The sequence below is a fragment of the Tetrao urogallus genome, assembly GCF_951394365.1.
Source record: "Tetrao urogallus genome assembly, chromosome: 14".
NCBI lineage: Eukaryota > Metazoa > Chordata > Aves > Galliformes > Phasianidae > Tetrao > Tetrao urogallus.
This window is the reverse complement of record NC_136827.1, coordinates 680,292-817,209: the sequence shown is the minus strand read 5'-3', so window position 1 is coordinate 817,209 and position 136,918 is coordinate 680,292. Positions and strand designations below refer to the sequence as shown.

The 136,918-nt window shown below is 55.6% G+C and overlaps 13 protein-coding genes across 16 annotated transcripts; 6 read left to right on the top strand and 7 right to left on the bottom strand.

The window, feature by feature from the left end:
* Positions 1–13,263: 13,263 nt before the first annotated feature.
* LOC306951834 (protocadherin-10-like) lies at positions 13,264–17,394 on the bottom strand (the record flags this gene model as incomplete). Its single annotated transcript, XM_079542400.1, has 4 exons — positions 13,264–13,523; positions 13,713–13,801; positions 13,898–13,956; positions 14,911–17,394. The coding sequence occupies 4 exons, from the start codon at positions 17,392–17,394 to the stop codon at positions 13,264–13,266; spliced, it is 2,892 nt and encodes a 963-aa protein (XP_079398526.1).
* A 9,331-nt stretch (positions 17,395–26,725) lies between these two features.
* Positions 26,726–35,602, bottom strand: ZMAT2 (zinc finger matrin-type 2; the record flags this gene model as incomplete). Its single annotated transcript, XM_079542196.1, has 6 exons — positions 26,726–26,869; positions 28,361–28,506; positions 30,788–30,861; positions 32,186–32,309; positions 32,861–32,954; positions 35,585–35,602. 6 exons carry the CDS (start codon positions 35,600–35,602, stop codon positions 26,726–26,728), a joined length of 600 nt encoding a protein of 199 aa, XP_079398322.1.
* A 236-nt stretch (positions 35,603–35,838) lies between these two features.
* Positions 35,839–40,167, top strand: LOC306951945 (histidine--tRNA ligase, cytoplasmic-like; the record flags this gene model as incomplete). Its single annotated transcript, XM_079542545.1, has 12 exons — positions 35,839–36,003; positions 36,084–36,203; positions 36,584–36,679; positions 37,434–37,559; positions 37,677–37,784; positions 37,981–38,079; positions 38,397–38,490; positions 38,693–38,820; positions 38,919–39,161; positions 39,469–39,585; positions 39,823–39,969; positions 40,111–40,167. The coding sequence occupies 12 exons, from the start codon at positions 35,839–35,841 to the stop codon at positions 40,165–40,167; spliced, it is 1,500 nt and encodes a 499-aa protein (XP_079398671.1).
* Positions 40,168–41,039: 872 nt separating this feature from the next.
* HARS1 (histidyl-tRNA synthetase 1) lies at positions 41,040–51,344 on the top strand (the record flags this gene model as incomplete). 4 transcript variants are annotated; one of them, XM_079542204.1, is made up of 13 exons in its annotated part: positions 41,040–41,117; positions 41,205–41,294; positions 42,157–42,276; positions 42,469–42,561; positions 43,110–43,235; positions 44,939–45,046; positions 47,034–47,132; positions 47,983–48,076; positions 48,279–48,406; positions 48,505–48,747; positions 49,746–49,862; positions 50,615–50,761; positions 51,285–51,344. In XM_079542204.1, 13 exons carry the CDS (start codon positions 41,040–41,042, stop codon positions 51,342–51,344), a joined length of 1,503 nt encoding a protein of 500 aa, XP_079398330.1. The 4 variants fall into 4 exon arrangements, with proteins under 4 accessions (XP_079398330.1, XP_079398329.1, XP_079398332.1 ...); XM_079542203.1 differs by having other exon boundaries at positions 42,466–42,561; XM_079542206.1 differs by lacking the exon at positions 44,939–45,046 and having other exon boundaries at positions 42,466–42,561.
* Positions 51,345–51,739: 395 nt separating this feature from the next.
* DND1 (DND microRNA-mediated repression inhibitor 1) lies at positions 51,740–54,198 on the top strand (the record flags this gene model as incomplete). The annotated part of the gene is given in 5 exon segments (XM_079542225.1): positions 51,740–51,819; positions 51,821–51,977; positions 52,961–53,609; positions 53,691–54,077; positions 54,191–54,198. Coding segments are annotated over 5 exon segments (1,281 nt in total).
* Positions 54,199–56,334: 2,136 nt separating this feature from the next.
* WDR55 (WD repeat domain 55) lies at positions 56,335–58,462 on the bottom strand (the record flags this gene model as incomplete). The annotated part of the gene is made up of 8 exons (XM_079542224.1): positions 56,335–56,752; positions 57,152–57,321; positions 57,429–57,528; positions 57,611–57,790; positions 57,862–57,949; positions 58,017–58,117; positions 58,238–58,368; positions 58,445–58,462. 8 exons carry the CDS (start codon positions 58,460–58,462, stop codon positions 56,431–56,433), a joined length of 1,110 nt encoding a protein of 369 aa, XP_079398350.1. The 3' UTR covers positions 56,335–56,430.
* Positions 58,463–58,660: 198 nt separating this feature from the next.
* Positions 58,661–66,891, bottom strand: IK (IK cytokine; the record flags this gene model as incomplete). The annotated part of the gene is made up of 19 exons (XM_079542223.1): positions 58,661–58,938; positions 59,284–59,318; positions 59,912–60,020; positions 60,319–60,407; positions 60,844–60,901; positions 61,311–61,391; positions 61,697–61,797; positions 62,688–62,871; positions 63,294–63,333; positions 63,745–63,853; positions 63,948–64,111; positions 64,283–64,329; positions 64,432–64,502; positions 64,750–64,864; positions 64,949–65,116; positions 65,662–65,721; positions 66,161–66,253; positions 66,422–66,591; positions 66,802–66,891. The coding sequence occupies 19 exons, from the start codon at positions 66,889–66,891 to the stop codon at positions 58,911–58,913; spliced, it is 1,812 nt and encodes a 603-aa protein (XP_079398349.1). The 3' UTR covers positions 58,661–58,910.
* Positions 66,892–67,051: 160 nt separating this feature from the next.
* NDUFA2 (NADH:ubiquinone oxidoreductase subunit A2) lies at positions 67,052–68,308 on the top strand (the record flags this gene model as incomplete). The annotated part of the gene is made up of 3 exons (XM_079542588.1): positions 67,052–67,155; positions 67,232–67,338; positions 68,217–68,308. 3 exons carry the CDS (start codon positions 67,052–67,054, stop codon positions 68,306–68,308), a joined length of 303 nt encoding a protein of 100 aa, XP_079398714.1.
* Positions 68,309–68,707: 399 nt separating this feature from the next.
* Positions 68,708–74,709, bottom strand: TMCO6 (transmembrane and coiled-coil domains 6; the record flags this gene model as incomplete). Its single annotated transcript, XM_079542222.1, has 12 exons — positions 68,708–68,881; positions 69,362–69,529; positions 70,056–70,150; positions 70,622–70,796; positions 70,885–70,996; positions 71,486–71,602; positions 72,127–72,212; positions 72,804–72,908; positions 73,734–73,917; positions 73,993–74,102; positions 74,420–74,541; positions 74,631–74,709. 12 exons carry the CDS (start codon positions 74,707–74,709, stop codon positions 68,708–68,710), a joined length of 1,527 nt encoding a protein of 508 aa, XP_079398348.1.
* A 1,586-nt stretch (positions 74,710–76,295) lies between these two features.
* On the top strand, positions 76,296–77,732 carry CD14 (CD14 molecule; the record flags this gene model as incomplete). The annotated part of the gene is made up of 1 exon (XM_079542221.1): positions 76,296–77,732. The coding sequence occupies one exon, from the start codon at positions 76,296–76,298 to the stop codon at positions 77,730–77,732; it is 1,437 nt and encodes a 478-aa protein (XP_079398347.1).
* Positions 77,733–84,789: 7,057 nt separating this feature from the next.
* On the bottom strand, positions 84,790–87,412 carry LOC306951675 (UDP-galactose translocator-like; the record flags this gene model as incomplete). The annotated part of the gene is made up of 5 exons (XM_079542220.1): positions 84,790–85,753; positions 86,028–86,221; positions 86,296–86,394; positions 86,466–86,876; positions 87,245–87,412. The coding sequence occupies 5 exons, from the start codon at positions 87,410–87,412 to the stop codon at positions 84,790–84,792; spliced, it is 1,836 nt and encodes a 611-aa protein (XP_079398346.1).
* Positions 87,413–94,696: 7,284 nt separating this feature from the next.
* Positions 94,697–96,604, bottom strand: STING1 (stimulator of interferon response cGAMP interactor 1; the record flags this gene model as incomplete). Its single annotated transcript, XM_079542132.1, has 6 exons — positions 94,697–94,875; positions 94,962–95,148; positions 95,425–95,663; positions 95,788–95,896; positions 96,090–96,264; positions 96,360–96,604. The coding sequence occupies 6 exons, from the start codon at positions 96,602–96,604 to the stop codon at positions 94,697–94,699; spliced, it is 1,134 nt and encodes a 377-aa protein (XP_079398258.1).
* Positions 96,605–101,632: 5,028 nt separating this feature from the next.
* UBE2D2 (ubiquitin conjugating enzyme E2 D2) lies at positions 101,633–128,817 on the top strand (the record flags this gene model as incomplete). The annotated part of the gene is made up of 7 exons (XM_079542282.1): positions 101,633–101,656; positions 109,330–109,393; positions 113,578–113,609; positions 113,696–113,773; positions 113,854–113,959; positions 125,408–125,501; positions 128,772–128,817. The coding sequence occupies 7 exons, from the start codon at positions 101,633–101,635 to the stop codon at positions 128,815–128,817; spliced, it is 444 nt and encodes a 147-aa protein (XP_079398408.1).
* Between the last annotated feature and the right edge of the window lie 8,101 nt (positions 128,818–136,918).

Genomic DNA, 136,918 nt, shown 5'->3' with positions numbered 1-136,918 from the left:
GAAATGGCAACCAGGCACCGGAGCTTCCATTAACACATTCCTATTAAATTCAGAATGCAACGGAACGCACTCGGCTCTTTTTCATTCTTTTGTCTTCAAATTTTACATGATCTCACACCATTATTACCACAGACAGATGGAGGCATAGATCTATCCCATCCAATGTAAAAGCAGTTGGTTGACTTTTCCAGGTGCAAGAAGCTGGGTCCTCCATTATCAAATAGTGGAAAGTAACAAATAAGGTTGGACAAGATCTTCTAAAATTAATCCAGAGACATGATCCTGACTTCTGAATTCTCCAAAAATAAGGTCTATATGTAGGGTTTGTTTGTTTTGTTTGATTGTTTGTGTTTTGGTTGTTTTGTTTTCTGGCTCATGTAGCAAAAGAAAGGAAGATTTTGGGGAGAGATCAATGTCATGACAAGTGCACAGAAAAAGATGCTGGGACAAAGTCACCAAGTTCACTCTACAGGAGCTCAGGATGAAAGGTTTTTAAGCAGGGAGCACATGTGTATTTTTTTCTTACTTACCTATTTGCTAAGTTCATCCACTTACCTCAGATAAGTAGATCTACTTTGGATGAAAAGTTTCATGCCACATTCACGGGGATGAGAATATAATGTTGCAGTCAGCAAAAAGAGCACTGCTTTATTTGCAGGTGTGTTAGCGCTGTACTCAGGTCTAAATTAAACTTGTTCAGTAAAAAAAAAAAATGTTTTCATCGATAAAACATCTACTTAAAATTAAACATCGCTGCCAAGGGTACTGGATGCAATGTCTCTTGTCCTGTGTTAGTTTCTATATCCATTGATCAGCAATTCAGAAAAATGATGCCATACATCTGAGTTTAGCTTGTGATAAAAATGTTCTTGTATGCAAAGAAGCAACACAAGATAACCTCCACCACTGAAAAGTTGCTTCATGCTACTGAAATACAACGCACATGACACTCACTTTCTGATGAAATCCAGCTTCTAGGGAGGTTAAGGCAGATCCTCAAGCATCATAGTACTGCACCATCAACACAGATGGGCTTTTACACTACACGTACCCGTTCTGAAAAGCTGCCAGTTTCATAGGGAGAGGTTGAGGAGGTTTTGGAAAAAGCAGCCAAGATGGTGGAGTTTCTATTGACACGTGGCTTAGATCACCTCCTCCGACTTTGGGGCGTCTCAAAGTGCCTCAGACTGAGCAGCTGTGAGGGTTGCCCCTCCCGGGGCTCTGATGGCTCGTCGAACGCCTGGGCACTGCAAGAGACAGAAGGGGTGACTGCATCACTAAACCGATGAAAAATAACCAGGACTCTCAACATCACAGATTAAGTTTATCCATCATCGTAATAAACGCCAGGTCCTCAAAAAAGCAACGCACAGCCCAGCGTGCAGCACGGAGGTGGAGTAGCTCTGCCCAGCTGGGACGTTCCCTCTTTCAATCCCTCTTTAGGCAGTGGAGACGGAGACACTTGTCCAGGGATATTTGGAAGCTCTGAAGCAAGAGATGGGAGAATCGGGAGGAGGGGGAAAAGCCGCAGCTCCGGCACAGTCGGTGCCATGACCCAGGACGTTGTCCACCACCGAGATGGAAACGGACCGGCCGGCCCTGGGACACCGTCCCCATCGACAGGGCCTCGGTCGCCACACGAAGAGCCGCTGAGCATCCTGCGGGGCGGGTCGCTCACGGCTCTAAGGCACAGCTCAGACGTTACAGCACTGCTCGGATAAGCGTAGATCGGGTTTCAAAGCCTCCCCTAAAGCGAAAACGCTTGAAGTGGCCTCTCGCGCCATCCAGAAGTGCTCTAATCACGGGGAAAGGGACTGGGAGGTCCCATCCCACCCTTAACCCCCTCGGGGGGGGGCACCATGCGATGGGCAGCGCCGGCAGAGAGGGACGCGGTCACGAGCCGCAATCAGCGCTGCGGAGTCGGGCCCGTGCCGCCGTGCTTCCACCGGCCGCGGTGCGGGCAGGATCCCGGAGCGGGGAACGGGAAAGCGCCAGCCTCGGCGCCTCGGTCTTCAGGGCGGAGCTGTGGCGGAGTTGGAGCGTTCCTCCCCCGGCGCGTTTCGGAAAGCAACCGGCCGACGTCCATCGCTTCGCGCCCGGCTGCCGGGTGAGCGCTGCTGGCCCGTCGCTGAGGGTGCCACGGACACGTCGCAAGGCGAAAGCCTTTCGCAGCCTGCTCTGACAAACCCTCCCCTCAGCGGGGTTCAGATCCGCAGCGTAGGACAAAATACGCTGCCTTCTTCCTCTCCAGCACAGGAAATATCCCGACAGCGCCCCGGCGCTCCGGGCAGGAAATAGCGCCGTGCCGGCCGACAGCGGCGCCGTGAGCAGCGAGCGGCAGCGGCCGGGCCTCGTCCCCAGCTGCGATCCGGGGGGGTTGGCTCCACGGTCATGATCCTGGCAGCGGCAGCACTCGCTCTTTTCTGCCCCTCTCCCATTGCTGGAGGTTTTGTCTTTGTTTAAGATAGCCTTTGTTTAGGATAGCGATCCTCACGGTGGTGCGGTTGGAGCTTTCCCACGTGTTATTTTAGGGATGCCGCAGTCCGTGGCTTTTGCTCCAGGGGAAGGTGGGTCCTCCTGTGCTCGATCGAGCCCACTCCGTCACTGTGACAACAGACGCCACTCAGCAATTAAGATCTGCGCTCCTCGGCCTGCTGAGCCAGGCGTTCCCACACCACATCGCCGGCACCGGCACGGCAGCCCCCATCCAGCCCGGCAGCAGCAGGCACCGGGAGCCGGCCTTGGGCCGAACGGCAGCAGCTGGCAGAGAATAAACCGTGGGGAAGAATATGCAGGGACGGCACTCAGCGGCGGCCGGGAGGGCAGGCAGGCGGCACCAGAGCAGAGCCCCCGTGTTGTCCCCCCACGGAAGGCAGCGTGGGAAGCGGGCACCCCGCCGTGCTCAACCCACACCACCCGCCGGTGCCATCAGAGCAGCCCGGGAGCGCGGCAGACCGACCCTGCTAAGTTCATTCCCCAGATACCATTAGTGCTCCGGCTCGGGAGCAGATGGCTCCCTCCGTCCCGAGGTTCATCCCGGACAGATTGCATACAATTTATTAATAACCCAGCAGATGCTCGGGCACTTTCCAGCTCGGATTATATTTCCTGATTGCTCAAATCCCGGCGCGGGGGAGCTGCTCACTCATCTGCCGCCACCGCTCTTTGTGCCACATCAGCACCGGTGCCCGGCAGGAGCCTCTCCCATTAAACAGCGTGGTTTGGGGATCAGGCTTTGCTGATGGAGTTGCTGGAAGCCGGGTTTCCCCCTCCCAGAGCTCTTTTCAAATACATGGGGGTGCCTTTATCGAGATGAAATGAAAGCAGCGCATCAAGGAAAGCAGTGCTGCTTTTATACCCAAGATCTGGGCAGTGAGACAGAGCTGGGGGATGCTGACCCCATTCCTCCCCGGCAGAGGGTCTGGAGAGAGGGGGGGGAGGGTTGTGTAGTGAGGGGCTGTTTGCATCCTGCGAGATCCCTCCTGGAGCAAGGCGTGATGCTCTGAGCTCCATGAAAAGCCATCACAGCCCTTTCAGCAACGCTACTTTCAATTTTAATGTGTAAAATGGGTTTTTCTTTGCTCTGCAGGGAGAAGCACAAAAGCAGCAGGTTGTTTATACTACTGAATAAAAACTAAATGCAGGTCTCGGAGGGATCTTACGCAAACCACTTACCTTGAAACATAACCCCATGGGGAAGTGAGCTACAAGAGATGCATGGTTAATGTTTTACATCTTCAGTGCAGCATCCAAGTAGCTGGCTCAGCATTAGGTACCACAGGTAGTTACAGCCTGGAATGCAGAATTCAGAGGTAAGCTGCAAGTAGCAGGGCATGAGGGGCCAAAGTTCAGTGGAGCATGAAATAGGGGTCAATCCTAAAGTCTTAAATTAGTCTTAAAAGTTGAAGTGAGAGTTTGGAAGGTGAGAGCATTTATTATCAGAATGTCACGGTGTAGTTTTAAAATAAAAATGGGAAGCAGAGAAATCTTTCCTGCTCAGTGACATCTGGGCTCAATAAAAGGCACTTCACTTACTGCGAATGCAGGTGAGAGACACTCTTGGCAATAACAGCAGAAGAATATTAAAGTCTGTTACATTTTTCATAGCTCCTGACATTTGCAGTAGAATTCCACTTCCTTGACTTCACCACACTCTCGGTGCCCAAAATATTTTGTGCAGGGATGAATTTTCTTCATATTTCTTCGTATCTTCTCTGCAAATACAACAAGCATTAAGCAATTGCAGGAAGAAAAGAATTCTTTCCTCTTTGCTCTACAGGAGGGCTCTTTGGAACCTAAGGTGGAAGACCTTGCACCCAGCAATCCCATTTCCTATCTGTAGTATCCCAAACACTACAGGTTCCCATGTTCCCACCCAGAATGAAGCAAAGATTTTGCTATGGGGAAAGTGTTCCCAGCTGTTATTTTATCCTTTTCCCCCATGTTTTTCCCATCTTTCCACCTCCTATCTGTAACAGCTGCAAATACTTTCCCAGGGCAGAATTTCTCATAGCCCTGAGCACCGTCTCCTTTTTTCTTTCACAGGTCTCCCACATACCTACATCCTCTGCAGGTTTCCTGGGCCAGGTCACAACAGAAGCACAAAATGAGCAAACACAGTGATGAAGATGTTGCCTGTGTTGATAAAAGAAGTTCTTCTATCATGCATCACTTTGTGTCTCTGACAAACTGTCACAACAGCAAGTAAATCCTTGTAAATAGCACACACATTTAAAAGGAATGTATAATGATGTGAGCTGTTGTTCTGTGATTTTTTTCAGTCCTGACCTCCTCACTGCTGAGCTCAGAAAGAGGGAAGTAGGGGACATAGCCAAAATAATGAAAGTTAAGAAGTAGAAGTTAGTTATAAACAAAGAAAGGGTTCACTTCCTGCTTCTTTTCCTTTTCCCTTTCCTTTTCCCTCCTCCTTCTCTCTTCCCCCTCTCCTTTCCCTTTCCTTTCCCTTTCCCTTTTCCTTCCCTCTTCTTCCTCTTTTTTTTTTTCTTTTTTTTTCCTTTTTCTTTTCCTTTTCTTTCTTTTTCTTTTTTTCATAATCACCTTGGAAGAGAAAGAATCAGCCTTCAGGACAGACATATCCTGATAAGAAACAAACTGAAGTGTGCTCTGGAGATCAGCCTGTACATATATGCAGAAGAGTCATTTGGGAACTTCAGCTCTGACAGGAGTGGAAATGTTTGAGGAAGTGAGGAAGGGAAGGGGAAGCAGGGCTCTTGGGCCAGCTGTTCGAAGTAGGGAAAAAATCTTCAGCACTGATAGTGATCTCTAAGAAGGTGCAGCAGGGAAGAGGCCAAAAAGACAGGGCAGGCATCAGAGCCCATCAGCACACGGCAGCAGCAAGCATGGTTAGGATGAGGTACACCCAGGGCTCCCAGAACACTTAAATGCAAGTGGGAAAAGTGGAGGTTAGATCATCTGACAGTGTTGCACTGGGCTGTGTGTTGTAAGGAAAAGTGATGTGAAAATAGCAACATCTGAATAGTCTGAGTTCTTGCTGCAACTGCAGCGACGCATCCATTTCTTTTGGGTGAAGAGTAGCGAACAGGTGATGGGTTCTGTCCCAGAACAGAGCCTGGAAAGGGTGGATATTTCTTACCATAAGGGCAGTGAGGCACTGGCACGGGGTGCACAGAGAGGTGGCGACGCCCCGTCCCTGCAAACATCCAGGGTCTGGCTGGATGGGCTGTGAGCACTGATGGAGCTGTGGGTGTCCCTGTGCTCTGCAGAGGGTTGGACTGGATGGTCTTTGGGGGCCCCTTCCAACACAAACAGTTCTATGATTCTGTGATGTCTGGGCTCCCCTCTGCTTGAAGCAGGTTTCCAGGTCTGTCCTGGAAGAGCCTTTACTCTTGATGTTGCCTTGAGATCAGCTTTCAGCATTTGGAAGCTGAAAAAAGTGTATTTGTTTGGTTTATTTTGTTAGAGATATGCCTACATTGTTCTTATTTTGGAGGTCCTTTTGTGTACTCGAGTTTAAGAATGCTCTCAGCATTTGTCATCCCTGTAGTTCTCTACTCATCATTAAGGCACCAACCAGGTGCATGCGTGCCAACAGATTTTACTGGAAAATAATAAAGCAGCAAACAATCCAGTTAATCCAATGAACGAGTCCCACAGCCCCAGCCTGGGAAAGGCTGAAAGCTGCTTCTGGATTGATATGCAATTTGCCTCTGAAATAAATAAACAAATGAAGCCTTAAGCACCATAGCACTCATCAGGAACACGAAAGTCAGGGCAGATTTGCAGCCTCCTTCCTTGGCACTGGGAAAAAATAAAGATAACCAGGGCCTGACTCGCAGTCTCAGCCCTTGTATCAAATACAAACATCAAGGTCTGTCACATTTTGCAAATCAGGGCGCCAGGCAGATTGCCACCAGCTGGCGCTCCCTGGTTTGACATGCAGCATGGGCACCGGTCTCTGGTCTCTAGCTATTTGCCTTCCTCAATCTCTTGCTCTCTTTTGGGCAGCAGTGCACTCAGGTCCACCCCATACAGAAACACGCTGCAGGGAGCTGCTCTCCCCACACCCTGCCCAAAGCCCCAGGCGTGCCAAAGGGCTCATTGAGAAGCTGGAGGTTGTTGGCTTCTGTGGTTGCTCTATCTGTCCCCAGAGGCAATGGACAATGCTGTTCTCTCAGTTCTTTTGCTCATACAAGATCCTTCTCAGGCTTAGTTCACAGCCTTGTTTACCCACTGCTTGGCTTTTCCATTGGATCCCAGGAAGAAGCCAGGCACACAGTCCTGATGAAAATCTCGGCATGTAAAGGGAGAATTTATATTTTGCTTCTTGCTTTTGCTATTGGTTTTACATGCGATTGCTCATCAGAAACCAATTACTCCAGAAAGGCCTGGGTCTGGGTCCCCACTGCTGCTAGCAGAATGAATAGCCTCATTTACAATCTCTCAACTGGAAAACAAAAAGTAATGATAATAAAAAAAAAATAATAAAAAAAAAAGTCTCTTCTAATTCTCTGGGCCCCTGTTGTAATTCACAAGAAAATTAAACTAATAACTCTCTCTGTGAGTGTGTTATGTAGATGCCAAGAGTCAGGGATAAATGGATGGAGCTATCCCAGGCAAGGTCCCCAGGGAAGGAACCTCAGAGCAGGCAACTGCTGTGCGTTGCAAGGCTCAGAGCTTCTCCAGCAATGCAATCCAATTGGAAAGGAGGATTTTACTATCTTTTTTAATCCTTTTAACTCAAATTCCACCTGCAGGCATCACAGAACTCCCGCGATGTTTTGCTCTGCTCGTTTCCCACCCTGTTTCCATTTCCTAACTGCGTAGGGTCCCTTTGCAAAGAAACTTCTCCACACCAACAGAAGCGAGCACGGATTTGGCAGTTGGTTATCACGGATCCTCCCCATAAGCAAAGCTGGAAGGTATTCCTCAGGCACTGAGGGAGACAGAAGCTCATCTCAAGTGACATCACCAGGACAGAGGATCTTGGAGAACACAGGGACAGACTCTGCCCTGACTGAGTACCTGTAGATGCTGGGACAGTGATCAGACCACTTTGCAGACAGAAGTTAAAGAGGAGAGCAAACAATATAATATTGTTGCAAATAAATATTTCCTGACACCAGAAAAAAAAAAAAAAAAAGCTTTAGAAATTGATCATGGGATCGTATTCCTGAAGCCTGGTCATCCAGGGGAGACTCAAAGCAAGCAGCAAGTCTGCTCCTCTGGTCTCTGATCAAATGCCAGGGACAGACAGGTGCTGGCACACAGGGCTTTATCTCCACTTCTAGTGAAAAGCAAGGAAGAGACTGGGGAAGTAGGATCCTACAGATGGGATTCAGCTCCACGTCCAACTCCTCACATACAGATGCCTGCAGGGATGTGCCTTTGGGTGAGCTGGGTGGACGTGTTCCATCTGCTCTCAGGAGAGGTTCAGTCAGCACAGGAATAAGGGCTGTTACACGAGAGGTTCAAACTAACCATAGATTTAGCAGTGGTGATGCATTGGCAGAAGCTGCCCATGCAGCTGGTGGGGTCAAAGTATCTGGAGGTGATCCAGAGACACTGAGATGTGGTCAGTGGGCATGGTGGGGCTGGGCTGATGTTGGACTGGGGAGTCCTCAAGGCCCTTTCCAACCTTTATGATTTTATGATTTGAAGTTTGCCTAAAACTTGCAGTGGATTGCTGCTTGGCAAAACTCACAGTAATATTACCTTTGTATAAACTCACTGGAATTACAGTGGACAAGAGCTTTGCAAAGTCTGTAACAAGATTCAAAGCTTGTAACGATACCACCCTTATGTGCCAAAAGCGAGGTCAGAGAAAGAACAACTCAAAAAGTGAAACGAAAAGGAAAGACATCTCCACTCTTGGATCCACCCAGAAGTGGGGTCAGAGACTTTGCTCCCACACTAACAGCCTAGCCCGGCCGTTAGCTCAAGTAGCCCCCATACCCAGCAACGTGCAGGAAGGAATATCAGTGTCCTTGTGATGTGAGAGTCCAAACGAATCTCTAATTTCAGACAGACTTGAGCTGAAACAAATTCCCCAATGGGTATCTGTGTTATTGTTTGCACCACAGTGAACTCCAACGCTTTTTAGGGGAAAATTTGGATCTAGACATCCAATGACTCACTGCAGCAGAACAAATTTAGACAGCTCATCTTCTCTCTGGGTTCACACAGCAATTTCACCCCCATTTTCCTATTTCACATGCAGCATGCTGTCACACACTCTTTCCATCTCGGCCTATCTGAAACCCTGCTAATACTCGTAATGATTTTCTTGATTGATGGTTGCTTTCCCTGCTTCTCTTCCCTCTGTACAAGTGGGATTTATTTTCTGTGCAGGCAAAAATGTATGATAAGACATTTCTGGAGCTATTTAATGACATTTTCTGTTGTAGGCATTATTGAAATGAATGGGTTCAATGTGAAGACCTCAGTGACCCTTCTGTGAATCTTCCCTCTTACTTCATTCCTCCCATTGCATTTTTTTTTCACCTGTTGTTGCAGATATCCCTGGTAATGAATTAAAATAAATATCTCATCACAAATGGCTCCGGATCCTCTGGATGTATTTCTGACGGTCGGCTGCACAAATGTTTTATTTTTCAATCCGTTTAACACGAACGTGTTTGCCCTTCTTCCTGGCATCGGAGGAACGCTTTGAATTCCAAATGCAGAAGTAAAAAATTGCTGCTATTGTTTAAAACATTCAAAGAATGTATCATTTATTCAAATGTAAGATTTGTAAATCAGTGAGCTCCATGGGAGATGAATCATTAGCCAAAGTGCAGATTGTACTAGAGGTCATATTTAATTCATTTTCAAAGCCTCATTCTGTGCTTTTTGGTCCAGTGTGTCATCAGTTATTCAATACACAAAGGTGTCTACTTTGTTCTCACAATAATTAAGCTGATTAAGTCATATTATCACTAACAAGAAACATTAACTCCGCTTGAGTGAAGGCTGCAAACGGAGCCAGTGACATTTCCACCGCGTAGATTGAGAGCACACTGCAGGAGGAGAGGGAGGCAAAGCCAGGCCGACTCCTTCCTGCGAGCCCTGTGGAGCAAACAGGAATTGATGAGCAGTTTTAAAAAAAAAAAAAAGGTGCAAAGAAGCAGAGAAAATCAACACACGACAGTCGTGCAGTCCGTTTCTCAGTGTGACAGAGGCGAAATTATTGTGACAAAAGCTGGAGGACATTTGTTTCTGCCGAACAAAAGGAGGCCGGAGGGGGATGCAGCAGGAGCAGCACCCTGCTCAGCAGGGTGAGCCTGGAGAGGTGGTAGAGACACTGAGGCAATCTGAAACGAAATCAGGACAGGTCTGGATCCATTCCCACCTAAATTGAGGCACGATAATTCCAGTGGCACCTTCAGGATGGAAAACAGAACAAAATGAAGGCCCAGCCTCACTGGAGATGGGGATTAACCACAAGTCCACAACTTTGGGCTTGATCCAGCACTCACCCAACTCACCCAACGTGCAGCCCCTCCACTCCCTGGGGCTTTGAGGTCCCGCTGACCCCTCTCCCTCCGATGAGTAGTGCACACACACGTGCCCATGGCTCTACACACAACCCATGGAGGATTCCTGGGGCTCTTTGGATGCTACTGCAGACTGCGGTAGAGCTGAGCACCAGCCCCTCTGGGCCCTTTCTGGCCTCTTTTTTCTCTGCCTCTGGATTCAATTTGTCTCTCTGCTATACGCTTTTAAGTCATTACAGAGATATAGCAATGTTTCCATCCAAAGAGTCTATTCAGCAAGAGTGAGAGCACAAAAAAGCCCCATTTGAGATGGTGCCCAGAAGCACTCTGCGCTGCCTAACACAGCCCACAGCACTTTGCAGCCAACGGCACCACATGGCAGCTTTCCCACTGTTGGAGACACACATCTCAGGCTGGCTGGCAGGTCCCTGAAAGCAGGATTTGCCTCTGGATCTCTGAAAGAACTGGGATGTACAAGCAGAGTGTATGGATGGAGAGCACTGAGTATGTCTCTGAAGCAGCTCTCGTGCCCGATGCATTACCAGACTACAGAAACCAGCTAATGCCCAGGAGCTGTGCAGGAATGAAAGCACAGGAAGAGTTGTAAAAATAACTGGTTGTAGGGCAGAGAGCTTGCATTTTTAATGACTGCCTGTCCCTATGGAAGATTGTGAAATGAGGAAGAGCTGTCAGACTGACCGTTCTGACCAGACATGCCCTCTGTGGATGGGGCAGCGCTGTAGCTACCATCAGGTTTAAGTGCTATCTCCACTATGACAAGTCTCTCCTTTTATTGATATTGGAATTGAACCATTTTAGTGCAGGATTTCCTCCAGCAAAACAGAGAATGCTCAGGGCAAGTGGAGGGCTGGGGCAGGGCTGGGCTGACCAGCCCAGACAGCTCTCAGAGGAGACCTGATCTGAGCTGTGCTGCATGCCTGCGGGTCAGTGGGATGTGCAGATGTGTGTGTATGTCTACATGGCTTCTCCTGTGTGAGATGCCCCCATGCAAACTGCCCACTTCCAATGCCTATGGTCTGGGGGCTCAATTTTGGGATGCAACATCTGCAACTCCAATACAATTCAATGGCTCTGCGTCATTAGATCCAGTGTGCCGTGGGTCTCATGCACTGGGCATGCAGAGGGGCTGCAGCACTCTCCTAATGCCTGGCCTGCACCACCTGACAACAGCAGGGAAGTTATTACTGGAGCTAAGCTAGGAGAGGGAGATGCTTGCTGCCCCCGCAGGGAGTCAAGTCCATTTGATGCTTTTATTGCTTCTTGAGGCTGTTATTAATTTTATTGTATCACTTTGCATAATTCTTTTGTCTTCTGAAGCAGTGAAACAGGCTAATGCTGTTCAGGGTCTCAGGCAGCAGCTGTTTTGGGTTCTATTTTACCGTTAGCACTCTGCAGAGGCCATTGCAGAATCCACTCGGCAGCAACAAATCCTTCATCCTACCTTCTAATTGGGACAGGGAATCTTTCATCTGCTCACAGCCAGGCAAATGCAAGCTGGGACTGGAGGCACCAGCAGCAGCCAGGTCCCTTTCATGTCCACAGCCCGCTCCTCCCAGGGCTCTGACTCCCACAGGCCCCTCGTTGTGCTCCTGCCCCCTCCCACCAAAGTGCGCATTACCTGCACGCAGACGAGGACTTTTCTGGGTTAATCCCAAAAGCCGCACTGCAGCCTCCTCAGGCCTATCCCTAACAAGCAGGGACAGGAGAAGGAACAGCCACGGCCTGGCCATCTCTGCACTTTACCCCAAGCTGAGCCCCTTCCCACCTCCAGCTAGGAGCCCCCAGCTGATACTGCCCTCCCTGCTCCCTGCTGGACCCTCCCCCGGCCGCATCCAAGTTATCTCCTCCTGCACTCCTATTCCTGCAGCAAGCTGGTGGGCGGTGAGCAGCCAGGGGAAAGCTGAAATGAGCCATAGAAAGCAATGCACAAAGATAACAATAATCCACAGCGAGATCCAACCCCCCTCCCCAGCAGCTCCAGGCATCTCCATTGCCGCTCGTGCTTTTCTGCCAGGCCCTTAGGTGGGCCTGAGTGCAGCAAGAGGGGACCTTGAGCCCCCAGCCTCTGGGTGAAAGGAATGAATGAGCCTTCATAGGCTGCTCCAGCAGTGAAGAAAGCCATAGGGTCTGCACATGTGCTGGAGCTGATTCCTGCTTTGCAGCTCAGTGATGATCCCTGCCACCGGGTGCAGCTGGGACTCAGGACAGCCAGCAGGCAGAGTGAGCTAGCAAAATACCATTTATTGGTACAAATCAGACATCATGAAACAAACTTGCTTTAGAAAGAGCTGTCATGTTCTGCACAGATGGGCTGGACTCGAGCTATCTGGTCACAGGCGAGCAATCAGCAATGCTGGCAGACAGAGCGGGTGCACAGGTGTGGGGTTCTGGGGCTGCAGCCCGGCCCTCGGGCTCCTGGCAGCCTGGTGGAAGTCCTTGAAGAGGAGAGAGAGCAGCGGGAGCTGCGTGTCCTGCACAGGTGGGGTTAACCAAGGTGCTCAGGACTTGGAAAAATGGAGATGCAAGTGAGAACAGGAGAAGGGGAGAGAGCTGTCACCATGCTGGGACTCCTCAGAAGAAGGAAACTTCCTCTCAGATGATGTTGCCCTGCAGTTACCCAGCAGGGTCTCACCCTGTGCATCTCCAACAGCCCTTCTGGCCATCCTGTGCTGTTTGCAGAGCAGGGACTGGTAGCATTCAGGACACAGCTGCATCCTGGACTTCACAGCTCTGCATGTGTCAGGTGGTAGTTTGAAGGGAAGCCCACATGATGGCTGGGATTGCACTCAGAAACCAGACACCAGCTCTGGATGTGCAGCACCTCCTACTGAGTCCCAGGAGCAGGGCACTGGTTGCTGCCCACTAACTGATGCCACATTTGGTCTGTGTACATCTCCCTTCTTCCTGGAGCAGAAATACAGGCATGCAGCACAGTACATTCACACAGCCAGACAAGACAAAGTGACAACATTTACAGAGATGGATCGCCCCTAAAGAGGACATGGCAATAGGTAAACTCAAGGCAGATTTGCTGAAATCTGCTCACCTGGACCCCCAGCAGCACCTGCTGCCAACACAGCTCTGCAAGAGACAGGAGAAACGCCTGCTCCCCTCTCAACCCCCATCCTGCCTCATCTTCTCACTCCTTTCCCTACCTGCAGGCAGCCCTACAAACTCTGGAGCAGTCGTGAATGGAGCTGTGTGCTGCAGATGGACCCAGCAGCTGAAGTAAAGTGTAATGTGGGTGATCCAGGCCCGGCACCAGACACTATTTCAGGTCATTGTTGATAACCACACTGTCAGGCATATCATAGTACGTCGTCATTTTCTTCCTCTTGCCAAAGGTGGAAAAGCTGTTCTTGCTCTCCCGGCCTGGAACCAGGGGGCCATCTTTACTGGAAAGCAGAGTTGGGGTGCCGGGGATGTAGACGTTGTGCTGGTAATCTGGGGCTGGGACGTGCCCAGGGTACAGGGGGCCATACTGGGGTGCCCAGATGCTGTTAGTGCCCGCTGAGGCCTTCTGAAACTCTGGAGAAAAGATGGGTGTGAGGATGGCTTGTTGGGGTCAGCACCCCTTTTCAGGGGGATGGTCACAACCACGTCCCAGAACACTCATGTGTCACCACCCTCCCTCCTCCCCAGGGCCCTGGGCAGGGCTGTGTCACCCCAGGGACATCGTCTGGTTCTGATCTCCCACCCCAGCACCCCCATACTGACCAGAGACCGGGGTCACCAGCGTGCACAGCCTCTCGTGCTCCTTCTGCAGGGCTTTGCGGATTTCCCCCACATCCTCCAGGCTCTGGGAGCTAAAGAGAAGAGACCAAAGAGACCAATCCAGTGCTGCATCAGCGGGAGCCTCCCCATCCCCACAGCCCCTCCACCTGTGCCCACAGTTCCCGTACCTCTTCAGGGCAGGCCGTTGCACGCTGGAGGGCAGCCAGTCTGTGTTGGGCTGCTTTATCTGGAAACACAGAGTGGGGAATGTCTGTTAGCCTTCAGTAACCAGCAAGGCCCCAACTCCTCCATCCTCTCTTCCTGTGGGAAGCTCCAATTTTACAGACAGGGAAACTGAGGCAGAGCTAATCCATCCCCCTCCCTTCTGGGACTCCCCCTCAGGGCACCGGGTTGTCACAGAGGCAGACTCGCACACCACCTGTGTGGGAGTTCCATTGCTAAGCTCTGCTCTGGGGAGAGAGAGCAGATTTTAATTCTAAAAACCCTTTTATGCAGATGTGATGATGACTTCACCCAGGTCTCCAGCACCTGGAGTGAGGGTGAAGAATGGGCTCAATGATCTGGGGCTGCAATATCCCATTAATACAACAGGCAAAGCCAGCAATGCAAGGAGATGCAGAGGGAGAGCCTGCTGGCAGCGAGTCCTGCGCTCTCCTTGCAGGGCTGTTTCATTAGAAGTCTGAAGTAAGTGGATTAGATTCTTCATCACTCTCCAGCTTTGTAATCGTGTTTCGGACAGAGTCTCTCACTGGGAAAATGAGGCATCCCCGATTTCAATAGCTAACAAATGCTGACATCAAAATCCCGCCCTGAGACCTCCACTTCCTCCCCAGCAACAAGGCCCATGGCCGTAGTGCCTGGATGTGGACATGAGTGGGTCCTGCTCCCTGCTGCATCCCCTGGCATGGAGGAGCACAGAGGTGTCCTGGTGTGGAGATGGTCCCTCACCCCCCCTCATCCCAGGCACTGAAGCAGCTCCATGGCCTCTAATGCTCACAGACGGTGGTGGGCAGGGGACTCCATCTCACTCCTGCTTTTCCCCATGGGGAATCTCAGTGGAGCATCCCCACCACCCGACCCTATCCTCCGTGAAGACCAGTGCCTGATTCCTCCTGTGGGCTGAGACCCCTAGGGATAGAGGACACAGAGGAGTGCAGTGCCAGCCCTGTGCCCACCTCACCTGCTTGGGGCCTTGGAGGGGCTGCCCTGGCCGGGTCCGCTTCCCAGGCAGATTCCCAGGACCTTTCTCGTTGTTGCGGGGCAGGCTGCAGGGCTTGAGGAACATGAAGTCGCTCTGGGCAGACTCTGGCCCAAGGCACAGCTTGTAGCAGTAGCCTGGGGGACCACCATCAGGCACATCGAGGTGGGTGGCCGTGCTGGCACCAGGCTGTGCTGCCAGGTTGGATGTCTTGAGACCATCAGGAGAGCGCCTGGGCCGGGGGCAGCAGCAGCAGCCATCACCCTGCCAGGGGTATCGCATGCCACGGCACCGGATGGCTGTGAGGATGAGGATGGCCAGCAGGAAGGTGAAGGAGATGGAGCCCAGGGACACCAGGAGGTAGAGAGTAAGTGGAGAGGAGGAGGAGGCTTCCGGGGGGAGGCTGAAATTGCTGAAGTCAGAGAGAGTCTGTGGCATTGTCTCCACCACAGAAAGCAGGAGGGACACAGTGGCTGAGAGCGATGGCTGCCCTCCATCCCTCACCTGCACCACCAGGCGCTGCCGGGCCGCATCCTGCTCCAGGAAGGAGCGGAGGGTGCGCAGTTCACCAGTGTCCGGTGCCAGGCTGAACAATGTGAAGTCGGTGGCCTGGAGCAGCTGGTATGACAGGCGGGAGTTCAGCCCTGCATCTGCATCCACTGCTGACACTGTGCCCACCAGGTAGCCAGGCCCGGCGGAGCGTGGCACCAGCTCGGTGGCCACAGAGCCATTGCGCGGCATGGGGGACACAATGACGGGAGCGTTGTCATTCTGGTCCAGCACGAAGATGTGCACGGTGACATTGGCACTGAGCGGGGGGAAGCCCGCATCCTGCGCTTGCACCTGGATCTGGAAGCTGCGGATCTGCTCATAATCAAGGGAGCGTAGGGCATACATGTGCCCGCTGTCTGAGTTGATGGACACGTAGGTGCCCACGGGCATGCCATGGATGTGCCCGTCGGTGATGGAGTAGGACAAGTAGGCGTTCTGCTGGCAGTCGGGATCCAGAGCGCTGACGGAACAGATGGAGGCCCCTGGCGCGTTGTTCTCCATCACGTAGACGCTGTAGGAGGGCTGCAGGAAGTGCGGGGCGTTGTCATTCACATCGGACACCGGCACGGTGAGGGTGCTGCGGGTCAGCAGGGCTGGGGATCCCATGTCCCGGGCCGTGATGCTGATGTTGTACTCGGACACCGCCTCCCGGTCCAGTGGCTCCGTGGTAACCAGTGTGTAGTAATTGCGGAAGGAGGAGCGGAGCTCAAAGGGCACACTGGGGCTCAGCTCACAGCTCACACGGCCGTTGTCTCCGGAGTCCCGGTCCAGAACACTGATGACTGCGATGACGGTGCCCGGTGGGGCATCTTCCTGCACCGGCGTGGAAACTGAGGTGAGGGTCACCTCGGGCGCGTTGTCGTTCACATCGAGGAGGTGCACAAGCACCCGGCAGTGCACAGCCACCGCCGAAGGCCCACGGTCCTTGGCTTGCACGTAGAGTTCGTGCAGGCTGGCACGCTCGTAGTCCAGAGGGCCCTTCAGCAGTACCTGCCCACTGCGGGGCTCCACACGGAAGAGCTCTCGGACGCTTGGTGGCGCGTGCCCGCTGAAGGAGTACTCGATCTCCCCGTTGGGGCCCTCGTCCAGGTCGGTGGCGTTCAGCTGGATGACCAAGGTGCCGGTGGGGGCATCCTCGGGCAGGCTCACTCCGTACGAGGGTTGGTCAAAGGCGGGGATATTGTCGTTGGCATCCAGCACGGTGACGAGGATGTGGGCTGTGCCCGAGCGCCTGGGGATGCCACCGTCGAGCGCGGTGAGCAGCAGCCGGTGCGTGTGTTGCTGCTCACGGTCTAGGGCGCGCTCCAGCACCAGCTCTGCAAACTTGCTGGCGTCGCTGCGTGTCTGCACCTCGAGCGAGAAGAAGCCATTGGGGCTGAGCTGGTAGGTGTGCACCGAGTTGGTGCCCACGTCGGGATCCTGGGCGCTCTCGAGCGGGAAGCGGGCACCCAGCATGGCGGACTCAGCCACCTCGAGCACGTATTCCTGCCAGGGGAAGGTGGGAGCGTGGTCGTTGATGTCCAGCACCTCCACTTCCACACGGTACAGCTCCAGGGGGCTCTCGACGAGCAGCTGCAGGTGGAGCAGACAGGTGCCCCCTGTTTCGCACACCTCCTCCCGGTCGATCCGCTCGTTCACAAAGAGGATCCCGTTCTCCAGGTTCACCTCCAGATGCTGCCTCGCCCCTGCCCCGGCCACAATGCGGAACCGCCGCGCCGACAGCGTGGCCGCGTCCAGCCCCAGGTCCTCGCCGAGGTTGGCCACGAAGGCTCCGTGCTCCAGCTCCTCGGGCACGGCATAGCGCAGCTGCCCACCCGTGGAGTGCGGCGCGGCCAGGAGGGAGAGGAGGAGGAGGAGGAGGAGGAAGGAGGGAAGGGAAAGCTGCCCCCTCCCGCAACTTGCCCCGGTCCCCATGGCCCCGCAGCCCCTCTGGAGCCCACCCGCCGTGCCCGTCCTCGCTCTTCCGAGGGATTCCGGTCTGCCGGGGTCGGCGGGGAGGGCCGTTCTCGGCTCCGACCGCGCTGTACCGGCCCCCGCCGCGGTCTCCTCTTAACCCTTCCTCGCCGGAGCCCCTCTCAATCAGGGGATGGGGCTGAACCCAGAGGTGAAGGCGAAGCCGCGCTAAAAGCGAGTGGAGCCCGGTGAGCCCGACCGCTGCCCCGGCCCGGGGTGCCGGTGTTACCCCGCAGCTGCGGCGCCCGTCCCCGCGGTAAGATTAAGAGGAGCGCGGATCGCAGCGGCTGCCCAATCCCCCCGGCTGCGTCCCCCGCCGTGCCGGTCCTAACCTTTAGCAGATGGTTAAGCCCCTCCAGACTTGATTACATTTCCCCGCACACCGTTTTCCTTGTAATGCGGAGCTTTTAATTACCGGAGCAGGGGGATTACAGCCTCGGATAAAGCTGAGCCCATCGGCACAGAGGCACTGAGAGACCCCCCCCGGCCCCCGCCTCCCTCCGCCCCCGACACCCCCCCCTCTACCCGCAACCCGTCGGTACAGATACGCAGCCGTCTCCGATCCCCGTCCGCGATCAGAGCTCCGGGCTCTCCCCGCGGCGGGGACACGGGCACAAACTTTCCTCCGGCCCCGAAGCGGGGAGAAGGGCACGGACAGAGCCCCGGTTCCCGGAGGACGACCCCCGCCCCGCCCGGTACCGGACCCAGAGGACGATCCTCGCTGCGCTCTCTCTCCCGTAGCTCCGCAGACTCCCGTTAGCGGGACGGCGCGGACAGCCGCCCCCGGTGCAGAGGTCCCGGATAATCCCCTAACGATCCAGTTAAGGGATCGGCGGGGCTCGGAGCGGCTTGAGCTGAGCACGGATATTTTACCGCCTTTGTCTCTGCCTCCCGGTTCCCGGCGGGCTCTCGCGGAAGGGAATTGCCGGCCCCGGGGAGTCCCGCGTGGGAGGCGGTGCGCGGAGCGATCCCGCAGGCAGCGGGGCTGGGGGGCGTCGTGGGACGGGGAGGGGGGGAGACGGACCCGAGAGCGCAGCGCGATCCACGCGGGACGCGGCACTCGTGGGGCTGCCAGGGAAGGCAGCGGGGAAGGGTGGGCTGGCGGCAGGGTGGCAGCGCGGGGCGGACGGGTGATAAGAGCCCGGCGCCGGGTCACGCGTGGGCTCGGACCCGAGAGGGAGCGGTGGGATCGGGGACGACTCCTGGTAAGTGAAGCCCAAGCTGTATCGTAAGCGCCGATCGCTGCGGCACGTTTTCTGCACCATCTTCCGAGCCAGGGCCACCCCTCCCCATTTCATCCTCCTTATCCCTGCTGTGACCCCACAACCCCTGATCTGTCCCCTTGTCCCTGATCGGCCGTGTTCTTCTTCCCATCCCCTCCCCCTTCCCGTACGCCCCCCAAATCGCTGATCTGTGTCTCCCCCAGCGCTACCGAAGCTAAGACGAACGGGGGAGGGACGCTCCAGAGAGCTCGGAGGAACGCTCAGGACGGAGAGGCATTGGGCGGGGGGGATTCGTGAGGGGTCTCGTTTTCCCACTCCCGTTTCCAACCAAGTGCGTTCCGGGAAATCCTCGGAGCGATTTTCACCCTTTTGTTTAATTCAGATTTAAATATTCATTCTCCTCCCCTAGGAGCGATGTGCTCCGGGAGGAATCCTCCCCCCGCCCCCCTCGGCTCGGTCCTGTTTGTGCTTCTCCAGCTCTGCTGCGCGATGTCCCCCAGTGCAGCTCATCATTTTTCCCTTTTTGGGAGGCAGGGGAAGAATCTACCCTCTTCTCGGTTTTTTTGTTTGTTTTTTTTTTCCCCCCCCCCAAGGCAATGGGACAGCCCCATTAGCCCCTCTTCCCCACCTTCCCAAACCCTGTCCCCTTCCTCCCCCCCCCCCCAGTCCTCCTTCGGTGTCCTTCCACTGCACCAACCCACCCCAATGTTTGTGCTTTACCAACCATAGAAACTCTCACTGCTTGCAGTCCCTCCAGATTCTTCTCTTCTCCATGTCCAGGACTCCAATGGACCAAAGCCAAAAGGGGAGGCTGTGGGGTGGAGGACACGGGTTGTCCTCAAGATCCCTTTCCTGGGGAAAATGTCACAGGCTATGGGGTGACCGTTGGTGCTGCAGAGGGATGACTCAAGAGAGACCTTTTTGGGAGGGGGGAGGGGTCATGGCACTGGGCAGCAGAATGGGGGAGATGGCATGGGGACAGCCCAACAGCCCCCCCAACAGCCCACTCACATCCCACAGATTTTATATTCTCCCTTTCATTCAGGAGAGCATTCAGCCCTGGTTCTCATGGGGTAAGGAGCCAGAGCACAGCTAGAAGCTCGCTTGGGAAGGCGCTGGAAGCCACAAGAAGGGGGGCTTGGCTTGCTGCGAGACGCCTTGGCACAGCAGCGGGTGGCCGGCTGCCGCGGGTCAGCACTGATGTGCCTTGGCAGGGAGGCTGGCAGATCGGGACAGGATGCAGCAGGAGATGCTGCAGGTTGAGCCGCTTCAGAAAAGCCACGCGGGCAGCAAAGCAGGGGGGGGAAGCACCCCACTGCCAGCCAGCACCAAGCCTCACTGCCACTCCACGTCCCTGCCCACCACTTTCTGGGGCAGAAGAAGGGTCTGAAGGCAAATCGGTCCCTGTCAGACTTCGTATCCCCTCCCCCCAGCTCCCCAAGGCACCCGTGTGCCTAGCCATGCGTATGGGTTTGTTGCTCCCTTCTTGCTGGAAGCTAGAGCAGCTATAGTTTGCATTGCCCGTGAGGAAAAGCACAGCGAGGGCTCCTGGTGGAAGCTGGGAATGAGCCGCTGCTCACTGGCCTACAGCTGATGAGCAGCACAGGGTCAGACACCTGAGGCTTGACTACTGGGAGCCACCAGGATCCTTCCCTGCTGAAGCTTCTGCTCTTGCCATCCCTTGGGAGGAGAAAGCTGTGCCCTGAAGGTGATGGTGGCCATCTCAAGTGTGCTATCAGTGCTGGTGGGGCACCCTACCTGCCCTTGAGTGCTGGGATGAGAAGCATTAAACATATATCAAGCTGTGCTACAACTGTGCTGGCATCTCCAGTATGAGAGAGACTGATAAAATGGAGCAAGTGATGGTGAGATAGACAGCGCCCTGAGGAGAGGCTGAAGATGCATCAGCCTGGAGAAGAGGGCACAGAGTGGGATCTAACTGCCCTCTTTATTTCTCTAAAGGAAAGATGGAGCCTGTCTCCCTTCAGAGGTGCACAGAGACAGGATGAGAAGCTGTGGGCACAGACTGGACTGGGGAAATTTCTGTTAGATACTGGGAAAAGAGCTTCACTGTGAGAGTGGTAAAACTCTGGCGTAGGGACCCGGCAGGGCTAGGAATCACCATCCTTGATGAGGCTCTGATAGAGCAGATCTACCAGCCCTGCTCTGAGCGGGGCTCGGACCACAGACCTCCAGATGTCTGCAGAGACCAAAGCTGCTCTGGGATTTGTGCTGTCCACTCCAATCAGAGGTGAAGCGGCCACCAAGGCAAGGGGCACTGATGGCCAGGGTACGTCAGTAATGCTTTCTTGCGTCCTCCCTACAGGACACAAACTTCATGGCAACTCACAAAGCCATTGTCTCCGTTCCCATTTCAGAGAGGGAGACATTGTTGCTGTCCCAAAACTACACACAGAGATTGCTCCACAGCTGCTGCCTTCTTCCTCTGGAATTAGCTCCGATCCCAAGCAGAAGGAGAAGAGCTGGGTCTCCGTTACCCTGCGGCTGGGACTTGTCCTTTCCTAACCATCCTCTGGGAGTTTTCCCTGAGAATACCCTGGGAGAAGATTACCTCTCCTGGGGCTCTAGGAAGGGGGGCTCAGTGAGTGGGGATGAGATGCTGGGCAGTGGTAAGATGTTCGGAGGAGAGATGATACCCCCCTCTATCAGGCAGTGGGTTCCTGGAATGCTGCGCACAGCACCTGCGTCCCAGGTTCCAGCAGAAGATGAAACCAACCAACAAACACCACAACTGATGTAAGGCTTGGAACAAGAACTTGCAAGGGGAAGCTGAAGTGAGGCTGCCTCAATTGTGCGGAAAGGAGGAGGAGGGCTGACTGCAGAGCCAGAGAAGTGTCACAAGGAGGAAATGCCAGGGCTAAAAGGACAGCTGCAGGCACACAGACCCCCGTGGGGCATACATCTCCGTGTGTTGATGGGTGAGAGGGGGTCAGACTGTCTGAACTGCCAGTGGTGTCCTCAGATCCACGTAGAACAGCGTATAATCAATGAATACAAAGATGCTATAATTACAAAATAAACCAGAGAGTTTGGCTAAGCTGGTTATAACAAGAAAAGAGAATAGATAGAATGCTTACCTGTGTGCTGGGCTCACTGCAGAACTCCAAAAGGAGGGATCTCCAGCAGAGCTCCTTCCCCACTGGCAGTCAGCTCTTAATGGCTGTAGGAGAGGTGCAGCCAGGCTCCACCCCTTCCAGCAGCACAGGTGAATTGCCTTCACTGTGCCCCCTGGCTCAGTGCTCGCCTCAGGTGATCAATCAGAGGTTCAGGCCGTGATTCAGCAGTTCCCATACAAACAGATCTGTGTTCATCAGGCCCAGGATCCCCAGAGAGAGGAGATTGTTTCTGGGGAGAGAGCTTCAGAGTGACTTCACATTCTCCAGCACAGGAACCACGACAGCTGTCCCCTCCATCTCTGTGAGTGATGCTACGAAAAACTTGCCCTGCTCTTTCTTATGGTCCTGCAGCCACAAGGATGCATGCTGCCAGCTCCCAAAGGACTACGGGTCATAACTCTTAACATAACTCCAGCAGCTTCCCTTGTTGGAGCACCCTGATCCTGGGCCTAGAACCTGAAACCTCCCCTCTCCTTGCAGGAGTTGGGTTCAACATGTCCTTGCCCACTCCCCACGCGCCTCCTTGCATCTACAGCCGAGCAACAAACACGTGTCTGCATTTCACTTCAAAGCCCCCTGTCTCTGGGCTAGGTTGGCTGTTTCAGGAAGGAAAGGCAGGAAAAAAAAAAAAAGGCACGTTCTTCTCCATCCCCATTTCTTTTGTAGCCATCTGCTTCTGTGGAGCCACCGCGGACCTCAGGGGATTCATCTCTGGAGAGCAAATTCCAGTTTTTCCAGCTCTGAACAGCTATGGGAATTTTTCCAGCTTCCCAGTCCCCCCTTCACTTTCTTTCATGTCCTCACTCTCAGGTCAGGGACCACCCCTACCTGCCCCCCAGCCCCCAAGGACAACCCCCTGAGATGCCCCCAGCATCCCCATCTGATCCCAGGAGTTCTACACGTCCCTCTCCCCCCCCCCAGCCCTACTTCTTTCCTCTCTGTCGGGGAGATCAGTCGCCCAGGGTGCCGACACGCATGAGTCTGACCCCCCCGGGAGGCTGGGGGTGGTGTTCTGCTGCGGGAAGGCGAAGCTGCCATCAGCAGGAGCTTTGATCTGCAGACAATTACAGACGAGTGTAGGACCTCGCCTCGCTCAGCCAATAAATAATGGAATTCGTGCGTTGACACAGACAGATTCCCCCCAAACTGTCAGAGAAGGGGAGACAGAGAGTGAGAGGAGGGCAGGTGGGGAAGCAGGGAGCGACGGTGGGGGAGTCTGGGAGGCAGTGCTGGTGCAGGGAGCAGCACGGGAGGAGAAGGGTGAGGAGGACATATTTGGAGAGGGGAAGGAAAACCAGGCAGGAGCTGTGGGCAGGGAGGGGGTGATGCACACACAGCAGGCTGGAAGCAGGGGAAAAATCTGGAGGTAGAAAAGAAAGAGGAGGAACAAAGGCACGGCTGTGTTGCTGGGCTCCACGCTGCCCGGCGGATGGCAGCGCTGTGGGCAGCCAGGGACCAGTTCCTGCCCTGCAAGGAGCCCCAAGGGAGGTTTGGTTGGACTCTGCTGGCGGCTGAAATCTGCCCTGGGAGCACAGCTGCCCCAAAGCAGCCCTGTGGCTGGTGCTGCTCCACTCCTCCCCATCTTTTCCCCTCTGCAGCCTGGGGCTGTTTGCTCTCCAGCTGATGATGGTTTTTGCTTTGCTTGCAATGAAGAAACACCCCCTCATGCTCACGAACCCATGGAGCCCTCCAGCCACACACAGCTGCAGTAGATTTGGTGGCATGGGAGAGCCATAGGGGCTGCCTCCTTATCACAGAATGATCGGTTGGGAAGGGACCTCAAAGGTCATTCAGTTCCAACACCTGCCATGGGCTGCGTGGCCCCACAAGATTCAGCTGCCAGGCCCCATCCAGCTCGGCCTTGGGCACCTCCAGCACTGGGGTGCACAGCAGCCTCCCACTTTTCTCTGAAGGAAGGAAGGGGGGAAGGCAGCCCCACATCGTGTGTGGTGCTCAGCCTCCACAGAGGGCTTCAATCCCCACCCCCTAGTATGAGATCAGGGAGGAAGAGGGCTGGAAGAGGAGATGTGAGAATAAAACGGAGTTCTGTTTTCTCTGGGGTCTGCCGTGCTGCCTGAGTGCTTCTCCAAACACTGCCATCAATGTTTAATGGGATGGAGCAGCAATGGGCAGGATGAGGCTGCCAGCATCCCCCTGCCTGCCTGGGCTGAGGTGCATGGTGGCATCCCGCACACTATGAGCAACCACCCCAGCCAGGGGCCTGGCACCATCCATGAGGTGCTGAACCCAACGCAAACGTCCCTCCTTCCCCTGCCAGCTCCCAGCTGGGCCTTTTCCAGCCCCTGCAAAAGCTGCACAAAGTGGGCTGCAGGTGAGGTAACAGCAAAGTAAGAGGCAGAGGGCACAGAGCAGCTGGGCACCATTTGCTGGTGGCAGGAAGAGGGGGGGAGAGCGGCCAAGCTGAAACCCACTTTCTCCTGGTGAAACCCCAATGTCTGCAAGGGCAAATCCAGCACCATCCAGCATGCGGTGAGAGTGCTAGCAAAGGGCCAAGAACAATGCTGCTCGAGTGCTGGGGGCAGAGCAATGGATTCAGACTCCATAGCAGCACCAGGCGGCAGTGGGAGCAAAGAGTTAACGCAAAGTGTGCAGGGAATGCTATCTGTCTCTTCTCTAAATATTATTTCCTCCCATGAAACCAGCTTTTCATCCTTGGCTAGAGGCAGCTCCCGCTGCTGGGAATCCGGCAGCAGCTTGTATCTGTGGCTGCACACACCACTGCTCCCAGCACGCGTGCAGGCAGAGCTGTGCTCCCCCCGAGACAGGGACAGCAGCCCGGGCACAGGGACCAGCAGCTGCTCTCCCTCAGTGCCACGAGGGGCTTTGGTCCAAGGGCTGCAAACGGCCCCAGGCTTGAGCTTAGGGAAAGGGCTTTAATTGAGGGACAGAATCTGAAAGAAGGAAAAAAGGAAAAGAAAAAAAAAGCCTTCTCCTACCGTGCCGCAGGGGGATTTCCTCCCCCATCTCCCATGTGAGGCACAGAGTGACAGAAAGCTGCAGGCAGTGAGCTCTGAAAGGCTCCATCAGACCTGGAAATGAGAGAAGGGCATGGAGGAGCCCCTCACCCCAGTGTGTGCTGTGTGCTCCACGGGGAAACCGAGATCACAAACTGGGAAAGCCAAAGGGTGCGGAGCAGCCTGCGTCCTTTCCCCAGGTCCTCTGTTGGACCACGGCTCGGCCCAAAAGCATTTGTCCAATCATCTTAATTCAGGCTGCGGTGAGGGTCTGGTCGTCTGCAGAGCTGGTGGCTGAGATAAAATGGCTGCTACTAAATCTTGTCTGAAACAACCTAAACTTTTAATGTGCGTGAAACAGAACCGTGGCAGCATCCCTTTGCTGCCCCAGAGGGCACGAAGGCACGAGCGTCTCCTCTCTCCCATTCAGCAGGAGCCACGTGCTGCAGTCTGAGCAGCGCTGGGTACGTGGCTGGAATGAAAGTTGCCTTCCAGCTCCAGTGCTGAGGGAGTGTTTGCTGAAGTCTGAGGATTGCCAAGTTAAAAGGGTCAAATCTCCAAGGACAGTTGTATCTGACTGGCTATATATCATTTCAATAGCATCTTCAACGGGGATTATAATCTGAATTGAAGTGGAAAGACCTGAGGCAATGAAGCTGTCAGCAGTCTAAGATTAAGGAATTAAAACAGCAGCAGAGCATTACAGGATTTGTTCTAGATGTATTAGAAAGAGCAGGCTAAACACACTCCAGCCTTCCTCGGGTCGGAAATTTCATAAAAGTACAGAGAAGGGCAAGAACAGGGATCTCATCAGTGTACATAAAAGAGAGAGGAGAGAAAGGGAGCAAGGCAGAGCTGTGAAAAGCCAGCCCCGCAGAGCATAAATCCTAACCGGAGATGGAAATGAGTCACACAAGTAAATAAAAGCAGAAACAGAGAGGATTTAGGGGAGGGCAGAGGTGAAATGACACTGGAAGCCAGTAGACAGGGTAAAAGTGGCCCTTGATGTATGAAGGCTGGTAAACTCTAGAATGCAGCCTGGTCTGCTCTTGGAGTGCCTGATGGAAATGCAGGTCCCCAGTGCTGCCCATCCTTCCCTCCCCCTCCTGATTTCTCACGTACATCTGAAGAACCATAAAACCCCCAAAACTGCCTGCAGAGGGGAAAGCTGGCAGCTGAGCAAGCACCCCTAAGGGAGAGGACAGGCCAACTCTGCCTTCGCCTCTGCCCCTGAAGGCCAGCAGCAGCTCTGTGCAGCACAGGAGGCATCGGCTCTCAAAACAAAGAAGGACTCAGACTCCCACCAAAGGGCCAATTAAAACGATCCATTTATTCTGGGCAAATCGCACACGCTGTTCACGTTCTCTATCCTAGATCAGCCCCGGGGAGGAGCTTCTCCCCTGGATTAAAGATATCAAAGTTATGGCACAAAACACAAAGAAAACCAGGGAGGTACCCCTCACAGATAAAATACATCGGTAACCCGGACTCCATGCAGCCCCCAGCTCTGCTTAGCACAAGCCCAAAGGTTCAGGCTGTACAGAGCAGCACTGCTCACCGTGGCACAATTCCTTCAATTTCGTGATCCAAAAAGAAACCGAGCGCCGCTCTGCACCTCACGACCTCACAACAGTGATGGGCAGCTGACAACTGAAAGAATTCTGAACAATGCCATCTGTACAGAACTGCTGCGCTTTATTGACACAAAACTGCACCCAGCAGAACGGCTCCCCGCACACACATGGCTGAAGAGCACTGATGAGCAGCCAGATCTAGGACACAGAAGGAGACGGGAAGCTAAAGGCAGGTGGAGTTTGTTCTGCAGCACAGGTAGAGCACGGAATTGCTTTTCAACTCCTCTGGCCAACTTCTACTGGGGGATTTACATACGAGTCCTCAGTCAAGTCTTAAAAGAATTATCCAGAGTCCCCTGGGTAAAAACAGAGTCCAGAGCTTCTCAGTGATTCTTTTTGGTTGAGCCGAAACCGGAGAAGCCCATCACAGCTGCCATTTCGTCATCCTCTTCAAAAGTCAGATCTTCCTCTGCCCTCCTTTTCTTTTCTCTCTGCTTCTCCTTCTTGTAGGCTTTGGCCTTTTCCTCCTGCAGCAAGGAAGAGCGCAGCAAAATAATCTGACCTTCCTGAGCTAGGTAAGCTTTAAGACACCGGGCACTGCACGGTTAACACAAAATCCAAGTCCTACCAGCATAACCCAAATTGCATCTGAAGAAATAAAACAGCCAGCAGAAATCTTGTCCTGCAGCCTCCCAGGAGGTTTCCCACTGCCTACAGACCACCCACTTCCACCCCAGGAGGGAAGTCGCACACAGAGGATGCAGCCAAAGCGAAGCACCATGAAATCATCAGCTCTCACTTCCAACCAAATGGCAGAGGTTTCACCTGGCATCAACACTGAGAAGGTGAGAAGGGGCTGCTCGTAAAGCAAAAGGCATTTTCGTCACACGAGGGCCGTGATGTTGAATGCCACTGCCTGCTGGCTGTCAGTGTGGCAGAGTGACAGCTGCTCACTGGAACAGAAGTTGAGCTCTGAGTGGCTTTGGGGGTTTTGGCATCGAAGAGCTTGCAGGGCACTAATCAAAGTGCTTTGCTCTGTAAGGATCACAAGCCCTGGAATGGGGCCAGGCTGGTGCTGGGCGACACACAAGTATGGCTCCAGCTCCCAGCTTAGCAACTCATCCTGCCATTCCCATCACCATCCACCGCTCTGCAGCTATTGAAGACAGCCAGGCCCTGGAGAAAACAGCACCAAAAGCTGCTGCTGCTGATTTCTTTGTTGTCATGCATAGATTGGCAACAGCTTTTCTACCCACTGCATGCTAAGGCACTGTCTCCTGCCTCCCCCAGGCCAAGCAGGCTCAGCAGCACCAAGGCCTGCTTCAGGACAGAGCACAAGTGCCAAACATCAGGGCTTGCACATTGCAAAGCAAAGCTGGGAGCTTCAGCAGGGAGACTCAGACATGCAGCACGTCTGGTTTTCATGACTGCTGATGAAGGGGAAGCATGCAGAGAAGCTCCTTAACTGTCAGAACTCTGTCAGTTGTTCCTCAGATATAAACTTGATCTTCATTTCAGTGAACTGGCACTTAAGCCCAGGTTTGAGGGGAATCTGATGCCCTTCATTGCTTCCACACACATCCCACAGCACACAAAGCCCTGCTTCACCTGGGGAGGCCACACAAAAGCAGTGTGCCACATGGAGAAGGAATCAGCAATCCCCAGAACCACGGCACACCTCACAAAGGCCAGGGACAAGTATTCTGGTCTGTCTATCCGAGCATGTAAATGCAAATACAAGTAACGGGACACGAAGGTGTACTGTCAGGGCTGCAGTACTCCTAGTAGAAACTTCAAGTATCAGAAGTAAGGAGCCTCGTGCATAAAGAAGAAAAAAGGATTTCCAGGGACCACAACAGCTATTATTTTTAAGAAAAGAAGCAGCAAGGAAACAGACCCACTCAGAGCAGCAGATAAGAAGCCCACACCATCGAGCACAAGGTCTCTGCCGAACAGGAAAAGGAGCCAGGGCTGCTCTCCTCAGGGGTTCTGCTTTGCCAGCTGTTGCCCACACTCACCTCCTCGCGGAGTTCCTTCATCCTCTCCTCGAAGTCATAGTCCTTCTGCTTCTCCTCCATCTTCTTCTTGTTCACCTCAAAGCGCTTCTTCACCTGGTCCAGCGTGGAGCGCTCCACCCGCATGGACATGCCCAGGTTTCTCTGGTCTGGAGGAACACAGCTAGCCATGTTCAGCAACATCCTTAGCCTCTCAAGGTCTGCACACAGCACCCCTCCTTGCTCCCAGTCCAGCTATCTCAGCACAGCACCCCGCTGCCACTGAAAGCACAGGGAGCAGCTTTGTCCTCACGTTCTCGTGCAACAGAGATCAGCACGGCACTGCACAGTGCCCAGCCGCCAGGGCAGCCACCTCCCAGCTCCATCCTCCCCTAAGGACACACCAGGTAACTCAGATCCAGCCTGGAGGCTCCGACACAGCAGTGCCCTCTCCCCCTCCTCCCCTAAGGGCACACACTTCCTGCCTTCCTTTGGCTCACGCTGCGTGCATTGGGATTTCTCACGGTAGAGATGAGGTGGGATTTAGGGGTGCGCCAGAACCCAGACAAGTCAGTGACTACAGTGATCCCTGTATTGCTCGTACCAAGGAGGAAGATGCAACCTTTTATTTTAAGGTTGCATATTAGGGAGCTCCTGACTGTGCTGGTGTTCTGGTACTTCTGGAATTTTTATCTTGGACCAGGGAAATAAGGACTGGAGCATTGAACAATGGTTCAGAATAAAACCAGCAAGCTGGCTTCCTTTGGCTGTGGGAGAAGCTAAGGAAGCAGCTCGCAATAAGAGACCCTGAGTACATGGGATGTTTCCAGCAAGCAAAGCAATGAAATATTAAGACAGGCCTTTAATTCAGTGCCTTTTTAGTGCAGGTTCCCACTGGTGAATGAGCCCCGTGGGAAAGAATCATCCCCAGCTTTGTCTGCAGCCCACCTTCCTGGTGGCTCCAAACAGCCTGCTGATGTTAGCAGCCATGCACAGCTCTGTCCCAGCATTGCAGCACTAGAAAGCTCAAGCTGTGCACTATGAACTACCACGAGTGCTGGTAGAACAATCAGATTTCAGTCAGTGGATCCCATTGCTCCCAAACTCACTCGCATTGTACAAAGAGCTATGCCACCTTCCCACCTGAGCTCAAGCCTTCATCTCAGGACCTTGCACAAAGACAGGCTTACAGATTCTCTCAGACAGACTTACAGACCTCTCATCATCAAAGTACTTCTTTGTCATCCTCCCATTCCCATAAAAGTACCTGGCCTCAATGCAATGGATTTCCAGCCTCAAGCTACAGAAAATTCGCCCTCAGGTCTTCTTTAAAGCCTCCCCATTTCTAAAATGTTCTGACCCCAAGGAGCAGCCTCCCACTAAAGAAAGGGAAGCTGAGTATTCCTTTGTACAAGAGGCTGGATGGGTCTGCATCACATACATCTCCATCTTTTTGAAAAAGAGTCATTTGGTGACTTACACAGAGACTCAAAATCACCTTTAGGAGCAGAACAGCATGCCAAGAGCATGTAATTTTGTCCTTTTGCTCCTTTACTTTCCCCACTCCCTGAATGTGCCAAGTAGAAGCAATACTGCCTCTGCGACGAGGGTCAGTTCAATGAAGTCCTGTTTTGACTGCATTCCACACTGTCCTCTTATTCAAGTAAAACACAGCAGAGAAACTGGCAAGAGAAAAAGAGCTCCCAGTTCTCTTTGGCTAAGTTAACTGCATGATCTCAACAACAGGGAAGAAGCATGAATCTGTGTGGCTTTTACCATATGTAAATATATATATGCTCTCTGGAAAGCCTACCTTTGTGTGATCACATCTGGACAGCTGCACAGGACAGCGACACCAGCTGCATCACACAGCAACTCAGGGGTCATCCTTTCCCACCTTCTGATTCTGCCACACTTGAGCAAACCACATCTTCCACCCTTGTGCATCCTGATTTGTGCCCTGCAGCTCAGAGACCAGCTGGACCTGAGCTTCACACTCATATTCTACAAAAAGGAAGCTTATGATCCAAACAAAGGCTAGTGAAAGAAATCAGATTGGTGAGAGGTCCATACTTTTCACTTCTCTAAGAATTGATTTACGTTTCAATGCTATTAAAAAACAAAAATCTCTCTCCATATTCTCAGAGCAGACATCACGATTTGCTGACTCTGAACTTCGTGCAGTGCAGACACTGAGTGGAAAAAATAATTCTGTCTAACCAGATTCTCTATTTCTTCTGGGCTTATTCCACACAAACGGCCCATCAGCCTGGAGAAGTTGCCATGAGATGAAGACCACATCTCCACAGCTCTAAAGAGTAAACTCTGCCTACACCCCAATCACCAAAGCACATTTTGATCTATGTGTGAATGTTCAGCACTCAGAAACTGGTGATGCATGAAGGGGACAGCCTGCAGGGTTGTCCTACAATGCAGAATAATTGTCCTTACGTTTTTTGCCATTGATGTGATCCAAGAAGTTAATGGAGTCTTTCACCACGCAGTCACAGACATTACAGTAATACCTAGCAGGAGAGGGGGAGAAAAAAAAACAACATTAACTCCAAAGCATGAGACAGATCTCACTATTTGAAATGACCTAAAATGCAAAATCTCCATGTTATTTGGACCTCCTAGGTCTAACTCAGACCGCTGCTCCAGGCTGAATTCAAACCAATCCAATGCCACAACACCCAAAGCCCTCATTGGAGCAACTGAAACAAGCACAATCCCACCAACTGCATCATCTGATCTCAGATACCCTGAAAGATCAGGTCTTTGCTTAGGACACGACTCTATCCAGGCTGAGAGGGGAGTTACCTCAGGGAAAAGACACGCAAGGCCATAGCCCAGACTGACAGAGCAACCTAAGGCAACGCTGCAGTTACCAGCCCTGATGTTGATGCCACTCCAAGAGATGATATAAACCAAAAAGGGCTGAATCATAACAGTGATGGCCATGGCTGCTTGCCCTTCCAGTTGCAAAGAACAAGGTGGAACGGTCTCTGTAACATCCCAGTGCTCAGCTGCCTTCCTCCACAGCAGGACAGGCCACACAGCCCAAGATTCCCCTTGGATTCTCACTGCAGCCTGCTGTAGGCTCTCACACAGCTGCAAGGCAAGTCTTCTCACACCTGTCACCTCGCAGGAGCAGCTCCCTGCTTTCCACCCATCTTAACAGCTTTGGCACAGCTGGCATTTCTATCCCTGGCTACAGTTCAGGGCTGTCTGGTGCTGTCCCTGGCACTACTGACTGCTAAGCTACAACAGTGAGGCACCAACAGGCATACTCTTCAAAAGGCACCAATTTAATGCAATGCTCTTCAGCATCTGGATGACTTAGGATAAGCTAAGAACCCTTTCAGACTTTGGCCAAAAAAATGTCCCTATTTTTTGCAGGGGAGTAGGACAAAATAACCTTTAAAGGTCCCCTGCAACTGAAATGATTCCACGATTCTATGATCCACACACACAGCAACCAGATGCCACTCCTCAGAACTGCTGTTAGGATCTCTCATTCTCCCACTCCCCGTGCCTCATGCCTCAGTGCAGGCAGCTCTCCTGACTAACAAAACCCAAGTGGGAAGCAGAGATCTACCTCAGCTGCTTCTAGAAGAGGGCAAAGCAACACTGATCTCAAGCCATAAGACTGGAAGTGGCTCAGTTTGCTGTGCCTGTTCCACACGTTACCCTGAAGACACGGTTTAGGTACAGTGCAGTGCAGTACTATCTCACCAGGCTCAAACACGGGGAAAATACCCACCAGCACTCTGTAAGGGCTCACAGCTTTATCACCGGCCCCAGCGTTATCAACACAACTCAGGCTCCAACAAAAAGGGCAGCACTTACCCTCCCATCTCTGACTGAGGGGTAGTTTTGGTAATGACAATGGTTTTCCCCAGCTTCGATTCCAGGTCCACCTTGTAGTCCCGGTGCCGCAGAAGTTCCCTTTTGACAGGCTGGGCTGGTTTGCCTAAAACATAAGCAAAAGTCTCAGGCGTCTATGAGAAAAGGTCAAGCTTGCCCTGCTGGATTTCATGCTGCCCTTGACAAAGGAGTCTGCCAGAAACCATGTGATTTGTGCAGAAATTGCACTCCAGTTTTTGTTCGCTTTGTTGTTTGCTTGGTTCTTGCTTCTGAGGTCAGTAAAGGACACCACTCATTAGGTAAGCGAAAATTAAGACTGTTAGAAGAAACAGGCAGATCTGGGAAGCATCTCCAGCTCTGACTTGGGTCGCTCTTGAGGTCTCCCTGTTTCCAGGGGCTGATTATTCCTCTCCCTCCACAAAGAACAGGCCAACAGAGACAGAGATTTTCAGTAATTATTTTTGCCAGGGAAAAAAAAAATAAAATAAAAAATCAGTGGCTAGCAAAGGAATAAAAGGATTGGAGCAAACCAGCCTTGAATTGCTTCTGTTTCCCTTTGGGATTTCATTTCTAGCTCTCCATCCCTCCCAAGAGGGTTTGGGTGACTCACTGCCCAAGAGCACAGCTCACCTGCAGCCAGCACACTGCACTACTCACCATCTTTCTTTTCTCTCTCCTCCGTGAGCCGCTTCTCTGCAAGTTTCTCATATTCATCCTTGTCCCACTTTCGGCGGAAGTCCAAGTTCTTAGTCTGAGAAAGAAACCAAGTGCATTAGCATTACCCTGCAGTCTGATTAGCTCCAAGGGGAAGGAAAGGCAGGGAACTGCTTGCCCCGTAAGGCCACTGCAGTGACTCAGGGGCACTGCACTGCATTGCCATGTACTTTGTTTTCACATCCAGGGAGTAACAGGGTAACACTGAGCATCCTATATCTACTTGTAGAAGGATTTCTTAGAACTGAACAAAGTATTGAATTTATTTCAGTAGTTCCCAAGATGATCACCCAGCCCCTCCTTCTGAAAAACAGGCACAAAGGGCACCGAAACTGTCAGACCCAAAACTGCACAGGCACCACCTGATGAACACGAGGCGGTCGTGAGCAGATTGCACACACTGCCTCCAAAGATTGCATCTCAGTTACAAACACCAGGCGAGGAAGACGCATAAGCACAGCAGAAGGATGCTCCCTGCTCTCAAAGATATCAGCAATACATTTACCTGGGAACCAAAGCACTGAATTTTCTACTGAATCACAGGAACCAGTTTGAGTTTTTTTTAAACTGAGACATGCATGGAAGCAGAACAGAAAAATCTCTGAACGCTCCAAAAGTCAAAGTGGGACGTGGAAATATTAGGAAAGGTTACTGTGAAACACACAGCGAGCTGCCCCACTCCTTCAACTCCCCATTTAAGTCAATCAAGGAAGGGAAGTAAAATCCTGAAGGCAGCCCGGCCCTCCATCAGCCCCTGGAAGCACTTTAAACTGGGAATGACAGAGTAAACTGCGTGAAGAGAGGCAGAATTCAGGTAAAGCTGGCATCAGATTAATAAGAGGACCAGGGTGAAAATCCCCCACACCCAAAAGAACAGACACCACTGCTGAGGGCAGCAGTGACTGGCCAAGAATGCTTTCTTCTATTTACACACCAACCTGGCACAGCACAGCACCTCCCCAGTGACTGCCCAGCAGGCAGCGAGGGCCACAGCCACCACACCTGGCAACGGTCAGAGCTTACAGCTCACACCCTTCTCTACCCTCCTGAGAAGCTCTCTCCCATACAGCTGGAAAGCTGCATCTCACTCGGAACGGCAGCGAGAAGCTCTCGGTTTCATATTAAAAAGAAAAAAGTACGGATGTATTGTAAAACACCTCCGGGAAAAGAGGACCCACACCCACCCACCACCTCTCTGCTCAGCCAAATCAAGAACCCAATCACAATCCAAAGAAAATAAATCCCATTTGAAACTATAGCAGCAGCAGTCATTTAATGGTTTCTCCTCTGGCAATCCTTCAAATGGAGTGAACAACTACTGATAAGAACGAAAGTACCTAAGGGAAGCGTAGAAAAATTCTCATTTATTCCCAGAGCTTCTAAAGCACTTTAAGCATGTCATAACAGGTTTTATTAACCACCCTGAGCAAAAGACAAGAAAATATCACAGAGTGCAAATTAATGTTTTGGGGTATTTTCCAGAACCTAGATTCTCCTGCATAGCAGCACATTATCACAAATCATAGCCTCCCAGAGCCCTGAGAGGAGACAACTGGCTGCTCTACTCTCCTGTTGTAATAAAAGGGAAATTGCTGTTCATGGGTCTTTTACCATCTCCCCAGTGCCGGCGCAACGAAAGAAAGCAAACCCAGCTGTGAGCTGGGGATCTCTGACAAGATCTTGGATAGAAGTTATCCAAAGAACTTTTTTTCTTAATTGTTCTGATGGAGGCAAGGATTGCTGCAACACCAACCTCTTTTCTTAAGAGTATTTTCCCAAGTAAGTAATGACGAAAAAACAAAACTGCCCCACAGCCTCGTGTTCGCTGTGGATGCTGGCAGCAAATGACTGACCCAGTATTGGTGCCAAAGCCCACGCAAGGGCATGGGATTCTCTGTCCCAGCTCCAAGTAACAGGGTCATAACCTCAAGTAGCTAAAAACAAAACATCAGCTCCTCATTCCTCTGCAAGCATTCTGCTCCATATGCTCTGCCAACATCGCTTCCTTTCAGCAAGTGGCTTCAAGCAAACAAAAGATTTACCAAGGAAGCAGAAGAGCACAGCCCTGCAGTACTGACCCATTCTGGGTATTAGAGGACCTGTTTGAACCAGCCTGGCTCTCCAGTCAGGTTACACCAGCACTATTTGCCTCAATCAGCCTATTTCCAACACCAAATCCCGCAGGTCCACAAAGGCAGCAAGACCTCGCTGCCCCGCCACACCACCAACAGTCCCACAAAGCAATCGCATCACACAGGAACAAAGCAGAGAGGCAGCAGGCAGACGCCTCAGCACACGGCAGGACAGGCCCTCATCCACCGCCCGGAGGGGCTGGAAAGCAGCAAGGCGGGACGGGAGGCGACAGCGGGGAGGGGCTGCCCGCACACCGCCGGGCAGGTCCGATCCTTCAGCAGAAGAACGGGCGCTCGCGAGGCAGGCCGGGCCCCGAGAAGAGAAGACGGGGGTCGGTCTCACCCCCCCTTCAACCTCTCGGGGTTCCCGAACGGCCGCACGAGGAGCGGCGGAGGCGAAGGGCCCCGCCGCGGCCCCTCCGAACGGCTCTGACACGCGGCCCGCCCGCTCGCGCTTCCAGAGCGGCCGGTCCCTCTGCAGCCCTGCCCGCGGCCTCTTGGAAGGAGGGAGCGCGGCCCGGCCGGCGGCACTCACCCCGCTGCCCGACGCCATGTTGAGCTGCAGGCGACGAGGAAACGGGAACTGTCGCGCCGTGCGAATTCGTGTCGTAAAGCAAAACAGGGCCGCCCAAACACCAACGAGTACGCCGCGCTTCAACCTAGAGCGGCGCGACGGGCCGCCATTTCCGGTCTCAGCCGCCTGCCATTGGCTGCCCGGCCGGAGCGCCCCGCCTCCAGCGGTGCTCTGGTCTCGCCCCGCGGTGGGAACTCGATGGTCCCGGTTTGGCCATGCTGCGGGTGCTCTCCGTCGCCGCGGCCGCCCGGCGCCCGCTTCGGCTCCCCCGGCCCTGCGCGCCCCCTGGCCCGCTGCTGCTCGGGCTCCTCTGCCGGCAGGTGCGGGCGGCGGCGGGTTCAACCGGTGCTGAGCATGGTTCAGTTCTGAAGACGCCCAAGGTAAGGGCGGTACGGCACGGCGCCGTGCGGTGCGCTCGGGGCTGTACTGGCGCTTAGCGGCCGCTCTTCGTCCCGCCCAGGGCACCCGCGACCACCACCCCGCGCAGATGGCGCTCCGAGAGCGGCTCTTCCGCACCGTAGTGTCGTGCTTCAAACGGCACGGGGCGGCCGCCATCGACACCCCCGTGCTGGAGCTGCGGGTGAGGACTTGGGGCCGCGGTTCGGGGTGCGCTGGGAGGTGAGGGGTGTCCACCGGAGTTCCCCAGTGGGAATGGGGTGCCCTTCTGTCCTATGTGCTTGTTCCGGGGCACCTCACCCTGTATCCTGTCCTTTATACAAGAGGTTGGGAGTCTCCAGGGGGATGGGGAGGCCATGCTGCTCTCACCTCGGCCTCGCAGACCAAAAAACAAACATCCTGCCTCAGTGACGGCTCACAGCTGAGCTTTGGGTTGGGGTCAACTGCTCAGAGGTCACTGACCGAATGTTGCTGACTCCCCCGCTTGTCCTCTGTGCTGGGGACTGCAAGCTTTGTGTCTGACAGTGCCTTGCCTCCTCTGACAGTCACCTCGTTTCTCTCTAGGAAATGCTGATGGAGAAGTATGGAGACAACTCGAGGCTCATCTATGAGCTGCAGGATCAGGGAGGAGAGCTGCTGGCCCTGCGCTACGACCTGACCGTATCCTGCCTTTACTGCACACAGAATATGCAGCTTTGGTGGCAGGAGCAGAGACAAACTGAGATTACAGCCTCCTCTGCCTAGTGTAAAGACATTAGGTAGATCATCCATGTCCTGACCTGTCTTTTTCCTAACTTTTGATCCTAACTTTTGATCCTAACTTTTTCCCATCAAGATGGCCAAAAGCTCCTTCCCACTAGAACCAGTGAACATCCTTCCGGTCAGTCTGGTATCTGCAGCAAAGCTACTCTCTCATCCCTAGTCTGTGCTCATCCAGTGTGCTCCACACCGCTGGTCATACTGCTTCCTTGTTACAGTGCCCAGTTCTGTGCCCTCCTGTCCAGGCCATGCCACCTTTCCGATAGTTCTGAGAAAGCAACAGTGTTTGCTGCACGTAGAAAGCAGGCATCCATCCTGGGCCTTCTCCATCTCCACAACATGCCTAAAAACCTATAGAAACACTATATGTTGTGTTTTCTTTGCGTCACACCTTAGGAAAGCAAAACAAACTGGTAGAACTCTATGTTGGCAAGGTGTTGATGTGCATTGATTGTGGAGGAAGTGCAGTTGTGCTACAGGAGCGCAGCGTTCTCATGATAGTGGTACTCATCTTCAGCCAGGCTGTGCTTCCAGTGTTTGTACCAGCTCTGGAGGTGAAACGACGGGGAGATTGAGGTTTATCTTTCTGCACCTCAGAGGATCTGCACCTCAGAGGATCTTCCTCGTTCCCATCCTTAACTCTTCACTCCCCCAGGTGCCCTTCGCTCGCTACTTGGCAATGAACAAAATCACCAACATCAAGCGCTACCACATCGCGAAGGTGTACAGGCGGGACAACCCGGCCATGACCAGGGGCCGCTACAGGGAGTTCTACCAGTGCGTGAGTGTTGTGGTCCTGGGCCAGGGGAGGGAGGAGAGTGCATGGGTGAACAGCTGAGAACCAGGCTTCAGCAGCTGCCCAGCTGTGCCAGAGTTTCTGCCTTTTCTTGTGCCTCAGGATTTTGACATTGCCGGCCAGTATGACCCTATGATTCCTGATGCTGAGTGCCTGAAGATAGTGCATGAGATCCTGAGCGAGCTGCAGATTGGGGATTTTCTCATTAAGGTGAGACCAGAGCCAGGTATTCTATACACGTTTGTGCCTTCACTTCCTGGCTCTACTGTGCTGTGGGATTGAGACACCAGTCAAAGGACGCAAGCAGACTCCCAACAGCTGTGCTTCTAGCACTCCTTGCACAAGGGCAGGAGGAATTTGCAGTAGAACATCTTTTCTGAGCTAAGCATGCTTCTCCAACTCCCAGGTTAACGACAGACGAATTTTGAATGGCATGTTTGCCATTTGTGGCATCGCAGAGAGCAAACTTTCAACTATGTGCTCTACTCTGGACAAGCTGGACAAGGTAAGCACTGTGTTCTTACAGCAGGTCACTTCCAGTCTCGGGTTGGATGTCAGGTGCAGGGCACTATCATAATAATTAAGCCATTACTAATTGTAAAGGACACAAAGAGATTCTGGGCTGATAGCAATGGTGAAAAGTAAGACCTGGCATTTTCTGATCTTAGTTAACAATCTGTGTGAGATACACAGAGATCATTAGTAAGGACTGCTCACGGACAATTATGTTACATTATAGCATATGTGCTGGATACAGGGGCCTCTGGAGATTGTGTCTGATGCGAATGTTCTGCAGTGACAGATGCTCTTTATTCATCTTAGATGCCGTGGGAGGAAGTGAGGAGCGAGATGGTGGGAGAGAAGGGACTCTCACCTGAGGCTGCAGATCGCATCGGGGAGTACGTCCAGCTTCACGGTGAGCACGGTGGGATCCAGCCCTTGCCCTCCCCCCTGCTCTGCTGCGCTGCCCACGAGTGCAGCTGCTCTCCTCCATGCCAGGCAGGCCAAGGCCAGTGTCCTGGGCAGGGATGGAGGGGCACAAAGCAGCACACGCAGCAGCCTGGGTCATTGCAGGTGCTGCCGTGCTGGCTGAGCTGAGACACAGCTTGTCCTTGCAGGTGGCCTGGACCTGATCGAGCAGCTTCTCCAGGACCCAAAGCTGTCACAGAACAAGCTGGCCAAGGAGGGGCTGGGGGACATGAAGCTGCTGTTTGAGTACCTGACGCTGTTTGGCATCACGGGGAAGGTGAGGAGGAGCAGAGCAGGAGGGGTGCTGCCCTGCTGGCTGGGCAGCCCTGGGTCCGCGTCCACAGTTGCTGAAGGGGCTTCTCTTGTGTCCTGCAGGTCTCCTTTGACCTGAGCCTAGCCCGAGGCCTGGATTACTACACGGGGGTGATATATGAGGCTGTCCTGCTGCAGCAGGAGAATGACCATGGAGAGGAGTCAGTCAGCGTTGGGAGCGTGGCCGGAGGCGGTCGCTATGATGGCCTGGTGGGAATGTTTGATCCCAAGGGACGGAAGGTGCCGTGTGTGGGGGTCAGCATTGGGATTGAGCGGATCTTGTCCATCCTTGAGCACAGAATGAAGGTAGGTGCTGCTGGAAGTGTTTTGTATGGGGGAGGGCTCTCAGAGGTAGTTATTTGTAACTTGAGCTCCACAGTGTTGAGGAGGGAAGGATTTTGGAGGTGAGGATGAGTCATCTCATCCATGCAGAACATAGAGCCCATCAGGTTACAGTTATGAGCAGCATTTTGTAGCAATCATTAAAGAGGTTTCAGAGAAAGCCCCTTAGTTATTTTTAGGTCTAGTGTGATGAAATAAGTGAGCTGCTGCTACTAGATGAGCTGCTAGCCTGCTGACACAGGCGCTTCCATAAACATGTCTGTCTCCACAGGCTTCAGGGGAGAAAGTCCGAATGACTGAGACACAAGTGATGGTGGCTACACCTCAGAAACATTTACTCAGTGCAAGACTGAAGCTCATCTCTGAGCTCTGGGATGCAGGAATCAAGGTAAAATCAGGGTGTGGACTTGGTGCTGGAAGGAGTCAGGGAGAGAAAGCCTCAGTGAAGTTTTAGCAGAGCCTGGCTGGCTGTGCAGCATCAGGGTCTGCATGAGATCCAGAGACCCGAGAGCACTAAAGGCAACTGCTGGCTGCAGGAGCAGTGAGATTTCTGTGGAGTCGTAGTGTCTGCTGTTTTGTTCCAAGAGCCAATTTGCACTGATGATTCTCCACTGCTTCCTTCTAGGCAGAAATGATGTACAGAAAGGACCCTAAACTGCTAAAACAGCTGCAGTATTGCGAAGACATGGGCATCCCCCTTGTTGCCATTATAGGAGAGCAGGAGCTGAGGGATGGAGTTGTCAAGTTGCGAGATGTTGCAACAAGAGAGGAGGTGAGAATGTCTCTACAGCAAGTTTCAGAGGTGTTCCCAAAATCCAGCTGCTCCCAAAAGGCTCTGGGTTTTCCTGGAATTCCAGTGGAGAGCTGTATTGTGGATCTGGCAGATAACTGCTCCTTTCTGCTTGCTTTGTAGGTTGATATCCCAAGAGAACAGCTTGCTGCTGAGATCAGAAGAAGGCTGGTGCCCTAGCACTTTCCTGTCCTGAACTGCACAACTGGAAACCCCACTGCCCATAGCCATTACCTTCCTGCTCCTCAAAACCCCGTGATTAGGATTGCATGGCAGTCTCGGGCCATGGCAGCGGGCAGAAGGAGCAGGCAGGTTTTAAAAATCACGTGTAGTGCCATACCTTGGTTAACTGCTGCTGGCCAGGCTGAGCTTCTGTGCCCTGAACCAGCATGATGTGAGGCTGAGCAGGGGGTCAGTGCTGGCGGACAAGGTGGCACAGCGAGGGCAGGCAGACGTGGCACAGCAGATACAGCCAGTGAAAGCCGAGCCCCTGCTTGCCTCGGGGCAGAGCTGGCTGCTCAGGCAGCACCTGTTGCCTTACGGACGGGGCTGTGCTGCTGCTGGGAAGCTGCAACGCGGCCTGTGAACGCTGTGAGGAGCCGGCCGCGCTGTGCAGCCAGGCGGGGCTGCGGGCAGCCGAGGGCCGCTGATGGTGACCGCCGGAGTGGGGTCGGGTGAGACCTGACCCTCAGCGCCGGGAGCACGGGGCTGCGGTGCTCCTATAGGGGGTGGGCGGCTGGAACCTCGTTGTATGTTGTTAGGAAATAAAACAGAAAGAAAGAAAAGGCTCCGCAGCCATCGCTCGGCCTGCTGGGTGGGCGCGGGGCAGCCCGGCGGTGCGAAGGCGGTGCGAAGGGACCGGGAGCTGTCCGGAACGGCAGTGTGCATGCGGAGTCCGGAGGGGGGGGGAGGCAATGCGCACGTGCAGTCCCGGGAGCCGTCCGGAGAGGCAGTGCGCATGCGCAGTTTCGGGGACAAGGCAATGCGCAGGCGCGGTCCCGGGAGCTGTCCGGAGCGGCAGTGCGCATGCGCGGCGGGGCACAGAGACGGCGATGGCGGACGAGGCGGCGGTGCGGGAGCAGGCGGAGGTGGTGCGGCGGCTGAAGCAGAACAAGGCCGAGCCCGACGAGGTGCGGCTGCGTTCTGAGGGGAGGGGTCCGGCGTGTGCGGGGCTCGCCGGGTTCATCGAGCTCACCGAGCTTTTCTTTCCCTCGCAGATCGCCAAGGAGGTGGCGAAGCTGCTGGAGATGAAGGCGCAGCTGGGCGGAGATGAGGGGAAGCACAAGTTCGTGCTCAAGACCCCCAAGGTGAGCTCCGCCGGGCGCCGTGCCGCTCCTCCTCGCTGCCCCGAGCTGCTCGGAGCACGTGGAGATGCGGGCAGCGGTCATAACGCTCAGTGCAGCTCTGCCCGGCTGCAGGCGTTGCTTTGTGCCGCTCCAGGAGCCTTCCCTGCGCGGCAGCCTGTCAGGATGCCTCCGGCTGCTGGGAATACGATTTGTGCTGGAGCTTCTTTGTTTCTTTGTATTTCAGTGCTAGCAGCTGACTTGAAAGCCACTGCTTTGGTGCTGAGATGTGGAGATGGTTGTGGATACCATGAGTACAGGTTGCTCCTGTGTAAAAACCATTACTTAATGCCCATGACTTAAAGGATGTGCTTCAGGGCAGCCTCCCTTGTCCATTCCCTTGTTTTAGTAAACACTGTGGTGCGGGGCCTGGGAAGAGAAAGGTCTCACTATTCAAATATGCAGAATGAGGATTCTGTGGCTCTCTGAGTGTCAGGAGAAGTGGTTTGTGTTCCCAGCCTGTCCCAGCTGTGCCAGTGCACTGCTGCAAGCTCCCCCATTGCTGCACCGCCCCTGGGTGGGGTGCTCCTGCTGTCTGCCTCTGCTGATTGTTAGGCCCTTGAAAATGAAAGGAACAGTTAATTGACAGTGAGTTACGTGTGCCTGGGAACCTAAAGGCTGTCACTACCATAATTCAGCGACTCCTAACAGTAAGGAGTAGTAAAAAGGGACCCATACTGGTGAATTTAATGAAAATCAAAATACAGGCCTGATCCTTCTGGCTTTTTAAGCAATGGATTCCTTGCATCACTTCTCACATCTGTCTGCCACTACATACTTCTAACCCAACGTGCTCTTTGCTTTTCTTTCCCTCACCTCGTCCCAGGGCACACGGGACTATGGCCCCAAGCAAATGGCCATTCGTGAGAGAGTCTTCAGTGCTATCATCACCTGCTTCAAGCGCCATGGAGCAGAAGTCATCGACACACCAGTGTTCGAGCTGAAGGTCAGTGAGAGTGCAACACATCAGCTGAGCTGATGGGGACCTTGCACTTGGGAGCCCCTCTTTGTGGCTGAGTGTTCTCCTTCCATCTTCCGGGTGCTCTCCCTTTCTCTTTATTCTCTGTGCTCTAGGGTTCATCACTTGACACTGAAGATGCTGTTTGTTTGTGTGTCTTTTTTTTTGTTTTTGTAGGAGACGCTGACAGGGAAATATGGAGAGGACTCGAAGCTTATCTATGATTTGAAAGATCAAGGAGGAGAGCTGCTGTCCCTGCGCTATGACCTAACTGTATCCTGCAACAGCCAGTGCTGAGGGGTTTTGTTATCTTTGCTGCCCTCCTTCTGTGGCTGCGCTGCCAAGAGCGGCAGGGAGGAGGAGGGTGGGAGGGCAAATCTTTGGTATTGACCCCCTCCAGGCAGGGAGAATGTGAAAAGGTAACGTGGTACAGTGGGTGCAGAACTGCTGCTTAGTTATTTACGCTGCCTGTTGCTTAAATTAGTCAAAATAATGCTGGTAGGTAGAGAGAAGGAAGATCTCTGCTGAGCGGAGTTCTTTCTACAGCAGGGTATCCAGACCAGGAGCGGTCTAACCTAAGGCAGCACTGAAAGGTGCCCATAAGGTCAGTGTGGCAGGATGTGTGGACTGTATCTGGGGTGTTTGTGGAGATCTTGAGGAGCTGTGGCTGGTCCAGCATCTCTTAGCTGTTGCTTTGACCCACAGGTGTGTGCCACGTGTGGTGCTGTGTGCCTGTGCTGGGGAGATAGCGAGGCTACAACGCTGCCCATGACTGATAACTGGGTGATCCCTCCTTCCCATCCTTAACCCTGTGGTCACAGGTGCCCTTCGCTCGCTACTTGGCAATGAACAAAATCACCAACATCAAGCGCTACCACATCGCGAAGGTGTACAGGCGGGACAACCCGGCCATGACCAGGGGCCGCTACAGGGAGTTCTACCAGTGTGTGAGTGTGGCCAGCTGCAGTGCTGGAGGCTGGGCAGTGGTGGTGGGGATGTAGGACTGTGGCTGTTTTCCCGCAGCCACCTTCCCTGCGGCTCTGGGAAGCTCTTCTCCATCGTGTTCCCCTTTGGGTTTGTAAAGCAGCTCAAGAGTGGGAGAGGCTGAGATCGTTGGCTGTAGCACAGAGCAGTGCCTTGCCAGGGCTCTGAGCCATTGTGACCTCTGGGTACAGGTGGTGTTTTGCACTGTGGAGGGCGGCAGCTCTCCATCTCACTCCATCTCACAGTGTTTGCCAGTTTGGTTGAGGGGAAGAATTCCCTTGGGATCCCAAATCTGGTTCGCATCTTGCTCACACGCTCGGCTGTTCAGCTCTTGCCAGATGAGCGACTTAGCCACAGCACCCATTGCTTCCATCCCATGCTTAGTCCATTCTATTTCAAAGTAAGGGAAAACCCAGAGGCCAAATTACAGAACAAAGAAAGCAATTTCCTTTGTGACTTTCCCAGACAAGTGTGGTAGCCCTGAGGAGTGGATTTGTTCCACTGTGCTAGCACCACTCCAAGGGCTCTGTGCCACAAGTAAACTTAAGTGAGAATATTTCTCTTTCCTCATGCAATTCCTGATGATACCTTCCAGCTTCTGACCTTGGTGGATTTCCTTTTTCAGACAACTTGGGGTATTTCCAAGGTCTCATTTGTAGGCTAACTGGGAAGTCTTCTTGCATCCAGGCAAAACTTGTGTTTGACAGTTCACTTTTCCTCGTGCCAGTGCAGTTCTTCAAGAGGTGGTATCCTGTTTAAATGGGTGTCCCTACATACTGCTTTCTTCCCTTTCCCAAATGAGCATTTTGGAAATGTTTAGAGCAGTCTTCCTCTCCTAGCCTAGGTGGGTGAAGCTGTTACCTGCTCTCCCTGGAGGTGCTTTGCTTTGCTGCTCCCTGGTACCCAGCGTGCCTTGTAGCTCTTTTCTGCATCTTTATTAAGTGTGATTGAGGAGCCCTTGGATATTTGTGTGTCGTTTCTTTTTTCCCAATGTCCTGCCCAGCTTCCATGGGGATTGCATCATCCTTCCTCACGTTCAGCTATCAGAGGACTGACTGATGCAATCACAATTCTTTCCTTCTCCATTGTCCCATTTTATTTTGGAAGCTCGGTGAAACTGCACTGAAATTTACTCACCATTCAGTCCCATGTCCCTAATTGTTCTTTTACTCAAAATCTGATAGAAAACTGCGTTTGTGGATTTGTAAATGGGAGGTGAACAGAACGTCTTTCCTGTTTTCCTACCACGGGGCATTGAAACATCTTGCTGTTAAGCTGTAGCTGTACATACTGGTGCTTTTCTGCCAATCCATGGTGGAGGCCACTCAGAGTTTTTGATTTCATTTTCTGTCTTTGCAGCTGAAACTTTGGTTTTGTGTCAGTTGAGATCACTCCTGCTGTCTTATTCCCTGTGTGCCTTACCAGTATCTTGATTTGCTTGAAGGGGAAAATAAAAAAGAACATTTTGAGGACCAAGATCTCCTTTCCTTTCTGATTCCTTTGTTCGGTTTATTTGTTCTTGACGCTCTCTCTGTCTTTGTTGTTGTTTTCTGCCCTGTTTTTTGCTGCCTTTTGTAAACAAAGTGCTTTTAACAGCAGGGTGGAAGCTGTGGCTGCAGCCATACCAGCAGTGCTGAAGTCCTCTCTGCCTGTTCTTGTGCCTCAGGATTTTGACATCGCGGGGCAGTTTGACCCGATGATTCCAGATGCTGAGTGCCTGAAGATAGTGCACGAGATCCTGAGTGACCTGCAGCTCGGGGACTTCCTCATTAAGGTGAGGCCAGGACTGGGATCCTCAGGCAGGTGCCTTTGGGCCTCAGTGGGAAGCAGCCATGGTTGTACTGAATGGTTGTAGCAGCTGCCCGCTGAGGCCAGATCCAGAGCACTTGTCATCTTGCCTCTCTGCCCTCCTGCGGTGTGTGTGCTGAAAGGCTGTGCTTCATCTCAGGACCTCTAAGGTGGGAATGTGAGGAGGTCTCCTGAGGCCATGATTAGCAGAGTTCTCTGTGGCATCTGCCATGGTCGCCTGCAAAACATCCAGCACTCAAGAAAAAAGCTGATTCTTACATTCACTGCCTGCAGTTAAATACAATCTCCAGCCCAGGGTTCCTGCCCTTGTCACAGCTATCTCGGTCCCTTTAGGAGGGATTTCTCCTGTGTGCCATGAGCAAACTCCTGCCTCCCATCAACTCCTTCCCAGCACTGAGGCCCCTTCCAGAGGAAGAGCAGTGCTCTAATGGGGATTAGGCTGATTGCCATGTGCTTCAAAACGCCTCTCTTACCCTGGTGTGGCAGCACATGGTGCTCAGCTGGGATGGGAAGGCTGTAGGAGAGCAGTGGGTAGGAGGGCCTGGTGTGTAGGAGGTCAGCAGGGTTGCTGTGCTATGCAGGGAAAGAACAGTGTGGGCTGGGTGCTGCACCCTGAGCTGCCAGCTCTGCCCCGTGCTCAGTTACTTGCCCAGGGACCTGTCAGAGATGGGAACTGCCTCTCCAGATCCAGTGCAGCTGGGTTGTGTTTGGCCAGTGGCAACAGAAAATGTCTTTGAGGATGAGCAGGCATCCCAGCAATGGGGAACAGCAGAATAACTTGTCTGCAGTAGGAAGGACTCTGTGTCTTCTGTGGGGGGCTGTTGGGATATACTGATGCTGGAGGGTTACATCCTCCCAAGCAGTCTTTGTTTCTATCTAATTTAACTGCGCGTGCTCTCGCTACCCATGGAATGTTGAATTCAGCTAAGCTCTTGGTCTCAATTACCTTCTCTTACAGAACATAATTAAACCATGGAATTGACTTGCAGTGTCAAAAAAGAAAAAGAAAATCTTACAGGTTTTAAAGTATCCAGTGTCCCTTTGTTCTTGTACTGGCAGTGCAGGGAACATAGTGAATTAATCCCCTAAGTCTGTGGTCTGTTCCTGAGCTGCTTTTACAAATCCACGTATGAGGTGATTCGTAGGCCCCTGTATTGGATCCTGTATTGGATTTAAATGCTAGCTTTGGTAGCATGAGCACTGCAAGAAGAGATCAGGGGCTGCCCTGATCTTGATGGTACCTTGTGAATGATCTGCCTGTCTTTGGCAAGACCCACAAGCTTTTTCATCTCCCCTCCTGTAGAGAGCAGCTTGGTGGGTGCCTGGCAATCAGCTGAGGTCAACCCATTGCAGTGCTACTGCTTTTCCTTCTTGCTGAGTGTTAGCAGCTCCAGGAGGAGGATGAGATGGCTCTCCCCAAGCCTGACAGCTTGACCTAGCTGGCTGTTCTTGGGGGAGAGGCAGCTTAGCTCCCCAGGAAGGGGGAGAGAGGAATTACCCAGAAGCTGTAAACAGCAAAAAATATTGGCAGCCTCCCCATAGGCTGATTTCAATTAACTATTAGTTTGATTCTTCTGCCATCCTTGCTTCTCTTTGCTGTTCTAGCTGACTGTGTCTCACCACGTTCTTGCAAATTTTATTTTCTTACTTTGCCAGCTCCTAATTCACAGTGAAACTTTACCCCCTTCCAACTGTGGTTTCTTGAGCATTTAGAGAAGTATGTGGGCAGAAGGTTTAGAAAATGCTTAGAGCTGTCTTAGTTTCACCATGGATTTGCACTGGGAGATAACCTGAACATCAGAACCCCAGAGTTTCTGGGGCACAGGTTTCCCATGGAGGTAGGGTGGCTGCTAGTTTCTCTCTTCCGTGCTTAGAACTAGAGAGAAGAAAAACTGGGCTCATCTGAAGCACTTGCTTGAGCTCTGGTAAATGGCTTTCTCCTTGTCTCCCAGGTCAACGATCGGCGCATCCTTGATGGGATGTTTGCAGTTTGTGGTGTCCCAGACAGCAAGTTCCGAACGATCTGCTCCAGTGTTGACAAACTCGATAAGGTATGGGCTGCAGGGCTGTCTGTGTCTGTGTCCTGTGGGCTCTTATGAGGTCACAGCTGTGACCTATTCATAAATACTGCAGGCAAGCTAGTGCTGTTCTCGATGGGCAGTGTGATGTCTGGCATTCTGGCTGAGAGTGCAGAGCCTGCAGCAGCTTTTGAGCACGATCAGGACTTCAGTGTACAGCACACAGTCATGGCTGGTTTGGGACCTGGGAGAGACAGGGACGTCAGATGCAGCAAAGGGAAGTGAGGAGAACACATATGGGCAAGGTTACAGTGTTCAGCAGGAGGCAGAGGAGTGCATTTGGAGTGAGAAGGTGTAAGAGACCAGAAATACAAGCCTGGAAAAAATGATCGGCAGCACTTTCCTGCCTTCTGGGCAGGGGAAGGATGGTCAGTTTGATGTATGCTGCACTGTGTGCAGCCTCATAGCATGTCTTCACTTTCATCTGCTGCTGTCGTCAGTGCAAGGTTGGTTTCCTAGGAACACAGTTTGGTGCTGGTGCAGCATCCTAGCAGGGCACGTGCAGCCACAGGAAGAACATACTGCCCAGTGCAAGTCGTGGGCCTTTGAAGTTCTTGTGCAGCTTTGGTGACTGCAGGATTGGGATACAAAAACACCATGTAAAAGTGCAAGAGATGGAATTACAACTGTGGCCTGAAGGCATTTAATCTGCTGCTTCTCTCATGAACCTTTTAACCACCCCAGTGCAGATGGAGATCAGCACTGCAGAGATGTACTGAGGGCAGGTGTTTGATCACCTGCATGGGGCAGTGCTGTCAGAGACCTTCCTCAGGAGAGACCACATCCCTGAGGCAGTGGTTGATATTGTTCTCCCCCCTCACAGATGCCGTGGGAGGAAGTGAGGAGCGAGATGGTGGGAGAGAAGGGACTCTCACCTGAGGCTGCAGATCGCATCGGGGAGTACGTCCAGCTTCACGGTGAGCACGGTGGGATCCAGCCCTTGCCCTCCCCCCTGCTCTGCTGCGCTGCCCACGAGTGCAGCTGCTCTCCTCCATGCCAGGCAGGCCAAGGCCAGTGTCCTGGGCAGGGATGGAGGGGCACAAAGCAGCACACGCAGCAGCCTGGGTCGTTGCAGGTGCTGCCGTGCTGGCTGAGCTGAGACACAGCTTGTCCTTGCAGGTGGCCTGGACCTGATTGAGCAGCTTCTCCAGGACCCAAAGCTGTCGCAGAACAAGCTGGCCAAGGAGGGGCTGGGGGACATGAAGCTGCTGTTTGAGTACCTGACGCTGTTTGGCATCACGGGGAAGGTGAGGAGGAGCAGAGCAGGAGGGGTGCTGCCCTGCTGGCTGGGCAGCCCTGGGTCCGCGTCCACAGTTGCTGAAGGGGCTTCTCTTGTATCCTGCAGGTCTCCTTTGACCTGAGCCTAGCCCGAGGCCTGGATTACTACACGGGGGTGATATATGAGGCAGTTCTGCTGCAGCAGGAGAATGACCATGGAGAGGAGTCAGTCAGCGTTGGGAGCGTGGCCGGAGGCGGTCGCTATGATGGCCTGGTGGGAATGTTTGATCCCAAGGGACGGAAGGTGCCGTGTGTGGGGGTCAGCATTGGGATTGAGCGGATCTTCTCCATCCTTGAGCAGAGACTGGAGGTGAGTGCACTGGTACTCAGCTAAGGCACAGGGTTTGCATTCTCCCCATGCATTTATTCCAGTCCAGCAAATGCTGAAGTGGGTCTTTGATAGAGAACCTATCCAGGCCTTGCTGTGTTCTGCAGCAAGAAGTCAAAACAACTTCAATCTCCTGTTTTCTCTGGCTTCAGATGTGATCCCTTTTCTGCAGTCCCCACTACAGCTCCAGCTGGAGGGAGCACTGTGATTTCCAGCTGTATGAGGTGCCTTGGTCAGGTGCCCCAGTGTTCCCCCTGCACTGGGCATCCCTGTGACCACACTGCTTTCATGGCCAGCCAGTGCTGCTCTGCAAGGTTCATGGGCAGTCTTGCACATGTGCCCATCCTGCTGAGAGCACTACAAAGACCTGATAGGGGCTGGGTGTCCCATAGCAGGGAGTACAGTGCCTTTGTCAGGGTTTGAGGTACGATTTTCCTCTTCCCTCTTCCTCAGAGCTGTTCTACCAATTTGTTCTCAGTCCCGTTCAGTGGATACTAAAGAGGTCTTGGTTAGGATTCCAAAACACTGCCATGCATTTCCCTCCCCCAGAGTCCTGTTGTGGGGAGAGCCCTTGGCATCCCGACCCAACTGAGACCGGCAGAGCTGGGACATCTCAGCTTGCTGTTGTTAGCCTAACCCACAGTTACTAGAGGCTGTAGAACATGCAGCTGCTCTGTGCAGCTGCCACAGGGCCTGCTGCTCTCAGCCACTCGGCTGCAGGCCCTTGGGTCTGGAGGGACAATCTAGGCAGAATTTGGCAGTGAAATCAGTCATTCTCATGTTCTCATTCGCATGTTCTCCAGCCTGTGCACACCTGCAAGCACAGAGAGGAGGCGAGGATAAACACCAGAATGTGGAACAATCACAGATATTGAGATTCTAGGATGGGTCTCTGGCACTGCCCAAAGTGCGTGCTGTTCTTAGAGCCTTGGATATGTCTGTGTGTCTGTAGAATCTTTTGAGTCTTGTCCACTTTCTAGGCCTCGGAGGAGAAGATCAGGACAACAGAGACACAAGTGCTCGTGGCCTCTGCCCAAAAGAAGCTCCTGGAAGAGCGGCTGAAGCTCATCTCTGAGCTGTGGGATGCTGGAATCAAGGTATACTCAATATAATATAATCAAGGTCAAGTCAGGAGCTGCCTGATCCGCTCTCTTATTTCTTATGCCCAGAAATGGACCACATCTGGCTTTGCTCTGGGAGGAAGGACTCACAGGGAGAGGGTGGGCAGCAGACACCTTTCTGAATGGAGCTTGCCTCTTCGTGTCCTAGATGAGATGTTTTCCAGGGGATGCTGGGTGATACGACTTGCTTGGCCCTATACTGCTGCAGAAGCTGTTGTGGCTTTGCTCAGGATGGATTGTCAAAGCAGGGCAGCACTTCAGCCTCTGCTGAATGGCAGCTGTGATGTCATATGCCACTTCCACCAGAAAACACGATGGTGCAGAGACTTGCAAGGAGGGGAGGAGCCTGGGCTGTGTTTTCCATTGTCTAAAAAGCCACCTGTCTGTGCACTGCTCCTGCTGCAGGCAGTCTGCCAGGAGACCCAGCAGAGAAGGGATGCTCCATAGGGCTTCTGAGCCTCAGGAACACCACAGGTGTCAGTCCTGGTCTGACACACACTAGAGCTGACAACCTGGTGCTTTCCCAGGAGCAGCAGTGTCTTCCAAGTTCCTCTGAGCTGTTCTGCATTACTTTTTAGCAGTGCCCTGCCTTTTGATGTCAGCCAGACTGTACATACCTCCCATTCATGGGCTAGCAATTGGACTGGCCTGGGAATGCTGGTGGGACGATGGGGCACAGAGCAGCAGGCCAGTGCTGAGAGCAGCCTTGTGCTCTGGTTCCCTTCCAGGCAGAAGTACTGTACAAGAAGAACCCCAAGCTCCTGAATCAGCTGCAGTACTGCGAGGACACGGGCATCCCCCTTGTGGCCATTGTGGGAGAGCAGGAGCTCAAGGATGGAGTTGTCAAGCTGCGGGTGGTGACAACCAGGGAGGAGGTGAGGCTCTGGTGACTCAGAGGGGGTGAGGGCTGCCCCACCTTCCATCCCAGCTCAGACCTGCCTTCCATGCCCTGTTCAGCCGTAGGATCAGGTTCTGTAGAGCTCTGGGAACCGGTGCAGGCCCATACTTGGAGTTTGGTGCCCAGAGCTCAAGGGCCTGCAGTGAGGGAAGGTCAGCATTGCTCTATGGCTGCTTCCACGTTCCTTCCAGGGTATGGGAGGGTTCCCTGCTGGAACAAGGAGGGGGCCTGGTGGTCATCTGTGTGCTGGCCTCAGTTTTGGAAGGAGTGGAAGAGCGTTGTGCTTGGTCATCGGGCGGGAGTGTTACTTACATTGCTTACTGTTATGGAGCAGAGCCCAGCTCTTTCTATGCTGCTGCCTGCTTGATCCCCATAGAGGGACTGGTGCCACGGTGGCACAGTTTCATCAGCCAAAGGCCGTGAATTACGGCATGGGCCAGCAGGGACCACGCAGCCAGCTGCTTGCCTTGTAATTATGGAGCCTTCTGCTTTCTGTGTAGGTCAGCATCCGCAGGGAGAGCCTCGTGGAGGAGATCAGGAGGCGAACAAGTCAGCTTTAGCCCCCACCTGGACAGCTCTCCCTCGCTGGGTTCTGGTGAACAGATGTGCTCCTGTAACCCCGGGCTGCTTGGCTCCACCACCCAGCCAGCTGGCAGCAGGTGCAGGGTCAGGGAAGCCTTTGGAGGTTGTATTTATTCTTTGTCTCGTGTCCTCCCTTCTCAGCAGAAGCAGGGAGGCCGCACTCCTGTGAGATGCCCGGCCCTGGGCTGTGTCACTGCAGAGATGTTTTGTGAGCACCTCTGGCACATGCTGCCCTCCCTCCTAGCTGCAGCTGTGCCATGACCGGAGCCCCACACTGCCAGCGGCCCCCAGGCTCTTGGCTGCAGCTCCCTTCACGTTCAATGTGTCCGGCCCAGCGTTTCTGCTCTGGCTGCGGCGGGGTTGACCTCATCCCATGCCAAATGTTCTGACAACCAATAAATCTCGTCCATCCCACGCCTCGCCTTTTCTTCCTTCCTCTCTGCTCCTGCCACGAGCGCAGCGCTGCAGGATCGGGGGGCTGCGCCGCATCCCCGGCCCTCCGCTCTCTCCTCCCTCCTCGGGGCGGGGCGGTCGAGGCCCAAAGGTGGGCGGCGGCTACGGAAAGTTCCAGAGCCGGGTGGGGACCACGAGGAACGGCGATGGCGGAGCAGGTGGGTGCTGTGCGGGACGGGGCTGCGGGGCGAGGCCGCGCTCGCGGGATCCCCGCTTGTTATGGAACGGCCGTCGGGCTTGGCGCTGCGCGGCTCGACGGCACCGCGTGGGGCCGGCAGGAACTCGGAGCGGCTGCCGGGGGGCTCGGTGCGCGCCCGTCGGGGCTCGGAGCCGCACTGCGCGGCGCTGCCGGGGTTGGGAGCCCCTCGCGGGACCGCTGCTGCCGGGACCCGCTCGGAGCTGACCCCGCAGGGTCCGCGGCTGCGTCCCTCTGGGCTTCGGGAAAGGCGGAACTCCGCGGGGACAGAAACGCAGCGGTGCGCGGGAGTAAAGTGCAAGTGGACGGGATGTTAGCGTGAGCTGGGACCGGAGCGGTTGAGCCGTGAAGGCTGGAGGAGACCCCTGCCGTCATGGACCCATCCCCACCGTGCGCTCTAACCACGTCCCTCCGTGCCGCATCGCCACGGCTGTGGGACACCTCCGGCGCCTCAAAGGCGCTGATGAGACCGGGCGGTACTTAATGAGTACTCGGTGGTGATGGTGCTGTGTGGGCAGTGTCCTCGGTGCCTCCCTGCCGCTGCATTGTCCCGAGGGGTGGGCTGGAGGTGCGGGCTGGCTCTCCGTGTCCCACCCATATCCTGCCTGGGGCTGTGCTCACCGCGGTACGATGGCCATGGCTCAGAGCGGCACTTTGCTCCCGCCCTGCCTGGTGATGCACCCAAATCTTTGCTCTCAAAGCCTTTGCAGACATCTCTGGAGGAGCTGTTGGTGCCCGTGTGCTCTGCCAGAGTTGCTGCTGTTAGGCGGTGGATCAGGAGAGCTCTTTGGATGTGCCCTGAGGGCAGAGCAGCCCCGCACTCCCCCACATTGCAGTGCAGTGCTCAGCCTGGGGGCGGCGCTTCGGGGTTGGGATGCCTGCAGTTGGGCAGCCGGATGCTCTGCCCAGGGCGGCACCGACCTCCTCGCTCCCTCCCTCCCTCAGCAGTGGACCAGCAGCATCAACCGGGCCAATAAGATGGCTCTGCTCACCTGGATGAGAGAAACCGGCATCGACCTGGTGCAGGTGAACGGGCAGCGGCGGTACGGCGGCCCTCCGCCAGGTGGGTGCCAGCGGCTCGGCGTGGCGCTGCCCAGGGCTGGGCGGTGCTCTGACGTCTGTGTGCCCGCAGGGTGGGTGGGCAGCCCGCCGCCCCCAGGCTCCGAGGTGTACATCGCCAAGCTGCCGCGGGACCTGTATGAGGACAAGCTCATCCCGCTCTTCCAGAGCGTGGGGCAGCTCTACGAGTTCCGCCTCATGCTGACCTTCAGCGGGCTGAACCGCGGCTTCGCCTACGCCAAGTACAGCGACCAGCACAGCGCCGGGAAGGCCATCGCCGCCCTCAACAACTGGGAGGTGCAGGAGGGCCGCGCCATCCTGGTGTGCCGGAGCTTCGAGAAGTGCGAGCTGAGCGTGAACGGGCTGCCCGCCACACTGCGCCGCGGGGAGCTGGGCGCCCTGCTGCTGGAGATCACCGAGGGGCTGCTGGGCTTAACGCTGCACAACAGCCCCGACCGCAAGCAGGGCAAGGTCGCCATGCTGACCTACGGCACGCACCGGGCTGCCGCCATGGCCAAGAAAGCCCTGGTGGAAGGTACTGGGAGGCAGCGGGGTCACTGGGGTTAGAGGTGGGGTGGGACGAACTGAGCGTGCAGCTGCTGTGGGTCTCTCCTAGGGAATGTCGGCATCTTCAAGAAGGCGAAGGTGGAGTGGCTGAAGCCTGAGCTGAAGGAGCAGCTGCAGGCGCGTGGGGAGAAGCCGCCCCCCAGCAACGTGCGGCGCCTGGGGAGCCCCGAGCGGGGGCTGCCATCCTCGGAGCTGCGTGGTGCTCTGGGCCGACTGCAGGCCTTGTGCCGGTGGCTGCACCTGGGGAGCCCCCACTTCCTCACCAGGTGCGTGCAGGCAGAGCCCAACGGCTGGCAGCGGTACTGGGGCCAGGTGGTGATCCCATCCTACCCCGTGCCCTGCAGCACCTTCCTGTGGGTGCGGGAGGACGCGGCGGGCACCGCGGGGCACGAGAAGATCAAAGAGGCGGTAGCGCAGCTGGCCCTGATGATGCTGGGTGAGTTGGTCCCCACCTCCCCTCACTGCCTGGGGGCTCTCCTGGGGCTGGGGGCTGCTGGGGGCGGGCTGGGGGGAGAGGAACAGCATCCAGCGCTCTGCTCTCTCCTGCAGGGTACTGAGGATGTATGCGGGCACGCGTTGTGCCCCAGCTATGAAATGAACCCAAGACACCCAATGTCACATCGTGGAGCAGAGCTGAGCCCAGTGGGGCCGTGTTCCTGTTGAGCCTTGTTTTGAGTTCGTTGGGGGTTTGTTTAAGGGCCATGTGGAGGGCGTGGGCGCTGCCGCGTTCCCACCGGCGCTGGGTCCGTTGTGAGCAGCGGGCACGTCCTGCCTGCTGGCATGTTTTCCTGTTGATGAAGTTGTTTTGTGTTGCTGTGGTGCTGCAGGGCTCTCAGGAGGAGCAGCAGCTGCCTGGAAGTATGCGAGCTGGGGGGGCTGGCAGGGGGAAGCTGGCACTGGGCCCCATTACCTGCAGCCCCGTTGGCATGAGGCAGTCGGGGGACCCTGGGCTGTCTGCAGGCACTGCCTGCAGCCCGGAGGCCAGCAGCCACCTGCTGGCTATTAAAGGAGCCTGGGAAGCTGTGACGGTGTTCTGTTGTGTTCTGTTGCTGCGGTTTCCCTGGGTGGATCCCATCCTGCAGCCAGGCGCACATTGGGCAGCTCCTGCTGACATCACCCCAACGTCACCCCTGCATGCAGTTCCTGAGGCACAGCAGCTGCCACCCGTCCTGGGCCGGCTTTAGCCCAGCGGTTCCTTCGGTTCAAACATTCTGTGCTTTCCGGGCTCCGACTGGGGTTCGATCCCGCGGGCACCCCTGGCCCATTTTGTGTGTTCCCATCGTTACTTTTTAACCACTTCAGGGATCAGTGCTCTCCAGTGTCTTCATCAGTGACACCGATTGGGGTCAAGTGCTCCCTGAGCCGTCTGCAGGTGACACCAAGCTGTGAAGGGACACACCGAGGGACGGGATGCCATTCAGAGAGACCCAGACTGAGCAGTGGGCCCAGGAGAATGTCGTGAGGTTCAACAAAGCCAAACACACAGTCTGGCACCTGGGCCGTGGCCACCACCGCTGTCGGTGCAAGCTGGGGGGTGACGGGATGGAGCACAGCCCTGCCAAAAAGGACTTGGGGTGCTGCTGGGTGGCAGCTGGACATGAGCCAGCGCTGTGCCCTCGTAGCCCAGAGAGCAAACCGTACCCTGGGTGCACCCAAAGCGGCACGGCCAGCAGGGTGGTGAAGGGGATCTGCTCCTCTGCTCTGTGCCGTGAGACCTCACCTGGAGTGCTGCATCCGGACAGGGCGTGCTGAGCACAGGAGAGACATGGAGCGGTTGGGGTGTGTGCAGAGGGCCCAAAAATGCTCCCAGGGATGGCACAAATCCCTCGTGCAGGCACAGGTGAGCTGGAGGACAGCACTCACACCTCAGCTGCACTCATACTTAGCACGCGGTTGTGCTCTGAGCTCCAGCCCTGCATACGCTCCTCATCAGCATCTTCCCCTCACCAATGTCCACCACTGTGGCTGCCATTTCTGGGCACATCTTGGCAAGTGCTGCAGGTGGCCTCACTACACATCCAGACACCAGGCATAAAATTCCACCCATCTGAGGGCTCTGCTGGCCAGAGCCCAGAACTCAGGATAACCCGAGGGGAGCAGCCTGCAAGCTGTGCCAGGGGTTGGACCAGAACACACTCCCCTTCCCCAGCCAATGCACAGGATTCAGAGCAGGGATGTAACTCAGCCCAATGCTGGGACGCACACCATGCACTGGGAAATCAGGTCCTTGCCCTGTCCCGTGTGAGCTGCCAATACCTCTGTGCCTCCAGCACCTGGGGGCCAACAGCCACCCTACTGCAGGGGACACAGCAGAGCAGCCTGGGAGCCCAAGGTCAGCCCAGGTGTGCTGCTCTGTCATGGAGCACGGGGGAAAAAAGGCAGGTTTCCTGCCAAAGACAGCTACAGTTTGGGATGCTGGGCCATTCATCGGCAGGACTCTCATCACCCCAGTGCCCAGCAGACACATCCCCAGTGTTCTGAAAAGTCTCAAGGAAGTTTGGGCAAGCCAAGCCATCAGCACAAGCTGCTAGGAACCAAAAGGCACTACATTTTTAATACCCCTGATGCCTAAGCTTAACAGTTGACCGATGCTTGATGTATCTGCTCAGGATGCGGTGCAGGCTCTGCTGCAGCCTGGAGGAAACACGGCACAGTCCTCACTGACCCTGTGGAACCTCACAGCAGATGGGAGCTGACCCGTTTTCTCTCACCGACCCCATCATCTCCACCAGCACCCTGCTCTGTTCCCAGCCTCAGGACGTCCACAGCCACCAGCAGACCGCAGCTCCTCAGTCACTGTCGTCACTGTCGCTCCCTGTTGCCGCCTCCGCTGTGGTTTCCTGCTCCTCTCTGAGGTCTGCAAAGAAGTCCTCCCCACTGCCTGCAGCCTTACTGCTCAGGGCTTTCAGTGGCCCCCCCCGCTTCTTCTTCTTGCGGTACTCATCCACCACCATGGAGCCCAGCGAGGAGATGTCCCAGAACTTCACCTTCTGGTCGTGGGCACAGCTGGCCAGGAGCTGCCCGCCTGGGGCCACAGCCAGCTGCTCAATGGGCTCCCCCAGGTGCTGCCCGACGCACCCCAGCACCCGGTTGGGCAAAATGTTCACCGCCCTGGGGAAAAGTGAACGGATGCAGCACAGTGAGGGGCAGAGCCTTGGGGAATGCAAGCCCAGCCCTCCAGCTCAATGCATTCCTTCCAGAATGAGCAGAAGCTTTCTTTGCCCTGCCCTCCAAGGCTCATCTCGCTCTGCACCCTCCCCAGAGCCCTTGCCATTGCATCATTTTCACACACAGGGTGGTGAGGCACTGGAACAGGTTGCCCAAGGAGGCTGTGGATGCCCCATCCCTGCAGGCATTCAAGGCCAGGCTGGATGTGGCTCTGGGCAGCCTGGGCTGCTGGTTGATGACCTGCACATAGCAGGGGGATTGGAACCAGATGCTCACTGTGGTCCTTTTCAACCCAGGCCATTCTGTGATGTGATTCTATGATCCCACAGCCACAACGCTGACCTGATGACCCCATCAAGGGATCCTGTGCACACGATGCTCTCTGTGACGGGGACCATGCAGTCCACTGACTCAGCCCTCAGAGAGAAGCGGTCACTGGTGGCCCCGAAACCATTCCAGTTGAAGAGGTAGATGGTTCCTTCGCTGGAGCCACAAGCCACTTTCTTCCCTCGCTAAGCAAGAAGGGGGAGACCAAAGCACAGGGAGAACACGTGAACCAGAGCATGGCAAGGAAACAACAGGGCTGTGCACGCGCTGGGCTGCAGGGCCCCCAGCCTACCTTCAGCAGCACAACCGATGTCAGATCCCCGCTCTGCGGCTCCGAGAGCAGCTCAAAGCGGCGCCTTTTGATGTTGAAGACTCCCATGGTGCCGTCGCCACTGCGGGAAATGGAGCGGCCCCGTGGGGGGGGGGCAGGGGGCAGCACTAAGCCCGCCACGGGCAGCGCCAGCCCCGCAGTACCTGGCGGTCAGCAGGATCTTGCCGGCCCCATCCACGGCCATGGCGCTGATGTACTCCTCGTGCTGCCGGGCCTCCAGCACGGCGCCGCCCTTGCGCAGGTCCCACACCTTCAGCTCCCCGTTGTCGTCGCCCGTGGCCAGCAGGTGCTGATCGACGGGCAGCACGCAGTTGAGGGCCGCGCTGCGGGACCACGTGGGTCAGCCGAGGGCTGAGCCGCAGTCAGGGTTCCCGCAGCCCGGCCCGGCACGCACCCGTGGGCTTTGGCGATGCGCGTCTCCAGGCGGCCGTCCTCCACCGCCAGCACGTGGACGGCTTTGTCTTTGGCCACGGTGAGCAGCTCTGGGGACGGAGAGCCGTCAGCGCGGCCCCGACCCGACCGCGGCCCCGCCGCCGGCCCCGCACTCACTGTGTCCGTCCTGGGAGAAGGCGACATCGCGGCACGACTTCAGGTGGTGTCCCGAAGACCAGAGCTGGCGGTTGTTCCCTTGCACGCAGCAGTACGAGTACCTGCGGGCGGCCGTGAGGCAGGGCCGTGCGGGGCGCCAACGGGTACCCATAGGTACTTACAGGCACCCACAGGTACCCATAGGTACTTACCGGCACCCATAGGTCCCCACAGGTACTCACAGATACACGTCGCCGTCCACGTCCCCCGCCGCCAGCAGCTCCCGCTCCGGGTGCAGCGCGATGGCGTTGGCCGCTGCCTCCAAGCAGATGTCGTCGGGGGTGTCCCGGAGCTGCGGCTCCGCGGGCGGCTCCTGTGGGCGGGATGGAACGCGGTGAGGTGAGGCGCGGCTCCGCAGCCCCCGCTCCGCACCCCACGCCGCCGCGCACCTCCTCGGACTCCGCCATGCCGCCGCGGACAGCCTGCTGCGCATGCCCGGGCTGTGCCGGCGCTAGAGCGCCCCCTGGCGGCCAGGCTGACTGATGCGGAGGCCGCCGGTTCGAAACCCGGGTCCGACTCGTTTGCCTACCCCCCGGCCTAGGCCTCAACGCTGAGCCGAGCCAAGCACCGCTCTGCTACGCATGTGCACACACGCAGAAGCCTTGAATGTAATTTTATTACGTCTACGAGGATTGCAAATCACAAGCTGTACAACAAACAAGAGGAGAGAGCCCCAGCACAGCCCCACAGCACGAGGCTGGGGCTCTGAGTGCTGCCCGGAGCAGGAAGTCAGCCAGTGTGGGGGTGAAGGAGGGGCAGCCCGTGCCGAGGCACGCCTGTGCTCTGGGAACACTGCATCCAGCAGGACGAGGCTCCAGGAGCAGAAGGATCAGATGTAGGCAGGCAGCTACAGCCTCAGTACTTGGGCCTTTTCACTTCCACCCTGGAAAGAGAGATGGGCACAAGGCTGGTAAGGTTGCAGGAAAGGAGAGCAATCCCCCTCCATTCTAGGGCTCAGTAGCAAAGCACCATCCTAAGGGCACGCAGCAGGTGACTGTGATGAAGAGCCCAAAAAGTCATCACCTCCCACATCTGCTCCGCCCTCACCCAAGGCCCAGGAGAGAAGTACCCTGCATAGCACATGAGGGGCTGAATGTTCTCCCCATCCTTCCAGGCCCATTGCCTAGAGGCAGCAGAGAGGTCTTTGCCCCCTGCAGCCCCAAGAGGACTTGTAGGAGACGGCCCCACTCCCCGCTGCTGAGCCAAAAGCAGGGATCACTTTACTAACCCATCAGCCTCCAGTTTCTTCCTCTTCTCAATGATCTGTGAAAAAAAAAACACAAATGCCTGTTATACTTTGTGCACAGCCAGCTACCCAACTGCCCCTTTCCTCCATAAGGACAAAGCAAGCAGCAGAAGCACTGTAGGGTGCAAGACACAGTGAGGGCTACGGCTGGAGCAAAGTTGTCAACAAGCTGTCCATAAACTTGGCCTGTTCTCCCTTTGCTCCATTTTGGCCACCAAGGACAAGTCCCATTTTTGTTTAGCATCTGTTCTCACTTTTTCCTAGCCCACCCCACAGTACTGGGGGTGCTCCTGGCCTGCTCATTTTGACAAGACCTCCTCCTCTTGGATATCATCCGAGCTCTGCTTCTTAGAAAACAGGAAGCCACAGAACATGCCCTGTCCCCTCCAAGCCCACACGAACAGCTTAGAGCTGCTGCCTTTGGACACATCCATTTGCTACACAGTACTAAGCAGAAAACCCCCTGCACAACAGCAAGCCTGGCCGCTAGGGCATGAGCCAGACCAAGGAGAAGTGCCTAGCACAGCAAGCTAGATGGGAGCTCTCCTGACCCAGGGATATGCTGGTAATTCACAGCACGAAAAAACCACCCCCAGCAGCAGGCACTCACCGCACTGATCTTCTTCCACTGCCGGTCCAGCTCTGCCTTGTCATTCGTCTCCTTGAAGCGACGGGTTTTGCGTCCCTCAGACATTTTGATCCCGTACTGGAAGGCTGCCCTGGGAAGGAATGAGACAGCTCAGCACTTGTGCAGTTCTGTGGTGCTGGAACAGATACATCTGACCCAGCCACAAGCCTGTACTGCACCGAGCCAGCTTAGCACCCTGGAAACGGGCTGGGCAGGCATTCTTCAGAGCAAAGACAAGTCACCAAGCCCAGGATCCATGGCTCCTCCCCCTCACAAGCTTTTTCACTCAGTGTCGGTGCTCCCCCAACACCTGGGTTTGGGAGCTACTGCCATTCCCACCCACAACCAATTCCTCAGCTGATCTAGCACTTCACAAGTGCTGCACTCACTTGGGCAGAGCCTCTTTGTTGTTCATGTATTCACTGTATTCCTCCTGGGTATCGAAGTCCCAGCGGCCCAAAGGCCCCTTCTTGTTACCCTGCAGCAAACAGAGATGATTCAGCAGCTCCTCAGCTGACACCGGCCAGGACTTTTCATGCCTTTTGTACGCCTGCAAGATCTCAGGCTGTTATCAGTCCCAGTTCAACAGATCCATGCATCCAGTATGGACCTGGCTCTGAGATCTCCTCCCCTGGAAGACCCAGCCAGGAAATCCCATGGAAATGGGAACTGAAATAGATGAGCAAACATTACCAAACCTCTTCCCAAGAGCCATAAAGCAGCACGTTTGCTCTTTGGGACAACAGATCTCACCTAGACCCAAGCACACAGTAGCTTGGCAAGCCCCAAACCACAACCAGCACCCAGCTCCTGGTATTCAGTGCTTTACACAAGCCTGCTTTCTCTCCAGTGGGACCCTCTAGGCCTGCAGTGATACCTAGTTCACTGTCTGGCCTCGGCTTATGGCAGCCTACCTGATCCATCTTGCTGTAGTCTACCTCTTCATCACTGTCCACAGCCATATCATCCATTCTGTATGGGGAAAACAAAAAGGCACAGAAAATGCTCAGAGTAGGTCTCTGAGTCACAGATCAGGATCTTGGAGTCAGGTGTCAATATAATGAGGCAGTGAGCTCATGACAGGTATCTCTCATGTCCCCAGGTTGAAAAATAAGCTAACCAGAAAGAAGGCCCTGCAACCCAGAAGATTCTCAGCCATCTCTGCTTTCCCCTAGCACTGAGGAGCAGAAGGTTCCAAAGAAGAGACACAAGGAGCATTTTACCAAAAAGTTGCATAGACTGGCAAGGCACCACAGCCAATTGAAGGTCTTCTCCTTCCAGCAAGGAGCTGTGGGGCTGGTGAGCAAGCTCCTGCTGCTAGAGAACAGTGACCCCTTGGTGCACCCTGCTCCCAACCCACAGCTTCTTGCTGCTCCCTTACGTAGCAGGGTAGCACTCTGCATAGCTGTTGGACATGCCGAAGAAGTCTCCCAGCTGCTTCTTGTCTTCTGGCTTCTTCAATGTGACAACAGTAAAGGAAAACAGCAGCAGATAGGCTTATGTACAGCTAAGGGCTGAGCACAGCGAGGCGAACGGCAGATTCCCCTACACACAGCAGACACCTGCTCCAACACAACTGAACCAGACACTGCCGAGCTTATGTTTGGTTTACAACAAATAACAAGGTGCAAGTGGCATTTCTCTACTACAGAAGGAAGAGCCCTCCCACAGGAAGGAAGGACAGCCACATAGCCACTCAGGCACAGCTTGCCTACGGAGGAAGCCTGGCCCTGCAGTCAGCCAGGCTGCTCAGACAGTAAAGGATATGTCTCTGTTCCTTCCCAGCCAGCAGCTCCAGCAAACTTCTCGTTGATGGACTTGATGAGCTCCTTGGCAGAGCCAGGTCCTGGAACAGAGAGAGCAGCAGGCTGTTTTGGTGGGGGAAACGGCTTACCATGTTACACCTGGAAAGAGCCTCTTTCTGTACGATCAGTTCATGCAGCTTTAGGGCAGCTTTAGGGCAGCCTAGGGCAGCTTTAGAGCAGCTTTAGGGCAGCCTACGGCAGCCTGCTGCAGGACGGACAGCAGGAGCACAGGCTGCACACGAGGTAGGAGAGGGAAAGCTGGAGAACACCAGTGAGCAGCAAACTTTAGTTTGAGCACATACAGAGGTAATTCATGCAAGGCTGATCCTAGGAAGAACTTGAATCCTCCTCAGCTTATAGCTGGCATAATGTCATATGAGTGGATTTGCTACTAGAAAAGCATTTGTATACCTTCAACCAGGGCTGACCTGCAGCAGTTCATAGACAAGAGACTCTTAACTCCATTACCCACCTCCCACAGCAGACGACTCCCTCTGTCACAGCAGTTTCTGGGAGAATGGAGTTCAAGCAAGACAGCGAGGCAAGCAGCTGCTCAACAGCGTGCAACGTCATGTGACCTCACTGCCACGTCCAGCCTCATTCAAACAAACACACAGATTTACTCACCTTTGTCAATGTCTGCGGGCTGCAAAGAAGAGGGAGAGATACTGTGTCACTTGGGAGGGCTGAAAGCACACAACTGATGGTGCTGCATGACTTGCAGCTCCACTTCTAAGTTTGCTCGTGGGAATCACACGCACACAGAACCAAATCATAAAAGCCACCGGCCTGTGCCAGTTTTGCCTTGCTTGCTGAAGGAGAGGACAAGCACCCCAGCACCCAGCAGCCCCCAGCTGCAGAGACAGAGCTCAACACGAGCTGAACACAGCACAGCTGGGAGTGCGACCACACCAGCCCTACAGCTACACTCACCACGCTGCAGAAGCACTCACCTCGTCATCAGCCTTGGGCTTCTCAAAGTAGCTGTGCCTCTTCTTCTCCTCCTCCCGCTCCCTCTCACGCTCCCTGTCCCGGTCCCGCTCCCTGTCCCGCTCTCTCTCGCGGTATCTCTCCCGCTCCTTATCCCGTGGCATCTTTGCAGTGGACGGGACATAATCCCCAATGTCTTCAAAGATGCTAGAGTGGAAAAGAGCCCACATTTACAGGTGGTGTAAGAGAAGCCACGACCGCCTCCCTTTGATCTGGAACCTGACAAAGGAAGGTGCGGCATCAACACAGAGAGCTGAGCATGCCCGCTAGAACTGGCTTCTCCATCTCTCAGAAGTATTGCTGCATTTCTGCTCTCTTCTGTCATCTGTTGAATTTGCCTCTTGTGGACCAGGCCAAGTGACAGCCCTCGCCTGCCTCAATCAAGAAATAAAACAAAGCTCGTCTCCAGCCTTAGCCACCTTGCCTTAAAAGCAGCCCAAACAGCATGTCCAAAGAGGCAGCTTGCTCCACACGCACGAAGCCCAGTACTCTCCAAACTCAGCTGATCAAAAAGGCATTAAGGCATATAGCTCTGATCCCACAGCCTGCGGAGGCAGAAGGGCACTTACTTCATATCAGCTTCAGGGGGTTTCTTCTCATCCAGTTTCCCTGCAAGGACACAACAGCAGTAAGATGCACGTTGTTCCGCACCCCACCTGTGCTGCTTCCCAGCCCAAACAGTGCCATGCCTGGAGGACGTCCTCCCAGCTTCCCCTTATGTTACCAAACCACAGCACCTCGGCAGTCCATCAAGTTCCTCCCCCACATAAGGCATTTCCCTAACGAACTGCTTAAGACCAGAAAACAGAGCAGCACAAGCCACTCTTGCGGCTGTACTTTCTGAGCATTTACTCAGTTGTGAACATCCTGCCTTCAGGATGCAGCGTTTGCAACAGGAAGTCACCGCCCTCCAAGTCCACTGCCCCACAGTGCAGAGAATGCAGGAAATAAAACGGATCTCATTCTCTCAGGAGAGGCTTCAGGCACGAGTCCTTCCACTTGGCTCCCTTCAGCACCTACCTTTATCTTTCTTCTTGAGCTTCTTGTTGCGGGTTCCTTGCCTGAGATAAGAGAGGATCTGTGTCAGCTTGCTGATGACGATGTCATTTGTGGTCAGCGTAGTCTGTGCCTGAAAGAGAAATGCCCAAGGAAGTGGTTGCCTCTCTGCAGAGGGCGAGCCCTGCTCCAGGCGAGTCAAACCAAGCTGGCAGCTGGCCGGGTACCTCCATGGTGGGGCAGTCGGCCTTGCTCCGGATCAGCGTGGTGGGAATATCGGTGTCAGCGTACTCATCATCCAGATCTACCACGTAGGCCATCCTCCCTGGCAGGAACAGCTCATTCCTCTCGTAGGCTTTGTTCTTGAACAGGATGCGGTAGATATTTCGACCTGAACGGAAAAGAAAACCAAGCTTAGCTGATCAGAAACATCAGAATCAGCTCCTAAGAGCCGTGCTTGGACCCTCGAGTTCATAATTCCTATACTATATGCCTCCTTCCGTCAGCTTCAGCATTTCTCCCACATCCAAAACACAATGCAGCCACATGCACACAGCCTTACCCAACCGAGTCTTAAATTCAATCTTGTTCTCAGGATCTTCATCTTTCCTGAAAAGACAGAGAACTTCAGCACGCTAAGCAACGCCCCCTCTGCATCATCCTCTCTGAGAGGCAGCTGCACTCGGGAGTGCAAAACCCTCCACCACTCACTTGGTTTCTTTCTGAGGCTTCTCCATCATTTCCTCTTCTTCCTTCTCCTTGCTGGCAATCTCAGCCCGTACCTAGCCACAGAGTAAAGCTGTGCATTACAGACCACATCACACCACTGCTGTTCATCACAACAAAGAAGGCCACGGCCACTAGTTCCCCAGCCATTCAGAAATCTTTCCATGAAAGGATGATGCGTTCCAGCAGTGCATGGCAACATCCCAGCATCTGACAGCAGCAACGACCACCCCCTCCTCACCACCTCTGCCGGCTGGATGGGCCACGAGCACAGAACAGCAGCACGGGGACATCTGCACTCACCTTCTGCAGCAGGGCAAAGTCCAGACCCTTCACCAAGTGAGTGTGCTCCATGTCACCACCCAAGAACTTGGACTCTTGGATCAACTGTCTCCTCTTCTCTGCAGCAGATTTATCCCTGTACAACAGAAGTGGAGGCTGTTATGAGACAGCCTCTCTGGAGCAGGCTGTTAGGAGAAGGCCACGTCACAAGCTCACGTACGCCTCTGCAGTGGGCCCCACAGCCCTGTAGTTTGCAGTTGTGCTGATCAGCTCTGTTTCCTCGTAGTCCTTGTTCACACCATCTCTTCTCTCCTTGGCTCGATCCCTGTACTTCTCAGCCAACTCTCTTTCACGCTCTATCTCCTGCTGGCGCAGCTTTGCATAATAGCTGAGGTTGGAGAAACAGCCCAACGTTAGTGACACATTCAACGTTTGAGGCACTGTTCCTGCAACAGCCTCTAATGCCCAACATGTGCCCGTTTCACTCTCCATCTCTTCCCCAAACACAAACTAAAGCACTGCGGAACACAGCATCTCAGATGAGATGAAGCTGCTGTAACGAGGAGCTCGGTTTTCCCTTCCAAAAGGAAAAGATCTGAGGGCAGTGCTGCTGCACAGATGTGTCCCAAAGGACACTGTCACTACTGCAGGTGTCCTAGCACTGTTCTACCCTGCTAGACACATACAGAGCCTCTCCCATTTCTTCTGGTGGCAAAGCTGCACTTCCACCTACTGCTGCTATTGCACATCTGTTCCCATGGGCTGTGACAGTCAGTCATCTTGAGCTCTTCTTATACAACTTAGCTCCAAAGCTCCAGAACAATCCAGGCCACTAAGCATCGTTCTTGGAAGCCCAAAAGCTCAGGTGTCACATCCACAGGAAGTACATAACAAATAAAGGGAAAGCCCTGATGCATCACTTTCAATGTTTACCTTTTCTTCTTCCTTCTACGAGCAGCTGGATCTTCATCTTCATTGTACTCCCGGGGCATCCTGGAAAAGGGTAAAAAACAACAGGTACAACCTGCACAGCCAAACACAGGCAGCACAGCAGAACAGTCACAGCAGAACATCACAAAGCCCAAAGACAGGAATAGCACCAATTATCTCCAATAAGTCAACAGGGAGAGGAAGACAAAGTTCACATCTGCACTCAGCAAGAACCTAATCTGCCTCTTTAAAACCCACATAAAACGTTCTAACAGCTCTGACCCACCAGTTTCTCACATTAACTCTAGTAACACACACATGCAACATGCACAACCCAGCATAAACCAAGGTGCAGGTCTGCTCCCCAGGCTCTGTCTCCACACTTACTAGCACAGGCATTTGAATACTCCACTACAAGGTTATGGAGTCACACAGATACAATGCTCCTGAGGGATGAAGGCTCTGCTGTGCCCCACAGCCCCATGAAATACACCCTACTCACTCATGGTGGCGAGATTTTGACGGCGGCGCTGATGTTGGCGTCGCCCGCGGGGTCATGAGAAGCTTTCGAAAGTCTTCATTGGTGAGTTTGGACCTGCAAGGAAGTGAGAAGAGCAACCATCACCTCCCGGCAAGCTGCACCAGCATGGCAGGTTCCGAGGGTCTGCCTGTAGGAGGTGCCCAGGTGCCCTGCGGGGCACTGCCAGGTTGCGTATGCAGAATGCGGCGCTGCGCCCTGCTCCGATCCCCGCGCAGTACTCACTGGTGGAAGGAGTGAGCGTCGTCCACATCGTGGCCATCGGGGGCCAGGGGGTTGGAGAACGGCTCACCTGGGGACGGGAGGGAACAGCTCTCAGAGCCGGCCTCTGCAGCCAACCCCTCCGGCACGGGCCCCGCTGGGGGCAGGCCCAGCCGCCACCGGGCTGTCGCACCCTGCGGCACGGCCAGCCGTCAACGGGCTGTCGCATCCTGCGGCGGCTTCGCCGAGTCCCACAGGCTCGATGCCACCTTCCTAGGCCGTTCCAGCCACCCCCGAGCGCCCCATCCCTTCGCTGCTACGCCACAGGGCTACGCCACAGGGCTACGCCACAGGGCCGCGCCACCCGCCGCCGCCCGCCGCCGCCCCCCGCTCCGCCCCAGTACCCCCCGTTCCACGATCCTCTCCCCAGCCCCCAGCAGCGCTTCCCACTCCCCGCAGCCCCCCCGGTTCCCCTCACCGTCCCTCTCCGGCATTGCTGCCCGCTCCGCTCTCCTCAGCCGTCGCACCGGAAGTGCCGGAAGTGCCCGTCGCCCTCCCCACCTCCCATTGGCCAGTGGGCTGAGCGGGCGCGCCGATTGGCCGACAGCCGGTGCCACGCCCCCCGGCCCCGGCAGAGAGAGAGCGGCGCGCAAGATGGCGGCGGCGGTCGTGAGGGGCATCGGGGGCGGTTTGGGCCGCAGCCTGCGGGAGCTTCGTGTCCATCTGTGCCAGCGCTCGGCCGGCAGCCGCGGCGCCAGGTGAGCCCGGGGCCGGCTGCGGGGGAGGGCAGGGGGCTGCGGTACGCGGCTCTGACGGCCCGCCCGACCTTGTCAGGGAGTTCATCGAGCAGCACTACGTGACGCTGAAGCAGGCGAACCCCGACTTCCCCATCCTCATCCGCGAGTGTTCCGGCGTGCAGCCCCGGCTGTGGGCGCGGTACGGTGAGTAGAGCGCTCTGCGGCGAGAGCTGGGCTCGGGGCTTGGGCGGCGAGAAGCTCCGTACTGCTGCGAGCTGCGTTTGTGCTCTGCGTGCTCAGCCAGCGCCACGAAGGGAGTGGGAAGGCTGTTCTGTAAGGGCTTTGCTTTTGTCCCGAAGCCACCGGCATCAGATAAATGTCCTTCCCGACCCCCAGCTCAGGCTGCCCGGCCCAGCTTGGCACGGGGCAGCTCCGGGAACGGGGCACTCACAGCCCTCTGAGAAAGGGATTTCTTTCACGCGTCTGACCTCAATCTCCCCCCTTTTAAAGCCATTCCCCCTTGTCCTGTTGCTTTCAGAAAGTGTAAAAAAGTCGGTCTCCATCTTGTTTATAAGTTCCCTTTAGTTCCCTTTAAGTACTGGAAGGCTGTGATGAGGTTCCCCCCACGTGTATTAACCTTTTAAACAGGAGACCCCTCATGCCAGCACCTGCAGGTCTCTTCTTTGTGATTTGCAGGAAGATACAGCCCTCAATAGGGGCTACTATAGGAGCAGTGAGTTTTTCAGCAGTTTTACTGAGGGGTTTGTGAGGATCTTTACGTGAGCCAAAAGCAACCAGGCTGATTACTATGGGACATCATAGTGGCCTCTGCTCAGCTGCAGTGCCATAAGTTTAAAGAGGTGAGCAAACGTGGTAGGGTACTTTGGTTTCTCCAAAGGAATGGCTGAGCAGTGGGATCGAGGAAGGTGGAAAAAGTAACTAGGGCACAGGAGGGCATCTGGGGAGTGCTGGGGGGTGGTGATGCTGACCTGAGATGTGATGTTGGCCCTGGGAAACCCCAAGCAGGGCCTTGGTTCACTCTTCCAGCAGAAAAAAGGCCTAACCCTCCCTCTTTTCTGCAGAGTTTGGCAAGGAGAAAAGCGTGTCGCTGCATAACCTCAGTGTGGATGAAGTAGCCAAGGCCTTGGAGAACATTGTGAAAGGCAAGGTGTGAAGACAGCCAGCAAACGTACTGAATGCTTTACTTGTGATTTTTAATGTAAAATGTGTATCCTTAACTTAATCACATAAATGTATGTGCTTCTCCTGAGCATCACGTGTTGGGTTTAAAACTGCAGCAGTAAATCCAGCAGCATTTGTACATCCCCCTCTGCAACAACAGGAGCCTTTCTGTACTGGTTACAGCTCAGCTCTGCCTCTGCCCCACGTAGCAGGGAGGCACAGGGCATCCTGGCACTGCTTACACCATGACAGGGACACCAGGACCAGCATTCCTATACAGCCAGCACTGCTGCTCGCAGATGGTCTGACTGCCCAACAGCCCTCAGGCAGTGGTGTGGGAGAGCAGGGCACAGAGTGAACGGTCTATTCTTCCTCAGAGCAGGAGAGCAGGTTATGTCAGCTGGGAGAAGGTGGACAATGCAGTGGATGAAGAACTAAATGCAGGGGCACCCAGGGGCTGCAGGGCCATTTCCAGCAGCACTCGCACCCGCTCCTGGAGTTCTGGGGTGCTCTGGTGCTGCTCAAGGGTCTGGTGCCCTCCTTGTTTGACAAAGTCAGCAGCAACCTATGTGAGGAGGGAGAAGTAAGAGCAGGCTGGCTGCTGCTCCAGGCTGAGGTGCCTGCAGCCCACCCAGTCAGTTCTGGGCTTGGATTCCCCTTGTTCACAGGGGTCACGATTGAAGGGATTTGCCAGACACACGAGTCCAGAGCCAGGTAAATCTATCCATTCTGATCACTGGTCTGAGTGCACAAAGCTTGAAGTAAGGGCAACTGAAGGAAAACAGTGCCTTCCCACATCATAGCACTGACTTATAAAGGGAGCAGATAACCTCCACAGAAAAATTATCAACAAAAAGGAGCCCCTCCAGAGACAAGAGAAGGGCTTCCAACTGACAAAAGTAGTTCCCACTTCAGATGCGTATTTGGGTCTCAGGAGTGTGGGGAGAGAGAAGGAACAACTGAAAATACTTCTGTTTAAATCTTAATGCTCACCCACTGCCCTAAGATCCTGTGCTGCGTTGTGGGGCATGAGCCCCAGGCCTACCTGCGGCCAGTGCAGGAAGAGGAGGTGCAGCAGCTCCAGGCACTGCCCCACCACCTCGGGGTCGGGTACCACGAGAACGTGCAGCAGCAGGGGAAGGGCAGCCTGCTGGTGCAGCTGCTGGCAGTAGGCTGGGCCCTTCTCTGCTATGTTGCACAGCACAGTCAGGACCTGCATGGAGAAGCCATGAGAGTGAACAAGGAGTGCTCTGCAAAGAAATCCTTGTCTCTTCCCCACAAGTTCTCCCAGGTGGCTTTTAAATGCTCTTCAAAAGCTTTTCCCACCCCCTGAGGCACTGCTTATCTGCATGTCCTGCTTTCTCTCAGCAAGATCCCTCTGGAACAGTCACTACCACTCCACCCCTTAGGAGAGCATCCCTTCAGACCCTTCCCTTCAGCTTTACAGTTTTCCAAAAGACGGTGGCCCACCCCAAGTGCTGACAGGCATGGCCCCAAGTCAGCATCTGTCCTGGATCCTCAGGATTAGGACCAGGCAGGGGATCCCTCTGCCAGGACAAAACTGACAAGGCAGAATTGACTTTGGAGGACACAGACGTGGCATTACCAGCACATCAGACTTTCTACCGAGTTGTTAACACTGTCCCAAGCCAACTTCAACCTTGAGCAGTACGCGCACACGACTCGTTTGTGAAAGTTCAGAGCTTCCCATAGATGTGGGGCACAAAGCAAGGCCTTACCAACGTGCTCACTGTCTGGGAATGCGGCAGGAGCTGCAGCAGGGCTGGGAGCAAGTCCATAGAGAGCAGAGCAGAGCAGAAGAAGGGTTCATCCGCTACAATGGGCACAGAATAGATGCATTAATAAAATCGAGGCCTCAATGCAGGAGGGACAGACTCGGTATGTGCTGACTGCTCTTGGCATGTGCTGACTGCTCTTGGCAAGTGCGAGGCGCGCTCACAGCACAGGACAGACCAGCTTAGACACACCAAGCGCCAGCAGACAGATTCTCACTGCATCTTACCAAACTCAAAACCTATCCTGGGAACTCAGACAAGGGGGAAATGTGCATGAGGGGAAGAGCCTGGCTAATTCGGTAGTATTACACCTTACGGGCTGTTACACCTTAGAAAGGAGCACTTTTCCATCCCCAAAGCACTCCGTCCGTGTGATGTGAGACAGCACCTGGCGGTCCCTCAGAGTCTGGCGGTGTCACCATGCAACGACCTCCATGCCTGCAGTCAGTCAGGGCAGATCCTGGCAGCAGCAGCTCAAGCTCTGCTTACAGCCTCACTGAAACGCTCACCTGTGAGGTTGTTCAGAAGCCAGAGACTCTCCGGTATGAGGAACGGGTGCTGCTGCAGGTAGCAATGCATGATGATGAACAGGGCCACAAGCAGGCGCTCGTCCTGGGGCTGGGCTTCACGACCCGTCTCCTCCGCGAGCAGATTGCCGAGGCACCGCAGAACCGGGCAGATGAGCTTTGACGGCGTGACAGACACTGCCTTTCAGTCAGCCCACATCCCCGAAGCAACGAGAAGAAAGGCCAGCATCCCGCCTGTGTCTTACCAGCTCCAGGCCCTCAGAATCGCTTGGGGAGATTTCAGAAGCGATGTCACACAGGAGCGAGGTAAGAGCAGGCACGGCCCCCAGCGACATCAGCTCCACGTTGGCTGTATGGCTGTGAAGGAAAACATCATCTACGTATGTCAGAAACAACAGCCCTGCTCCTTTTCCAACTACCCACACTGTCCTTTCCCTTCACTGGGGCAGAGACGGCTGGCAGTAGTCAGGCTGGATGGGTGGTGCTGAACCAACCATGGCAGCTCGAGGAGTTCTTGGGGAGAGAAGGACACAAACCCACATGTGGGGAGGCAATCAAGGGGTTTTCAGAGCGCTAGGAATAGCCCTGAGTTTATAATCTGTTACCACCCTGTACATGAAATCATAAATCCTGCAAACAGCACGTGTGCTAAGAGATAGATGTTGGGAACGCCCAGGATGGGAGAGAAAATGCTTTCCAAAGGGAAAGGAGTGAGGGGAGGCAATCCAGGATCCCAATCCACAACCATGGGCTCCACGCAGGCTTGTGCTTCAGCCAGCACAGCCTTTGTTCTTCTGTGCTTAGCTGCCCCCAGGGAACTCAACTTGAGGATAAAAAAGCATTTACCTACAAACAATGTAGTGGAGGCACCATGCAAACTCTACTGCGGCTCCTGTCCCACACTTGAGGCCAGAGCAAACCAGTCGAAGCATGTGCTGGGGGAGAACAGAGTCCAGAACCAAGCTGGAATGAGAACAGCAGAGTTAATGGAGGCACCGGCCGGAGCACCAACAGGACAGATAACTGATGGGGACAGATCAGCCATAACATCTGGGCAGCTCCAAAAACACTCCTGGAAGAGGCTCTTGAACAAGGGCTACAACCTCAGCATCACCAAGGCACGATGCAAGGCTCCCCTGTCAGTGGCAGGGTCTGGGGGCACTCAAACACCTTGGCTGCAGTCACATTTTTGGCACTGGGGGCTGTCAGAGCTGATCTTTTCCAAAGAAAAACAGCCAGAATTTCCCCGCTGGCCTACCCCGTTCAACAGTGTCCTTTAGTGAAATACCAGAGCTATCCACTCAGATTAAGTTGGGGGAAAAGAGTCACGCCTGGCACCCTGATCTGCAAAACAGCCTTCAGAGCTCAGAGACTGCTCTGAATTATTAACATCACTGGGATGGGAAATGCATCATCGTCCCTGGCACGCAAATACCACACAGGGCCCCAGGGCAAATGCTGGTGCAGGGTACGAAGCTCAGACTCACGGAATGATCTCTGCAGGGGCTTCCTTGGCTTGGAGGAGCTGTGACAAGACGTAACCCAGACCTTCCAGCACAGCCTCGTGCGGGGACTGCGACCAAACAGAACACAGGTGACACCCACAGCAGAGCCAGGAAGCCCAAGGCACCAGCTGCATGCCACCGAAAGGGCAACGCTTTCATGTGACACAGCCTTCCACAGGAGCAGACTGGGAGTGGTAACGCCAGCTCAGGCCTCACACGAACAGGGTGCACCTAAGCTGAGCTGTTGTGTCCCCCCCACATTCACAGGGGCTGCAGTTGTAGGGATTCAGGAGCCAAACACGGCAGCAGCGCTGCTCTGCACGCTTAGATCTGCAAGTGGCAGCCCTGCTCACTGCGCTGGCCTAAACCTGCCGGGCCCAAACTGCACCGAGGGAAGAAGCCTCCAGCATTAGAGAATATCTGAAGGCCGTGGTGATGATGGACACAAGATGTTCATCTGGAGAGGGGCACCAGGTGGTAACCTGAGCCCCCAAAGAGCAGTGCAGGGAGCCCAGGAGAGACCTCCACACACAAGAGCACAGCCCTGTGCAGAAGGGTCTCTACTTATCTGCAAGGAGGGCTGGTAATTCAGACAGTGTCTGAAAGGCCTAAGAAAAGGTCTCTATGGGGAAGGGCATGGGAAGAGCTACTTGACGCACCTGGATGCAGGATGCCAGCACTGGAATAATGCCCTGAGGCAGAAGCTTCTTCCTCACAACTTCGCTCTCCACTACCAGGTTGCCCAGTGTGTACAAACACAGCTCCTGAAACACCCAAGAGCAGGTCATCCCATCCATGCAAGCCTGGCCACCCTCCACCTGAGCAGGACTGGCTCCAGGGGGGCAAACACGGAGGGGTATCGCTGGCCTCTCCCAGCTACCCCCATTCCCAGCAGAGCTCAGCCTTCCCCTCCAGTGCCGTGGTCTCTGCAGGGATCTCCCAGTGCTGCTTCACTGTCCACCTCCAGCCACAGCTTCTGTGGGCACTGCCAGGCCCAGAGAGCATCAGGGGCCTGGCCACATGCCTGCTGTTGGTAGTCAGAGACCCACAGCCCCCCAGTTCCACAAACAGCCTGTAGCTGCAGGGGGCTCACAGGGCTACACAAAGGAACTGACTGCAAATGAGGCAAAGCTGCTGGGTGCTTTTGTTCCCCTGAGCTTGGGTTATACCTAAGCACTGCCCCACACCAGCGCAGGTGATCACCAGTGGTGATGCCAGTGAGGCTGAGGCAGGACAAAGGGTTACAGGGCAGGCCAGGAGTGCTGGGCCAGGTTTGTCTGGCCTAGGGGCAGCTTGGGAACATTTACCATCAGCTTGCAGCTACCTGGAAGGCATAAACATGATGGAAACAAAGTTTTTGGGACAGGGGTCTCCACACTCGTGTGTTCCAAGACTGGGCCAGGCAAAGCCACGGCTGGGCCAGCACTGCGGACAGTCCTGCTCCACGGAGAAGGTTGGAACAGAGACTTCCAGAGAGTCCCTTTTAACCAACGCCTCCATATGAGCCACAGCAGGCTCCAGCTGGCCAAAACAGGTCCTCCCAGAGGCCTACTGGGAGCCAGAGAGGGCAATGCGAGCCTGGACCTTACCATGAGCTCGACGCTGTGTCCCGAGAGGTAGGTGAGGAGGTAGGAGGTGACGGGGACGCACGCCTCAGCCACGGCAGCATCGCTGGAGTGGGACAGCTCGTGCAGGCAGCGGGCAGCCTCCAGCTGCACATCGGGCAGGCTGCAGGTGAACAGCCCGACCAGCGTCCGCACCGCTCCGTCCAGCCTGCGGGCACATCCCCAGCTGCTGCCGCCTGCGTGCGATGGGACGGGCGGCCCCGCAGGGCCGGGCTGCGCTCACCTGACAAACTCCTGCTGCGTCTCTTTGCTCTGCAGGGCCCGGCGGAGGCGTCTCAGCCACCCTCTCCGATCCTCAGAGCCCCTCTGCACGCCTCTGAGCAGCTCGGAGACCTGCCCACATCGGTGCGGCACCAGGGTTAAGATTCACCCCCGAAGGCAACGACGGCCGTGGGGCAGCCCCGGTGCCCGCAAAGAACCCCACCGGCTGCCAGAAGCACGAAAGTTGGAAAAGGCCACCGAAATCAGCGAATCCAGCCGCACCGCGCGCACCGCCCGCGTCCCGTACCCGACGCACCGCCCCGTGCGGCTGAGCCGCCGCATCACCACCCGTGCACAGAACTGACGGTTCCTAACACCCGACCCGACGCTGCCACAACGTGACGCCACCGCCCCTCGTCCTACCGCCCTTACGACCACCCCGCACTCACCTCGCCCTGCAGGACCGGGTCCAGCACGGCCCGCTCCGCGCCATCCTGCCCGCGCTCCGCCTCGTCCTCCCGCAGGAGCCGCTTGCTGACCAGCTGCTGCTCCCGCCGGGCCTTGCGGAGCGCTGCGTGCAGAGCGGCGCGGTCTGACCCCGCAGCTCCGAGCCGGGGCGACCGCCGCATCCCCCCCCGCCCCCGCGGCCCCGTTCCCCACCTGCTTCCCGCTCCCGCCGCCGCGCCCGCAGCTCCTCCGCGCCGCCCCCGGGCCCGGCCCCGCGCCGCCGCCCCCACATGGCCGCGGGAGGAGCGGGGCGGGGCGCGGCGCCGCGTGACCGGATCCGGCGCTTCCCACCCCGCACCGCCGGGCGCTGCTGGCGGCGTCTGGGAGGGGTTGTCATGGAGTCACAGAACCGTTTGTGTTGGAAGGGACCCCCGAAGGCCGTGCAGTCCCAGCCCCCGCAGAGCACAGGGACACCCGCACCCATCCGTGCTCGCAGCCCATCCAGCCAGACCTTGGCTGCCTGCACGGACAGGGCGCCGCCGCCTCTCTGCGCCTCACCGCTTTGCTATGAGCGGGGAAGGGGCATCGCGGGATGGAAATGAAAGCAGCGCCGGGCTCCCGTGGAGCTGCGGGGAGATGAAGCTCGTCGAGCTTTCTCTCGGTGCGGCGGCCGTTCCCGTCCCGCGTGGGGTGCGGCACGCACACGGGGGCCCCGAGGTGCGCACGTCGGGGCAGCCCTCGGCGGAGGCACGCGAAGCAGAAGTGCTCGCCCGCTGCTTCCCATGGCACAGCGGTCCTGTCCCACTCAGGAAGCGGTCGGGACGGAGAGCCTCGCAGCACGGGCGGTGCTGTCTGCCTGCTGCGTCGAGCGGGCGGGAGGTGCCGCTAAAACAAAGCGGGGCAGGACGGAGGCTAAAAAGTGCCGGCGGGGTTGGGAGGCACCTGCGGTGCCGCTGCGCTGAGCTGGAGGCAGGGGAGCAGCGGGCGCGGAGCTTTTGGCACCGCTGTCGGATCTTGGCAGCAGCTGGAGGAAGCACGGCGGGGCGCGGAAAGCCGTGCCGGAGCTGCCCGGTGAGACACAGCGCGGCTCACCTGCGGTCGGGGGGGAGAGGTGGGCGCGGCCGGACGCGAAGACCCCCGCACGGTGGGCGCGGGGTGAGCTCCGACCCCTGGGATTTGTGAGGCTCGCGGTAAGGGCTGGGGCTGCGCCGGGCTGGGGCGGGCGGAGAGCTGGAGCGGAGCCCCCCCGGCTCCTTCACACCACCCTTTGGTGGAGCTGAGTCAGTGCGTACTTGGGAGCTCGGGAGTACTTTTGATTTCTGCCCCCGCTAAGAGCCTGCAGTTATTCGGGCAGCAGAGCGGTACGTGGTGCCGGCGGGGGTGTACAGACATCCTCAGAAATGATTTTCTGCTCTCCCCTTGGGGCTGGTAATGAATAAGATCCCTGGATCAGAAGGAAAATATGAGTGAGGCCCTCTTTTGCAATTTCCTGCCCCAGATTGCACGGAAACAAACAGAGCTGTGGCTGCCCCGTCCTTTGCTCAAACCGGCAGCTCTGGCTCTGCTGTGCATTGCTCAGCACCTCTCACTTCTCCAAATCCGTGATGTTTCCCAGCTGGTTGTGGGCAGCAGCCAGCGGCAGTGTGCCCCATCTCCAGCCCTGCTCCCGCTGAGATCTCCTTTTGGGCTCAGGGCAGTGCCACGCAGGAGCGGTGGCACAGGTGGAGCAGGCAGGGCGTCATGCCGCTGATTGCACCCACCGGCTGCAGGAGGGGAGGTGAGGGCAGCGTGGGCTCCATCAGGGCTGCTCTGCAGGACCCATTGGCCACGGTCCCATGGCCGCCCGCTCACCGCCGTCTCCTTCCCAGGCTGCTCGCCATGCGTGAGGCCGCTCTGCTGCTCCTGGTGCTGGGGCTGCAGCAGGCTGAGGGTCGGTGTGTCTTCAACCGCACGCAGGAGTACTGCCTGTGCTACAGGCTGACCGAGCAGAGCGCCGGGAGCGTCATCCAGTGCCTCGCCGCCTCCACCGTGGAGTTCCAGGGGGGAGACCTGGAGAAATACGCTGACTTCCCCATCAAGGACCTGGACGACTCCACCATTGACATGCTTGGCAGCCTGGAAATCAGGAAGATCGTTTTTTCGGACCTTCTGGTTCCCGAGGTCCTCCTGGCCCGCGTCCTGCGGTTCTTCTCCTACACTCGGGTGCAGGAGATGGCGTTCGAGAGCTGCAGCTTCGTGGGGAGGAGCAGCTGGGCGGACATGGCGGGCCGGGCCTTGCCTATCATGTCACTGCGCTTCCACAACGTGACGGCCGCCGCGCTGGAGGGCCGCGAGCAGGACCTGTCCCCGCTCAGCCGCTGGCTGGGAGCCCTGCAGGAGCTGTCGGTCACCGCCTCACACCTGGCCGTGCTGCCCTGCGCCGTGGGCCGGGCGCTGCGGGCCCTGCGCTCGCTGGACCTGGCGCATAACAGCCTGGGGGACGACGGCCTGGCGCCCGCCTTCTGCCGGGGGGCCTTCACGCAGCTGCAGGTGCTGAGCCTGCGGCACAACCACCTGACGTCGTACCACGCTGTGTGTGGCGGCGTGCGGCTGCTGGGCGAGCTGCGGCACCTGGATCTCAGCCACAACGCGCTCAGCGCCGGCACGCCTTCGTCCTCCTGCCAGTGGCCGGCGACCCTCCGCGTCCTTAACTTGTCCAACGCCGGCTTGGACGAAGTGCTCACACCTCTGCCCCCCGCTCTGGAGGTGCTGGACCTGAGCTCCAACCGCCTCCACGCTGCGGACATCTCCCTGCGCTCCCTGCAGGCGCTCCTCCTCGGCCGCAACGCTCTGCCGGCCGTGCCGTCCATCCGGGGCTGCCCCGCGCTGCACACCCTGCACCTGGACGACAACCTGATCGCGGAGCTGCCGCGGGACGAGGTGCAGCTGCTGGAGCGCCTGCGAGATGTGGCCGCGGCCGGGAACCCCTTCAACTGCACCTGCCATGGGGCCGGGGCCGTGCAGGCGCTGGCGGCCGCGGGGTGCCTGGGGCAGGGCTGGCCGCAGGGCTACGTGTGCCACGCGCCTGCCCGCTACCGGGGCGTGCTGCTGCGGGACGTGCCCGCCTCCCTGCTGCGCTGCAGCCCCGCCGCCGTGCTGGCTCCTGTCTGCACGGGCCTGGCGCTGCTCTGCGTGGCCGTGGCTGGCGGGCTGCTGTGGGCGCGGAGGGCACGGCCCAGGTGGTTGTGTGGCCGGGGGCCACGGGAGGATGCTGTGGAGCGGGACTGCACCCAGCGCTGTCCTGCAGCGGTGGTGGCTTTCCAACACGAGCTTTGAAAATCCTCTTAGAAGCATTAAGGTTGGAAAAGACCTCTTGAGATCGAGTCCAACGGCAACCTCACCATGCTACCCGAACGCTTACAGCGCTCCGCTAGGTCATGTCCCTGAGCACCACATGCAGATGGTTGTTGAACGCATTCAGAGATGGTGACTCAACCACCTCCCTGGGGAGCCTATTCCAGTGCTTAACAACCCTTTCTGTAAATAAGTTTGTCCTGATATCCAAGCTAAACCTCCCCTGGCACAACTTGAGGCCATTTCCCCTCGTCCTGTCACCTGCCACCAGCGAGAAGAGACCAACCCCGCTCTGCTGCAATCACCTTTCAGATATTGGAAGGGAGCAATAAGGTCTCCTCTCATCATCCTCTTCCCCAGACCAAACGGCCCCAGTTCTTTCAGTCTCTCTCACAGGCCACATTCTCCAATCCCTTCCCCAGCCTTGTTGCCCTACTTTGGACCTGCTCCAGCACCTCCATTCCTTTCTGTACTGAGGTGCCCAAAGCTGAACGCAGCACTGGAGGTGAGGCCTCACCAGTGCCGAGTGCAGGGCAGGATGACTTCCCTGGTCCTGCTCACCACTCCATTCCTGATCCAAGACAGGATGCCATTGGCCTTCTTGGCCACCTGGGCACACTGCTGGCTCATATTCAGCCCACTGTCCATCTGCACACCAAGGTCCCTTTCCATCAGGCAGCTTTCCAGCCACTCCTCCCCAAGTCTGTAGGGTTGCCTGGGGTTGTTGTGACCAAAGTGCAGGACCCGACACTTGGCCCTATTGAAACTGATACTGTTTACCTCGACCCAGTCTATCCAGGTCCCTCTGTAGTGCCTTTCTCCCCTCAGGCAGATCACACTCCCTCCAAACTTGGTGTAGTCCATGAACTTACTGAGGGTGCACGCAATCCCCCAATCAAGATGGTTAATAAAGATGTTAAACAGAAGCGGCCCCAGTACCGAGCCCTGGGGCACACCGCTCATGACTGGTTGCCAATTGGATTTAACTCCACTGACCACAACTCCTTGGGCCTGGCCATCCAGCCACTGTTTCACCCAGCACAGCGTGCGCCCATCCAGACCATGGGCAGCCAGCTTCCCCATGAGGATGCTGTGGGGGACAGTGTCAAAGGCTTTACTGAACTCCAGGTAGACCGCATCGACAGCCTCATCTTCATCCACTAAGCGGGGCACCTTGTCACAGAACAAAGTCAGGTTTGTCAAACAGGTTCTACCATTCATAAGCCTACGCTGACTGGGCCTGATCCCCTGTCTGACCTTTAACTGGTCCAGTACACTGGGTGTGTACTGGGTCCGTGTTTGCACCTTGGGGTTTGTTCTGGGAACTGGGAGCAGCACCTCCGCCCAGCAGAGCAGGAAGGGAAGTCCACATGTACTGGAATTCACTGACCCTTATCAGCACCTCTCTGCTCTTAGTAAACCCACAGGGCTGTTTCCCCATCTACACCCAATGGCTCACATCCCATCACTCCGGACTTTGGGGTTGGCTCAGGGACAGGAGCAGCTGTGTCACCTGGTCCTACAGGGAGTGGTGGCAGATAGAGGCATGTGTGCCTGCTCCCACCTTAGTGCCAAGGGCAGAGTCTGGGACCCCTCTCCTGCCCCCTCAGCCTGTATTGGCACTGAACAGAGCTCGCCAGCTCCGTCTGGGTGCTCTGGGTACAGTCGGTCTCCAGGAGGCATGAACCTGTGGGCTGTGGCTGCTTCTCGTCCCCAGATAACGTCCGAGGTGCCTCATCCCATGCCCGGCTGTGTGCACACGGCTGTGCCCGATCACCATCAATAATGCACAGGAACACGATCCCCATCCCTGCCCTGCGCTGGGTGCTGAGCCGTGGATGGTGAGGCGGTGAGCGGGGCACATTGCAGACGCCTTGGAGGGACTGTCCCCTGGTTTTGGGGTGGCTCACCTGGCTCCCAGTGGTGCTCGGGGCAGGAGCCGGATCGTGTCCCTGCTGCCATGCGTGTGTCCCCGCCAGCTGAGCAGGAGGTGTGCGTACGAGCAGCCGTGGGACTGCAACAGGCAGCAGGTGGGCTGGGAGCAGCAGCTGCGCTGGGGGTTGTTGCGGCGGTGGGGCGAGCGCTTCCTCCCCTTCACCCACGCGGTGGCTTTGGGCACTGTGGTCACTGTGAGAGGGCTCGGGGAAAATGGCCCCTCGAACCTGGGCCCCTGGCTGCGGGGGGTAAAACTGGGGCAGGTGGGGTGGCCCCTCTCCATGCTCGATGTTTTCAGGGCAGAGCTGGGCAGCTGGCAGTGGAGACCCCCTGCAGCTGCTTCTTGCAGAGAAGGAGATCCAGGTGAGAGCGGCAGGGGTGGGGACACTGAGGGGACAAAAGTTCCTGGGCCTCAGATGGGAGCAGGGAAGGATGGGAGTCTCACCCTTCCTCTGTGCCACACTAACTTTGCAGCCCAGTGTGCCCAGTCCTTCCTTTGTCCTGCACTGGTCATACTGGGGAAGCTGAATATCTTTACCTTCACTCCATCATGCCAGGAGAGCTGCCTGACTGTCGATGACATCTTTCACTTGGATGCAGGACAGGTACCACGGGCCCCACGTCCTTCTGCAGCCCTGTGCCCAGCCAGATGAGCCAGGGACACATGGCTGCCATCAGGCTCCTGTCTGAGCAGTGCTGGTGACCACTGCCGGCTCCTTGGGTGTGCTCAGGTCCTGGAGCTTGTCCTTCAAATGTCTCTGCTGCTGTTTCTCATCCCTCCCTGTTTCCTCTTGGTGTTGGGTTGTGGCTCCGTGCTGTGCCATGCTGTCTCTGCCATCCATCCTGTTCCATGCCATCTCACCTTTGCTGTGCCATCTGCTCCATGCCAGTGACCCCTGTGCTGGGCCATCTGCACTGTTCTGGTTGTTCCATACCACTCCTCCTCAGCTACATACATCTCTTCTACCAGGAGAAGGTCTTGGAATTGGCAAGACCCCAGCTGGCTCTGCTGCCCCTTGGCTACAGTGTGTCCCTGATGCTGTGGGACCCAAATGGCCCTGGGAGCCAGCTGCCACTGCAGGACATCACCTGGCAGGTGAGGGCATGGGGAATGGCTGCAGAGAAGTCACCTTGCTGGGCTCCAGGGTCCCAGCCTGCCGGTACAGGTGTGGGACACAGCCACGCCTGCTGAGAACCAGCAGCTCCCAGCTTGTCCTCAGGTGATCAACATCGTCTTTCAAGAGCTGGAAGTGTCAGGGAGCAACGCACAACGCCTGCACACAGTCAGCCTGGTCCAGGTACGATGGCAGCAGGGCTGGCCAGGACAGGATGCTCTGGGCAAGGTTCCCCATTCTGCTGCCAGTCCCAAATGATGCTGCCTTTGCAACTCAGTTTTCTCACCCCTGGGCTCTCCAGAAGTGGGTAGCCTGTGCACGAGCCCTGCACGGCCCCTTGCGGTTCTCAGGGCTTTGGTTTTGCCTGGCCTGGTGCTGGAAGCAACCTTGATGCACTCCCTTCCCAGCCCATGCATGGACACAAGCAGCCTGGGGCCCCAGTGGGTGCAGGTTACCAGCAGCCCCCTCCTTCTGGCCTCCATATAGCACTGTCCCATTCCAGGTCTGCGCTGAGGGTGAAGCCTGGGACCTGCTCCGTCCCGATGGCAGAGCCCTGCATGTGATGGACATCACACCCCTGGGCCTGTAGGTAGCTGGACCCCAGGGGCCAGCACCCCAACACCCATCGTGGGGATGGGCCTGGTCGAGGAGCCGGGGCAAGCAGAGGTGGAAGGACATGGTTCTCAGTGTTCATTCTCATCTCTCTGCTTCTAGAATGGTGGAGGAGGCGATGGAGGTCGCTGTGTCCAATGCCCAAACTGCCATCAGCATCTACACGTGGGGGCTAGGGGCTGCTCCAGCTGTTGGACCCTCAGCCACACAGGGGTGGGTGGGCTCAGCTGATGCCCCTGGTGGGGGTCCCGGCACCACGCACTGCTGCTCATCCCAGCTTCTCCCCAGGGCCTGCAGCCTCTTCACCCTCACTGTGGAGCAGCAGCTGGAGGGTGGCAGGCATCGGCGCTCAGCTCTGCGCATTCTGGCATCCCCAGGAGCCTGTCCTGAGCTGTACGTATGGAAGCTGCAGCTCAGCCCGCTCCTGCCATCGCACACCCAGCTCCGTGCACCCATCCCTCCTGTGGGTGTCTCTCAGCAGGGTTCCCCATCCCATGCTCCAAGCACCAGGCACGGGCGCCCTGCCCTGGATCGTGGAGCGGCTGCTGGAGGGGAACAGCCTCACCTTCCTGCTGCTGTGTGTGACGCTGCCAGGTAGCGCTGGGACCACGAGGTCCCCACTGGCAGCTGCGCTGCGCCAGCCCAGGGACACGGCGCGGCCGCTGCCCAGGCACCCAGGGCTCACTGCTCCCGCAGACACCCCCAGAGAGCAGATCCGGGCAGCCCTGGCGCTGGCTGAGCAGGTGAAGGGGGCGAACAAATCGGTGTCACCCACACACTGGGACCCTGCGCGGGAGGTGGCAGCGCGGAGGGAGAAGATCCGAGGGCTGCGGACAGAGCTGCTGCAGACAGAGCTGCAGGAGGCAGCGGGCCGCCCCGAGCAGCGCAGAGTGCTGGCACAGCTGCAGAGAGCTCTGCGGGAGCTGCAGGTGGGGGACACTTATGGATGCTCCATGGCCTGGTCACTAGTGGGGCAACGCCAATCCCTGGCTGGATGAGGTGTCCCAGACCCATGTCTGCACCGAGGCGGTTTGGGTGGGATATGCTCACACCTGGAGCTCCCTGGCACCCCCAGTCGCTTTTTCCAGGTGCTGAAAAGCCAAAAGTGGGAGAAAAAACAGGCGCTGACCAGGGTGTTTGGGACAAACCAGGTGCAGCAGCCCAGTGCCGAGGTGGGTGCAGATCAGATGTGCCTGCCTTCCCCAGGGACCATCTGGGCACAGCAGCAGCACCAAGGCCTGCTGCCTCCCGTTGTGTCCCCGTCTCCCACAGGACCCGATCTCTGCAGGGAATGCAGCACCAACACAACAGCCTGGGACCCAGATGCCCCCATATGGTGTCAGTTTGGAACCAGTGAGAGGTCAGGAGCAGGGGATGGGCATGTCCCACGCCTGGGGGGCTGAGGTGGGTAGGAGGCATTGCTTACATCGCATCCTTCACATCCACAAACGTCAGAGCCCAGCGAGAGCTGCAGGGCAGGGACCAGCCAAGCCCCAAGGAGCTCAGGGCAGGGTTTGACGGAGGAGCCACAGGCACTGACCAGGGGACACACAGTGAGTGAGATCCCACCAGGTCTGTGTCCAGAAGCAGCCCAGGTCCCTCTGCACCCCACCCCTTGCTGGGCACCCATGGACCCGCCTCTGTCAGGCAGGAAACCAGCAAGAGCCACGCCAGTCTGAGGAAGTTGAAGGCTCCCTGGCAGAGGCCCAGAGGCAGCAGCTGCAGATTCAGCTCCTCCAGCAGGAGCTGCAGGACAGGGCAGTACGAGACCAGGAGGTGAGCGTGGGAGGAGAGCCTGACAGGACAGGGTAGAAGAGGCAGACCTGAGGGGCTCCAGGTTCCCACAGATATCTCAGTGCCGCCCTGTCCTTATCCCTGTCCCTGCAGCAGAATGCAGCTCGCTTGCAACAGGAGGTGGCTGTACTGCATCTGAGCCTGGAGGCAGCACGCAGGGAGCGAGAGGCAGCCAAGCAGCACCTGGATGCCCTTCTGCATGGGCAGGAGATGCAGGCCTGGAGGCAGCACCTGCAGCAGGTGAGGACCGAACCACGGCTGCTGGCATGGCTCTGCACGCAGAGGCCAGGTTGGTGCCAGAGCCCCTGCGTGTCCCTGCAGGTGCTCCAGGACCAGCAGCGCCGAGGAGAGGAGCGAGTAGAAGCACTGAAGCAGCGGTACCAGGCACTGCTGCAGGAGGTGCTGCGGGACGCTGTGGAGCTCTCCATGCACAACCAGCAGCTGCGGGAGGCCAGAAGACACAGCTCAGCTGATGCCACCACGCAGACACCCTGAGCCAGAGTCCCTGAGCAGTGGGAACAGCCACCCTAACAGCAAAGACAGAGCGGGTGCTGGTTCCTCCTGCTGCTGCCAGCACAACACCTCCAGTCCAATCTACACAGCCTTCTGAGCAGCACAGGTATGAGCTGAGCCATACTCAGGCTAACACAGGCACGAGGCTACAGCTGGTGCCATGGAAGGGCTCGTGGCCCCAGGGATGCTGCCGAGTGCAATAAAGCAAGTGTCCCCACACCAAGAGTGTCAGGCTCAGATGTGTTACTGAACAGGGCAGTACAGGGCTCTGCCAGGTGAAACTATCATCTTCCTGCAGGGAGAACAAACACATGCACATCATTAAACCACAGCTTTAATAACCGTACCAGAGCCAGCAGTGACTTCTGCCCACCAGGAATTCACTAGCCACACCACACTCGTACAAATACAGGTGCTGTTTCCTCTTCAGAGAGCACATAAGACTCCCCTTATAATCCCTGTCCACAAAGGTAGACAGCAATGCTGTGCCCAGGACAGGCAAATAAGGCCCAAGGATACCAGACCTCCAGGCAGGGGCTGTGCTGAGGATTGGGGTGGAATACTGCAGAGGAAGGGTGGGAGAAACCCCCAGGCGCGGTGCAGGGCTCTCCTGGCAGCAGCACACTGCTCTGGCAGCAGGGCTGGCCGCATGCTCACGAGCAGCAAACCAGGGCTAACCCTGCAGCAGCTTTTACTGGCACAGGGGACAGATGTGTGCTTCAGTGTGCAGAAGATGTGGAAAACAGCAGAAGTGTGACGTACCATACGAGAAGGGGCTCAGGATCCACTCTAAAGCCTGGGCCTACTGGATAAAGGTGTGGGATAAAGAAGCATGGGGCCTGGCGGGGCACTCTCTCCTTTTCCTGAGCAGGGGTTTGCTGAGCAAAGCCCTCCCAAAAGGCATTTGCTTTAGGGCAGCAGAACCTCATACTAGGCCACCCTGCCTCCTCCTGTGAACAAAAAAGCAGGGAGGCATCACTGTGCCCCACACCAGGCCCAGCACAGACAAGGAACACCCCTGAGTGACAGCTAAGGGCTGCCCTGGTGCACGCAGGGCAGGGAGGCCACAGCTACGTCACCCCATAGTACAAATGAACAGCGAGGCCGATGCACGAGACTGCAATGAAGAAGAGAAGGGTGAGCTGCAGGTTGAAGAGGGCAACAGACAGCAAAGCGTTGATCAGGATGGAGCAAGAGATCACAAAGAGCCTGGTGATGTTACTGCTGTGCTTCATGACCACGGACATAATCAAGCCGTTCAAGGCCTGGCTGACCACAATCACCAGCACCCAGGAGGAAAAGCCCTCCAGGAAACCTTTCTCTGTGCTGTTCCAGAAGTGGCCGACCAAATTGACCAGGACCCCAAAGAAATAAAGGAAGAGGTTCTGAAGGTTGAGGGGCAGAGCTTGGGTTTTCAGGATAGCTTCTGTGTAGACAGCAGACAAGCCTGATATCAGGCAGTACACCGAGATCAGCAACAAGCCCACCAGCGTGATGTGCAGCTGCATGGCAGAGGGGCTGCCAGAGCCCCGTGGGTCCCGCAAACCCCCACAGCTGTAGCTCACCCCGGCAGCCATCAGCAGGCAGAGCGCCAGCCACTGGCGCGCATGGAGCCTCTGGCGCAGGAAGAGGCTGTAGAGGAGCGCGGTGCTGACGATCTTCAAGTTGCTCAGGATCTGGTAGGTGCTGGGATCCATGAAGAGCTGCATGTGAACCACGAGGTTGTTGTTCGCAGCGTAGAGCAGGGCTGAAAGGGCGAAGGGAGCGACGTGGTGCCAGGACACCGCGGCCCCGAGCAGCTGCCGGTCCCAGGTGAGCAGGAAGAGCAGGGAGAGCACCAGCTTTGTCAGCTCGATGAGAACCACCACGGCCGAGGAGCTGAAGGGGATCGCACCGTCCACCTTGCACAGGGCGAGGAGCGGAGCGTGGGAGCCGTATATGGCCACAGAAGAGAGCAGCATCAGCCCCCACAGCCCGCGCTGAGAAGGGCTGAGCGGGGCGCCGGCGGCTTTCCCAAACACAGCCATCCCCGCGCTGCAGCACGAAGGGCGAGGGCCGGCACGGAGGGGGGAGGCCGTACAGACTCCCACCTCGGGATACTCAGAAGAGACCAAACGCCACGAGTTTAATGAGCCCGACTACAAGAGGACGTTACCTGCCACGCTCCCCGTGCGGCGGAAAGGAGCAGCTTCGCTCCTGCCGACAGAGCGGCAGATCTGCCTCCCCGGGACGCACCGCACGGGGGGGAGAACCGAACACCGGGCAGGGTCAGTCTGCGAGCGCCCCGGGAGCCGGGCGGCCCCGCTACTCCCCTCCTTTCCGCAGCGAGCTGAGGTAGTCCCGCACCGTCTTCTCCACGTCGGGCACGGCGTAGTTCTGCGCGGCGTAGATGCCGGTGCACGTCCCCACGGCGAAGCCCAGCACCGCCGAGAAACGCAGCTTGGCCACCAGGTACCCGGCCAGGAAGCCCTTCAGGAACGGGGAGGCCAGCAGCGAGCCGCCCTGCGGGGCACAGCGCGTCAGGGCGCGGGGCCGGCGGAGCCGAGCGGGGCGGAGCCGGGCCCGGCCGTCCTCACCTGCCCCACGCCGGCGTGCACCTCGTCCTCCACGCGCCGCTGCAGGCTCTCCAGCTGCCCCTTCAGCAGAGCCAGGTCCTTCAGCTTGGGCAGCGAGTCCTGCGGGGACGCGCAGCTGCAGGCGAAGCCGCAAGCCAAGCCCGCGGAGCGCGCCTCGCCGCCTTACTCACCTTATCGTCCGCCATGCTGCCGCCGCCCCGCCCTCCCGGCGGGAGCTCCGCCCAGCGCGCCGCCATTTTGAGGCGGGGCGGCCCGGCTCTGAGCGCCGCCGCGTTGGGGGCGGGGCGCCGCGTCGGGGGCGGGGCGCCGCGTCGGGGGCGGGGCGCCGCGTCGGGGGCGGGGCGCCGCGTCGGGGGCGGGGCGCCGCGTCGGGGGCGGGGCGCCGCGTCGGGGGCGGGGCCGTAGCGACGTTCTCCTTCCCGGAGGTCGTGGGGCTGCGAGCGGTGCGGTGGCGCAGGGCCGCTCAGTGTGTGACTGTAGGGACGGTCAGCAGGGCTGCGGTTCGGGCTGCTGGACGTGGAGTCCTTCAGGTCGCAGTAGCCGCACGTGGGCTGCTCGCTCAGCTTTTGCTGTGCTGGGCGCTGGGAGCAGAGCGAGCCGGTGGGCACAAATGCGCTTGCCTGCGATTGCCGTGCTTTCCCCCCGCAGCGTTTGGTCCGTGGATTAATGACGGTGAAATCTAGTTACGGCTCCGTCTGCGGGGCTGTCTGGAAAAACGAGTGCAGTTCCCCTTTGTGCCCGAGGTGTGACGGATGGCCTCAAACAGCTGCTGGCGGGCTGGGCGAGGTATCAGCTGTCCAACAACAACAAATGCCCGGCAGGACGAAGTGTTCCCTGAGCACTGCAGACGCTGAGAACAGACAGAAGGGAAGTGCGTGGTTGCTCTGCCCTGCCTGGCAGGTCTTGTACTGGTTTGCCCAGTTTTGCACAGAAAAACAGGAGGACTTACAGTTGGAGGAACTTTCAGTCCGTTCACAGTATCTACAAAGCGGTTTTCTTTATGCAGGGAGAGGCCTGGTGCAGTGAGTTCGCGTTGCTTAGTGCGAGGGACCTGAAGAAGCCTCGGATGAGCCCCCACAGCGGAGTTCTCAGTGCTGCTTTTGGTTGATCTGGGCATGGCCAGACGAGGGCAGTTTTGATGTGAGGGCAGTTTTGATGTATGGGGATGACTGTGGGAATTCAGAGTAGAAGCTGTGGAGCAAGATAAATGGCATGAGAAAGCAAGGCTGAGAACAGGGACACCTCTATAAGAGGGAAAACGAAGTGAAGTGAGCTGCGTGATGGCTGTGCAATGATGGCCCTGGTTGGAGGGAGAGTGCGTCCAGGGACGACCCACGGCTGTGAATGCATGAGTGCCTGCCTGCATGTCCAGGAGTCTTTGTGGAATGGTTTGTTGACGTGTAAAAGCCGGTGGGAAAGTTAAAAGGGAGAAGTGGTGAATGCATATAAGGCATGTTAGAACCTGTAATAAACAATATGGATCAGTCACATCCGAGTCTGTGCCCGGGACGCTGCAGGACACAAGATCACCCTGAGGGCTGCCTGTTTTGCCATGGTTAAAAGGTAGCCGTGGTCTGGAGAGAAAGGCTTCCTTTCCAGTGAAGGGCAGTCAAGGTGCCTCATCCCCTACGCACTCAAACGCTGGTTTGTCAGTGCCTGACTTGGCCATGTGTGGCTCAGCATCCTGCTGTCCCTTGGCACTCAGGCTAGGGCACCATGAAGGTGACATTGTCTTTCAACCTGTGCTGTGCTGGCTGTGAGGAGGCTTCAAACCTGGCACCTGCTTGTTTTCTGTGTGAGTATGGTCTGGAGATGAGAAGGGACTGGTGTCATAGGGGTGCACCGAGGGGGGAGAATGGATGGAGTGGGACCTGACCCCTTTAAGATGGCAGTGCCCATAGGTAGACCTATAGCAAGTCCCTGTGGTACTACTGCGAGCCCCTCAGGTGACACCTGGCTTCTGTGATGCCCCTGGGGGCAGTGCCTCCCCTGGGGCTGGGCAGCCTGGCAGCCAGCTCAGCTTGTAGCATTGCTGGTCACTCTGGGGGGGCTGCACCTCTTACATTTTGCTGCTTCTTTTAGCACCAAAAAGCTCCTTGCCATCAATCAGCAGCTTGCTCTGCAGGCCAGGCTGGCTCTGTGCGTGGCTGGCCCTGCTGTAGCCCCTGGCACAGCTTTTCTCACAGAGCTGCCCCAAGAAAGGCTCTTGCAGGACCCGCTGTGCCAGCACCAATGTTCAGCAGCTACACCACACCATGCTCCTGGAGGAGGAAGCAAGCCCACTAAATGCCTATGCCATAGAACTGTTTTCTCAACCTGCCTTTGGCAAAATACAAATGTTCTTATCCACAGCATGGAGCAGCACCTCAGAGACCCATGCTTTGCTCCTAACCAAATGCTGGTTTTGGCATTGGAAAGTAACTGGAGAGATCACTTCAACCCTCCATTTGTCCTCGCTGGGAGCCCTAAGCTGGAGAGCTGGCATTTGGGACAGAGATGGAAGCTCTGTCCTCCTGTAAGAAAAGAAATGCGCCTTTCTTTGAGATCTCACTCTTGCTGAGAGCTGCTGTCAGACCAACACAGGCACTGATGGTGCCAGCTGAACTTAAACCACAGCACTTACAGCTGGGGAAATAGGCACTGCAGGTGCAAGTCTGAGCAATTGAAAGAAAGATGCGTTTCAGACTCTTGGCTGCAGTTTGGTTAAAAACAGGGATGTTGGGATTGATGTGTGTGTTAACTCCGTGTGTGCTCTGCCAGAGTTTAAAAGCTCAAGTGTGAGTTGCAGTTGCAGCATGCAGGAGCATCAGGTCAGTTCGTTGTGCTGGCAGCTCTCAAATTTAATTTATACACGCTCACCTTATGGCGGGGACGCCAAGCTCTGAGCACTGAGAGAAGTGACCTTGGGCAACCTGCTGCTTTTCTCTACCGTCTCAAATAAGCCCGCTTCTCAAACAGGCTTTTTCAGACGTAAAAAAAAAAGCAAAGTAACGTGAGCACAAGGGCTTTTCCTGGGGAACCAAGCTTTGAAAGGGCGAACTTCATGCTGGCTTTGAGAATTTGAGAGCGGCTAACGTGCAACACTGGAGGGCAGCACAGTATCGCCGCAGTCCCTGCTGCCCACCTCCGGCGTGGGGCTCCTCGTGGGACCTCCTCACCTTGCCAGCCTTGCAGGCGCCTTTCTGTGCAGAACACGAGCACGCTTTGCTCTGCAGCACAGCCCTCTGTGGCTGCACGCACTCGTATTTGCTCACTGTGTTTCAGCCTCATGAGCACCACTGCGAAGCTGACTGTAAAAACCCAGGGCCTGCACAGTTATCAGCCAGACTGATTTGCTCTTAGGAGGTTAATTGCTGTGAGATCTAAGGATACAAACAAAAACAAGTCCTGATGAATCTTTTTAGCTGTTCTCAGCTATCCTTAGACTAACTTTCTGCTCGGTGTGTAGCGATAGGACGGGGCGGAATGGCTTTAAGCTAAAAGACAGCAGATTTACGTTAGGTAATGGGAAGGATTTTTTTTATTCAGAGGAACAGGTTGCTCCATCTCTGGAGGCGTTCAAGGCCAGGCTGATCTGGTGGGTGGCAACCCTGCCGTGGCAGGGGTTAGAAGTGGGTGATCTTTAAGGCCTCAGCTGTTCTACGATTTCTTACCAACTGCTCCAAAAGTGTCAGAATGAGTTTGTTGGGTGTGTGAGAGCACCAGCAAAGCCGAGAACCCTTGCTACCTCTTGCCAACAGAAGTCAGGCTTGGGGGTTCTCTAGATGTTTCATCCGTGCCACCATTTACATCCAAGGACGAAGCTACGAAACTACTAAAGCTTCAAACTTCATTCTGTCTTTTTCACTGGACAGAAACACGACAGCCAAGGTATATGCTTGGCACGAGCTCTCAAGACGCAGCAGAGAGTTGTTCCTGGGAATGTAAGCAAAAACAGGAAACCTCAACACATTTTCCATGATCCAGTCACTAACCACCAGCAAGAGCAGGAGGGAGAAAGCCAACATCCGCATCAGCTGCTCAGCTTCACAAGTAAGTTAGTTCTTCCTTTAAGCCACGTCTGTCCTTACGCTGCTGATGTTGGCATGTGAACACACAAGCGTTCTTTATCATCTTTGTCACTGCAAACTGGATGAATTTAAATGGCTCAGCAAGTTCTTCTGACTTTGAGCAAAACTGATTTTTGCACGGTCTGTGGGCCAGAGAAACTGTGCAGAGACTTAAAGAGAAAAAAAGGTCATTTCCCCATGGCAAGCAGCAACGATTCCAAAGCCTTTAAACGATGCTTGGGATTGATACCCAGACATGTTTGAGAGGACTTAAAATGTCAGTCTTTGAAGATGTCAACCACGTTGAAGGAACCATCTTGCAGTAAAGGACAGATTCTGTTGTTGGTGAGCAACACCAGTTGCCTTTTTTAAAGCTTTCTTGCTGCTCAGCAATGCAGCAGGCGCAGCCCAACCTGTCCGAGGTGCCCATCCATCACAGGGCAGCAAGCAGAGGAGCAAGGCTTCCCAGAAGAGCTGGATGATGTTTCCAGCTCTCCAAGTGTCCTTTACAGGAACATGCTTCAGACGGTCATACTGATGCTGGCCTCTCAACCCCTAAACCCAGCAGTAAAACAGGAGAGGAATTCTCTCTCCTCAAACCCAGAGTCACAGATGTCAGCATCAGCTGGGAGTTCTGAGCAGAACAGGTAGGAGTTAAAAAATCCCCAGGCACACCTGGAGAAGGCAGCTCCAAGAGTGCTGGCAGGCTGCTCACCCTAAGAGGGTCTCGTGTGCCTGATGTGGGGCTGGCTTCTGGCACCCAGTGGGGCCATGTGGGCTGGAACTGGCTTCTCAGCCAAAAACACTTCTCATCCTAATCCTAAAGCAACTCGTAGCTCCATCCCCTCCTTTAAATATTGGCTTGTATAGCTGGAGTCAGCCTTAACATTCCTGGGGCTTCCAGTATAGTGATCTTTAATACATGAATTCCTCCATGAAAAGAGATCTGAAATTCACTGTATCCAAACAGAAAGGCAAGAATTAGGGAGCACTTTACCTCCCCCTTCCCAGCCCTCTGTCCCTAACAGTTGCTGCATTAGTGCAGGTTGCAGGGCAGGCTGCAGTGCTGGCTTTTCATCCATGGCAAAGAGGATGTGCAAGAGCAGGGCTTAAAGACACAACAGAACCTGCTGGGGTAGGAGGAGCTGCGGGAAGCCTCGGCCTTGCTTGGCAGCTGCGTCCAAAGTCGGCCCTGGCCCCAGTCCTTGTGCAGCCAGGGTACATCTGGCTCTGCCTTGCTCACCCAATCCTGACCATGAAATCACTTCCCTACTCCATGCTGGGCCTCTCCCATCATCGCCGGCTGATGGTAGACCCCACAGAGGTGGTTTCTGGGTTGCCTGCCCTTGCAGGGTAGCAGATCTGCTGCTCTCTGACGCAGCATGCCAGGATCGTGCCACCCTGTGAGGTGCTGCCAGCTCAGCCCCACTACTGAAGGTGACCTGGGTTGTGGGTGGCTGTGCCAGGCACCTCTGGGCCAGCATGGTCCCCACGGAACGAGGCCAGGGACACAGGGCAGCGGTGTCTATGCTCCAGTCTGAGCCTGGCAGAGCTGCATGGGTGACCTGCAGATGAGGTCCTGCAGATGAGGCTTTGCTCCACACATCTCCGGCATGAAACACAGGCTGCAGCAAGGAGAGGTTGTATGCAGAGCAATTCAAGGCCTCTAACACCACGTGTGTCCCTTGTGCCAATTTGTCATCAGCTCTTTGAGCCCTGGGTGCACAGGACCCTACAGTCACACCGCAGGGCTGGCTGGGAAGCTCAGTGTGCTCACTGCGGGGAGCAGCAGCAGAAGCCCCCCAGCAGCAGTGTGCTGCTGCAGCAAAGAGCACCAAGCCGGGCTGCAGCGCGTGCTGGGCACTTCTTGAAGTGTTTGGCTGTGGATGTTTGGCTTGGGGCCGTGCTCCTGTCCAGCAGCACTCACGCTCAGGTGCTCAGGTTTAAGACAGCGCCTCACACACAGCTCTGCTCCTGTTGGCAGCCCGGTACCCGAGCGTACCCAGACCCAGGTGGCGTGCAGGGGTGTCGGGGCTTTTGTACCCCCTGCCTGAGGTGGTGACAATGGCTGCTGCAGACAGCACCGCCCTGCGAGTGCCAGCCAGTAGCGGGCACCATCGGCTGCCCTAACAGCTCAGGTCTGGGGGAGCTTCCGCTGCTGAGCCTCGCTGTTGCTGCCTCTGCGCCAGCCCTGCCCGCCGCGCTCGGCCAGCCATGGCTGTCCCGTTGCCATTGCTTGGCCCTGCCTTTGTCCTTGAGCAGCAGCGTGAGCTGTGCTGTCAGACGTCAGCACGACCCGCTGGAACAAGCCGCGCCGTCCCTCTGCGCCCACGCCTGTCCCCAGTGCTGAGCCCAACCTGGCCTTGCTGAGGGCAGCAATGGGGAGCAGTGCCCAGACCAGGAGGGAGCTGCATGCTGCTGCTGCACGACTATCCCTGCAGAGAGAAGCACGCAGCTGGGGGCCGTGGTGCTGCTGGCTTCGCTGCCCTGCAGCTGCCGCTGGCTGCGCCCCACTGCTGAGCTCAGCCCTGGCACCGCACGCTTCCAGCCCAGCAGATGCTCCCGCTCTCCAGAACAAGGGGCGGACGGTGGATTTGGGCCAGCGCCGCTGCCCCCACCCGCGCAGGGTGAGCAGAGCCCTCAGGGCAGCACCAGCGTGTTCCCCCCTACAGGAGGTCCCCACCCTTTCATCTGTCGCCTTCGTCTCTTGCGCAGATGCGGTGCCCAGGGATTAGGCTGCAGATTAAGGCTTCACTGAATCCTGCCGTAGGTTCCAGCTCCAATCCCAGCAGGACCAATGTGCAGCCACATCTCCCTGTAAGCTCGCTGGAGCCTGGAGAGGCAATTTCCCACCCTGTGCTGCTCTGTGCATGGGGTATGCTGCCCCAGTATTTGCATAGACTGTGGCAGCTGCCAGGCTTTGTCCTGGGAAGGAAGGCTGGAGAGAGGCAGGAGCTGGGGCTGCCCAGAGGATGGAGCCAGCCATGACCTGCGGGCAGCTGTGCTCAGCCTTGCAGTGGCTGACTCCTTCCTGAGGCTGGAAGTGCAGGCTGAGCACCTGGGAGCTCTCACGTGGCCTCATCCTTTTGCTAAAGTCTTGAAAGCTGGGAGGGACCAAAGGGATCGAATCCATACAGGGGTGCTGCAGCACCAGAAGGTAACAATCCAACTGAACTGCCTGTCTGCTTTTAGCGAAAGGGGAAACCGAGGCACAGAGCAGCAGCATACAGCTCTGTGGCCTCCCCAGGCTGCTGACAAAGGGGTTTTGGCATCAGGCGGTGGGGGGCATGCGTCGTGTGGGCAAACGGTGTGGGTGCTGCTGGGTGCTGAGCAGCTCAGGGAACGCTCAGTGGGGTGTTCTCACTGCAGAGAGGTCCAGGCATGTCCCCGTGGGCTGAGTCCAGGCACAGCCCTCTCTTCAGTCTAAGCACTTGCCCTAAATCAGCCAGGGCTGCAGCTGGAGTGAGGCAGAGCGCACAGCCAGGGGCCTGGCACATCACCTGAGGCTGGAGAAACACTGGGTGCTGCAGAAGGCTGCCAGCATAAAGTGACTGCATGGAGCAGATGCAGGGAGGTTCCTCATGCTGTAGGATGCCAGAGGGTAGAGGTGCCCAGGCCTGATGAGGATGTCTGTGTGCGTAATTACTGCTGGGATGGGTCAGCTCAGGGACCTGGCACACACACACGTGTGGCCGAGACTGGGGCACTGCCAATGAGCCCAAGATTTGGGATCATGAACTTACCCCCAAGAGGAAAACACTTCACATGGTCACAGGATGTAGGGTCAGGAGGGTCTTTCAAGATCATAGAACCGTAGAGTGGGTTGGGTTTGGGTTGGAAGGGTCCTTTGAGGACTGCGATCATTAGGTCATGGAACCATGGAATCACAGAACAATTGGGATGAAAGAGACCTCACAGCCCCCCAGCCCCACCCTGCCATGGGCTGCCTGCCCCCCAGCTCAGGCTGCCCAGGGCCCATCCACAGCACGGGACACCTCCAGAGATGGGGCACCACAGCTCTGAGCAGCAGCGCCGCCGCCTTGCCTCCCTCTGGCTGAAGGATTTCTAACCTAAATCCCCTCTTTCAGTTTAAAAGTGTTCCCCATATTCCTGTCACTGTCTGCCCATGTAAAAAGTCATCACTCCTCCTGCTCACGTGCTTCCACCGCTCCTGGAAGGCTGCAGTGAGGTCTCCCCTGCGCCTTCTCCACGCTGAACATCCTCAACTCTCTCAATATGACACAAGGCAAAACCCGATTAGAACACACCACACATTCTTGCGCGTACACGAGAAATGCACAACGCAAACGGCCACGGGACTGCAGGCTTCCGGGTGCCAGGGAGCGCCGGGCTCAGGGGCGGTCACTGCGCAGAGGCTGGGGCAGGTCAGAGGAGCTGACCTGCAGGCTGAGCTCCACGGAGCCGGTGCCCAGGGGTTGCTCCTCGTGCACCACGTACTCCTCGCGCTGCTGCTGCTGCAGGTGCCGGAGGATCAGCCCGGACAAGAAGTGGCTCTCGGCCTCTGCCGGTTCTGGAAAGAGGAAAGGCAAAGCCGCGCTCGTGTCCGTGCTGAGGCGGGGCTCTGGGCGGGGATCTCGGCAGAGCGGCCGTGCTCACCTTCATAGGCGATGAGGCGGTACGTGCCCGCGCACGCCCTGGAGCTGCTCAGGATGTCCCGCAGCGTCCTGTAGAACAGCCGCGCCTGCTCCAGCCGCTGCTCCCTCCCGAAGGCTGCGCACTCATCCTGCGCCATGGCGAACAGCGTCTGCAGCGGGGGCGCAAACTCCAGCACGCAGGGCCTGGGCTGCGGGGAGACGGCGTGGGGAGGGCAGCGCCGCTGACGGCTTGGTGCTGCGCCCAGCGCCCATCCCTGGAGGTGCCCCGTGCCGCGAGGAGCCCCGGGCAGCCTGAGTTGGCGAGGGGCAGCCGGCAGGGGCAGGATGGGGGGCCGTAGGGCTCTTCCAACCCAAGCGTTCTGTGGTTCTATGGGTTGAGCGGTGCAGCTCTGCCTTGTCTCCATCCCCAGCCTGCACCTGGGGACGCCTCACCCACCTGGGGATGCAGGGCTGCCCCAGCATACCTTGTTGTCCTTATCCCTGATCACATACAGGCTCTGTCTGTAGACTCTTCTTTTGATGCCTGCCCGGGTCAGGGTGGTCTCAGGAAGGTCTGCCAGGTATTGGATGTTGCTGTCAGCCTTCTCCAGGTCATCCCAGATGTCACAGTTCAGTGGGACCAGGATGTGGAGCTTCCAGGTGTCGCGGTGTGCCCGCAGCATGGGGTTGGCCCTGCTGATCTCTTCCATGCACTCCTTCAGGCCTGGAGGAAGAGCGAGGTTTGGGGGGAGAGCGGCACTGGGGTCTGCTCCTCACTGTGGAAGTGGCAGGGCTGTGGGAGCCATTTCCATCCATAGCCATGATAGTGCAGGGGAACAGCTACGTACGTGGCAGAACTATTTTCAGGTAGCCGACGTAGTAGGACCAGGCGAGGCCGTGAGCAACGTTCTTCTTGGAGCTCTCAGTGAGCTCTGACACCTCCACCGCTGAGAGCTTCTGCAGAGGGAAAAGGAGGAAAAAGCCAGCGGCGGGGCTCAGAGGGGGCAAAGGGCGATGCCTGTGCCAGCACCCAGAGCGGTGGTGGCCCTGCAGATGGGAGGGCAGGGCAGGGTGTGCCTAGCCCCTTCCCAGCAGCACTCTGCACATACGGAGCCAGGTGGCTGAACACCGCTGCTGAGCATCCCCTTACCTGCAGCCCGAGGGCGAGGACCAGCAGCTGGCACAGGGAGGCGAGGGCGAGGCGGGGGCTGTGCCCGTCATCCTCTTGAGGGTCCAGGTAGGCTGAGCCGCCGACAAGGAGCAGGGCCAGGTGCCAGCGTGGAGGAAAGCAGGCACACAGCATCTGCCAGAGGCTGCCGCGGTGCCTGGATGGGCGAGGGACAAGAGGTGGGCCGACACCTGGGCTGGAGGGGCCAGGTGGGAGTCGGAGACAGGGAGCGGATCCCCCAGTGGTGCTCACCTGGAGTGCAGGTGGAAAATCTCCTCTGCCAGGCAGCAGCAGCCCTTGAGCAGCACCCCGAGCTGCAGGGCCGCCAGCTGGGTGCAGGCACGGTGGGTGATGGACATCGGGGCCTCCCCGGTCAGGAGCAGCACCACGAAGCACACAGCCAGCAGCACGCATGCCGCATGCCGTGCCCGCCCCGCGCGGGGCTCGGGGATGAGCAGGGCAGCAGGGCTGCTCCTTGTCGACGGATCCTGGGGCATCTGCGAGCAGGAAGGGGGGGTGGGGGGCAGCAGCCGGGACCCCCGAGATCCACATCAGCGCGGCGGAGCGTGGACGTGCACGCCCAGAGCTCAGTCAGCACTCCAAAGCTCGCAAGCACAGCCCAAACCGGCGCCTCGCCGACCGCTCTGCCGCCCCTGCTGCTAACGCCACCCTGCTCCGCACCCGTGGGCACTCACCGAGGTGCGGCCGTGATGCTCGGCACCGCGATGTCTGCGCCGAGGGCAGTGGGCGTAGCAGCGCTCAAGCACGCACAGCCACAGCCTCCGCTTCCTCTGGATGCGACCGCTATGCGCGGGGTCGGCACCGGCTCCCGGCGCACGGAGAGGGCAGAGCTGCACGGCTGCTGCAAACCCAATGGAGAACAAAATGAAAATGAAAGCTGCTCTGGCAGCTGTAAGTGGCAAGGGAAGGCGTGGAGCCTCCCATGCTGGGCACCTGGGGGGTGTCTGTGGCTTTGGGCCCTGGGCAGCTAGGGGGAATGCTGCAGGTTACAACATGCAGGAGTTTATGGCTATGGAAAACCCCAGCATCCCTGCCAACTCACAAAGGATAGAATAAGGAAGGAAATGAAAGCAAGCTTGTTTTCGCTTCAAGTGGGTTTCCAAAGTAAGCAGAACTTCAGCAGCAATGGATTCCTCCAGTGAGGCTGACACAGCATTCCCAACACAGCAGCCTGGGGCTCTGCTCATGGGCACCAAGGGTATGGCTGGAGCTCCTGCCCACCTTGCTTACCCACCTGGGCGCTGCCACAGCCCGAGCTCCTGATGCAGGCAGAGAGCCTGCACCTCCCTAGTGCCAAGGCTGGCAAAAACAGGCAGGTGCCTGCTTTTACCCCTGTACCACGGGTCTGTTCCTCACTCCCAGCTCCTGCCCGTGGCTGTGCCGCTCTCCTGCTTTTTCAATCTTCCCACTCTATTCTGCCCTATTTCTTCTGGAGAAGAGGAGGCTCAGGGGAGACCTCATTGTGCTGTACAACTTCCTGAAGGGAGGTTGTGGTGAAGAGGGATTTGGCCTCTTCTCCCAGGCAACGAGCAGGACACGGGGCAATGGCCGCAAGTCGTATCAGAGGAGGTTTAGATTGGACATAAGAAGAACTGTTTCTCTCAGAGAGTGGTCAGGCACTGGAATGGCTGCCCAGGGAGGTGGTGGAGTTGCCGTCCCTGGCAGTGTTCAAGAGGCGCCTGGATGATGTGCTGTGTGATGTGGTTTAGTGCTGGTGGTGGCAATGGTGATGAGGAGACGGTTGGACTGGATGATCTTATAGGTCGTTTCCAACCTTGTGATTCTATGATTCTATGATTCTATGCCCATCTCGCTTTTGCTTCCAGGCTCTGCCCTGTGCCTGCCTCCTGTCTGCACACACTGGATGTTCTGGAGCTCCTGCCCTCTCCTTGGAATTTCCTCACACATCCATTGGGGTTCTCAACTCTTTTGTGACACCAGAGCTTCTTCCCTGAGAGATTTTCTCCGTTTGATAATAGATAAATCTGTGATTTATCAGCCTTCTTTTGATGTCCTTTAAGCTGCCAGCACCTGCAGTGCCCATGGCTGTGGGTTCTTGTGCACGTGTCGGATGGAGGAGCCCTTCTGCTTTTGGGGCTGTTCCAGTCTGCTGCTCTTTGAGGTGTTCCCATTCTTGTGCCGGGACACCTGCAATGCCCCCAGGTCCCAGGAGCCTTTGCCCTCCTGCCGTGAGCTGCCTCTCACCCAGCTCCTGGCACAGGGAAGCAGGCATCCGCATATTTCCTCACGTCCCGCCGTGTGGGCAGTGGGCACAGCATGGGCCTGAGTGCAGTGAGATCACAGCAGCGTGATGCTGCAGGCGCACACGCCTTCCAGCCACTTCTCATTTGTAACAGGTCAGAGAATCATAGAATCACAGAACCACGTTGGAAGGGACCCCCGAAGGCCGTGCAGTCCATCCCCTGCAGAGCACAGGGACACCCAGCAGTGCTCACAGCCCATCCAGCCAGACCTTGGCTGCCTGCAGGGATGGGGCACTCAATCCCACTCTCAGCGTCACTGATGAAGATGTTAAAGAGCATCAGTCCCAGCACGGACCCCGGAGGGCCACCGCTTGTCCCTGATCTCCATCCACACGTGCAGCCATTGACCGCTGGCCACCGTCCTCCAGGTGCCACCTTGTGCACGCCTGGCTTCCTTCTCCCATTGCGCAGCTGTAATTACACGGGGGTGTGGCCATGTTCTTTCCTTGTTCCTCCTCTCCCACCCACTTACAGGAAACCACTGCTGCCTTCTTGGCCAAGACTTGCATCTGAGGGAGGTTCGTGGAGGAGAGACACTGGGCAGGAGTCGGTCCTGGGGCACACATCCCCTGTGCCATGAAAATGAGCTTTAGTTTGGTTTGCACCAAAACCAGAACAAGCTTGTGAAAGAACAAACAAAGCAACCATGGGAGGATGGGGCAGCAATTGCCAGAAATGGAAACCACATCAACAAAACAGCAACAATTTCTGTGCCTGCATAGAGGACAGTGCATTTGTTTGGATCGTCGTGCGCTGCAATTCCCCCAAAGCCTTTTTCTTCTTGTAGAAAAACCCATGGCTTAAAAGCAAAACCAATAGAAAAGCAAACGAAGCCCCAGCATTGCTTTGATGCATGAAGAAAAACCTCCGTCTCCTGGACAGTTTTTTGTTGTGCTCCCATTGCCCTAACGCCTTGCTGGCCGCATGCTGCTCACAGCCTCCTTGGAATTTCCTCACACATCCATTGGGGTTCTCAACTCTGTGTTTTTAAGCACATTTAACGGAGACCGAGAGCAAATCACTGCAGAACTCACTTCCATCAGGCTTCAAAGCTGTGTCAGTTCTGGGTTTGAGTTGTGGTGTGGGAAAGGGAAATCGAGGTGGGGCACGTGGCAGCGTGGGGCTGTTTGAGAGCCTCTCAGCTCACCTGGCCCTGTGCAGCCACGTCCCCTGTGCACGAATCAGTGACGTGGGAGGTGTCGTGGGGGCTCAGTGCTGCCCCATGTCCAGCTGCCATCCTGCTGTACCCCAGCCTGTTCATTGCAGGGGAGTCGGACCGGATGGCCTTTAGAGATCCGTCAACTCAAACCATTTTGTGACTCTGCAATAACAACTATGAAAATGAATTTTCTACATTCCTTAGAGAAGCTCACATCCATGTGGTAGGAAATAGAAAAACGTCCCTGGCAGAAAAATGAAAACGAAAGTGTTTTTAAACTGTTACTTTCACAGATGTTGATTATCCGGATTGAGTTCTACAATCACAGAATCACAGAATGCCCTGGGTTGCAAAGGAGCACAGCGCTCATCCAGTTCCAACCCCCTGCTGTGTGCAGGTCGCCAACCAGCAGCCCAGGCTGCCCAGAGCCACATCCAGCCTGGCCTTGAATGCCTGCAGGGCTGGGGCATCCACAGCCTCCTTGGGCAACCTGTGCCAGTGCCTCACCACCCTCTGTGTGAAAAACTTCCTCCTAATATCCAAACTGAACTGTTGTTCAAAGGGGGCTTTTCAGAGCTCAACAAGGAACAAACAGCAATCCAGGCTGCTTCTGTCGCCACTGTGAGCTCAACTGAGTTTTCCAATTTGGTGACAAAATCCACAGAGCTCTGAAAAAGGAGGGCCCAGTCCTCAGGGTTTGTGACCTGAAGGCGTCCCGAGAACTGCCCAAGCAGCAGTGCAAAGTAAAGCAGAAGAGCCAAGCAGGAGGCTGCCCTTCCTGCGATCCTGACAGCATTCCTGCACTCTGAGAGCCACGGGCTGTTTTCAGCATGAGGGGGATGTGAAGCTGCTGCCTGAAGCACATCTCTGCCCAGCCATGGCGAAAGAGCTCTGTGTGCTGGGAGATGCTCTGTGTGCTAAAGCTGCTGGAGGAAACACCTGAAGTTGTCGTAGAAAGGGCAGCAGCAGCAAAGCCAGCGGGAGCAGAGACAGCCTGTGCCTCCCCAGGGCTTCGCGGTGCTGCAGGACGAGTGCAGCCCCGCTGCCAGCACCGCGCGGGGCAGCTGGGCGCAGCCAGCGGGTGGATGCACACAGCTGCGGCGCGGAGCTGAGGGTTTCACCGCCCCGTCTCTCCTTCGAGCCCTTCACGTGAGAATGCGAAGGGCAGGGAGCGGCCCTGCTGCAGCATCTGAAGGCAAGCGGACGGGTGAGGTTAAAAACGCCGCTGTAATTCACTGTAAACGAACACACCGGGAAGCAGGCTGTCCTCCGATGGCTGAAAAGGAGCAGGAGCTGGAGACCTGCCGCGAGCACGGCCTCCCAGCTCCGACAGCGGCACAGCCCGGGCCCCCGCCCGCCTCCGCGCCACGCGCTGGGCACCGCGCAGGCTGCCCGAAACTCCCGCGCGCTCCCGCGGCGCCGCCCCTCACATCGGCAGCGCGGCCGAGACTTCTTCCCGCCCCAAGTACTCGCGAGACTTTTACGTCTCGCGAGGTGTTTTGCGTCACGCGAGGCGTTTGCTTCACGCGAGATCGTTGCGTCACGTGCGGCGGCGCCGTCGTATCCCTCCGCGCTCTCCCCCTCCCCCTTCTGGAGAGTTCTGTGCGCGCGCCGCACGGCAAATAGTCCCCGCGCCTCCCGCCCGCCCCCGCCCCGCCCGGCTCCGCGCCCCCGGCCCGGCTCCGGCCCTCCCCCCGCGGCGTTCTCTCCCGGGCTCCTCCCGCTTCGCTCCGGGCGGCGGCGGTGCGGCGGCGGGCAGGGCACGGCGGAGCGATACGCGGAAGGGGTCAGCCCAGAGCGGCGCGGCGCGGCGCAGCGCATAAAGCGGCGGCGGAGCGAGCGGCGCGGCGCGGCATCAGCGAGCGCAGCGCGGCCGGCCCACGGAGCAGCGCGAGGCCGCGCCGGGCCCCTCGCCGTACCGCCGCCTTCCGGGCCCCCTCCCCTCCCCCTCGTCTCCTCCCTCCCTCCCCTTCTCCTCCCCCCGCGCCGCCACCTCCGCACTCCTCCTCCTCCCCTCCCCCGCGGAAAGTAGTTCCCCGCGGCCTCCCCCTCCCCGCGCCCCTCCTCGCACCGCGCACACAATGGCGCTGAAGAGAATCCATAAGGTAAGGCCGAGCCCCGCGGCTCGCACCGACGCCGGGCTCGCCGCCGTGACCGAGCCGGACCGCGGGGCGCCGGCCGGGCGGCGGGGCGAGGCCCGGGGGCAGGGCGCGGGAGGACGGCCCGGCCTCGCGGCCTTCCGCTGCACCGGGAGGCGCTGCCCCGCGTTACCCCCCCCCCTCCCCGCCGCCGCGACGTGGCCCCGGGGAACTCCGGGAGCCGCCAGGGGGCGCGGGGCCGCCGGCGGGGAGCGGAGCGGGGCGGAGGAGGCCCGGCGCTGCGGAGGCCGACGCGGCGCGGGCGGTTCTCAGCCGGGGAGCCCGCGGCCCGCACCGGAGCCGGCTTGTGGCCGGTGGCGGCCCGGCCGGGCACGGCGTCCGCGGGCCCGCTGGGCTCCTCGCCGCGCCCCGGGCGCGCCACGCTCTGCGGCGCCGGACGAGGGCCGCGTTTGGGCGTGTTTGCCGCGGCCGGAGCTGGGCTGCGGTTCGAGCCGCTCGGAGCTGAGGAGAGCGGCGCGCTGTGTGCATCCAGCGGCGGGCGGGCCGTTCCGCTGTAATTTTAGTTACTGGAACTCGCGCGGTAACCGGTTACGTAAGGGAGCGGCGTTCCAGTTCAGTATCGGTCCGATCCGACGCTTTCGGTCACTTAACGTGGCGATACTCAACGCGACATGGTAGATGATCGAGGCCGCTTCCCCTGCGGCTCCCCGGTCGTTCTGGAAGCCTCTGATGCCGGGGCTGGAAGGGGAGCGTTGGTCTAGGACAGCGCCGGGATTGCCTGGACAGAGCTGTGAGCACAGGGCAGCTGGCAGTGCGAGGTGATGTGCCTGCCTCGGGGCCACCGGCAGATCAGCAGAGTTCCTTCCTTGAAACAGCGCTTGCTTTGCTTGCTGTTCGTGCTTCAGGAGGAGAAATGGAGCGTGCCGTCCCTTGGTGAGCGTGGGTTGCTCATGGGTGGGCTGTTTGTGTTGCTCCTCGGAGGTGAAGAACCTGAGGCAGGATGGGCTGTGTAAGTGGTGCACAGAGCTCGACAAAGTGCTGAGCAGTGCAGTGGAAATGGTGCTGCAAGCAAAAAGCTTTGGTCAGGGCTGTGATGCTCAGCTGCTCGTCTGGGTACTCTGAGAGTTAGCTGGAGTCGGGCTGCAGGTGGAGGAGTGCTGTGGTGCCTCGCTCAGCTGCCTACCAGTGTCTGCTCTCACCTGGGCTGTGCTGAGCTCTGTGGGATGCCCATCTTGCCTGTGTTGCCCTGTCTGCAGGAGCTGCAGCAGTGTTGGCCCTGTCCTAATCAGTGGCTCCAGCCTCTGCTGTTGCACCTGGTGACAGGAACAAAAGGCTGTGGAGTGTGGATTAAGTGGAAGTAACCCCAGCAGGCTTGTTTACAAAGAAGCAATGGAGAGGAAAGCTGGTGTTCAGGCATTTTTTTGGAGGATGCATCAGTCTCGATGCGCCAGTGTACGTGTCTGCATCTTGCCACTGGTGTTTATGCCTGGTGCTTTGGATTTTATTCCCTACCACAGACCATGCATGAGGCTTTCTGCAGAGTTCTTGGACAACACAGGGATGAGAACTTCAGGAATGAGCAGCAAACCCCAGGAGTGAACAAACCTCTGATGCCCTGGAGCTGCTGTTGCATGAAGCGGTGTCTGGCACACCGAGCCCCTCTGGGCTGGAAGTGGGGCAGAGCCCAAAGCTGCCTGCTGTCTGACTAGAAGTCTCGCTGTCAGCGTGGAGGTGCTGCCAGCTGTGGGGCTGATGGGCTGTCCAGGCCTGGAGCTGCTGTGCCAGCTCTGCAGCTGTTCTCAGAGCAGATGCTGCAGGGGGGATCACACACGGAGGAGCTGCTCTCAAGTTGCTGCTTGTGGTGTTCCTGCAGTGCTCTTAATTCTCCCAAGGTTCTCCACTGGCACTCGGATTTCATGAGGAGGGAGCTCCAGGTTTTAGAAGTGTTTAGTTCTGGGCAAACTGGGATGCGTGCCGTCATGGCGGCTGAAGTAGCCGTGAAAAGTGTGGGAGTAGCAGTTCACTATAACTCATATATTTGATCATCACCAATATCTCAGAAGAAATGCCATATGAGGACATACAGGGCTAGGGAAGGGGTAATGCTGAAGGACTGTAACAGATGGTGCTTGTTTCAGGACTTCAGCCTTATCCCTACCCTTGTAACAGAGCAAGCAGGGCCCTGCTTGGAGTGGGAGAGCAAGGGGAAGGTGAACTTTGTCCTCTGTGGGCTCCCTGTGGTGGGCCCTGCAGTGAGGGAGCAGGGAACGAGGAGCTGTGCTGGGGATGCTGCCTTAGCGCTCGTCTGCGGGCCTCTGCTGTAAAGCGCACAGCTCTGTTGGGTGTCTGTAGCGATGCTGCTGTTGGGCTGCTGGCTGCCTTGTGTTGGGGTTACTGGGCAACTGAGCAGCGCCAAGCGATCCGTGTGCTCCCTGCCTCTGGACTGTTCTGTCTGTGCTGTAGTTTGGCCTCACAGCAGCTCGTGGGAGCAGCTCAGTGCTTCCTACCGAGCTCGGCTCCCGCCTGCTGCCTGGGCTCTGCAGCGCTCAGTCCCTGCACCCAGAGGAAGTTAGGTGCTGCCTTGGTGTTCTTGCTGTTCAGGCTTTGAAAGAAGATGAAAGGTGACTGATGCTTACATCAGAGCTCATTGTAGCGCGTACCCTGGCAGGCTCTGTGTTTCATTAAGCTTGGCTTTTCTTATGCTGCCTTCTCATGTGCAAGTGTTGTCAAGAAGGCCAGTGGATCTAAGCCATTCCGTGCCCCAGAAAGGCAGATTCTGTGAAAGGAGAAGGATTCAAATCCTCCTGAAGATCAAAATGTTTATGTTGTTTGGAAGAAGCGGCCTTAGAATGGGAGCTATTTTGGAGTTGCAGAGTCTTGTAGACCAGAAGTGCCTTTGGAACCCACAGTTGGATGCTGGAGCCTCTGTGAGTGCTGCCTTGACAAACAGAGCCAGAGCTGTGTTGCTTCACAGTCTGCCCTGTGTGCTGGCTTCTGTGTCAGGTAAGTGCAGGAGCTGTGCTGTGGGGCAGGCTGGGGGGCCTTGCTGCCCCTTCCACACGTGTGGACATGTGCAGGTTGCTGGCAGGCAGTGCTATTGGTCATTGGCTCTGTTATGTATTGCTTGGCAATAATCTATTTAAAGCTGCCAGGAAATGGTGGTTGAATGGCTCCAAGTTCCTTTTTGGTGAGTTAAATCACAGTTTTATGACACGGTCCTAGGCTGCCTGTCACTGAGGGATTTGGGGGCTTCAGGCAAAGATTCTTGCCGAAGACAGATTAAAAGCTTATTTTGCTGTCAGGTTGCTGCTGCTGTAAGTGAAAATAAGGCTTACAATCAAGCTAATGATGTGGTCTCTGAGTCAATTAGAGCTTCTGAAAGCAGCTCAAACTGGAGTGAGGAGGATGGACCACGGCTTTGCGTAATCTTTGACTGGAGTCCTGTCTGAGGCGTTGGAGTGTGTTTGAGGAGCTGCCCCGGGACAGCAGCCGTCCTCTCGCCCGGCTGGCTGCTTGGTGCCGCAGTCAGGACAGAATCCTTAAAGCAGCCTTGTCTGCTGGCCAGGGCCGCCCTGCCACGCAGCAGATGGGCAGCGTGGGGCTCGTTGTCTGGGGAAGTGAACTCGCACATCTGTGACAAATGCCTCTGGAGTTTGCAAATAAACGAGTTAAAGCTTGGAACGTGCGCAAGGTGAAGCTTGAAGCTGGAACTTGGAGCGCTCCTGTTTGCGAGAACTTCTTGCGCTGTCGTGGAGTCCCCAATTCAGCTCCAAATGCCGTTGGGAAGCGGCACGGTGGGGGCAGGGCAGCAGGTGGTGGCTCTGAGCAGGGCTGCAGGCTCACCCTGAGCCCCTCCTCGCTGCTCGGCTTGGCCTTGGCGCAGTGAGGCACTCTGTGTCACACGCTGCATCTCTTCTGAAACGCTTTCCTGGAGCGCCGCGTGGGGCTGTGCTTTCTGTGGGGAACTCAAGCACCAGCAGGGCTGTTTCTTGTGCAAGACTCGTAGCTTTACTGGAATGCCCACTTCCCAGATGTAGTTTCGTACAACTTGCTCTTTGGGCAAGGTACTTGAACTGTGCTTTGCATTGTGCCTTCGGTTCCTTACTTTTGCTGAGGGGTAATTAAAACTTTTAAGTTAGGTCTGAGTGATGGTACGATCCTCAGCAGTGGGCCTGGCGCCGTGGAGGAGAGAGCAGCCCTGCAGCTCGCTGTCCCACTGCACTTGGGGGCAGGCTCCTAGGAGCCAAAAACCTCCAGCAAAGCTTTCTGCACCAGAAACTCAACTGATAGCCAGCTGCAGCTTCCTCCAGGTGCTGGTTTGATGGCAATGCTGTCAAGACCTGGTCAGTGAGCACAGAGGTAGAATAGGGCAGGTTGGGGCCTGATAGCTGGCGACGTCAGCTTTGTAGGTGACACCAAACTGCAGTGGAAGCTTCTGTGTATGAGAAGTTAGTTTCGTATGAGCACCTGGGTAATTAGCTCAGATTTAAGACAGTGTTTCTTCTGTCCCTCAGTAACATCTGGAAACCAAGTGTTGGGTAGGCTGGGGTGCTCTGCCTTGTGAACTGCACCAACAGCTTCTAAAAGGCAAGGTAACCTTCTGGATGCCCTGCTTTGTTTGTGCATGGTCTGGTGTAGCTGCATGTAACTATCATTCCTGTTTTTAAACTTGGCCCTACAAGTCTGATAAGTGACTGGTAGAGGTCTGGGTAGGTACGTGGGCAGCTTGAAGAGAAAGCTATGTTAAGTGTGGTATCCGTGCCCTGCTAGGAGGCCCTGTGCTGCGTTAATGCAGCAGTGGTGTGGATGGCAGAGTGAGTGCAGGCTCAGCAAGCTGTGTGGTGCAGCTGACATGCTGGAGGGAGGGGGTGGGTGACACCCAGGGAACCGGGCAGGCTGGGGAGGTGGCCTCATGTGACCCTCTTGAAGATGATCTGGGCCCAATGCAGGGTGCTGCTCCTGGATGGGGGCTGCTCCCCATCCCAGACTGAGTGCCGATGGCCTGAGCAGCCCTGTGGGGAGGGCTGGTGGGTGGAGAGCAGTGAGCCGGCCGTGTGCTGGCAGCCCAGAAGGCAGCTGTGTCCTGGGCTGCAGCGGGGTGAAGGAGGGGGCTGTTCCCTTTTGTGAGGACCATCCTTCCCCAGCACGGCGTTCAGCTCCGGGGCCCAGCACGGGAGAGATGTGGAGCTGTTGGAGTGAGCTTGGGAGACGCCACCAGGGTGCTTGGGGAGCCGGAGCGCCTCTCATGTATCAGGAAGTGTGGTGATGGCTCTCAACTAAGAGAGAGGGGAGCTTAGCTCAGGTGTGAGGAGAAAGTTTCAAACCCTGGCACTGCTGCCCGGGGCTGAGGTGCCCCAGGCTGTGGATGGGCCCCGGGCAGCCTGAGCTGTTGGGGGCACTGAGCCTGTGGCAGGTGTGAGGATAGGGTGCTGTTAGGGCCCTCCCAACCCCACGGTTCTGCAGTTGGCCCTTGCAGTGTTGAGGCTGCAGGGGTAGTGCCATGTGCAGCTAGTGCTTGTGCTCCAGAGGTGTCCTGTCAAGGTCCAGCTTTTCCGCTGTTATTTTGGCTGCCCTACAGCAGCTGTGGGGCTTTGCGTTGCAGGAGCTTAATTTAGAAGTTGTTTCAAAACTTCTGTAAGTGCAAGGAGTCTGTGCATCACTTACACGGGCCTTTCAGTCAGTGGTGCTGCAACTTGTGAGTTTGTAAAGCGGAGCCTGAAATGCTCCCTGTGGGGAGTGCTGCACAGTGACCCCTGTGGTGTGACCCAGTCACCTCTGCAGTGAGGTACTGTGCACACGTACAAAAGCTGAAGTATCCCTTCTGCCTGGGGCTCCACATTGAAGAGAAGGAAACAGTGCCCTGATGAGAAGGGGTGCTGCTGCTGGCTGAGCTTTGCTGCGTCGCTGCTGTGAGCCCTGCCTGCAGCGGGGCCACATGGGGTGCTGGGGAGGTGCTGCTGCAGGGCAGCTCTGCCAGCTGCACCTTTGGTTTCCCAGCTGTGGTGGAGGAGATGTGTGCTGGGCTCTGAAACCTAGGCATTGGTAGCTTGTGGTCTAACATGACATAGGTGTGCTCTTCCAGTGGTATTCCTCTCCAGGGTGGCTTTGCTGCGTTGTAGGTGTGCACAGAGGAGAGGCTTAGGTGTTTTTTGCTAATGGATGTGTTTAGAATTCTGAGTACTGTAGCATTAAATTGCCTTCTCCAGGAGATCAGGGTCAATAGCATTCGGAAGTTACTGTGCTTCACGCGGTTATTACAGGCTCTTGGAAAAGTGGGGTAAGCTCCTGAATTTTTATTTATACTTCTAAGTTCTTATGTCTGTACTTACAGTGTGTGTGTCTGTGTGTATAGAGAGAGAGCTGCTGCCCTCTGTGTGAGGGACACGTGCCTGTCAGCTGAGCAGGAAGGCACAGAGCTGGCTGCACGGCCTCTGCTGGGCTTGCTGGGGCTGGAGCAGAGCTCAGGGCACTGCTCTGAGGGGTGCTGTGTTTCTGAGGCCGCCTCTCTGTGAATGCTGTCGCAGTACACACTGCTGCGGGATGAAGCAGAGTTCTGCAGCTCGGTTTGGAGCTTGGTGTATGTAATGTTCTGGGCTGAGAACAGGTGTGCAGTGGGTGGTGTAAAGTGTGATGATGGGGAGCGAGTGCTTTATGGAGCTCTTTGCTGGCTCATGTTTCAGTCAGGGAGGAAGAAGGGAATCCTCGCAGGGCTAAAATTGGCTGTTCTGAACCTACTTGCAACTGTGAAGGGCTTCCCTCTTGTTTAATGGAGGTGCTTGGAGGTGCTGCCCACCTTCAGGTGTGCCGTAGCCGCTCGGCAGGCGCTGCGCGCTGCACGTCTGTTTCAGCCCCAGTCCACAAGGGGCTGGGCTCAGTGTCTGAGCCTGGCACGACAAAAATGGTTGGGTTTTGGGATCTTATTCTATTTGTGCGTGTTGTTCAGTGCCTGCTTCCTGAGCGGCCTGCAGGTGTGAGCAGTGGGTGGCTGTGGGCCCTGAGCCCAGCCGAAGGCCTGCTCCGAGCTGGAGGTTGGGGTGGTTTGGTTCACATCATGCGGCTGTGCTTTGGAACTTGTCAGGGGATTGCTTGGCTGATACAGCTGCTTCAGAAGTGTGGCGTTGTATCTGTGCGCTCGAGCTGGTTACCAGAGCCTTGTGTTTTGTTGTCCAGCCACCTGTAGCCTGATGAAACAACAGGGTGAGCAAAGTTCTGCAGTGAGTGAAAGTGCCTGGGAGCTGCTGTGGGGCAGGGAGGGGGAGGGCTGGCAGCAGGTCGTTGGCTTGGAGCTGCCCTGGCTCCGTGGTTCCATGCATGAGAAATCTGGGGTGCAGTCCAGGTTCTGAGCTTTATTCTCAGCGAAGGTGAAGTTAAGCTGATAGACCCTGTGACCTCGTGAGGGCTGTGTGAGTGGAGTGTCAGGAAACCCAGGAGGGGTAACTGAGTGTGCACCAAATATGTGGCATTGATTTCGGGAGTGACTTTGTGTCCTGGGGTGTTGGCTTGGTGGTGGTACATCCCTGTGCTCTCACCTCACTGATGCGTGCAGCTGATGAGCAGTGTTCCCACAAAGAGCAGGAGTAATAATGGCCCGAGTGCCACCAGCAGCTTTTGTAACAGTAATAATGTGAGTGGTGTTGAAATTAAATGAAACAACTGTTCCTGTTTTTTTGTTTTCCTAGGAGTTGAATGATCTGGCACGTGATCCTCCAGCACAGTGTTCAGCAGGGCCTGTTGGTGATGACAGTAAGTATGGCACTGTCAGTGTGCACGTGTGGACTGTTTTCCTTCTAAAACAGGGCACCTGGTTCATCCGTGAGGAGAACTTGTACTGGAGACTGTTCCCCACACCAGCCTGACACTTGTACCTGTGATGCCATCCCTGTGGATCACCTGAGATCTGTGCCCATTTCATGGGGAGCTCTGTTTCCTCCCCCAGTGCTCTGGCATTCTCGTATCAACACGTGCAGTCAGTGCACACTGAGCTGCAGCCCAACCAGTGTGCAGTCTTCTACAGCTGACAAAACTTGTTTGGTACCTAAATTATATATAGTGTGCTCACGTGCTCCTGTGGAAGTAAAGCAGTCTGCTCCAATGCTGGGTGGTGGTACATCAAGGTCACAGTTAACACAGTTTACACAGGACTTAAAGCAACCACTGCGTTTCCTAAAGAGGTAATGCACAGTCTTTGAGGGTAGCAAGGTAAAATGTGAATGGAAGGAAAGCTAATTAGTGAATTGAAGCTTGAATTACAAAGTATTTTTTGGTTTTTAAGTTACAGGAACACTTGAAAAAGCTGTTTGCTTTCAGTTGGTTTGTGCTGTTGCTCTATAGGGTATGCCAGCATAAGGACTGAAGAACAAGTTGAGACCTTCAGGCAGGGCTTAACTCAATCTGCTGCTCCTTCAGGACTTCTGAGTATGCAAAATCTGAACGTGCAGGTCTTGCTGTGGTGACAGCTTTGTCACTGGATTTGTATGTGGGTGCTTAGCTACGAGATGAAGTGCAGGCAGAGGATCCTTCAATTGCAAGGTACTGGTGTGCTTAAATCCTCTCTAAGCAGTTGGCTCTGCCAGGTCCCTGAAGGGAGCAGCGTGCTGGGAAGGAACAGCTGGGCTGCCTTGTTGGCCCAGGCACCAGCTGCTCTGAGTTCTCCTGGTACGGAGACCTGAGCATCTTTCTCTGCTCCTTTTGAAGCTCAGAGAGCCGTGTGGAAGGAGGCTGTTATTGCTCAGAGCCTTCCTCTGCATTTCTTTTCTTTGTGCTAAGATCTCCTGTTACCTTGCTCGTGTGTTTTCTCCTAGAACAGGGCAAGATGCACTGCATGATTTAATAGGCTTCACATAGATCTTTCTTATTGCAGTTCTGGATCGTGGTCCCCAGGCTTCTGGACCACCTGTGAATAACAGAGCTTAATTGTTGGCCCCTATTGCAGCCATTGGTGTTGGGTTGTGGGTTTTTTTATTGTGAGAGGCCTTTGCTTTTAAACTGAACCAAAGTCATTTCACAAGTTGCTCAGGCCTTCTAACATCAACATTTCTCACTTGGTAAAGTGCAATTTCTTTTTTGTATCAGCATTAAGCATTTGGTCCCAGTTTAGATGGTCCAGGTCAGTAAGGTGCCTGCAATGGCAGGACCACTTGTAAGGTCACCTCTTGCTTTACAGCCTGCCCTGGGGAAAATCCAGATGAGTGTGTATGAAATGCATGAGTATTTAAAGCATAAAATGCCTGAGATAAGGCAATGTGTTGATGCTTCTGTAGAGGCTCTGCCATGTCAGAGAGGCTGCATAAGAGCAGTTCAGCTGTTGCAGGGGTGCATCCAGCTGTGCAGCAGCATCCCTGACAAGGCAGCTGCTCAGCCTAGCATCCAAGCTTGTAGGAGCAAGGAGTGTTGAGAAGGGAGGCTTCCATCTGTGCTGAGAGCTCATAGGCTTGGGGGTTCTTCTTACGAGAGTGATTCTGATCAGTTGTAGCAGTTAATCTCTTTTGAGCTATTGGCAAGTTCTGCAGTGCATAGAAACATAAATTCGTGAGTCTTAGACTAGGTTAAAAAGAGCACTTTGAAGAATGAAGAGACTGATTATTTCTCTTTTTGTGGAGGCATTAGTGTTTAGCAGTGCCTTCAGACAAGTGGAAGCTGTACCTGGTTTGAGGGCTTTTAGCAGTACTTGTAGGCATTCTGCCACTTTCCTGCTTTAGGAATGGTATTTCTAAGGAGCTTGCAGGTTTTGGGAGGGCACTCAGTAAGGTGCAGAGCCAGTCTGAGGATTTTCTGGTGCCATAATGATCTGCTTTATTGTTTCAGAAGCGTGTCACGGCCAGTCAGGGTGCTGGAGGAGGTGGTAACGTGAGCTGAGAAGTGGTTGAGGGCGGCTTCAAAGCTTTCTTGATTTGGCAGTAATACCCAGGTCTTTGTGTCACCTTGCTGGTGGATCCTTGAAAATCTTGCACTGTTGAGAGCTCACCCTCTGGTGTGTAACTGAACAGCAGGGGCAGCAGTAGCAGCAGTGGAAGGTGCTGTTCTCACAGTGCTGGCTGTGCTCGAGGCCTGCCTGCTTGCCTTGTCACAATGTTTCTCAGGGTTCAGAACATGCTGTGCTTTCAGAGTGGTATCTTCCTCGTCCAGCTGATGTAAACTGTCTCCTCTTGTCAGCAGCTCATCCCAGTGTTACGTTAACTCTGGAATGGGAAAAGCTGCTTCTGCTTAGTCAACTGCAGGGACTGGATACGTTTTCTCTCTGGATAAGGTGGTTTTGTCATCCTCTGCTTGGCTCCATTCTCTGTTTGGGAAATAGGGTTGGGGTTACGTTACCAGATTGTAGTATAACTCCGATTTCTCCTGGTTTAAGGCTGTGATGAGGTGTCACAGTTGATCTTCCTAGCATGCAGAGGTGTTCAAGTTAACATCCAGTATTTTTATATATTCAGCACAGCTGGAGTCAGCCTTAACCAGCATCCACTGATGCATGTGAGAATCTCAGTGTTCTGTAGTGCTGCACTCCTCACTGTCTTTTTGCCACCTCTTTGTCCTCTTGTTCCAGCCTTCCCCCCTCCAGCTGCCAGCAGTGCACTTGCTCTGGAGCTGCCTGAACCTTTTAAAACGGGCAAACGTCGCGTTTGGAAGCGAGGCATTGTCTTCATTTCCTGAGCCTAGCTGAATGTCCTTTTCCCTTGCTGGCTGCAGTCAGCAGCTGTAACGCCCTTTGTTACAGAAGCTGCTGCTTGAACCAGCTGCTTTTCTACTCAGTCTTGGCAGGGCTGTCTCTACTCTTGTTTTTCCATTCTTTCTGAGCTCACACTCGCTTGTAGTGCCTGTACAGCTGTGACTGAAAGCAACTCGGAGTAGGCACACAGTGTTACTGTGTCACAGCCACCTTTGGGCCGGGGTGGAAGCTGAGGGCACTGGTTGCACGTGAAGTGCGCAGCTGCAGATGGCTTCAACTTCTGTGCCTTAAAGACTTGGCTCCTACAGCTGGGTCAGCTTGTGTTCTGCTCCCCACTTCTAAAGGTGAGGTGCAGCCAACATCCTGGCAGAGGAAAATTCCCATAATACCTGAGAAATAACTCGTTAAACTAGTGTGCTGTGAACTTGGGGTGTTAGGAGAAAGCAGGAGCCCTGAAGTACATATGGGGGAGCTTTATTGCAGACTAACAGCACTGATTATTTTCCTTCTGTCCTGCAGCATAAAGACATTCTTCACAAGCCTTCTGTATTACCAGATTAAGATGTTCTCTTAGACAGATGCACATGAGTGAGACTGACTTTTTTTCCATTTAACCTAAAGCATTCTGGCACACTGGTCTCAAGTGTTTAGCAGACTCATTCTGAGGTTCTTCTGTGACTTGTGTTACTTTCTGTGCTTTAATGGAATTTTTGTGCTTCTGTGGAGGCTGAAGGTAGATGCTGGGTCAGGACGCTGCTGGCTGTAGGTGAGCTCCTTACCTGTGGAACGCACACGGCTCAGGTTTACCCTTTGTTCAGTGAAGGAGCCACGCAGAGGAGATCCTGTTGAGGAAAGGGATGAACTTCCTCTGTGCCTTTGCTGTAACTCGCTCTGAAAGGGCAGTGCAGCTGTTGGAAAGTGGGCTTGATTCAGGTAATGGTAGACTTTCATTGGGAACTACCTGATTGAATGCTCAAACTTGTTGGGTCCGAAATAGTGAGTGAACGCTGTGTTTCTGTTGTGCTGGGGTTTCTTTCAGGGTGCAGCACAGGTATCTACCACAGCAGTTTCTGAAAGCGTGGACCGAATGTGCAGGAAATACAGAGTGCATCTCCCTGTCTCTGTTCAGCTTTTTGGCTGATGTCCTCGCAGTTTCTCAGAAGGTTTTGTTTTTAAAATAGACTCTTCTGTACTGCTTTCTTGTGGCGTTAAGTATTCATTACTTGAGCTTCTCCAAACCGAAGTAAATCTCTTTCTTTTTCAGTGTTCCATTGGCAAGCTACAATAATGGGACCAGTAAGTATGAGAGAATGGATGTTCATAGTTTCTATGACCAGTCTTCTTGTAAAAACTGAACTGCAACATTTCCTTTTCCTTAACAGAACGACAGTCCCTATCAAGGTGGAGTATTTTTCTTGACAATTCACTTCCCAACAGATTATCCCTTCAAACCACCTAAGGTGAGTGTCCTGTGCAGTAGCTTACCATGTGCTATAATGTACATTTGTGAGCCTACACTGAAATTTTCCTTCTTCTGCAGGTTGCATTTACAACAAGAATCTATCATCCAAATATTAACAGTAATGGCAGCATTTGTCTTGATATTCTACGATCACAGTGGTCCCCAGCACTAACTATTTCAAAAGGTACCTCCAATGCTCACTTAATTTTACTCTGCTGTAATTACTCATCTAGGTTTAGAATGTAAAACAAATAATACTGCATTCTCAGTGTTAACTGCTTCTGTGATCACAGCTTCAGTCTTGTGGCCCAGCGTGTAGTTTGTAACCTGTTCTTCACAAGCCCTGGATCATCCAATTCCTTCAGCCATAGGGAGAAGGGATTTTAGTGTAGTTTTGCTCATGGATCCATTAAGTCTGACTGAATCAAGTACTGAGTTGTGGCAGTTCTGTGCAGGAAGCTCTGCTTTAGGACAGACATTTGAGCTTGAAAACACGTGTATGACAAAAGAAGGCTCCAGTGTTGAAACTGTACACAAAGTAAAATGTAAGGAAACAGCAGCGGCCTTTTAAAAAAGGCTGACAAAAACATGCAGTTCTTCTCCACCACTTGTCATACCCTCACACGCCCTTTAGTTCTAGCAGATGACTCCTTGCTTATCGTAACTGTTTCCCTTCTACTGAGCTCATAATTCTGGTACCTCTGTCCAGCTGAGGATGTAGCATTTGTGAAGAAGAGGTGGAAGGACAACAGCACGTCTTGTCTGTGATGGCAGTGAGTGTGCTGTTGTGCAGAGCTGAAGGTCCTCACTGTAACTGGAAAGCTAAAGGAATAGTGCCAGTAAAAGCCAGATGACTGTGTGCTTGTTGTAGCTTTCTTTATGAATGCTTTCAGTAGAGCCCTAGCTACTGTTAGAGGTGCTAAGGTAGTCCTAAACGTACAGCATTTAATCACTATGTGATGGCTAGAATTCTACAGCTGCAGAGCACGTAGCATGGCATGATGTGTTATTTTCACTTGTCTTGGGGATTCTGAAGTTAGCATACATCCTGTGGGATGATAAATAGCATGTAAACACTGGAATGTATGCTGGGATCGTGACAGAAGTAGGCTGAGAAGTTAAGAGGCTAGCTGAGAGCATCAGCAGACTTACTATTAATGGCTGTCAGAGAGCTTTAATCACAAAATATACCTTGACTTAATTTAGGAACCAAATCCAGTTGCAGTATGCTTTTCCAGCTCCTTCCTTCCTCTGCCTTCAACTCCTTTTTCTGATCCTCTTCAAACTGCATCCTCCTGGCGTAGTTAGACTAAGCTGTGGGACGAGCGAGGCCATTCTGTCACTCTAAAGCATGCTTCCTGAGATCAGTGCATATGTATTACTGACCAGTTGTCTCTGTTGTGCTTTCATATGAACTCTCTGCAAACTCTCCTGTGTGTAGCACAGAATGCATGCAGATCTAACCAGGGGGAAGGAATGGGAGGGTGGTTGGACTAGATGATCTTGCAGGTCGTTTCCAACCTTGTGATTCTGTGAAGTCTTAGCGGGGTCACTTGGTGTTAATTCATGAAGGCAGCAAAAGAAATGCTGGTGGGTGTCTGTCAGGAATAAGAGGTGCTTTCTGTAAGAAGGTAGACCAAATTACCCATGGGCAGGAGTTGGAAGAGGCATTCCTGTCTCCATCAAGTACAGATGAATTCTACGAAGGCAGTGTCGGCCTGCTAGGGTGGAAATCTCGTTTTCAGTGAGGCTGCAGCTGTATTGTTACAGACTTCAGGGCTGTCAGCTCCCTGACTTCCTGGTTAGCCTTACTGAGGAGTAAATGTGTTGCTAATAGGAGAAGCTGCTGGGTTAGGTAACTCCTGTGAATAACAGGGCCTCAACTTTATGCTGAATAATGAATGCCTTGCGTCCTGTCATCAGCAGCACCGTGGGTCTGGGGGAAGGTGTGCTTTCTCTACTGATCCAGAAATTGAGAAAGACTAGAAACAGTTCTTCCATTTAACAGCTTCATTTGCAGCTTCTTTCTGAGGTATCTGGAAGATGATGTTCCAGCAGCTCGCACAGAGGAGACGTTATGTTACCATGTCTGGATTTCTTGGTGGTGCTGCTTCTTGCTCTTCCCTGCGAGGGGGAAGTTGAAGTGGTGTGCAGTGACTTACTGCTTGTAGCATGTTTGTGGTGGGAATACTGAGGGAAATCATGACAGTGCTAATTAATTAGGAAAACATAAGTGGTAAAGGTGGGGACTGGGGCTTCTCTTGCTCAGGAGATGCAGGCTGCTCCAAAGGGCAGTCCAGTGTATCTGAATTGGGAACCTGCCTGTGCCCTCCTTGCAGGGTGAGATAGCTAGTGACTGAGCTCGGGGCTGTCAGAACCTCGATTTCAGGCTGCTAAGTGACCAAGGAAGTTTCTCTGCCCCTGTAAGTAACTTGGAGTGATTGTGATTATGGCGGTGGAGGTGACTAGCATCCATGTTTACTTTCTTTCCTAACGTTTACCACTTCTTCAGAATGGATTTTGGAGAGCAGGGGAGAACAGCACTGACCTTCTGAGATAGTAGTATGAATAACTGTTAGTAATTCCGAAGTAGGTATTGGTTGAAGAGCACATATGGTCAAATGAATACTCTCTAGATCTAATTGTAAACACACCTTGGTGGTTACCTTGATTCCAAAGCTTAAGCAGAATGCATAAACCTAGAAGTGCTATCACTACCTTAATAAACAAGAATCTGTAATCTGTAGCAGGAGAATAAAGGGTCTTCACCCGCTTTTAATTGTTTTTAGGCATATTTGGGAGAACCCTACTTTATCTTGAGCTTGTAGTGTGCGAGTTGAGTGGTAAACTGAAGTATTTCTTCAGTAAAGATTGGGCAACTTGCTCTCTTTCTTTGTGTTTCTGTGTGTTCAACAGAGGAGCCATGGAGTTTACATTTGGTGTATTGAAGACCCTACCTAGTGAGTAACTCCAGCCTCACTCACTTAAAGAATTCAACTTAAATCATAGAGCCTTCTGGGCTGAAACGGACCTTTCAGATCACCTAGCTTCACCCTGCTGCCATAGGCAGGGTCACCTCCCTCTAGCCCAGGTTGCTCACAGCCCCATCCAGCCTGGCCTTGAATGCTTCCATGGTGGGGGCATCTACAGCCTCACTGGACAACCTGTTTCAGTGTCTCACCACCCTCACAGTAAAGAATTTCTTCCTAATATCTAGTCTAAATCTAACCTGTTCCAGTTTAAAGCTGTTTCCCCTCATCCTGTCTCTACCTGCCCTTATAAAAGTCCCTTCCCAGCTTTCCTGTAGGCCCCCTTCAGGTACTGGAAGGCCGCTATAAGGGTCCCACAGAGCCTTATCCAAATTGAAGAGTCCCAGCTCTCTCTCCCCCTGTCCTTGTAGGGGAGGTGCTCCAGCCCTCTGTTTTGTGGCCCTCCTCTGGACTTGCTCAACAGCTCCCTGTGCTTGTGCTGGGGGCCCCAGCCCTGGATGCAGCACTCCAGGTGGGGTCTCAGAAGGACAGACTAGAGGTGCAGAATCATTCCCTGGACCTGCAGGTCATATCTCTCTTGATGCAGCCTTCTGGGCTGCAAGCGTGTTGCCAGCTCATGTTTAATCTCGCATCAGTTGGCTCTCTCAAATCCTTCTCCCCAGGGCTGCTCTCAAGCCATTCTCTGCCCATCCTGTATCTGTGCTTGGCATTGCCCTGACCCACGTGCAGAACCTTACACTTATCCTCGTTGAACTTCATGAAGCTGTTATGAGTCCACCTCTCCATCCTGTGCAGGTTCCTCTTACAGCATCCCTTCCCTCTAGCATGTCAGCTGCACTGCTCAGCTTGGAGTCATCTCCAAACTTGCTATTCATGTTGCTTACGTGTTAAATAGCACCGGTCCCTGAGGAGCACCACTCATAACTGGTCCCTGCTTGGACATGAAGCTGTTGACACAATTCTCTGAGTGTGACCACTGAGCCCATTTCTTACGCAGTGAGTGGTCCATCCATCAGATCCACTTTCTTCCAATTTGATGACCAGGATGTCATGGAGGATGGTGTCAAACCATTGCACACATCCAGCAGATGACATCAGTTTCTCTCCATTTATCCCCTGATGCTGTAACTCCATCATAAAAGGCCACCAAGTTTGTCAGGTGTGACTTGCCCTTGATGAAGCCGTGCTGTTTACCACCGATCACCTCCTCTTTGTTTTCCATGCCCCTCAGTAGGACCTTAAGGGGATCTGCCCTGTGATCTTGCCAGGCACAGAGATGAGACTGAATGGTCTGTAGTTCCCTGGATCTTTTTACCCTTCTTGACAATGGGGGCTTTGTGTCCCCTTTTTCAGCCAGTGGGAACTTCACCAGACTGTGGTTACCTTTCAGATATGCTGGATAGCAGCTTGGCACCTTCATCTGCCATTTCCCAGAACCCAGGGATAGATCTCACCTGATTTGTGCACCTTTGTTAGGTGGTCTCAAACCTGATCTTCACTTCCAGTGGGCAGATCTTCCTTCTCCCAGTTCTTACCTTTACTTTCTGCCATTCGGGCAGTGTGGCTGGAGCTGTTGCTAGTGAAGACTGAGGCAAAGAAGTCATTTTTAGCCTCGCCTCAACCTTCTCCATATCCCTCATGACCAACTCTCCGGTTTGCTCGTGGAGGAGGCCCACATCTGACCAGAGGTTCCCTTTGAGCTTTGGGAAGCTCCCCTCGATGGAATGCATGAGCACCAATGCGGGTTGGCAGGAAGCTGTGGACTCTGTGTCCTTGGAGATGGCTGTAAGTCATCTGAACGTGGTCGTGGGCAGTTAGCTGCCCCTGGGGGAAACTCTGGAACTTTCAGACCCCAGATGCTTCTGAGGGTGAGCGAGATGGCTGTCTGAAACTCAAAGGTAGTGATTGTACAGGCAGATACTTTTTCCAGCAGTCAGTTTTGAGATTTCTTTTTTATTCTGTATTACTGAGAGGGTAGAACCTCAGCAGATTTCATGTCCACTTTCTGTATGTGAGAACTTATTCAAAGTCAGTTTATCAAATTGCAAAATATATCAGCTGTAATGATACTGAAGTTTAAAAAAAGAAAATCAAGAACATAAAGCTAAATCTGCACGGTATCGTTTACAGTGCTGGTTGTCAGAGACTTCAGGACATTAGAAATGCTTTCAGCAGTCAAGAACTTTGCATTCAGCATCTCCCAAAATACACTCCTGAGCATTTTTGCACTGCGTGCTGAGGGACTGTGCCTGTGCTGCTCGCAGGGATGGCGGTTCAGCTTCTGCCTTGATGTTCGCAGTGGTCCTGATGCACTGTCAGCTCCACGTGCAGAGCGAAAAGCTGCTAAGTGAAGCTTTGTGAAACCATCTGGGCGTGCTGTGTGCGTCAGTCCTCAGCAGAAAGCCTCTGAGCCCTCACTGTGGAAGTCCTTCAGGTGTGCACCTTACCAGCAGCAAGTGGCCCCAAGTAGCACTGGACCTGGATGTGGAGGGTCTTAGCTGCCAGGCTGAGGGTTAGGAATGGAGGAGCCTTAGCTGTCCTGGGGAGTGGGAGAGCTGGGTAAGGCCCTTGGAATGGAGCTGAGTTCCTGAGCAGTGATGTGTGCAAAGCTCAAATGCACGCTGAGGTTTTGTAGTCCCCAGAGTATCAGGCTAAGCTAAATCTGAGCTTCGTTACTTTGATGTTGAAAAGCATGCATCTGTGTACAAGCAAGATCAAAAAGCAAAATGCTGTCAGAGCTGGTAGCCTGTTCTCCAGAAGGATAACTAATCCCTTCCTAAAGGAAGAACTTAGTGGCACAGTATTTGTAATTTGCCTGGAGCAGAGCAGGGAAGGGTGGGCTCTGATATTGGCGTGGAGCACAACAGCTGGCACTACCCCTCTTTGAATTCCTGCCCTGTGTCAGCACACAAGCATTTTGGTTGTATAGTGATCTTGAGCTGACTGTGACTTGAGCCAGGGCTGGTAGCTGAGTACATATCCTGCTGTCCTGACAACCTGGCACTGAAAGGAACTCTCGTGGCTTTGTCAGTAGTGTAAAAGGAACTTCCTTGGTGCAGTCTTTGTTTGCCCTCTCCTTAGAAATGGAACTTCTTTTGGATGGATCTTCAGAGAAGACTGGCCTGGGCTGGTGAGGCCTTTTGCCCCTTAGAGGAATTGACTCTAGAGGGGTAACTTCTCTTTAAGACACAGCTGCTCTATTCTCCTCATTCCACTGATGTACTCGAGTGCTCGTTGCCCTTAACTTAGAAGTTTAGATTAGCAGGGTCCTTGTGGAGGCAGAATGTCGGTGGGTGCCTTAGCTGTTCTGACCTGAGCTCCTTGGAACCCAGGGAAACGTTTTACTCCTGGATTGGTTGTAATTAGAGAGTAGTAATAGTGCTGAGCAGCAGTTGAGCCAGAACACCAGCTAAGGAGCTGCTTCAGGTACCTTACTAGCTTGGAATTGGTGCTTGCTGTTTAATTTCTTCTTTGGTTCGTCCAGAAATTCCATTGCTCCTCAGTTGCTTCTCATCCTGAATTTGACCTATGGATGAGTGGCTACTGAGCCAAGTTTTGTTTGGAATTCCAGTTAGATTCTAGCTGGAAGTCACTGACATGAGACCCACTCTGGCTTTCTTAACAAATACAGCATTTGACTTCTGTACTTGGAAGATGATTTCTGCGCTGAGAAACCAGCGATGCTCTTCAGTTCTTCCTAATAATCTTGTGGAATCTGTGCCTTAGGGTCACAAATCAGGCTTCTACATCGATAGCATCTTTGTTTCTTAATCAACTGGGACCACAGTCTCATATGCTGTGGTAGTGCAGGGCTGGTATTGGCCTTTTGTATTGCTGGTATCTAGAGAAACTAGAAGTGTAGCTTCAGTGCTCCTAATGAGGCTTAAATAGAGGCTTTCAGTGGTAACCTTTCCTACAGCAGACCAGGACTAGGCTTGGTCTAATTGCTTGCACGTTTGTGTGGAGGAGTCATGCGTGAGGCTGGTACACAGCTTCTGCTGCTTTTAAAACTGCTGTCAGCTGCAGCAGCATGCTCCAGGAATGCAGAGGTGTCAGAACTGTGTGATGCACTTGATAATCATCCCTGCCACCAACAGAACTTGGTTGCCACGGCTCCTCTTGACTTCCTTTTTCTGCTGGAACTCTAGGGAAAGCTTCTGGATGTGGAGCTGACTCTCCCCAGTGGGCTACGTGGGGGGCCTGTGGTTTGTAAAGGTGTCTGTTCACTGCTGTATTCTGGGATCTTGATGCATCTCTTAGAGTTGTGTGGGCCAATAGCAAGTTCCAGTAGGCAGTTTTATTGGGTTTAGTTGTTCTCCATGTTGCACTGGAAGGATCTGTACACAGCCTGCTTTGTGAATCCTGTCCTGAGCAATGACTGAGCTGGTTGTGGCAGAAGTGCAGCCGTGGAGCTTACATATTGAACTTGCATCTACCTGCAGTTTGATCCGAGGTTTGGCAGAGTGAGGAGGATAGAAGAGCCTGCTGGGAAGGTGAGGTGAATCCTGCAGCAGCAACCTGTGAAGTTTGTCGATAAGCTGCACATGATTCTCTGCACATTGGAGCTACCTTGAGGCAGGCTGCCCTTGAATTTTGGAGCATTCTGTGGTGTGAAGGGAAGTCTTGCGAGTAGACTTAGATCAGGGATGTGCACTGTTAGGCCTCAGCTGGCGTCAGAGAGCACATTGCTGAGCATCCTTAGCTGATAGCAAGTGTTGAGTGATCAGACTGCTTGAGAGTGCCTTATCAGCAGCTGGGGGGAGCTGAGCCCACTGCTTCTTTAGAGGCACTTTGTTAACAGTCTCCTCCTTGATTAGTTCTGTTCTCCTGATTCCTTACTTAAAGGTTGTGAAGTGCTTGCTCTCTGCTAGTTCATAGAAGGGAGGAGTCCTCTGAAGGACAAGCTGTTCTCGTTGTCTGTGGGAGATGGATGGAGTTCACAGTTGAAGTATTGGAGTTAAACAGGCTGTGCACTCAGGGAAGTAAAACAAAGCTGGAGGAAAACCAATTTTTGAATGAAAGGAGGCTTTAATAGTCTGCTTTGATTTGCTTGATGTTTTGCTACAGGCTGGACTGTTAAGAGTGAATAGATGAGAAATAACTCAGTGCTTGAACCATCTGAGTCAGTGGGAAGTTAAACTTGATCTGTTCTACTATTGCTGACAAATGCAAACCTCAATTCTGGAGCACGCACACCCCACACCATTAATGTCTCTCTCAGTGAGAGACTTGAGAAATGCAGTCAAACTGGTGCTCCACCAGCACTGCAGCAGCCCTGCCTGTTACCAAGCAGGACGAAGGGACGTGGCATAGAGCAGCGTCACTGCATGCTTGTGTGGTTCAGCCTACTCTGCAGTAGTTCATCTGCTGTAGGAAGCGCCACTCCAAAATGCTGATAAGTGAGCTCAACCTCTTGCTTCAAGCTGTGCCGCCACATTCCGCCCAGTGCTGTGCTCACAAGACTTGCTGTTCTGAACTTCTTTACTGCTGTACTCTGTACCTGTTCTGCTGATACTGGCACTTGACAGTGAACATCAAGGCTCTTCTGTGAGATTCATTCCAGTAATACTCATTGCCCTGCAAAGCTGGTCTGCTCCTTTCTGCAGCGCTGGCTTATTTAATTACTGTGTGAAAGAGCTCATAGAAATAACTGACTCCTAAAAATCTGCCAATTATTTGCTCTCTCCTCTTACATTTGGGTTTTTTACACTTTACGCCAGGGTGTATTTCTTTCTTTCCAGGGGCTGTAATGGTGGTCTGTAGGCTGTCAATTTGGTTGGTCTCAAACCTGTGTGCTCAACACAGAACTGCTGAATTTATTTTGGACAGCTGGCTGCTTTCAGCAGCCTATCAAAATTAAACCACTTGAAATAAATTTCAGTTAAAACTGCTTTGCTTGCTGAAGCTGTACAGATAAAACTGAAAGATTTCAAGTTATAAGTCAGAGCAAGTAGTGGAGAATAGTTCTGATTAATGATTTAAAGAAAAAACACAACTGAATGTCAGTGCAGCTTGAAATTGCATTGAGTCCAGTTTATAGAACGTTGGAGAGATACTACAATAGAAGCGATCTGCTGCAAAACAAGATCTGGAGATTGTTTTTGAAGTTATTAGCATGCCAGAAGTCATTGCTGAAAGCGCAGCTGGTGATGGGGTTCCAATAAAGCACAGCCTCTTCCAGCCAGGAGAACGTGGCAGTGCTCTGCTGTGGGGAGGGCAGCATCACTGGGGATGGAGCAGCACTCTGCCCTGCTGCCTGTGCTGGAAGGGGCTGCTGGCAGGTGTGCAGGGTGCTGTCAGTGGCTGGGGAGAGGGAGCAGGTGGGGCTGAACAGAGCCTTGCAGGTGGGTGCTGCTGCTTTGGGGCCAGCCGTCCTGTGTGAAGTCAGCCCTGGTAACTAAGGACTGCGGTAAAATAAATCCGGCTGGGATCACAGAAATGGAACATTCCCATCTGGAAAAGGCTCTCGAGGATCGCTGATCCAACCCCTGCTCTGTGCAGTACCATCCAAATTTCAAACCCTCTGACTGAGAGCCGTGTCCCAATGGCTCCTTGACCTCCAGCAGTTTGGGGCCATGGCCCTTCAGTGCCTGTTCAGTGCTCCTTGGCTCGATTTCTTCCTTCTGTGTAAAGGAAGGAATGGATGTTAGCTTTTCTTACTCATCCTGTTGCCTGAGGAGACCTCAGTGTCTGTCTGTGGAGGCTGGAAATACGAAGACAAAGGCCACAGGAGGGGAGCTACAGAAACCTGCCGTGTTCAGGCTGTGCTGCTGGCTGCAGGTGTGTCTGAGGTGGCAGAGAGACCAAAGCTGGAACTGGTGGAAAGAGCTAAAGGTGATGAGCTGCTGTGTCTGTTACAGCCTTGCCAGCCCTTTCTTTCAGCCTTGGTAAGGGACAGCAGTTCAGGTCCAGTGGTTCCGATGTGCCTCTAGCACACAGGTAAAATCATTAAGCTCTGAAGCCATGTTCAGACAGGTCTGAATGGTTCAAGGGGTGATTAATTGTGCAGAATGCGCTCTAATTACGAGTGAGCAGTAGAAAGCCATGAGTACAGAGTGAAATTGGCAATAGTGGATTTAAAACTTAAATCCCAGTTGTTCCTTAAACTGTAGGCTTGCAGAACTGAACTGGTGCACGAGGTGGCTGGCAGTGAAGTCCTTGAGACCAGAAAGAATGTAAAATTAAAAGCTGTTTGTAGGTGCACTTCTGATGGTAAGCCTTTGTGCTGTTAACATTTACCAAGTGTGAAAGATGTTCTCCTTTCCAAAGGTTGCTTTCTGTAGACACTTCACTGGGATGCGTAGCGCAGGTGTCACGGGTGGGTGGGGTGATTTCCACGATACTGAGCTCCTACAGATGAGGCTGCCAGCAGTGGGGCAGAGCTGCTCTTGCAGTCTCAGTTCTTAGAACCACGTGTGCTGAAGGATGAGCTCTGTGGTTGGAGATGGGCAGCTCTTCTGAGGCAGTGGTGCTCTGCTGATCCAAAGTGGAAGAGGATGCTGGGGGAGGAGATTGCTCTTCATTTGAGAGCAGGAAGTATGTTCACTTAGATCAGGAACAGAGCTTACTAGTGAACTTGTTCTGGAAGCTTTTGACTTGAAATGCCTACCGTGCCTGCGATGAGTCTACAGAAACGTGCAGGAAAACTGACCTGGGTTCATCACTGAGCATCTCCTGAAGCTTTCACTTCTGTCCTATTTAAAATCTTCTGGCCTGTTCTCCTCTTCAGCTGTACCTCGGCAGTCTTTATTTTGTGATCTTTCTTCTATGCTCACTTCTTTTTTAAAGTGAATTGTGGAATGCATGCTGCTCTCTTCCTATTTGTAGCTGATGTGTTTCAGTGTACCAGCTCTGCCTCCTGTGCTCCAGGTCAGAGTAGCAACTGATGGAAGCTGTGACAGATCAGTGCCTTCAAACTTGTGGTTGCTGCCATCTCCATCGTGCTTGGGAGAGGCCTCGTGACGCCTCTGTCAGTGCTGTTGATGGAGGGGACACAAGGAGTGGCACTGTTTGTACTGCATTTAGCCAGTTCTGATCACAGGAACGTTTGGCAGCCCTTAGAGGGCACAAGGCCCTTGACATGTTTCATGCATTGCCCCAAAGTGCCTTGCTTATAACTTACACCTCTTCATCTCTCCTGCTTTGCTGTGAGCGTAGGAATGCACACATCTGTCTGTAGTCTTCTGGCTCCTTATAGGGACGAAGGTTGATGCTATGCTAGGCAGCATCACGCAGGTGGGACGTGGGATATATACAGTACCTGTTTGTGCTGCTGCTTTGTTCAGTGCTTTGTGTCTGGTGTGAATGAAGAAGCTGAATTTCAGGTCTAATAGCAGGTATGCTTGTAAGAAGGCTTTCAAGCAGCGAACTTCTCCCTTAGGATTTGAAGGTTCTAGTGGGATATTCCTGTCCAGAGGATTCCCAGTGGTGGAGCTGAGATGGGAGAAACTTGTAGTCACACACAGTTGATCAGTTAAGAGCTTGTGTTCAAAATGGCTTGGCTGAAGGATGTGGGATTGCTGCACGTGGTTTTAAGAGCTGCTGCTAATACTGCTGCCTGGGGGAAGCAGGCAGGCTGCCTGACTTGTGCAGGTGCCTTCAGCTGTGTTTAAACTAATGCAGTGTTTTTTCTCTCTCCCTAGTACTTTTGTCCATCTGTTCTCTGTTGTGTGATCCCAATCCAGATGATCCTTTAGTGCCTGAGATTGCACGGATCTACAAAACAGATAGAGAAAAGTGAGTATGGAAGCCAAAGGTGGAACATAAACAGAGTTGATGCTTTAATAGTAAAAGGGAACTGGAAAAAAAAACCAACCACGCTTCGTGGGGAGAAGTGTGAACTTTGATTTGTTCCTTCCTAACGCTGTGAATGTGGTGAGTTTTGGTTTTGATGGGTGGTGTAATACAGCTATTTTGACAGCTTTTCACTGCTGTAGGAAAAAGACACCTTTTCTGGTAGAAGTAAAGCAAGCAGAGACGTTCTTCTTCTTTGAGTTTCTTACTGCATTTTCATTCTACACAATAGTTTTTCAGTAGTGTGGTAGCTGTTAATTGCAGGTTTGCTTAATGTAAAGTGAGCAGTGCAAATCTGTTGCATGTGATGCTAAGTTCAGGCTTCTAAAATCTCACCAGTTTCACTGTGTGCTTTAATCCTACATAGCCAGCAGAGGGAGAACAAGTTGCTTCGGTGGGAGGATGTTTCCATGCTAGCTGTTGGTGATGGAGTCAGGCAAGCAAAGAAACAACAAAATACTATTTTCATCTTCATTTGACAACCCAAGGAAAGAACAAGTGGTGTAGAGAGAGGGGGGGAGGACACAAGCTGCCTCTGAGGTGAACTGCAAACTGAAGAGAAGTCCACTACTGAGAAGGTTTCCATTGTTTTGTTTAAAAGCACCAGTTTAAACATAAAGCATAGAATGGTTTGGGTTGGAGGGGACCTTAAAGCCCATCCAGTTCCAACCCCCTTGCTTTGGGCTGGTTGCCCCCCGTCCGTGGCCTTGGGCCTCTCCAGCATAGGGCACCACAGCTTTTCCAGGCAGCCGATGCCACAACCGCCATCCCAATAAAGATTTTCTTCTCGCCGTGTAACCAAAGTCTCCCCTTCTTAGTTGCAAACTGTTCCCCCTCATCCTTCTGTCAGATCACGTAAGAAGTCAATCTCCTCCTTATAAATAATCTCCCTTCAGGTTCTTGGAAGATCACAGTGAGGTCTCCCCAGAGCCTTTTCTTCTCTGCACTGGAGAAGCCTCGGGCTTTCCTTGTCAGGAAGGTACTGCTGCATTCTGAATGTTGTCTTGGCCTCCTCTGCTCCACCAGCCTCATCTGTCCTGTGCTGGAGGCCTGGATGCAGGACCCCAGGTGGGGCCTCACGAGGGCAGAGCAGAGGGGGGCAGTCCCCTTCCTCACCATCCTGGCTGTGTCCCTCTTTTGGTGCAGCGCAGGGTCCTGTTGTCCTTCTAGGCTGTGAGCACCAGAACCCCAGAGTCTTTGTCTTCAGGGCTGCTCTCGGTGAGGCCTACCAGTCTGTGTGCATATCAGGGATTGCCCTGACCCAGGTGAAGCACCTTGCTCTTGGCCTTGTTGAGCCAATGTGAGTTTGATTCACGTGTGCCCACTTCTCAGCCTGTCCAGATCCCTCTGGATGGCACCTCTTCCTTCTGTTGTGTCAGCTGCACTGCCCATCTTGGTCAAACTCGCTGAGGGTGCACTTGATTCTGCTGTTTGTCATTCATAAAGACATTGAAAAGCACCAAGATGGACCCCTGGCCTTGTGACCAGCCTCCCCCTTGTATGGAGCTGTTGACTGCAACCCTCTGGCTGACCAACCAGTTCCTGACCCGCTGATCAGCCCACCCTTCAAATGAATTTCTTTTCAGTTTAGATGTGGTGTGAGGCCATGGCGAAGGCCTTGCAGCAGCCCAGGTGCATGACAGCAGTTTACCTTCCTTTCTTCAACCAGTGCCATGGCTCTATCATAGAGGGTCAGGCACTCTGCCCTGGGTGAAGCCGTGCTGGCTGTCTCTGTTCATCTCTTCATCTCTCGTGCTTTCCAAGAAGGTCTCCTCCATCTTTCCAGGCACGGATGCTGAGGATCACAGGCCTGTAGTTTCCTGGGTCTTCCTTTCTTGAAGGTTGGGAGCGATGCTTCCTTTCCTGCACTCTCTGGGATCCTCACCTGACAGCCACGGCTGCTCAAATGCGATGGAGAGCAGCTGGGCAGCCACATCAGCTGCTTCTCTCAGGACCCTGGCATGCATGTGGTGTGCTCCCACAGACATTCAGCTTCATGAGGTGCTCTCAGGCTTGCTGTGCTCCCAGCAGTGGGAAGGGTTCTGCTCCCCCAACCCCTGCCTGGAGCTCAGGGATGTGGGAAGCCTGACTGCAGCAGAGGGCAAGGCAGAGGAACTCGCTGAGCGGTGCTGCCTTGTCTGCAGTTGCAGTTGTGATCGTGTGAGGGGTTTTTTTTACCCCCTTGTTCTCATCCAGCTCTGATCGCTGGTATTAATTCCTGACGTTACAGAGTTGTGTCATGAGAGCAAGGAAGGAAAGTGATTCTCAAACTTCGGTGTTTGAGAAATAGGGAACTCTGTGCATCTTGCTTTTAGTCAGAGCTGCGAGGTTTGCAGGGTGTGTGTCAAGTCTCAGCTAAGCATACAATTGCTCTTTCCTATTCACTGTATGTAGGAGTTTTTTCCCCTTCCTCCAGTCAGCAACTTCTGTGCTCACATGTATCTGGACTTGGTTTTCAGTAGCCTCAAAGCAGGTGACAGTTGCTTTCCTGTGGTTTCTCGATTTTCTTAAGCTGAAGAACTTTGTCTACAGACTAAATTGCAGCACAGAAACTTGGTTGGTGTAAATAACTAGGAAACTTCCTGCCTTGTGATGCTTTTTCTGCAAACTCGAATTCTGTAGTCAGAAACACCACCTTTATCAGTGCTGTAAGTCACAGCCGCCGCTTTGTTTCACGTGCTCAGCCCGAGCTTCCTCTGGGTGTGATTCTGGCTGTAAAGGGGAGCAGAAGCTCCAGGTGGCTGGGAGAAAGGAGCAGAGCGTGCCTTCGCAGTAAGAGCTTGTCGTGGGCAAGGCTGCGTGTGCTGGTAGCCACGGGCACAAGGCTGGACGCAGCGGGAGCCTGGGAGGGGTTGGCACCACTGGGCCGAACTTGTGGGGGTGCGGAGGGCTGGGAGGGAGGCACTGATCTGCGGCTCTCCAGAACGGCCAGATTAAAGCCCTGCGGCTGGGAGAGGAGCAGGCGAAACCTTGCTGGAAATGCTCCTCACAGCTGCTCTGTTTGCGGCTCGCGTGGCAAGGAGCCTCTGCTCCAGCAGGGCACGTCGCTCTGCTCACTGAGTGCAGGGGGCTCGGTTTGCTCCCCTGCTGGCACCGTGCTGCCCTTTGCTCTTTTACTCGTGCAAAACGGCCGTGCTGCTGCAGGGTCTCGAGTTCGTGTGGTGTTATGAGCTGGGATGCTGTGCTAAGTGAATGCTCTTTTTGTACATGCAGGTACAACAGAATAGCTCGGGAATGGACTCAGAAGTATGCGATGTAATTAAAGAAATTATTGGATAACCTCTACAAATAAAGATAGGGGAACTCTGAAAGAGAAAGTCCTTTTGATTTCCATTTGACTGCTTTCTATGAGCCCACGCCTCATCTTCCCCTGTGCACATGTTTACCTGATACAGCAGTGCTGCGTGTTGTACATACTTGGAACAACAAAATAGAAATACTGTATTTCCCCGTACCAACATTGACTCCTAGCAGAGAAGTGTGTGTGTGAAAAGCTGGTTCTTCAGTCATAACTTTGTGAGCCTAAAAGCATTCCTTGTCCGTTTAAATTGGGTAAGAAAAGGTGGATGGGAGAGTTGGGGTGGAGGTGGCGTTTGTGGGGCAGAGCTGTCGGCCCGTGAAGGATGGGAAGTGGAATCCTTTTACACTCATAACAGTTATGAAAGGCGAGGTGAAGAACTCGAAGCCGTTTCTGTATTGGTTTTGCTCTGAAGGACCTCCACCTTAGGTGAATGTGCTGGGCGATGCATTGAACGTGCCCACAGCCCTGCTGGGGGGCTGAGCCTCGCTGCTCGGCATGTAAACGGATCGGAGCTATTAGTGCATCAAGTGATGTTGATTCGTTTCCACTCTCTCCCCTCCTCCATGCTCTCTTTGGTTTGTACGTGGTTTCTCAGTTAATACATAGCTAATAGCTCTTATTTTTCTTAAGTTTTTTAACCGCTTAGGTCTTTCTGGATGTAAGGGTAAAAATCCATTTGACGGAAAACTTGTGTATATTTAAAATCCCAGCTGCTCCCCTGGAGCTTGTACGTTCGAGAATGATTAATCTGTGTAATAAACTGATTACTACAGTCATTACATATAACTCTGTGTGAATAGGCTTTTAATTATTAAGAGCAGTTTGTTACAGGCTGAAACTAACGACGGATCTCTCTAGAAGCCCCGCGTTCACCCGGGGCGGCGTTTGGAGGTGGTGGAGCAGTTCGGTTTGCAGCACAGCAGGCTGTGCCCCGCCGGGAGCTGCAGCTCTGGCAGCAGGGCAGGACGTGAGCTGTGCCAGGAGCCTGACTGTACAGCCAAAAAGCAGCTTACTGAAAGGATCGGTGACACTCTGCAGAGCCTGGCCGTATTACTCCCACTTGCATGGGACCTAACACGACGCATATGTACTGTAGGTAAACGGAACCTTATGTAATTAAAATAATGGATGTAAAAGGGTATCGAAAAAGAAAAACAACAAACTACCAAACACATCAGCACAAACTTTCATAAAATGTAGCTTTTACATAATTACTTTGCACTAAACATTTGCAAATGTTCATACACTTTTAAATTGTACTTGTATGTGTCTTTTTTGAACAAAGTCTTCACTTGAATCTAGTGAAAAATGTAGTTTGGAACTTTTCTTTGTATACAAGTGTATTTGCCAGCATCATTCGTGTGAATAGGTGAGTCTGCAAGTTTCTCCTCTTAGTATAATTGTAAACGAAGCCATCGACTATCCAGGAGAGGCTGCGGCCTCCAGCTCTGCCGCCACAGGAGCGCGTCCCAGCCGTTCTCAAGCGCATCTTTACACTCTCGCACAAACGAGGAATAAATGTCCACTGCCTTTGGTCTAAGCCTCCGCTGCTCGTCTCGTCTCTCGGTGTCCTCGTGCGCGCTCCCGCAGCCGGCGCTGCGAGCCGTGCGCCTCGGAGCCCCGCGGGCGGCGCCGAGCTTCGTGCGCGCCTCCTGCTGCGCCGAGAGCCGCCGAAGGACGGCCGGGCACGGTGCGACGGAGCTGCGGGCGAGGGGAGCGATGGCAGCGACGGCGGGCGGCTGCGAGCCGCGCCCGGGCGAAGCGCTGAGCCGCGAGGCCTCCGCTCCGCCCGGAAAGCGGCTGGTGCCCACGGCTGCGGCGCAGCCCGGTAAGAGCCTGCCGGGACGGGGCGTGCTGCGCGCCTGCATGGGGCGTCGGCTGTTGTCTCGTCCCTTTCCTGTGCCTGGCCTTACCTGGGGCTGATGCTCCTGCGGCCCCGTGAGGTGCGAGCCGGGGGCACGAGGCGGCTGCCCCGGGGCCGTCGCTGCTCTCCTAGCGGGATCGGCAGCGTCCCGCTCTCCTATGGGGCCGGGGCCATCCCTGTTCCCCTCGCGGGGCTGCCGTGTGCTGCTTAGAGACAGCAGGGAGAGCGGGCAGGAGATGGGAGCCTTGCAGCAGCTAGGATGTAGGATTCCCCTCAGCTGTTAAGCTGAAGCTCCGGCTTCTCTAAGGAGGGCTCTGTTTTCTGACCTAGAAGCTGCTGGAAGAGTTCTGGAGGTGTCAGAGCTGTGAGGGCAGGCAGTGCAGTGCTGACAGGACAGGAGTGCAGCTGGCAGCAGAGCGGCTGCATGGCAGTGTGGCAGTTAAGGCCCGAAGAACTTCAGCTGGGCTACGTCCCACTGAGGATGGCTGTGCCCTTGGAAATGAAACAGTTTGGAGTCCCTCGCCGAGGGCAAGGCGAACACCGTGCTTCAGGAGCAGCAAGCTGAAGTGAGAGATGTTTCTGATGGCTGCCGTCCTGTGTGGGTCTGCCCAGCAGAGCCTTCCGTAGGGCCAGAGCTGCTCCGAGCCTGGCTGTGCTCTGATGTGCTCCAGTAGCCAGGAAGCCGTGGCCCGGCTGGGTGAGTTCCTGGGAGCCGTAAGTTTGTGGTGTGACGAACTTCTTCACTCTGTCCATTCTCAACTTGACGTCATATTTTCACCGCTTCGCTCCGCATGGCTCACTGCGCACCGACGCTTCCACGGGGGGCTCACACTGCTCCAGCAATGCTTTCTTGTCATCAGACTGTTGGACAGTTTGGGTGCCTGCAGCCGTGGCAGCGCTGTGCTGTGCCCATCAGCGCTCAGTGCTGGCGCAGCACCTTCCAGAGCGCCGCTGCTTGGGTGTGCGGGGACTGGCTGCGTGCCCTGCTGTGCTTGTGCACCATCCCGTGCCTTTCAGAAACTTCTCAGTGCTCCTCTCCCATGCTGTCATTGTGCAGCAGTTGCCCGTTAAGCTCACCCAGGTGATGTCCTGGCCCAGGGGCCGACAGAGCTGCCGAGGTTGGAGCTCAGCCGTTGGCTGCTCGGCGCCACCTGCGGCTCAGCCTCAGTGCCACGCAGCCTTTGGCCGTGCAGGAATCACGTCTGCCTTGAGTTGCAGCGTTTCCAACTCAGCGGTGTACTGAAGCGTCCGCAGCTTGCATCACACGGAGGTGTGGGATGGCACACAGGAGCCGATGGAGCTGATTCCCTGCCCCGGCAGCCCCAGCTGCTGCTGCGTTGCCGTGCTGCGCGTCCTGGCAGCCCTTCAGAGCCGTGCGGCCGCTTGGGTGCAGCATCGGGCGGCGCTCCTCGTGCCCTGCCGGGAGCTGCAAGGCCCGGCCCTGTGCGAGACGCGTCCCTGTGTCACAGCTCAGCGGAGCGCTCGGGTGCAGGCAGTGCTGCAGGCGTGTGCTGCTGGAAAAACCAAGGAGAGCCCCGAGGGGTGCCTGAGCGCAGGGGAGGCCGCTCTGACCTCAGCCTTCAGCGATAGCGAAGCTCCTGCTCCCACCCAGAAGTTCCCAGCCCCAACCTGCCGGCTTCTTCCCCTCCTCTGCCCCGGCGGCGGCTGCTGGGGGCGTCAGAGCTGAGCGCTGCGGGGAATGCGGGCGGACCAGAAATGCCGTCGGGGTGCGTGATGGAAGGTTAGGGATGGGACAGCCCGGCTCTGCGGGTGCCTGCAGACCCTGCCCGTGCCCTCCCCGCAGCGTGTGCGCGTCCGGAGCTGCTCTGACCCCGCTGTACTGCTGTAACCTGCTGCCGTGTGGTCGCCATTAAAAGATGCCGTGTCCGGGTCGCTTTTTTGCTCTTTTTGCCCATTTCTGAGCTCACCTCGGCTTGTTTCTTTTCTCTCGTGATGCGTGTCTCTCACCCCCGTCCTCCTGTCCCCGCCCATCCCTGCGGTGCCCGGGGGGCTCTGCCCGGCCCCGGGGGCTGTTTGCGTTCCTGCCCTTCGGCCGCGTGTCTGTGGCCGACGCTGCTCTTTCTGTATCTCTTCGAATCAGGCCTGTGCCCGCCCGCGTTTCTTCTTTGGGCCACGCAGAGCAGCTCGAGCGGAGCGCTTCTGCCCCGCAGCGCAACGGGCGAGCTGCGGTGCGGCCATGGGGCGGCAGCAGAGCTCCGGGAACGGCGCCCGCTCCGCGAGGCTGTCCGGTTTGGGCTGTGCTTTATTTCTTTCTTTTGCATTTTCGGTCCTTTTATTTGTCCTATTTTCTTTTTCCATTTCTCTTTTGTTTCTTCTGCTTTTCCCCCTTTCTTCTTTAACACGTCATGCAGTGCCCCCGGTGACCCGCCCCCCCACTGCACTGCTGCAGGGGTGCGGTTGTTCATGGGGTTGGGGGTGTCCCTGTGTCAGGGGCTGACCTGTGTTGGGGGTGATTCCTACGTAGGGGTGTCCCTGTGTCAGGGGCTGACCCTGTTTTGGGGGCTGACTCTCTGACAGTGGCTGTCCATGGGGTCAGCGGTGTCCCAATGTGGGGGGTGTCCCCGGCTCGGGGAGTGCCCCTGTGTCAGGGGTGCCCTTATGTCGTGGGTGTCCCCTATCGGGAGTTGCTCCTGTGCCGAGGGTGTCCTTATGTCAGGGGTGTTCGTGGGCTGAGGCGGTGCCCCTGTTTCAAGGAACGCCCATGTGGTCAGTGGTGTCCCTGTGTCGGGGCTGTCCGTGGGTCCCGCCCTGACGTCGTACGCCAGTTAACAATGCCGCGTCCGCGAGCGCTCCGCAGACATTTCTGGCCGTGCCATGTCGTGCCATGTCGTGCCGCGCCACTCCACGCCGTGACAGCTGCATCCCCACGCAGCCGCCTCCCGACGCCTCCGGCAGCTGCGTGTGGCGCTGTGGCAGTGGGGCGGTGGGGCGGTGGGGCGATGTGGCGGTGGGGCCGCTCAGCTGCCGCTTTGAAGCGCCGCGCTGCCATCTGCGCGATGCAAATCCCGCGCTGCCCGCGGCGTACGGAGCGCTTCCGGAGCCGCGACGGAGGGGGCGGCGGTGCTGCGGCTGCTCCGCCCTCCGGCACCCGCGGCGGCTCCGGGCCGGTGGGGGCAACGCGGGCGTCCGCGGGGAGAAACCCCAAACGCACGAAAGGAGGCGTCGGAGGCGCGGATGGGGCCGGGACGGAACGGGGCCGCCGCGGATCCCCGGCGCTCTGGTGCCCCCCCCGACTCTGACTGTCACAGGGCAGAAGCGCGGCTGCCCCCTCCCGCTCCTCCCCCCTCCTTTCGCAGAGCTCTTTAAATGCAAATCCGGAGGCGAGGTGGCGGACACCCCCTTCGCCCCCCCCGCCCCCACCCCGTCCTCGCTCCGGGGCGGCGCGGAGGCAGTGAGCGGCCCCGGGGAGCTGCGGGCGGCGGGGCGGGCGTGGGGCTCCCCCGGCTGCGGGGCCTCGTTAATATTGGAGGAGCTCTTTGTCCGCGGGGGCCGGGGCGGCTCTCGCAATCGCCTTTCATCTCCGCGAGGCCGCGGCTCGCTCTTATCTGCCGCTTCCTCCTCGCCGCGCCGCGCTCGAGGCGTTTCATGATTTCTTTCCCCCTGGCAGGGCTGGAAAAAGCCCATCGGCTCCCGGGCAAAGGGCGCCGGCCCCCCCCCGGCCCCCGCCGCGCCGCGCCGCGCTCACCGTCCCCGCGTTCGTCACCCGGACTCTGCCCCGCGCCGCCCCCAAGGCAAACACGCGCGGTGCGGGGCGGTGCGGGACGCGGCCGCGCGGCGCCGTGTGCGGAGCGCTCCGGGCGGTGACACGCGATCCGCTCTGCCGCGACCTTGCGGGAGGAGGAAGGGCACGCGGCTCTCCGGCGGCAATTCGATCCCCCTCCCCGGGCGCGGCCCCGCGGAGATGCGCTGAGCGCTGCGCGCCCCGACGGCACCGCGCTGTGCCCCCCCGGGGCCGCCCGCATTGCACGGGGGGGGTGGGGGGGTCCTTCCCGCCGCCTCGAGGCCGCAAAACCGTGCGAGTGCCGGGCAGCGCCCCCCACCCCCCGCCTCCATTTCTTTTAATGCCGACGCTCGGGACGCATTAACGCAGCGGGAGCGTCCGGCGTTCCAAAGGCAGTGAATGCCACATCCGAAGGGGCGCGGGAGGGGGGACTGGGGGAGGTCCTCATCTGTTGCTCTTCAAAGAGGAGCGAAAATGGGGCAGCGCAGGTGAGGGCGGGGGCCGAACCCCGGCCGCGGGGAGTTCCGCACAGCGCCGCGCCCCGCGGACAAAAGGTGCCGGGCCGGGGGGGCCGTTCTGCCCGCAGCGCCCGACGCATCGCCGCGTCCGGGACCGCCCGCTAAATAACGCGGGAGAGCTCTCCGCTCTCTTTTTCTTTTGCAAGAAAGCGCCTTGCTTTCTTTTACAGCTTCCCCCTCCCACCTTTTTCTCTTCCCCCCCCCCCCCCCCCCCCTCCTCCCCTCTTTCTTTTTCTCCCTTTTCCTTTCCCAGGCTGCAGCGTTTTCCACGCCGGGCTGCAGCCGGGGGCCACGGCCGCGCATGCCGTCCCGCCATGTGTTTACAGCGCAGCTCCCGGCGTTATTTAGGGATCGTAAAACCACAGCACAGCTCAGCAATCCCTCTCCCGCTGCAGCTCTCTTTTTTTCTCTCCCTTCCCACCCCCCTCTCCTCCACGCCGCTTTCGTTGCAACGAAAAGTCAGCGCTGCAGCTTCGAACGCGGCCCCCCGGCATCACCGCGTGGGGACGCTGCGGGGGGGAACCGCAGCTGGAACCCGTCGGGGGGTGCGGGGTCAGCGGGGTGGGAGCGCGGGGAAGGATGGAGCGGGGTCTGCGGAGCCGGGGCGGTGCTGGGAGCGGGTAGTCGGGGCGCAGCTCGCGCGGCCCGTTGTGTGGGGCTCTGAGCCGTGGGGCAGGGGCAGAAATCGGCGCTGGGGCGAACGGAGCGCACGTGGGGAGGGGTGGGGGCCGGGGCACGGCAGGGCCGGGCTGTGGGGTGCTGTGGGGCAGCGCCTGGCTCAGGCTTTGCAGCGATTCCTTCCCCTCCGGCCCTGCCGCGGCCGCAGCACCGAGCACGCCTTCCGACGTTGCCAGCGAATGGTTTTTAATTAAGACCAGCCGCCGTTCCGCCGTGTCCTGGCTCTCCGGCGATGACCACCGCTTCCATCCTCCGCCTTTGGTCTTCCTTTCCGCACAGCGTGAAGCGCGGAGATGAAAGGAACCCAAAAAGCGCCAGAAAGAAAACACCGAGGCGGCCGTAAAACCGCAACCGCCTCCGCTCCCCCCCGGCCCCGGGGCCGTGGGACGAGGTGCTCGGCCCCGCTGCCAGCCCCGAGCCGTGCCCGGAGCCCTGCTAAAAATAACAGCCCTGAGCAGCACCAGCACTGGCGCCTAACTGGAACCAGCTTTAGGGCAGCCGGCTGCAAGCGGGTCTCCGGGCCTTTCTGGGAAAGAGCAATTAAAAATAGCGGAGGGCTGAAAGCTGAGCCCCCAGCGCGGTCCCACGCGTGCCCGGCACAGCGACGCAGAGCCCGGTGCCGTGTCACCCCTCTGCCCCCCACATTCCTGCAGTGCGGGCCGGGCGGTGCGCTGCGCTCCTTCCAGCACCTTCCAGTGCCTTCTGGTGGGTCGGGCTGCAGCCGCGGCCCCAGTGAGGAACGGGGGCACGGTGCAGCCCCCGGCATCGCTTCCCCTCTGCTGTGCCCGCGCCGCTCTGTCCCAAGTTGCCAAACGAAGGGCCGTGCAGGAGGAAGCGCTGCAGATCTCGCAGCCTGGCGCTGCAGGAAGCCCCGCAGCCGGGTGCGTGCCGGGGTGACACGTGTGGTCACGGCAGGACACAGCGCCGCTACCCGGCCCGTCTCCCTGCCCACTTCCTCCCTCTGAGCACCAGCTGCTGTCGGGAGGTTCTGGCTGCGTGGAGCCCCGCGCTGCCCTCGAATGGGAACCCCCTCCTTGTGGTGCCGGCAGCGGCCCCGCTCTGCCCCAGTAGCACCTTTGGCATGGAAGCTGGGGGAAGTGCTCCTCTGCACGGTGCAGTGAGCACGCACTGGGGCCGCTCCGCAGTGGGGCAGTGATGAGCATTCACTTCAAGGTGACACCAGCACCGAGGAGGGGGTGCTGAGCTCCCCTGGTCACCCCGGCTCGGCAGCACCGCTCCTCCCAGCTGTGCTTGTCT